The 143,898-nt window shown below is 29.4% G+C and overlaps 16 protein-coding genes across 16 annotated transcripts; 7 read left to right on the top strand and 9 right to left on the bottom strand.

The window, feature by feature from the left end:
* Positions 1-4,680: 4,680 nt before the first annotated feature.
* LOC132926131 (uncharacterized) lies at positions 4,681-5,295 on the top strand. Its single transcript, XM_060990470.1, is given in 3 exon segments — positions 4,681-4,903; positions 4,972-5,039; positions 5,041-5,295. Coding segments are annotated over 3 exon segments (546 nt in total).
* Positions 5,296-8,849: 3,554 nt separating this feature from the next.
* LOC132926130 (KRAB-A domain-containing protein 2-like) lies at positions 8,850-13,562 on the bottom strand. Its single transcript, XM_060990469.1, has 3 exons — positions 13,156-13,562; positions 10,303-10,558; positions 8,850-8,867 (listed from the first exon to the last, which is right to left on the bottom strand). Exons 1-3 carry the CDS (start codon positions 13,560-13,562, stop codon positions 8,850-8,852), a joined length of 681 nt encoding a protein of 226 aa, XP_060846452.1.
* A 3,898-nt stretch (positions 13,563-17,460) lies between these two features.
* LOC132927531 (zinc finger BED domain-containing protein 4-like) lies at positions 17,461-24,330 on the top strand. The gene is made up of 4 exons (XM_060992074.1): positions 17,461-17,689; positions 17,759-17,965; positions 23,043-23,571; positions 23,642-24,330. Exons 1-4 carry the CDS (start codon positions 17,475-17,477, stop codon positions 24,278-24,280), a joined length of 1,590 nt encoding a protein of 529 aa, XP_060848057.1. The 5' UTR covers positions 17,461-17,474; the 3' UTR covers positions 24,281-24,330.
* A 4,130-nt stretch (positions 24,331-28,460) lies between these two features.
* LOC132926129 (uncharacterized) lies at positions 28,461-30,227 on the bottom strand. Its single transcript, XM_060990468.1, has one exon. The coding sequence runs from the start codon at positions 30,225-30,227 to the stop codon at positions 28,461-28,463; it is 1,767 nt and encodes a 588-aa protein (XP_060846451.1).
* A 12,598-nt stretch (positions 30,228-42,825) lies between these two features.
* Positions 42,826-44,828, top strand: LOC132926128 (piggyBac transposable element-derived protein 4-like). Its single transcript, XM_060990467.1, has 2 exons — positions 42,826-42,991; positions 43,255-44,828. The coding sequence occupies exons 1-2, from the start codon at positions 42,826-42,828 to the stop codon at positions 44,826-44,828; spliced, it is 1,740 nt and encodes a 579-aa protein (XP_060846450.1).
* Positions 44,829-48,985: 4,157 nt separating this feature from the next.
* LOC132926127 (uncharacterized) lies at positions 48,986-53,960 on the bottom strand. Its single transcript, XM_060990466.1, is given in 4 exon segments — positions 48,986-49,600; positions 49,602-49,803; positions 52,453-52,767; positions 53,872-53,960. Coding segments are annotated over 4 exon segments (1,221 nt in total).
* Positions 53,961-61,555: 7,595 nt separating this feature from the next.
* Positions 61,556-63,259, bottom strand: LOC132926126 (zinc finger MYM-type protein 1-like). Its single transcript, XM_060990465.1, has one exon. The coding sequence runs from the start codon at positions 63,257-63,259 to the stop codon at positions 61,556-61,558; it is 1,704 nt and encodes a 567-aa protein (XP_060846448.1).
* Positions 63,260-69,005: 5,746 nt separating this feature from the next.
* LOC132926125 (piggyBac transposable element-derived protein 3-like) lies at positions 69,006-69,824 on the bottom strand. The gene has a single exon (XM_060990464.1). The coding sequence runs from the start codon at positions 69,822-69,824 to the stop codon at positions 69,006-69,008; it is 819 nt and encodes a 272-aa protein (XP_060846447.1).
* Positions 69,825-74,331: 4,507 nt separating this feature from the next.
* Positions 74,332-77,807, bottom strand: LOC132926124 (uncharacterized). Its single transcript, XM_060990463.1, is given in 6 exon segments — positions 74,332-74,546; positions 74,619-75,050; positions 75,146-75,284; positions 75,287-75,438; positions 75,441-75,548; positions 77,798-77,807. Coding segments are annotated over 6 exon segments (1,056 nt in total).
* Positions 77,808-80,322: 2,515 nt separating this feature from the next.
* On the top strand, positions 80,323-81,267 carry LOC132923941 (52 kDa repressor of the inhibitor of the protein kinase-like). Its single transcript, XM_060987954.1, has 2 exons — positions 80,323-81,086; positions 81,154-81,267. Exons 1-2 carry the CDS (start codon positions 80,484-80,486, stop codon positions 81,265-81,267), a joined length of 717 nt encoding a protein of 238 aa, XP_060843937.1. The 5' UTR covers positions 80,323-80,483.
* A 1,189-nt stretch (positions 81,268-82,456) lies between these two features.
* On the top strand, positions 82,457-88,735 carry LOC132926123 (uncharacterized). Its single transcript, XM_060990462.1, has 10 exons — positions 82,457-82,614; positions 83,435-84,669; positions 84,802-84,994; positions 85,053-85,116; positions 85,991-86,109; positions 86,869-87,305; positions 87,423-87,498; positions 87,613-87,773; positions 87,827-88,023; positions 88,253-88,735. The coding sequence occupies exons 1-10, from the start codon at positions 82,457-82,459 to the stop codon at positions 88,733-88,735; spliced, it is 3,123 nt and encodes a 1,040-aa protein (XP_060846445.1).
* A 7,744-nt stretch (positions 88,736-96,479) lies between these two features.
* On the bottom strand, positions 96,480-97,356 carry LOC132926122 (uncharacterized). Its single transcript, XM_060990461.1, is given in 4 exon segments — positions 96,480-96,735; positions 96,805-97,058; positions 97,124-97,233; positions 97,236-97,356. Coding segments are annotated over 4 exon segments (741 nt in total).
* A 5,597-nt stretch (positions 97,357-102,953) lies between these two features.
* Positions 102,954-105,750, bottom strand: LOC132926121 (uncharacterized). Its single transcript, XM_060990460.1, has 3 exons — positions 105,703-105,750; positions 104,020-104,293; positions 102,954-103,786 (listed from the first exon to the last, which is right to left on the bottom strand). Exons 1-3 carry the CDS (start codon positions 105,748-105,750, stop codon positions 102,954-102,956), a joined length of 1,155 nt encoding a protein of 384 aa, XP_060846443.1.
* Positions 105,751-109,635: 3,885 nt separating this feature from the next.
* Positions 109,636-111,432, bottom strand: LOC132926278 (uncharacterized). Its single transcript, XM_060990624.1, has 4 exons — positions 110,549-111,432; positions 110,246-110,344; positions 109,986-110,182; positions 109,636-109,849 (listed from the first exon to the last, which is right to left on the bottom strand). The coding sequence occupies exons 1-4, from the start codon at positions 110,600-110,602 to the stop codon at positions 109,705-109,707; spliced, it is 495 nt and encodes a 164-aa protein (XP_060846607.1). The 5' UTR covers positions 110,603-111,432; the 3' UTR covers positions 109,636-109,704.
* A 2,643-nt stretch (positions 111,433-114,075) lies between these two features.
* LOC132927437 (uncharacterized) lies at positions 114,076-118,355 on the top strand. Its single transcript, XM_060991965.1, has one exon. The coding sequence runs from the start codon at positions 114,083-114,085 to the stop codon at positions 117,614-117,616; it is 3,534 nt and encodes a 1,177-aa protein (XP_060847948.1). The 5' UTR covers positions 114,076-114,082; the 3' UTR covers positions 117,617-118,355.
* A 3,839-nt stretch (positions 118,356-122,194) lies between these two features.
* LOC132926875 (uncharacterized) lies at positions 122,195-123,080 on the top strand. Its single transcript, XM_060991296.1, has one exon. The coding sequence runs from the start codon at positions 122,195-122,197 to the stop codon at positions 122,936-122,938; it is 744 nt and encodes a 247-aa protein (XP_060847279.1). The 3' UTR covers positions 122,939-123,080.
* Positions 123,081-143,898: the final 20,818 nt, after the last annotated feature.

The following is a 143,898-nucleotide window of genomic DNA, read 5'->3' as shown; positions in this document are numbered from 1 at the left end:
ATGTTAACATACACTGGTGACTGTCAACATTCGCCTAGTGCGGTCATACACCTTAATATATATATATATAAATAACTATTGCAAAATAATAAATGTATTATATTAAAATACTTAGTTTTCATATGGTCTATCAGATATAATTCCTTTAAAGTTCGATCCACAAGTTGAGCATCGTGCAACAACCACTGTATAATTATTTCCATTAGGAGTGACTTTACCTCTGCGGAATGACAAGCAACACAATAAACGAGTGTGCTCCCAGAAATGTACAGCAAGAATCGGTGTCCAATTACATTTTGGAAAACTATAATAAAATCTGTTATAAAAGAAAAGTTATCATAACTATATGTATCACAAATAAATTAACTTAAAAATACTTAGAATTCTGCATGGGCCTTGATTTATCATTCAACTTGTAAACAATTTCTCGAGGATTTATTTGATTCCATTCATCTACAGAAAATGTGAAAACAAATTCTTTTGTTGGCAATTTGGTCCCATCACTATCGCTAATAATGAGGCTTTCTGGAAATTGTTGAAAAATGTATTCTAATATTCTAATGAAGACTGCGCTGTACTTAAAAACTAAAAGATATACCTGAAATACTCATCAATTCAGGAATAACATACGAATTAAGAGGTGTTGGATGTTATCGGCGTAGTCCAAATAGTCTACGAACATCCACCGGACATTACTACGCGTGTTATAAAAATAACTGGGAACTATTTGATGACTTACAAAAGAATGTAAAACAGGTTAAATCATCAACAGTTATCCCGTGTGAATTTCTTATATATACAATTTAATTTTTATTTGTACTACAATTTTTAAATTTAGTCATTACTTTTTGATTTTAGTATTAATTATTTCATATTTCAAATGAAATTAAATATACAAAACAAGGTTTGTCTGAAACAAAATATTTTATATTTTAATTATTTTATAATGATGAAATATTTAAATATAATGATTTTATTCTTATCAACTATCCGTCTGTCCATGTAAAATATTAAAAATATATTTTATAATTTATATTTCAACATTTCTACATTCCAAAAAAATATTCAACAACAAGTTGTAAAACTATTATATAAGATAATTGATCTTTCGTCAAATATTTTTTCGCGGCCGGAATTTTTGCGTAGGAATTCTGGAACCTATAGAAATTCATAGGAATGACGTACTAATTATGCAAAAAAAAAATTGCGAAAAGTTAAATGGGTGGGGCTGGGGACATGTACGTAGGAGTTACATATGTAGTAAAAATAACAAAAAACGGACAGTTAATAAATGACTATAAACATGTTAGTCAACTAAAATAATATAAAAACCAAGAAATTAAATAAATTACATAGGTAATCAAAATAATTAGGCGCATTACATTTATATTCTAAGTTATTACATATTAACATAAATATATATTTAAGACATGTAGTAATTAATTTACATAATAGTATAAATATAAAAAAAAACCGCATTTATTGCATTTATATTATTTTAACGAAATTTAATATACAGGAAATTACATTACACCATAATTTTAAAAAGAGGTCACGACTTAAACGATAAAATATCAAATTAATATTTTATGACACGACACACGACTAATATGAACAATTATACAAACAATTTAAATAATAATAATAAGTAACGTAGGCTCGATATTCACAAAAAAACACTCAGCAAAAAAACATACTACTTACCGTATATTAAGGCAATTTAATAGTACGCAAGAATCGTTCATAAATAACCAACAGGAGAGAAACAATCATACACTCATACGACGAAGTATTCAAACTACACAATATACAAATAACGTAGAATAATCACACTTTGGTGAGTAAAATAATTAATCATAGTTAATACTATTATAGTTATATATTTATTTACTAAGGGATTTACTTAATTTTTTTTTTTTTAACATACACGGTTTAACATAACGTATCACTTACGTAGGTTAAAACAACTAATATGTAAATAATAATGATATTTATGGTATTTGAGTTAACTAAGGAAATTCTAATTTTTTTGAGAATAAACAATTTATTACCAATCCAGGTATTTATTTCGAAAACATATCTCCATTACACATAGCTATTTCTCAATGGAATTTTTTAACGTTTTATAATATTTCAAATTACGAAAATAGATATGCGTTCATAAATATATACTTTAACAGATGTAAACTAATTTGCCAAACATTTGAAAATAAGTCAACTGATATAAACGATATATGTATAAATTTGAAAAAAATTAACACAGCACTACTAGACAAAATTAATGATGAAAGAGACACACTACAACAGTATTTAAACATTGATAAAAAACACAACTTAAATTCTAATGGCTATAGAACAAAACGAAGCTCATTTACACTATATGTCTATTTTATCAATTGCTATACTTGATAAAATTTTCAAAACATTTTCACTCTTTCTAAGCTCTTTACGGACATTTTCAATTTTTTCAATTTTTTATTCCATAGTTATTAATAAATTAGTTATTAAATTTGTTGGGTCAAGAAGCGTGAAAATTTGTTTCAAGGCTCATGTAGATAAAACGTTACAATAGCATTTGAAAAATATTAAAAATAAATGGGTACAATTTTTTTTATAAGCATTTTAAATTTGAATTTTGAAAAAATTTGTCAAATTTTAAATTATTTTGTAGTTAAAAATATATATTAGAATATATATAGGCTGACTCTCCGTCTTCGATAAGATTCGATTTTCTTATACAATGATATTATATCATTGAATTCAAATTTAACACAATAATCCAGTAAGTATATAGTGACTCATTTGTAACCTACTCTAAAGCAGATCGACACCCACTTACCTTTTTTTACTTATACAGTTATACTAATTTAAATTTAAAAAATTTCGTCTTGAATGTCAATACGCTAATTTTATAGAACAATTGTCTATTATTGAAAAAAAAAATTGTTTAAATCGTACGTTTTCTAGCCGATTTGTGAAAATTTTACGATATAGTATTATGTCGTAGTTCCATTTTGCGTAAAATACGATAGTAAATAAAAAAAAAATGGCTATTTATAACCAGTGCGCGGCTGCGATAAATAACCAGTTTTGACCTATGGTGCGGTACGGCTGCATATGCAAGCGGGGTGGTGGAAGAAGTACTTTTTCAGAACGCTGCCGCTGTAATCGCTTTAGCAGCACATGACGACGGCAAATTCGTAATTTTTTTGCCAAAAACATGCTTTCGTACTTCCAATAGTACTCAGGCCTCGTTGATCGTAGAAACATGATTTTGGTATCAAAATAATCACGAGAAGTTGTACTAAATATTCTTGGAACAGATTTTCGATATCTAAATTTGCCGATTTTATATGATTTTTTAAAAAAAAGAAAAATTTTACAAATTTCAAACACATATAAAATTGGAACGAAAAAAAATTTTAAAATTCTGTTCCAAGAATATTTAGTACAACTTCTCGTGATTATTTTGATACCAAAATCATGTTTCTACGATCAACGAGGCCTGAGTACTATTGGAAGTACGAAAGCATGTTTTTCGGTCGATTTTTTTCTACTGGGACGGCCTCTTAACTTGACTTTATTATTTTAAAATAACTTAATGAGTTAAAAAAAATTATTAACTTGCCCAACCTTGGTAGTTTAATACTTAGGCTGGCACTAGAGCACAGAATACAGATTACAAAAAAAAAAATTAGTTTTATCTAATCTATGATAATATTATAATATCCTTACTTAACTAGTTACCTAATTTTACTATTTACCTAATATGTTTTTAAAGATACATTTTAATACATTTTTTTCTATGTCATATTATAATTATTAAATCAATATACTAATCTAAACTAAAGTATACTGATCTTTTTAATTACTTTAAAAAATATTATATATATTTTATTTATTATTTTGATATAGTTTTTATTGTACTAGTTGAATGATGAACAGAAACAAAAGAAGTAAAAAAATTAACTAATAAAATTATGTTTACAAATAGACTTCTTTAAAATTTAAAATAATTCAATACACACACCACTATGAGACATTTTCTAATTATAGTTTTTATTTTATACTGTGCTTTAGACATTAGATTTATTTTATAGAACTACTGAAATATTTGTAAAATTTTTAGTTGTTCTATAAAATATACTGGAATAATTATAAAATATAAAATATGTTATAATTTTATATATGTAACCAACTAATAACTCAAGTTAAAACTATCAATAATAAATTATATTCCTCCACGTATAATATATAAAAAAAATAACCTTTATTTTTAGTTATTTAACAAATAATATAATAACTATTATCTTTTTTATTCACTTATTCATTTATTGGAATATTATTTTATTATTATTTATTATATATATTTAAAATTACCTTTATTTTAATAAGTAAAACAATTTTTTTTTATTATTTAAATTTATCTAAAGTTTTACTCAAAGTACTTATATTATTAACTAATATACTTCCTGATTTTTACACTTTATTTGAAAAATAGATTTTTTTTTATAGTTTTATTTCCTAAAACATATCATTATGAAGATTATGCTCTTTTTACAGAATACCTCCAATATGTAAACCATTTAAGTGTTAGATAACACTTTTTTAGTGTGTTAATTGTTGTTATTTTATTATATTTAGGTGAAGGATTTAGTGTTTGAATATATTGTAAATGAAATGCGTCCATTAAGAACTTGTGAAAAAAAAAGTTTCAAAAGGTTAATTTTAGGACTTACTGGATCAAATGATGTTAATATAGTTCCAAGCAGAAAACAGTTATTAAAACAATTGGATTTAAAATATGAACTATACGTTTCAATGCTAACCAATTTAGTTGCAAAAAAAGACTATATTTGTGCAACAGCCGATATATGGAGTGCCATTAATCGAAGTTACATGGGTATACACTATTTCTTATGCACACTATTAATATTGATTATTTTATAATTAATTATAATTTATTTGTAGGAATGACTTGTCACTTCATAGACGAAGAAACATATTTTCGCCAATCATATGTCATTGGTTGTATAGGTACGCATAAAAGGAAGCCACAACTATCAAAATATTACTGAAGTTATAATAGACATTACAAAAACTTACAAAATTGATCTATCAAAAATAACACATATTGTCACAGATAATGCTTCTAACTTTGGTAAAGCATTCAGAGTATTCTCTTCTCTTCCACCTCATGAAAAAGCAAGTACAAGTGATGTGGGGAATTTTGATGAAAGTAGTTCTGACTGCTCAGACTTGGATCCAGAAAGAGTTAATTTGAATAATTTGTGAACTTTGTAATCAAACCTAGCCAACAATGGCTGTTTTTTTTTTACCTCAGCATATGCTATGTTGTGCACGTACTTTAAACTTGATTGCAGCCAGTGATATTTCTAAAATTTCTAACAATGATTACAACAAAATTTCTAAGTCAACTTTTAATAAATTAACAAACTTTTGGAATTTAGCTAGTAGAAGTACAGCAGCATCGGACACAATATATGACATTTGCAAGTGTAAGTTCCCAGTTCCTGTGATAACTAGATGGAATTCACTGTATGATGCAACACAAAAAATTTCTAATCATAAAGAAAATGTATGTATATTATTTGAAAAATTACATTTGCCTAAATTAAAAGTTAGTGAGTGGGCATTTATCGAAGAATATTGCAATGTAATGAAACCATTAGCTTTTTCCTTGGATAAATTACAGGGTGAAAAGAAGAGGTTCTTGGGTTATGTTGCCCCCACGCTTTTAGTTTTAAGAAAATTGTTAATACAGTCCAACCAGTTAACATATTGTAAACCGTTAAATCTCGCAATTGTGTCTAGTCTTGAAAAACGATTTAGTTTTTTATATAACTTAAGTGAACCAAAAAGCAAAAGTTTTATAATAGCATCAATCAGTCATCCAAAATTCAAAATGGATTGGGTACCTGTTCGGTATAAAGATCTTTGTAAAAAAATATTTAACGATGAATGCAATTTATTTGATGTCTTCTTTAGTTACTACAAATTCTGACTCTGCAGATGACAGTGATAATATTAGTGATAAAGAGTTTTATAGTAATGTATGTGATCAAAGTTCAAATAATTATTCTCCAGATGAAGAAATAAATGTACAAGTATTAAAATATTTAAATTCAAAAAAAAAGAGCTACAAATGTTAAATAATTATCCTGTAGTTAAAATATTTTTGAAGTACAACACAACCCTTCCATCATCAGCACCTGTAGAAAGATTCTTGGTGATCTTGGTGATATAACATTTAATAAATTATTGTGTTGCCGATCTAAACAATAAATTTATTATTATTTTTATATATATTTGCAAAAGAAAGCATTTTTATACTCTGTTAATATGTTATTTTAATCTTACTATAAAATAATTCATTAATTTTTTTTCAATATAATAATATGTTTGTATACTGTTTTTATATTTATATAATATAAATATGTAATGTTAAAAGTACCTATATTGTTTAATGATATTTTTATATTTGTACACAAGCCAGAAGAATCCCAATAAAAACTAATTTCAAGTCTTAAAAAACGTATCTCAAACTAAAGTTGGTATAATATTTTATTATAACTAGAACTGAGTATGAGTATAAGCACAAGGTGGTGTATTAATTTTTAAAATTTAAAATGATGTATTATTTTTTATTATTATTATATTCAATAATTATAGTTAATTTGAATTTACTTCAACTTCATAGAAAATATGGATATATTAAAACATTTAACCTATCTATTAATTAGATAGGTATCACTTCACATAATCACATGTATTATTTTAAATTTATTATTTATATATAAGGTGAAAATAAAGAGTTCATTAAATATAGTTGCGTGTAACAAGATACTTTTTTTTTGCATAATTGAGAATATTTTATTATGTTATTTTTAACTTGATTGGAATATTGTAATAAAAATACAGTTATTTTAATTTTCAATTAATATTATAAATTTAAATATTGAGGTAATGCCTTATACACTAAGGTAACTATAGATAAAAATTATTTTATTTATCTATATCTAGATAAAAGTGATTTTATCTATCTATATCTAGATAAATTTAAGTTTAGATATCTTATCTATATCTAGATATTTTATTTTTATCTAAGCACAACACTGATGACGAATATATTAATGTAAGTACATACATATTATTATTATTTGGTATATCATTAATATTTTAATTTAAAATATGATACTATAAATTTAGGAACTTTATACCAACAAAAAAAAATGGGCTGCAGCAGAATTTAAAAACAAACACAAAATCAAAAAAACAGAAAGCATCAATGTCATACACGATTAGCCAAAATACTGATGATGAAGATGCCAATGTAATTACACCATTATTAATATTATAAAACACTGTAAAATTATAAATATAATAATATAGATTTAGGAACATTATGGTAACCAAAAAAATAATAAAAGGAAAATGCAGAATTTTAAAAACAAACACGAAATCAAAAAAAAAACAGAAAGCATCAACGTCATACACGGCCAACCAAAATACTGATGATAAAGATACTAATGTAAGTACATCATTATTATTATTATATCATTTATATTTTAATTTAACCACATTGAACGCATCAAAATTGAAAACATAATAATATAAATTGAGGAACTTTTGGGTAATCAAAAAAACGAAAAAAGTCAAATGCTGAATTTAAAAAAAACCGCGACCATTAGTTTTTCTATCTTTTTTTTTTATAATTAACTAATTTATCAATAAGATTATAATACCATTTGTTTTAAAAAATATTAATATATTTGTATATGTTATATAATTATCAATTGACTATATTTAAATAATGATATTACAATGAAACCTCGGTATCTCGAAGTCGTAAGGGACCACAAAAAAATTCGACATATCAAAACTTCGAGTTAGAGAGGGAATTTAAAACATAAATAAAATTTGAAATGAAAATGTTTTATTATTGGGAAAAATGTGTATTTATAATATAGAATGTATTTATACATTCAATATATATTATGTATTAGCCCGGGTAACAATTTTGGTGTACTAATGGTTCAAACATAATATTATTACGTTCTCTGCACTGTTCAAATCCTGGTCTCTACACCGACCTATGAGAAGTTTGAATACGGGTTTTTTACATTAGGTGAACTGTGTTCAATGTATGTGCAAAAGTCTGGTTAAAAACCGTCCATTGGTCTATATTATACGGTGCGTTGCTGGTGCAACCGTGTCTATATTAGACAGTGCATAGTTGGTCCGACAGTCTATGGTGTCTATGGTTAACGGATCTTGTTCGGTGCACACGGTAAAAAATTAACCGTGCATATTTGGTGTACCTGTCTAAATCTAAACCATTATATGGTATATATACTGCTTTCAAATACCTATTATAGGTTCATATATAATTATTATATATAAAGAGATAGATAGCTTATAATATGATGTAATTCAGCATTTAAGCTTCACTATAATAGTATAATGTCTGTTATACAGATGAGTTGTTATCCATTTTAAATAAAATAGATTACTTACGAGCACCTATTATATTTAATAAAATATTCACTGCAAATAGTCCTAATATTTAAAGCATAAATATATATACATATACATGGGCGTTCCTACGGAGGGGGGATATTTCGCTTCCCATGGCCTTTTTTTAGTGCCAAATAATAGGTATTGACTATTGTTTTTTTTATTTCTTTGCAATTAATTTGTATATCCCCTTCAATGAAGAATCCCAAGAATGCCACTGTATATTTATATTTAAACAATAGACCCTGCTGCATCCATCAATACAATATCTATTTGAAGGTTCAATTGGATTTGGATCCCCCCCCCCCAAATTAAATTTCTTCTACATTCTGCATAATATGTTTAAAATGATGAATATAACATAAATATTTTACTGTAATGAGTATTATTTTTGTTACATATTATTATATACAATATGTTAAAATTTAGATACAATATTGACTAAAACTGTAATATACAAAATTTGGGTGCTCTTCAAATAAAATATCCATTTCATAAAATGCTATACAGACATTATTAAATTGTACATATGAATCAATAAGTTATAAAATATCTATCATTTGACTCTCCAAATATAACAGTGTTTGAAAAGTCAAAAAGTTTAATACTAAAAAATATTCAATTAATATTAATAGCTGTTGTCAAACACCTTAACATCCTAGTTACTTTAGAATTTATATATGTGTGACTATAGTATCTTATATAAATATTGTAGAAGTACCATTTTTTTCATTCGTATTACCTCAAATAAAAAAAACAATAAATATAAAATTGACGTTCGGCAGTGGTACATGCATCAATTTATGACACAATTATCAGTTCCATGGCAAATGACGTCAATTGGTATAGAACCAACACTAACAGTAGAAAATGAATAACTTTTTTAAAACGTATAAGTGTATGTATTTCACTATTTCATCAATATTATAGATAATGTAATAAAAGGTAATATAACCAAATATACATCAAAGTATAACATTAATTGACCCATGTTTTCTTATTTATTATAATAAAATAATACATTTCTGAAACTAGCATTTGTAAAATTATTATTGACTTTTTTGAGCTATTTATAGGCAGTTGACATTTTTTATTTTTCTTGGTTTTTTTTTTTAAATGTCTATAAAAATAATTTGGATGGCCAAAAATTGTTTAAAATGTAATGTAACGTTTATCATAAGTTCTACTTATAGCCATTAAAAAAAATCAAAAATCGTATGTCACAACTTTTTTTTATAAGCGTATAAGGATCAAATTTTTACGAAATTGATAAAATCGCGAACATTTTAAGTTATTTTGTAGTTGAAAATGCATTTAATTTTAAGTATAAATACCTAAGGTTTGAAACTGATACATAGTTCTCCATAAGTTTTTCTTCAAACATCTGTAAAAAAAACTACCACACTAAACTAATATTTATTTACGTGCGTTTGAAATTTAAACTTTTACGAAATCACGTAAAACAACGATTTAGCCGCAAACGATTTCTGATATTTGTTTTTAAAAAAGAACTATTATAAACTATTTTATGTGCAATACCTATAATTATTAATATTATATATATAATAAATATCAATTGGTAAGGTTAAATATGAAACTTTAATAAATACATGCCAACATACAGTTAATAGACACATTCACTTTGAGGCATTCTTAAGGTTTGTAATTATACAATTTATAATATTATTTCGGTATTAATATATTATTCTTAATATTTATTTATTGATAGGTAATTGATTCTTTATTATTTATCTATTTACTTACCAAATTTGAAAACGATTCTCTTCCTATGATAGATCGTTTCCAGAATACTTCAGCTGAAGAAAACCATGCAAGCTTTGGCTTGTATACATCATTTGCACCGGCACCACTTTTTTTTGATTTTTGAACCTTTTGCAATTCCTTGCGGTAGGTATCACGTAAACTTTTTATTTTTTTTTTCAAAGAATCAAGTGATCCTGGCAAATCTAACATGTGTAAGTTGTCTAATAGTTTGTTGTACGACACTTCTTTAAAATTTCTATTTAAATAGTCTTTCGACGTAACGTTCCACAAACAAGGATAATTTTGAAAAACGTTTAAAAATGTTATTATTTGTTTTGTAGTCCACTTTAACTCAGACATTATTAATAACTTTAATTATACTAATTAAAAATTATAAAAAAATCACAACTAAAACAACTTCACAAAAAAAACACGTGCCTTCTCGTTGCTGATAGACGCAATAGTGGTCAGATTGCGCTGCCGGCTGGTGCCAGCGGTCACGTGATTGATTATTCGCCGCTGCCTCCTACCAAAAGTTAAACATGTCCAACTTCGTCAGCAGCTGACAAATACTCGCCGGCTGGTGACGCCAGCGCTGAATTTTGTTGTCACACCAAGCTGATCGACGGCTGGCAGAAGCGGCTTCTTCAACTCGCGGCTGGCAACCAGCATAATGTGACCCGTGCTTTACAACAAAATAAGAAAATGGCTAGGTAGGCACATGATAAATCGAGTGAATACCAATGTTGTAAAAATTTGAACTTTCAAACACTCATAAAAATTCTATTTTAGTTTCTGGTAGAGATAATTTTTTTATAAAATTAGACAAACTTACGAGAAATCTTGTATTAAATTTTTAAATTTTAGATTTAAAAAGAAAATTTTTTATGAATTTTTAACAAAATAATTTGCACATTTTCTTCATTTGTCCGTATTTTATATTTTGTCAAAATTCGAACTTTAAATGCTTATAAAAAAAATTGTGATTACTGACTATATATAAAATGTATTATTAATATTTTTCAATTATTATAATTTATATAAGGCGCCTCGTCCTTAATTTTTAAGTTTTTATTACCCAACAAATAACATTTGATTGACATTCATAGAAAAAAAACTTAAAAAATTGGAAACTTAAAAAGTAAATAGTTAAAAAATAATTTAAGTATTTTAAAAATGTTATCGATCTTAGAAACGATATTTATAATTTTATTAAAGAATAAAATTCTATAATATAAACAACTAGGTAAAATGCCTTGTATCTATGGTAATTTGTTTTAGAGTTACACCAAAAACCAAAATTGATTTTATGATTTTGTCATATACCGATTTTGCGTGAAAATATCTGTTTTCCCTGTTCTTTAGAAATTTACTAGGAATTTTTAATTTTGACCTTCCCAATGTACCAACTTGTTTTCGTGTATGTCATCATGGTTTGAAGGAGTAGAAATAATGCTTTAATTTTTGACTTCAGCCCCTCTTTGAAATGGAAAATGAATCTAAATGATACTTTGGTGAGTTAAAATTTCCAGTAGTTTCAAAAACGTCAAATAAAAACCTAAAAAAGGAACGGAAAAACGGGAATTTTTAAGCATAATCAATTTTTGGAAATATCGATTTTTTTATTTTGCTGTAACACAAAAAATCATTTTAAATACTTGAAATTTTCACCAAGTCTAAATATTTTGACTTTTTTAAGCTATTTATTGACAATAGAAAATTTCGATGTATCTATATCTAAGTTTTTTTGTTTGAAATGCCAATAAAAAAAATTTGGCATTTCAAAAAATTTTTAAAATAGATATAATACTGCAAGGTTTATAATAAGTTGCACTTAGCGTAGTAAAAAAATATTCAAAAATTGTTGTTTATAAGCTAAGCATTTAAAGTTCTAATGTTTACTAAATATGTCAAAATCGAGAAAATTTGCAAGGAATTTTTAAGTTGAAAATTCATAATGTTTTAGTGATTTATATCGAAAACCCAATACAAGGTTCTCTATAAAATTTTCTTCAAATCATCACTGTAAAAAAAAAACTCCAGCGACAATGTAGAAAAAAATGTACGAGCGTATGAAATTAAATATTTAACGAAACAGCGTAAAATAATAACGATATGTCAATATATTACAATTTAAATATAGCTAATAATATAATATAATCCTAGACTGACAAATTATCTCCATCATCATTCAGAATCGATTTCGTATACAATAATGATACCTGTCATTGCATTCAAATTTAACACATCCATTATAGTGACCTACTCTCCATCACTACTATACAGCAGAGCGATACTCGCTTTTCCACCCTTTTTAAATTTAAATACGGAAATTGTTTTACAAATTTTAATTATTTAAAATAGTAAATATGTTAACGGCAAATCAACGTTAATATATTTTAAATATTTTTGTTTTGTTGTTGTGTTTGATTTTCAATAACTCAAGTTAACATTTTTTAGCCCCCGCACCATAAAAAACCCCTGGCTACGCCTCTACATTAAAATGTTGATAACTCGAAATATTTGTAGTTAGTCAAATTATTTTTTTCCCCGTGAATTTTGTGTTTTTCATTATTACATAGCAGACAAATATTTTCAATATCGTTACTATTATTTATAGAATAGCTGCAATTATCAGAATGAATATTTCTTTTACATAATATACTACATTGGAGTTCACTACCTGATTTTTCACTAACACTGCAGATATTATTTATGTCAATATTTTTTTTTCTTTGAAGGTATATTGTCAAAATTATGTTCTGAATTGTCTTGTAAAATATTTTCAAAATCTTCTTCACTTGATAATTTTTGAATAATTTCGGCAGGTAAGTTTGTAGAACTAAGACCTACCTTCGGTTCAATGCCAAACAAGGCTCGATAGGCAAACGACCTAAAATTCGATGATGTGAAATGTTTTTTTGCCATTGTACAAAATAAACTCCGATTGACCACTTGGTACTTTTATTGTCTACGACCCAAGCTCGTAACATGTTTTCAACATCTTGATTTGATCTTTCTACAGATCCCTGACTCTGAGGGTGCTGTGGCCGCCCATGTACTATTTTACATTCAGGCCACAATTCTGCCAATTCTTCAATTATTTTTGCTGTAAATTCTCGCCCATTATCAGACTGAAGTATTTGAGGTGCTCCTTGTTCCAAAAAATTTTTTAAAAGTTCGTGTGCAACTTCGGTGGCTCGTTTTGAAGTAAGTGGTCGAAGATATAAATATTTGGTTGCGTGATCCTGATAGTTCATGACCCATTTAAAATTTCCATCGGGTGTTGATTGGAGGGCGAATGTAAGTTCCTACACGAGACCTAGCAGGTAAACAAGATACATATGTTAGTTCCTACACGATAAAATAAGGTACATGTGTAAGTTCCTACACAGTAAAAAGCAGGTACATGTGTAAGTTCCTACACAGTAAAAAACAGGTACATGTGTAAGTTCCTACACGGTAAAAAAGGTACGCGTGCAAGCTCCTACACTAAGTATGTTAAAAGTTATCAATCTAATATTAGTTATATCATATTCTAATACTGTCAAACATTTTAGCCCTTTATTCTATATAATATATAATTCTTTATAATATTTAATAATTTACCTTATAAATATTATCAATTTAATAATTTTAAAAATAATAATTGTAATAATATAATAATAATTCGTAATTTATTGTAAAAAAAAATATACAAATAAGGCATTCTATATAATATTTAATAATTTACCTAATAAATATTATCAATTTAATAATTTTAATATAATAAAACAATAAGAAAAAAATATTATATTTTATGAGGTTTATTTCTGAAGCTTAAAGCTTTAACGTAGTCATATTGATTAATTTTTTTAGTTGAATATTCTTTTATTTTTTGATTTATACAATTTTCTTTTTTGGCATGTTTTTGACTTATTTTAATTACTACGTTACTACCAGTTGTTCTTATTTTTATATATGTATTAACTTGAAATAATCTGAGAATTTCGATAATTTTAAAAATATGCGGATGTCGATGATAAAAATTTGAATTAAAATCCGAATGAAAACTTTCACATGCGTTTGTACTGTGCAATCCACCTATTGCGGATTGTTATACCTCCTGACGTCGAAAGTCTGATGTCGTATAGTAGGGGAAAAGTTTAAGTCGAACGAAGTGTTATAACGTCCTATCTTTTGGGAAAATCGATTTATACATAACTAAATCGCTTAGGTAGGCAATCCGACTGCGTCGAATTGCAGACTATGTGGGCGCAAATTATGAAATCTGAATTTTTTATTTGCTAAAAATTGAATATGCTTTAAGTGTGACCATACACCTCAGGTAGGCAATCGCGGAAAATGTGAGTATTATAAGTTATTATAAGTGAAATAATCCACAATACATTTATTACATCATGTTGTAAAAGTGTTATACTTTTTGGTCTTGAAACTTGAGTTATTAGTAATTTTGCATAAAACGCTGATGAAGCTTGGATGTTGTTATTAATTGTCTTTTCAATGTATTATATACTATCCTTAGAATAGAAAATTAACCATAGAATATACACTATTTTAATATACCAAATTTATTCAAAGAATTAAATATTGGTGTGCATACCCGATCTATATAACATTAATAAATACATTATAGCACTGTCTCTTAAAATATTTTCTAAGTATTCCATACATACACATATTGTGTTTCATCAGGTAGGTACCAATCTTTTTTACAATATAATAAATATTATATAATATATACTATAAATAATATAATATAACATACTCAGTGGTAGTCAATAAGTACTATTACAAAAAACATAATAACAAAGCTGATACCAAAACATATATATTTAACACTTGCAATATTCAAAAAAAAAATTAGTACATAAATATTAAAATACTGCTTTTTATTAGTCGAGTAATAAAAAAAATATGCCGACGTTGCCAGCAAAATCATATAAAAATAAAAAAAACATTGGAAAAAAAAATGCAAAAAATGATTTGCAGTGTTATAAATAAAAGTGCCGCCGGGAAAGTCGCCGGAGCGGGATTCGATCTCGTTACACTATCCTAATCCTATCCTAATGCCTAATCCTATCTTGAGCACTTAAACCGTTTCCGAACCGTCACTGAATTCGCGATATACATCGTTTTACTCGTTTAATTCGTATTTCATTACACACACACAGACATTCTCGTTAATTTTCTTTTGAATATATTTTTAATCGATATCCATTTTATGTGTATTTTATTTATATTTATTATATATATACAGTGTTGGGTAGTAACGTAACGAAAGTAACACATTACTGTAACGCCGTTACTTTGTTTGAAACGCGTTACGTAATTTAATTACAATTATTTTCAAGTAACGAAAATGTAATGAAAATTACTTTTGATGAGTAATTTACATAGTATAACGCGTTACAGTTTTAAATTATTTAGTACCTATTGCGAATTTCAAAAAAAAAAAAACTTAAAAATATAATGTCTAATGCGGGTATTATTTAATATACAAGTGGTTAATTATTATACGTTCCTAATGTTCTTATTAACTATTGTCTATTATTAAGCATAAACTATACGTCTGTACATGCACTAAAAATAAATATTGATGGATAACCAATGATAAATCGAATTATTTACATTGCAGTGTTATAAATAATTATTATTGCTGTTTGGCATTTTACAAGAAACGGTGAAATTATTATTTATTAATATATTATGATGTTATTTATAAACTATTATTAGAATTTTATTTTCATAAAATATTTAATAATACGATTACACGGGACAAGGCCGAGTGCTGTTATTCCTTATTTTGTGTCAGTCGATACTCGACAGTTACCCGTTGAACCGTATTGTAAGATTATTTTTTCGAACAAATTCTTATGAGTGATACTAACATCCACGAACATGGATTGTGATGAAAATGAACGTATGAACCTGCTCCTACCTTGGCTGACTTACGATAAGTATTTTGAAATGTTAAAGCAATCCGAAAATGGAAAAAATATTCTTGTAAAATGTAAATTATGTGTGGGTAATTCAAAACCATTATCAACATCCAAGATAAGTTCATCAAATTTGAAGAAACATTTAAAAGTAAGTAACAACTAACATTCAAACTATTTATACTTCACCATTTTTCTTTAAATAATATAATAGTTTTTATTGAACCCAGCGACCAGCCTTTTAGCCTTAATTACATATAAAAATTATTAATTATTAAGAGTATGATAAAAATTTAAATTTTTACAGGCTAAACATAATATTGATATAAACAAGTCAATGGATACTCGAATTACCGCGGAAAACATTAATAAGCGTGCGCTAGATGAAGATGACGTATCAAAAAAGAATAAACAACTGTCCATCATAAATGCATTTTCTCAACCACCAACTATTAATCAAGGTATGTTATTAAAATATAATTTTTTAATATTTAACAATGTTACCTACATATTATATTAAACTAGTTACATATTTTTAAAAATTGTCCTACCTATTTAATTCAATAAAAATTATTTACCTAACACTACTATAGGTTTATACTATGTTTATAACAATTTAAGACATGTTATTTTAAATTTAAAGTATTTTTAGTTTAAACATCATAAGAGATAAGAATCAGTTGTATTAAGAATAAACATAGAAAAATATCCAAATAATATGATTATGCCCAGTGTTAGCATAGACAATCAAATAATTATTTTTAACTATTTTTCAATAGAATCATTTAATAATAAACTAGATAAATTATAAAATAATTAGCTGATTAATGATTATAAATAATTAACTATAAATTAAATAGACTGATATTTTATATTTTCTTACACCAATACACCATTGTCTAAAGTATTAAAAAATTATAATTAAATTGTTAATTACATATACACATTGGTTGTTACTTTGAAAAAAAAAATTCAAATATTTTAAGTATATAGGTAGGTAGTTGATAATTATGATGGTTATTTTATATAAATATAATACAACCTTATTATGATCACCTGTAATAATTATGAGTTATAATTTTATTTATTTATTATTTTCATAATTTATGACGTTAAAAAATTGTCAAACAATACATAATATGTATTATTATTATGTATTATTAATATTATTTTTTTAAATACATTTTATATTTTTTAGAAGTATTAGATACTATGATTACTGAGTTTGTGATTATGGGAAATCATCCATTTAGTATAGTAGAAGAAGTAAAATTTCGAGATATTATTGCTAAAGGCTTTCCTAAAAGAAAGTGTATTTATCGGAAAACTCTCATGCATAAAATATCTACAACAGCTATTAATATGAGAGACTCATTAAAAAATAAATTAACGTCAACATCTGTAAAATATGTATGTGTTACTACTGATGGTTGGTCTGTTTACAAAAGGTAAATTTAAAAACAAAATAAAATTTTAAGTGTAAAATTTGACTTAAATTGTTATTATTATTTGTACAGAAGCTACATTGGAATGACTGTTCATTGGTTCAATTACACAACTTTATTAAGAGAGTCTGCAGTTTTAGCATGTAAAAGGATTAAAGGAAGGCACACATATGATGTTATTACAAAAATGATTTGTAAAGTATTCTGCGAATATGGCATCACAAATAAAGTTACTAGAGTTGTGACGGATAATGGATCAAATTTTGTTAAAGCATTTCGGTAAGCATAACCTTTATCTACCTACCTATGTTGTATTTTAAATTGTTTAGATTTTTCATTGTAATAATTAAATAAAAATGCATTTATTATTTTTAACTTGTATTAAATAGTAATTGATAAATATATTTTTTTATTGATTTAATTTGATAAATTAGTAATTACTTACTATTTTATAAATATATAAATAAATTGATCATTAAAAACTTAGCTATATTTATTAATCTTGATTAATATGAATAAAAAACAAACACATTTTATATAATAGCATTGAGTATAGATAGTATAGTATTATATATTATATAGTATCTATACTCAATGATAATAGTCAATTATTAATTTTAAGTGAATAATTAAATGAAAATATTTGATTTAAGAGGCCGTTCTGGTAGCGAAAAATCGACCGTAAAAACATGCTTTCGTACTTCCCATTTTCCTCAGCTCTCAATAGTCGTAGAAACATGATTTATACACCAAAATAAACTTGAGAAGTTCCTCTAGATGATCTCGTTCCAGATTTTTGATATCTTTTTTTTTCTATTTTATATGATTTTTTAAAAATTTTGAAAATTTTGAAAATTTCAAATGCAAATATCTCCGGTTTTAAAAAAAATTCAAAAATCTGGAACGAGATCATCTAGAGGAACTTCTCAAGTTTATTTTGGTGTATAAATCATGTTTCTACGACTACTGAGAGCTGAGGAAAATGGGAAGTACGAAAACATGTTTTTGGTTAAAAAATCATAAATTTACAGTCGTCATGTGCTGCTCTGCTAAGTATAGCGGCAGCGTTCGAGAACAGTGTTCATGCCACCACCCCGCGCGCGACTGCAGCCGTACCGCACCGTAGGTTTAAACTGGTTTTCATATCGCAGTTTATAAATAAATATTGTCAATACGATAACAATTATGTTGGTGACCGAATAATATTTTAACCGATATCGAATTTTATATTTCGTGTATTATTATTTATTATTCTGCACGCCGTATTAAAGATCTCACGTTATCATAAAATTATTATAATTTGTTTAATAAAAGTACGATTTGAATAATTATTTTTTTAATCTTGAAGAGAATTTGATGATTTAGTTAATTTTATTTACGCTGAACCACATATGAAAAAAAAAAATATGAAATTTAAATCGATATAACAAAAAAACACCTTAGGTACCTACAATCTGCACGGTTACATATGAATAAATAATAGCCTGTTGAATAAAGTGACAAATGTAATTAATGTACTTACGATATAACTCGATAACTTATAATAGTCTAAATAATAAGCGATTTAAATCCCTAATTATATTAATTATTTTTTCATAAATCAGTCAAATACTGTAATTATTTTTAATTAGGTACGTCTATTACAGATTATTTATGTATTAAATTTAATAATAACAAATAAACAAATTTAAGCCAATTCAAAATATGACAAAACTAGTTGACACCAATATACATTTTTTTTTTTAATTATTAATTAAATAATTATATTTACAACCAATATAATATACTATAAGTACATTTGATACGAGAATGAGAAGCACTCGAGTACAAAATAAATCGTCAAATCGTATAAAATATTAAAATAATAAAGCTATGTAGTTATAATTTAACAGAATATTATATGTATACCATAATATGATAATATATTGTAGTAATTACTAATTATTGTTATAATATATATATTTTTTTAAATATTAGAAACGGTTTTATTTATTTTTAATTTTTTAATTTTCGCTTTTTTTGTTTTTATATTTTCCAAAATATGTTGAGGATCTAAAATTTTGAAAATTACCAAAAAATGTGTATTTAGATATTACCTATCTCCTCCCAAAAACTCCATACCAATCTGAAGTCACTGGACTTATAAAAAGAAACACAATGTCATATTGTAATTCACATTGACTTATTTTATTGGCTTTTGGTAATTTTTTTTTAGAGTAATAATAGGTATCACATATGAAAATTTAGTTAGGTACAAACTATAAATTCTTCGAAAACCAAATACAATATACAAATTAAACTTCATAGAAAATATAAACAAGTTAATTTGGCATATTTAACTGTGCAATCAATATAAATTGATTAAATTAAAATTGAATTATTTTTTACAAAATATTAATAATCATACAATTTATTATAAAAAAATACTTAGACACAATTTTTTTTTTTTAATATGTATTTGCAGTTAAGCTCTACACAGGGCCGTTTTCAGCTTTTTTGAGGCCCTGGACAGTGAATTTATTTAATTTAATTTATTCGCAAAGTAAAAATGCTTAAACAATTTAAAACAATGCTCTTTATAAGTTATTTATTTCTCAATTACGAAATATCGAAAAATGTATTTTCAGAATTTTTTTACTAGTGTTTTAAGTTAGTATTTTGATAAAATTCATTAAAATCTCAAAAATATATAAACTATATAATAAGAAATTTATAAAAATGTCTTCACAAACAATTTTGATATTTTGTAATACTCATTTTTTAAAATAAATAATACTCGTAAATAAATAAAATAACAGTAGGTACCTATATATGTATACTTGAAATTTTCACCAAATGTTTATATTATTATTTTTATTATAAAATACAATTTTCAAAATTCTTTAACTCTTTTTGAACTACTTATATAGGCGTGACAAATATTCATCTATTTAATTTTTTTTCTTCCATAAATGGTTCAACATTTTTAAACATTTAATACAAGATCCTAAATAACTTAATTTTTTATGTGTATAAAAATATAAAATACATAAGCGCAATTTTTTATAAATGCATTTGAAGTTTAAGCTTCATTTTAGTCCCTTTAATTGTGTTTATGCATTTAATCGACTTAAATACTAAATAATCCTAAAAATATTTAAAGTTTACCTAATTGTTTCCCATGATGAACGCACGATAGTTAATTATTAGCACCAGTCACTATTTTTTTGTAAATTTTGCTACTACACACTTTTTTTTTTTATTTGCATATCAAGACAATATCAGGGTTATCACTAGTAAAGATAAACTTTTTTTCGTCTATTTGTCATTTGTTATTGCACACAAAGATAAGGGCTGATCAGCACCTAAGAAAAAGGTTCTACAACAGGTTTGATTATACCACAGAAAATTCTTTAATCTATTCTGTGATTATACCTTGGAATTGTGCCTTGAGGATTGAATTAAAATAAAAACGAATTAAATTATATAATCCTTATTTAATTATTAAAAAAAATATTCGTGTTTTATAAAAATATTGTTTTGGATACGAGTTGCTAAAATTGTCCTCATTCAAGAACTCTGATTTTTTTTTTTTTGATATCGGTTTTTGTTTTTAATATATTCATTTTACGTACGGAGATGATTTGTCAGTCTATACTCTATAGGATAATTAGTATAGGATATATTATATGATAACTTATATTTAAATAATTGTGATGTACAATATTTTACTTGATTTCGTAAACAAATTAATTTCATATGCTCATAAAAATTTTTCTATATTGATGCTGGAATTTTTTTTATAGTTATTTGAAGAAAAAGTTATGGATAACCTTTTGTTGTGTTTTTTTAACCTTAGATATAAATTATTACAAAAATTTTATGAATTTTCAACTTCAAAATGCCTTGCAAATGTTCGCAATTTTGATATATTTTGTAAACATTTGAACTTTTAATGCTTATAAGCAAAAAATGTGACTAACGATTTTTGATTTTTTTTTTTTACTACCATAAGAACAACTTATAATAAACCTTATATTAAATTTTAAAGATTTTTTGAAAGCCGAATTTGTTTTATCGATATTTCAAGAAAAAAATTCCTGTTTTCCGTTACTTTTTCAAGGTTTTTCCTGACGCTTTTGAAAACTACTACACAGCATATTTTACTTTTGACCACAAAGTACCAACTAGATTCAATTTCCTTTTCAAAGAGGGACTGAAGTCAAAAATCAAAGCACTATTACTACTCTAAAACGTGATGACAGACACAAAAATAAAAATAATAAAAACATTCATATACGTTCGTAAACATAATAAAATAAAAATTTAATGAGAAAATAAGTGTGACAAAATTAAATTAGTATACCTAACAGTGATTCATGTTCAGGTTTAGTATCAGAGAATACCAAGGTATTCAATTTAAATATTTGATAGACAAAAACATTTTTGGAAAAATGGTGGAAGACAAATTTTTTAAATTATGGGGTTGATTTACGGCGTGTTGGGGCTAATGATGGGGATATTCTTCGTTGCAATAGTTATATTAACTATACTTGTGGACACATTTATGTATCAAACTTTTTGGCAAGACTTTTTTCTAGCATTACCTACCCATATAATTTAATACTTCGGTCTCATAAACACAGCTATAGGTACTTGTACATTAAAAATCAAGAGTTTGATGCGTTGGAAATAATAAACTTTCAGTGTCATAAAAAAAAAACAATAATTATCCGAATTTGTAGCATGAAATGGTTTAAAACCATCAAAATTAATAATGTATGTATTTATTTATATGAATGAATGTAGTGATTAATATATTGATTTGTTTAATTTGTATGTACATGTACATTTATTATATTTATAACTATAAATTAAATTGTAATTATATTTTATTCATAACGTTATATTAATCGATGGCAATAATTTATAAATTATTAGTATTATTAAATTGTTACTGATAGTTTTTTAAATAATAACTATATGTTGTAAAATAGCTTTTATAGTTTAGTTTAAGTATTTCCATACATATTTAGGGAACAGAAACTTCAATCAATAATACGATAAATAATATCGTAAAATTAGTTTATGAACGCGCAAGCGAGCGCGCGCTTATCAAATTCAAATTTCAAATTACCCCAGTAATATAAATACAAAATAGCATTGACGCGAAACGTTCTAGACGGCGGTCCGAGAAATAATAATGTGCCGCTCCTGAGACTATTGCGCGTAGCCCCTCTTTGGTAAAAGTGGGCGTGGTTACGGGTGACCGCCGCCGCGGCGATATGAAATTCAACGCCATCTCTTGAGCGTTGTATACGTTTCACTTTTACCAGAACGGCCTCTTAATGTAAATTTTTTTTTTTATTTATTACAGAGTTTTTGGGTCAGAGATGAAGACTGCAGCAGAAGTATGGTTGGACCAAATTGAACATGAAAATGATAACAGTGATGATAGTGATGGTGATGAAGATGCAGAAGATGGTATAGAAGTAATAGAACTGGATTCTATTTTAAATAATACTGATGATCAGGATATTGCATATAGTTTACCACCTCATCATAGATGTGCTAGCCATACCTTAAATCTTGTTGCTACAAAAGATAGCGAAAACGCATTGTCTAATGTATTATACAAGAAACAAGCAAGATCAACTTTCGGAAAGATGCAAGTACTTTGGAATAAACAGGATAGATCAAGTCAAGTTGCTGATGAAATTCATGATTCGCTCAATAAATACATTCAAATTCCTAATATGACCCGTTGGAACTCTACATTTAGAGCTGTTCAGTGTTTAAAAGACCAATTAAAGAAGGATGAAGAAAAAGTCCTAAAAATTTGTGATGTTGCAAACATACCAAGATTCGATAAAAAAGATAGAAATTTTATGACTGATTATTGCATAGTACGTATTATAATATTTAATTTTGATATTTATTATCATTTATTTTAAATAATTTTTCAACTTTTTATAGGTTATGGAACCCTTGGTAAAAGCACTCGATATTTTGCAAGGAGACAAATCAGTTTGTATGGGCTATCTTCTACCAACAATTAATTGGTTATCCAAACAATTAGAAGAATTGAGTTTAACTGGTGGTTGCTGCAAAGCTTTAGCTGCTGCTTGTGCCCAAGGTGTGGAAAAGAGGTTTAAAAATATGAAAAAAGATAGTACAATTATTTTAGCGGCAGTATCACATCCAAAATTTAAACTAAGATGGCTGAGCGGAGATGAAAAAAAGGAAGCAAATGATTTATTACAATTGGAAATTGATGCGACTCCAAATTTTGACATAAATGATGGAATTAGTTCAAAATTGCCTCAAGGTGAAGACGAATTTCTCTTCAATGATGAAGATGTTGAAGAACCATATCCAGAAATTGATCGATTTATAAAAGCTCCTTATACATCTGATCTCACCATGCTAAATTCAATGACAATAGTCAAAGATATTTTTATTAAATACAACACAGCTTTACCATCAAGTGCTTCTGTAGAGCGATTATTTAGTGTTGCAGGGGACATTTGTTCTAAGAAAAGATCACGTATGAGCGATAAAAACTTTGAAGACACTTTATTTTGTAAAGTAAATTTAAAAACAATAAATAAATAAATAATAATATTGTATAATAAAAATGAATAAAAAAAAAAGGTTTTTATTTATTTATTTATTTTTATATAGTGTTGTGAGTTGCGACAAAATAATAAACTTATCTAATATCTTTATTAGTAATGAGTAATGACCGAATATTCATATGTACAATTTATTACTTCTATTTTTAATAATTATAACTTAAAAGTTATAAGTAATTAATATTGTTAGGTATGTATTTATGTTATTAACTGTAGGTACATCTTTTTCAAATTATACCATATCTTCTGTAGGAAGTGTATTTCTAGTTCCTTTGCTTTTTAAATGATAATAGCTAAGCAATTAAAAAAAAAATTATAAAAAAAAAAAAAAAATGTAACGAGAAAGTAACGTAGTTACTTTTCTATTTGAAAAGTAAAGTAATTTCATTACAATTTTATTTGAGTAACGAGTAAAGTAACTTTATTACATTTCTCTCTAAGTAACGAGTAAAGTAACTTTATTACTTTTTAAAAGTAATTTACCCAACACTGTATATATATATATGTATTAAACGACTTTAGTCTCACGCCCAATCGCTCTTCGCGAACACACGACAGAATTTTGGTACGTATAATAAAAGCGTATTCTACGCGAATACGGAAAAACTCGGAAAAAGCTATAAAATCCGTAGAAAAGTGTGTAATATTAACATATAATAGTAATAATCGTATAGTCGTCCAACGTCGTCGGTTTGATAACCGGACTGGCACGATAACGGCGGGCCGCGGCGACCAGAGCGCATTCTTTTTTCCGTTATCGGAACTAAGGTTAGTACAGGAAGCGCACTCAAGTGGGTTTCGGGCGAAGCCTCACGCGTTTTATAATATAAGACTAGCACCCGTGTGCCTCGCTTTGGGTGAAAATCGCTGTAAGTCAATACCCTAGGACGGATGGAAGAGCTTGAAAGCGGAAAGTTTTCAAAAAAAGAAAGATTTGGCGGTAATAAGTCAGCGGTGTTGGTACCACTGATTGGTAATACTGCGAGTCTTCTATCGGGATGATGATAAGTTGTCGATGGTTTGGCGGTCATCTTTCGAATGTGAAAAGTTTTTGAAAGTCGAGATTGAGACGTATACTTTTGAGTGTCTAGCTATCAGCCGTCTACCGGTGTAAATCGATACCCGGCTGCGGAATCCGCCTCCGGCGGATTGTCTGACCTCCTGGCGTCGAAAGTAAGAAAAAATGTTAGAATCGAATGTTGTCGTTTGAGCGTTGAATAATCAGTCATCACTCGTGAAAAAAATTTATATTCGTCGGATCGCAGACCACGTGGGCGCAATCAGTGAAATAAGAACTTTTCTTTAACCCCCGTTTCGAGTCTCGCGCGGTGTGCTTGCAACTCTCCGAAAGGAGGGGGTGGCTGCAAGGTGGGCCTGGTTGACACCTTTGACTTACTGATTAAAACCTTAATCCCTCCGGACACTATTGACGGTGAAACCGAAGAGCACGAACGACTACGAGAGGAAACGGGAGTGCGACTAGAAGAAACTGAACAAACGGCCTGGAGTGGGGAAAGTGATAGCGGTTACTGAGAGGAATTTTCTCAGGAGGAGGTAAAGAGGGCCATTTGTTGCATGGGAAGTGACAAAGCTCCGGGAGACGACGGCCTAACAGCCAGAATTCTCAGAGTGGCGTTCCTAGTGATAGCGGAAATAGTTATCACTCTTTTCAACGAGTGTTGGAGAATAGCCCGTGGAAGAAAGCTATGGTGGTACCTCTGTTGAAAAATCGCGACAAGGACAAATCTGACCCGAAGTCATACCGCCCGATCAGTTTACTTCCAGTGCTGTTAAGGCATTGGAGTATCTGATTTGTGTAAGACTTAGGGAAATAATAGGACCGAGTATGAGTGATAATCAATATGGCTTTAGAGAGTACATATCTATAACCGATGCAATATTGAGAATGAGGAATGGGTCCGAAAGCCGGGCAGAGAAGTATGTTCTTGAAGTGTTTTTGGACATTTCGGGAGCGTTCAACAATGCTTGGGGGCCGGCTCTATTGCATTATCTGAAAAGGTTGAGAGCCACGGAGAGGTTGTGTGAGATAAAACGGGATTATCTAGGGGGCAGATACGCCTGTATCACAGTACCGACGGGGCGAAGCAAGATTAGGCTGTCCAAGGGTTATCCTCAAAGATCTTAGTTTGGACCAGAACTCTGGAACATTTTGATGGACTCTTTACTGAGTCTTGACGAATCGGAAGGGGAACTATCCATCGGCTACGTGGATGACGCATTGCTGATGATAGCTGGGGAAACAAGATCGGAGGTTATCCGAAAGACAGAGTCCCAGCTTAAAAAGAGCAGGATCTTGGGTAGGTGGTATGAAGTTGACCTTCTCAAAAGGCAAAGACGAAAGTCATGTGTCTGAAAGGGAGACTGACTCCACCTTACACGGTTAGGATGAACAGGAAGAGGATATTGGAGGTAACGGAGATGGTTTATCTCGGTGTTACATTGAATGATAGGTGGAGTTTCAGAAACCATATAAGGAAAGTAGCGGGGAAAGCGGCTCCAATGTTTCAGAGGATCCGACGGATAGTAGCCTCAACCTGGGGCCTTAGTGGGGCGGACGACGGGCAGATTATACTTAGGTGTTTGTGCCGAGACCGCTTTACGGGGCTGTAGTGTGGGTTGAAACCGTCGGCGATTGTACGATGAAACATCTGCTGTTGAGCGCTCAGAGGGGTGCACTCTTGGCGGTAACGGGAACATATCGTACTACAACTACGGAGGCCCTGACTGTGCTGACTGGGGTTCTACCGCTGGACTTGACAGCGAGACAATGAAGTCGTTTGGCTAGGAGTAGAAGGTTAAGGCACGGGAGGGATTAGGTAACAAGGGTAGAGGAGGAAGGAATTTCCGAATGGAAATCACGGTGGGAGGCTAGTGAGAAGGGTAGACTCACATATAGCTACTTCCCAAGTGTAAAAGAAAGGTTGAAGTTGGGTGGAAGTGGACCATGATTCTTCCCAGTTCCTTACGGGGCATGGTGGATTCATGTCTTACCTCCTACGCTTCTCTAAGTCATATACCGACGAATGTCAGCTATGCGGGAACTTGGACACGATGGAATACGTCATGTTCGAGTGCGAAGCAGTAGTGGGCGCTAAGAAGGCACTAATATACCTAGTGGAGTTGAGAGACCAACAGTGGCCGTGCGGGTTTTACTTTCTTGTGGACTCCCCGGAGCTCTGTGAAGAGTTTCGAGGGGTTTATGAGTGAGCTGAAGGCGTCTAGGATGCGTGACGGTGGTGAAAGCTCGGCGAATCGGAGTGGTGTGAATAAACTCTACGGGGTTGATGTCTGCTGCTCCTAGCGGCCGTATCTCGTCCCAAAGGACTGAGTAGGCATCTGGGATACGAGGTGCAGTATTGTCTGGATAGGATGGTTTAGAATAAAGCGGAAACTACTCCTCGGGGCAAGATCTGTTGCTTATTAACCAGTCACAACGTGTTTACACTAGGTGCGCGTGGTAGATGCACGGGTCCTTGGACTTGTACACGCTAGGCGGAGCATGGAGAATAAGGCATTCACTCTATTAAAAATTAAAATGAGGGATCATGACTACTGTTTGACCCGCGAGTGTGGCGTCATGGGCCAACCACTAGCCCTCGTGTATCTGCAAAAGAAAATAGTAGGGAGGCGAATGTCCTAGCTTTAGGCAACGATGGACCTCTGGCCGAAACGTCGCACTTTAGACGCCTAATATTATTAAGGATAAGTACTATTGGAACAACGTCTGGAACCAAGCATCGGGGAAACCTGGTGGGACGTCTGGGATCGGATTCGTAGTGGCAGTCATGAAAATGACGGAAGTGATTATTGATCGAATGCTGATCAGGCGAAGGTTAACGGTGAGTATTCAACCGAGAACACAAACACTCTGCCGGTGGGAGTATATTACCTGGCGGTTACTTAAACCATATTAAGTAGCGGGTTGGATAGTTCCGCGGCCTCGCCAGCGGTCAGTATTCTTCTTCTTCTCTTTTTAAAGGCCATTGAGGCCCATTACCGCAACACAAACTTGCTTCCATCTGTCTCTGTCTTGTGCTATTGTTTCTCCATTTCGTATTCCGATATCTGCTAAGTTCTTCTCCACTTTGTCGATCCACCTTTGTTTCGGCCTGCCAAGTGGATTTACCACTCATAAAACCTCATTGGTAGTCTCCAATGATATCTTTTATGTAAGGTTTTATACTGTTTAGTATGAGACCTGACAATACTTTGTACATTGTATTTAGCAACGATATTCCTCGGTAATTTTGGTAGCTTGACCTGTCTCCCTTTTTATAAATTGGACATATTATTGCTAGTTGCCATTCTTTTGGTATTTCTTCTTTATGCCATACATCTCTGATTAAATTCCCTACTTTTCTTATTAGTTCCTCACCACCATACTTAAAGAGTTCTGAAGCTAAGCCATCTTCACCTGGCGATTTATTGTTTTTAAGTGTGTTTATGGTAATTCTAACTTCGTCGTCCGTTGGTTCTACGTCTTCAGGTTCTGCTGTATAGTACTCAATTTGCGTATGGTCTTGGTGCGTTTGTGGGTTGAGTAGTTCCTCGAACACTTTCCCAAACTGTTTTGCAATTTCTTCTCCTTCTGTTACAAGTTCTCCATTTTCTTCTTTCATTATTTCTGTTCTGGGGTTATACCCCGTTTTTAATTCTTTTGTTTGTTTGAAGAAGAATTTCGGGTTCATCCTGTTGTCTTCAATCTGTTTTAATCTTTCCTTTTCCCATAATCGTTTTTCCCTTCTTATTATACGTTTAGCTTCTCTTAGCTTCTGGGCAAAATTGTTATTGTTTTCTGTGTTTGGGTTTGTAAGCATCAATGATCTCGCTTTATCCCTTTCTTCAATTGCGCTTTGACACTTATCGTTAAACCATTTATGCTTTTGTACTTTTTTCTTTTTTCCTAGGTGTTCCAAAGCAGTTGTTTTTATTATTCCCTCTAATTTTTTCCAACGGGTTTCAATATTTTCTGCCTCTATTCCGTCCTTTAATTTGTTCTTTAGTTTATTTTTGTATTCTTTTAACATTTCAGAGTTTTTTATGTTATCTATATCAACTTTTTCTTCTATTATTATTCTTTTTCTCCATTTACGAGGTAGTTTAATTTGTATTTTAGCTTTAACTAAGAAGTGGTCTGACTGAGCAGACACTCCACGATGGCTCCTGACATCTTCTATAATATTGTTTATCTTCAAATCTGTCATGATATGATCAATTTGGTTTTTGGTACTACCTCCGGGTGAGACCCATGTTTCTTTATGGATGTTTTTGTGTGGGAAACACGTGCTACTTATCCTTAGTCCTTTAGAGATTGCAAAGTTAATTAGTCGGTTTCCATTTTCATTAGAATGAGTATGGAGGCTTTCTTTTCCTATTTTAGCGTTGAAATCTCCAAGGATAATCTTCGGTTGGCTTTTGGCAATTGATTCGAATATCGTGTTCAGGTCTTCATAAAAAGCTTCTTTCTCGTCTTGTTGCTTGTCTTCTGTAGGTGCATAGCCATTTATCAGTATTAAATTCATATGTTTACATTCAACTTGGATATAACATAGTCTGTCATTATACGGCTCAAATCTTTTTATGTATGGTAAGTATTCATTGCTAACAATAAATCCTACTCCTCGCTCATGTCTTTGTCCACCACTATAAAAGATAGTATGTTTCTTTGATTTTAAATTTCCTTCTCCTGTCCATCTAACTTCTTGAATTACTGCTATTGCAATTCCATATCGTTCTAAATTAGCTTCTACAACTGTTAGTGCGCCCGCTATGTACAGCGATCGCACATTCCAGGTTCCGAGATTAAACTTATCAAAATAGTTTTTCATCCGAGGCTTGGTTTTGTGTTGTTCTGGAACCCATATTTTTTCCTGTGTGAGGTGGTTAGCCTCACACCAAACCCCCATTAATGGAGGGCCCAACGGGTTGGGGGATTTCTCCCCTCTCCTTGCTGGAATCGTTCGCCTGGAACTTTCCACCAGCAAGGGGCTATTGCGATACTTTAGTACCAGGTGATGGGAGCGCCAATTTCCCTACGCCTCAAGCGGTCAGTATAGAGATTTAATACATCTCGAAACCAAACTGGTAGTCATTTTGAAACTCCACTCTCAAGCATGGAGTGTAAAAACTCTTTGCTTGGGCGTGGTGAACAGCCTTACAACTGTTTTCATCTGACGCTGCCGTATGCTTTCCTCGGAAAGAAGGCGGACGAGTCTAGGATCACATACTTTTCTTGCGGAGCGAAGGACTCTGTCCATACTTGGAACTTCATGTCCCTATATACTCGGGGTCGACGAAGGTCCGCCTTGCTGTGGTGACCCCGCCTGGTTGAGTCTCCACTCAGTCACTAAGAGGCTTTCAAACCTGGCAGTAGGGATAAAATGCAGAGTAAACCTCAAATCACATATGAACGGCCTGATAAACCTTCAATATGTTACCGGCTCAGCGGCCTCGGAAACCGCAGAGCTAGTTGGAACAGTGTCGGTAGCCCTGCCGTACCCTTCTTCACCATGCAAGGGCAAGCGAAGTGGTGCCCCCACACATATGACACCGGCTAGACCAGCCAAAGACCACGACAACGTCCAGAAACCGGCCACGCTTGCACCTGACATGACCATATGGTCATGACAATGTCCCCCTCCGGCTACGAGATGGAAATTACGAAAACCGCGACGACAACATGTCGGAATGTGACATGGATATTGACTCCGGCACCTGGGAGGACACAAAAAACGAGCCAAACGTTCAAATCAAACAGCCCTGAAACCTGTTCCCAGGTATCATATGGATCCATAGAACCCGCCTTAAATAATGTGGACAATACGTTGAGTAACAATAGGACTTACATATCGGACATGATAGGGTGGACAAAAATCGGTAAAAGTGGGCTTTCGGAATGGAGGACTTCCTAACTGAGATACTGGTTCATACCAAGAAAGTAGCTTTTGAAGCGGTCGAAGTTATTAGTGCGAACAAAAACTTGACCTCGGAACTCCAAAAAGCCAATCAGCTTATAAATGAATTCCAAATTCGCATAAGCAGACTAACATCCAACGGGCACGAGGCAGACCTAGTGGTGACTATGTAGTGTTATCAACAGATGCAGATACTGTCAAGGCTATCAAGGACATAAGTGGAAAGGACGGCTTGAATATAGTAGAGTCATGCGCTAAGGTGAGGATAAAAAACATACCATCTTAGTATACAGCGGAGTTTATAGCGAGCTCAATGATTCATCAAAATCTGAACTTAGATAAGGCCTCACAAGCAGATATCAAGCCAATATTCAAATGCGGTGCTAGAAACCGAGACGTGGTAGACTGGGTAGTGGGAGTTGTGCCCACGGTCTATACATCCCTAATCAATAAGCGCACCTTTATCGGGTTTGTATCCACCTTCCCGAGACCCTACGTATTTGCATCACACTTCAGAAGGAGCTTGGCACTGGACCATGCCACCAAGGAATACACCAAGGACATAACCTGCCATCATTGTGCCGAGATGGGGCACGAACGCAGTAAATGCGAGAATAATGATAAGGCACCAGTATGCTTACATTGCGGCGAAAAATACCTCACCATGTCGAAGGAATGCAGGATTTGGGCTCAGAGATTAAGGGCGTCCTACGGCTTACGGACTACAGATCACAACCTGCGCTTCCCAGCCATGAATAACATCCGCTTAAAAATAATGTAAATAAACATGGTAAGATCCATGGCCGTATCAACTGAGTTACGTTCATATTATCGTCGCTATTATCCAGGAACCATACACTCGATTTGGAAGATTATCTGACCTTGAGGATAGTTCCATCCACGATGTAAAATCTCTGACAAATGAATTGCATGGAGTTTGGGCCGCCATTGTCGTATTTTACGATTGCTTGTATATCATCCACAAACAAAATTATCTACGGTAAGTACAGTGGTGTTAAGCGTTTCGCACCCAGGTCAAGTTCCGGTAGACATTGTCTCTAGCTATTTTCAATTCCGCAGTGATACGGCCTCCCTCGTTTATGAGATCTGTCATATAGACCAATTCCTAGAAAGAAGAGCCATCCTGGGGATTGACGTAAATGCCTTCTCGCCATTGTGGAACGATCATAGAAGAAACAATTAGGGATGGCTGATTGAGCAAATGATAACATCCTTAAACCTAGATGTAGAAAACCGCCCGAACTCTGGCTGGTCCTTTCACGGCGGTAGAGGAAACAGCAACGTTGACGTGACCCTCACGAGAGAATTAAGCGGCAAAGTTCTGGACTGGGCCATTCTAGATTCCGTAACCTCAAGTGACCACTCCCTGATAACGTTTATCCTGGCTGATGAAGTGACTATGATCCCTGCATCTTATAAAAAGAGATTCCAGGACAACAAGACTGATGCTACCAAATTACAGAATGCAATAAAGATAAAGCTTGGGGAGCGGCCCCTAAACGGTACACCGGACGATGTTGCCTTACAGATAGCATATCGGAAGCTTACATGCAGGTCTTGCCCAAACAAGGCAAAAGGAAGACCTCAAAACCTCTGTGGTGGAATGATACTATAGCAGCTTCTATGTCAGCTGTCAACACGGCTAAAAGACGTATGCTGAGGGCTATGACACCAGAGACAAGGATCGCTTTCAAAGAAGCCAGAAACATACATGTAGCTAACATATGGAAATCTAAAAATGAAATCTGGATAAAGTTTGTGCAAGAATCCATAAGCGGCAGTAACGTATGGGGAAAGCTCACTAAGTGGGCAAGTGGCTGATCAAATGTAGGCAACCGGCAAAGATACCAACCGTACTGACACGCCAAGATGGCACACATACAAGCAATATTGCAGTCACGATAGAATTACTGATAGATGAACTCATTCCGTACTCGGAGGATGACCCTGCTCCAGTGACCCCACAATCACCCAGACACTATCCTGCTCATAGCCTATGCATTAGCAGAGAAAACACCTCAAACTAATAATGTAGAGACAGAAGTACCGCGTGCCAGGCTCAGATGGAATTACGGCAAAGATTATCAAAGCCGCCTGGCCAGTCATCGAAGATGACTTCCTCCGACTGGTAAATGATTTTCTCGATTAGGTAATCTTCCCAAGTTGTTGGAAGCACGCGGCAGTTGTAATAATAATTAAAGGGAACTGCAACTGGGCGCAGGCTTCACCTTTGGGAGACATGCATTGCAACTTCTGGACTCCAGCGTCGATATGTTCTCCAGACTGAAAGGAGTCAGGAAATCGAAGTGGGGCGTGTCATCTGCGCTGGCAATGATACTGTACAAGTCGGTCTCAGTACCCAGGCTTACATATGGGGCCAGCACGTGGCACCCGAGCACAAACTCGAAAATAAAGGCTAAACTGGATGGTGCCCAGCGAAGGACACTACTGGCAGTCACAGGGGCATACAAAACCATATCAACAAGAACTTTACAGGTTATTGCAGGGGCACCACCTATACACCTAAGCATTGAGATGAGAATAAACATAGAAATTGGCTTACCACGGCAAGAGGTGGAAGAGATATGCCTCCAACAATGGCAGTCAGACAAGAACAGATGGCCACATAGTTTCATACCAAACGTACGAACAAGAATGCTAAACCCGATATCAAACAATATCATTACGTAACCCAAATTCTGTCCGGCCACGGGGATTTTAACGGTAAACTGGACCGCTTTAAACTAGCCGAGGATCACAAGTGCGGATGCGGCTACCAAGAAGAGACAGCCCAACACGTACTTGAAGACTGCCGTCTGGCTAACACGGAAAGGACCAAGCTCAGGGCTCCAATGGAAAAACTTGGCATATCATGGCCATTTGAGAATGAGGAGTACATGCGTCACAGGAAGTCTTGGGATGCCCTTTCAATCTTTGCGAAAACCTATCTCACAGCAAAGGAGATAAGAAGAGCACAGGAGAGGATAAATGACATACAACAACACCAGGATCTACTACAGTAGCGGAACCTACATTCACACAGGGTCCAGAATTCTGGGATGGGCATGATGACCACACGCAACCTGAGTAACCACCGATCGGGGGTGGGGTTGGGTCTGCGTTTAAATACCAGTCCCGAGCATAAACCCGTACAGCGGAGTCGGGGAGCCTCACGGCTGCAAGGTTCGTGCCCCGACACTGAGGCCCAACAACACCGTGGGCTCTGGGGTTGTGGTTTAGCTAGAAAAGGCTAGAAAGCGGGTTCCTGCATGGGTCCGTACACCCGGGTACCCGTAGCATCACCACTTTTCGGCTGTACTGAGGCTGATGAGTGGTACAATAGCCGGTCAGAGTTGGCACTCCGCTCCAGATTTCGGCGTCTCTCGAGGTGGAGTTAAACCTCGGACCGCTAGCCGTGTTAATGGGGAGATCGGTGACCTGGTCGAAACTTTCCTATACAGACCACCTATGACTGATGCAAGAAATAACAAAGACAACCTTGGGGGAATCTCGGATTCAGGGTCCCCCCTTTTTGCGTCGTTCTTAGGAACGGAATCGGTGCTGAGCGGCCCCATAAATGCTAACTGTTCTAATGGTTGCGTAGCCGCTACTTCGGTCATCGGTACCGCGACTAAAGCCTCGGCTTCTAAGGCCAGGTGAAAGAACAAAAAGAATTTTAGAAGGCGTAAGCTCACCCGAGCTCGAAAGGTCAAATTCGAGGCGAAAGCCCCGCGCAATGTAAATATTGAACCAGCCATTTTAGGTGATCTGGTGCCGGACATGATGACTAACGGTCCTGACGGCGTCTTCGTACACACGCAAGCTCAAAACGAGCCTGATACCACGCAAGGAACGGCAGGACAGTCGGGTAGCGGGGTAGCAGTCTTGCCCGGGCGATTGGTGTCCAACCACCTGAAACGCCAATTAAATTTATACAGTTAAATGCTGCGAGTTCCCAGGCCGTAATGCATGAAATTGAAGAATTATTGGTTTTAAAATTAAATTTGTAATAATGTAGTAATAAATGTAATATAAATAATAATAATAATTAGTAATAAAAAGTGTATAACTAATAATCGTATAAAAACAGCACACCCCGCACTTTATCATACATTTTTTTTTATTCCATCAAACCCAAATAACAAACTAATTTAATACACACTTACTTACTGGTTTGTGATACGATTTTTGATTCTATTATACGTAAAATAAACTTGACAGAATATTTGTTCAAACGAAACCTATTCAAAAACTCATCATCTCTCCATACTTTAAAATGGTCAGGTCGTTTGCGAATAATTTTAGTACGCCTAGGGAAAGCTACAAGTTCCGCCAAATGCTCAAAATCATCGATTGCTTCATCACTTTCATCAATATCAGAATAGTCGTCAAAATCCATATAGCCTCCATAGTAATATGTAATATATATACTATTATAAAATAAAATAATTAAAAAAAAAAAGATTTAAAATAGTTCGTGTAATTGAAAACCGAAAACAAAATTAAATAATATTGTTCGCGGAAAAATGTAGATAATTTTAATGAAAAATAATTAAGAATGATAATTATATCAAAATAATCACAAAAAATGAAAATTAAAGAAAAGAAGTGGCTTATAATTTAATTGATATTTTCACTTAATTTTAAGCACCTTCTATATTACAATCCAACAACGGTCGTGAATTTTCCAATCAAATTGTTTTTAACTTGAAAAATTATTGGTCCAATTTAAAAATCGTTCATGGAAAACCTCGACATTCACAAAGTCAGGGAAGTGTCGAACGGGCAAACCAGGACATTCAAAATATGTTGATGACATGGATGAGGGACAATAATACTTCAAAGTGGAGTGAAGGTCTAAGATTTCTTCAACTGATGAAAAATCGAGCTTATCATAAAGGTATAAATAGGTCACCTTACGAAGGACTTTTTGGTTGTAAAATGAAAGTTGGTTTAGATACGTGTAATCCAAAATGGTAAGAATCCAAGAAGCACTTTTACGAGGACAAAAACATTACCATCGCCCAGACATCATTGCAAAAGTATTTAATCGAAAAGTTAAGGAATTAATAAATCTGTTGACAAAAGGAGATTTGTTTGGGAAAGTGAGGTGCCATAAATATTCCATTGAATGGCAGAAACGAGGCCTACCTCACGTACACATATTATTATGGTTATAGAATCGAATTTCATCAGATATGATAGATAAATTCGTGTGTGCTGAGATTCTGAATCCAGATGTAGATCCTTTACTGTACGAGATAGTAAAGGCTAACATGATACATTGACCATGTGAACTTTTGAACAAAAATTCTCCGTGCATGAAAGAAGGTGTCTGCAGCAAACGTTATCCAGTTACGCTCATTCAACAAACTCAAAGAGGTGAAGATGGCTATCCAAAACATAGAAGGCGATCAACAAACGATGGAGGTTTCAAAGTAAGTATTAAGTCAATTGACTTAGATAACAGGTGGGTTGTTCCATATAACCCTGTGTTATTGCGTACTTTTAGTGCTCATATAAATGTAGAAATAACCAGTTCAATCAAGTCTATAAAATATGTATGCAAATATGTCACAAAAGGTAGTGATCACGCAGCGTTTGGTTTAGGAAAAACTGACAATACTGATGAAATAAAAATATATGAAAGAGGAAGGTATATCAGTAGTTCCGAAGCAGCTTGGAAAATTTCAGGTTTTCATATACACGATAGGTATCCAGCTATTACTCATCTTGATGTTCACCTAGAAAATGTACAATGTGTCTACTTCACAGCAAATAAATAATGTTGCCGAAAGAATAGAAAATCCATCAACAACAACTTTTCAGGCTTTTTTCCAGATATGTCAAACCGATAATATTGCAAGAATATTACTTTATCCACAAGTTGTTTCGTATTATGTGTGGAAAAATAAGAATTTTGTTATACGTAAACAAGGCAAGGATATCGAAGGTTGGCCAAGGGTTAAGAAAGATACAGCTTTGGGTAGAGTTTATACAATCCACCCAAACAATGTTGAATGTTACCATCTTCGTCTTCTTCTTCATTATGTAAAAGGTCCAACATCGTATTCATTTTTGAAGACTGTGAACAAAACAGTTGAGGTTGTGTTCTGATGTTCTACCTTTCTTATCTATAATTTTGTTTTTACCTTAGATATATAATACTCATTTTATTTAATACTCTATTAGTAAAATAACTTACTCCCTACATAATAATGTCTGTATCAATTAGTAATAATTGTAGTAAATGCGATACAATGTTTGCTGAACTTGATCCCCAAGTTAAATGCGATGGTTGCAATGCTGTTGTACACAATAAGTGTTCGGGCCTTACGGCAAGTGAGCTCAAATGCTTATCACTCAAAAATAGGAATTTAAAATATTTCTGTGAGCTTGCAGTAATGGTCTACGTGAAATCCGAGAACTGAAGCTGTTGATAAACCGTCTATTAGCCGAGGTTGGTGAACTTAAAAACTCGTCAGGCAAAAATCCATCTCGTACTGAGGAGTTCATAATAAATGAAATCAACGAACGAAATATAAGGGCTTCTAATTTAATATGATATAATGTTCCGGAATCTACTTCAAGTGTTATCGCTGATAAAATTACGCACGACTTTAATCAGGTTAATGACGTTATCAACTCTATTATGAGCAGCGATAATGTGGTCAAGCCTATTAAATTAATACGTCTTGGTAAATTCGGACAAAACTATTCTCGCCCAATTAAAGCCGTATTTGGTTCTCCTGCTGAGGTTTTTGATATTTTAAAGTCAAAGAAAAAATTATCAACTCTACAGCCGCCTTCCACAATTGGTATCAGCTCCGATCGTACTATTCAACAAAGGAATTACATGAAATCGTTACGTGAAGAACTCGAATTTCGTAGATCAAAAGGCGAACCTGAATTGATTATTAAATATCTTAAAGGTATACCGACTATAATTTCAAAGTTAAATCATTCTAATAATAATTCAGTAGATTTTTTATCTTAAATATTTTTTACCAAAATGTCTGTGGCCTTTTAACGAAATTACCTTTCTTACGCACATCTTTACTTAATGTTAATTGTGATGTTTTTTGTTTAAGTGAAACTTGGTTAAATAATGATGTATTTGATGCGGATTTGGTTTTTGTAATTATACTGTTTATAGGAATGATCGTGATTTGTCTTTAGGGAAAAAACGTGGCGGAGGAATCTTAGTTGCCATTCATAATAGAATTAAGTGTGAACAGTTACGTGTTCCAATAATTGTAGGCATAGAGCAAATTTTTTTAAAAGTTAGGATAAATAATATAAATATAATTTTAGGTTGTATTTACATACCACCTGATGCTAATAATGAGACATATTCTAGTCACTGTGAGGTAGTTGAGACACTCTACACCAATTTTCCTGATTTCTATTTCATTATCTTAGGTGATTTTAATTTGAGCAATTTCGACTGGTCTATTGACCCGAGTTATGTACACTTTTTAAATTTAAAACAAAAAAATCACATAAAAAACCAGAATAGCAGAACTCTTGATTGTATTATGATTAATGACAACGTTGAAATTATTTCTTTAAATCACTCATCAGAGTCCCTAATTCCTAAAATTGATTACCATCATCCACCATTAGACATTTTTCTAAAGTTTGTAAATTCAAATTTCAATCCTACTTCTGAATATCCTATTATATACAACTTTAACAAATGTGACTTTAATGAAATTTCTAATTTCCTCTCAAATATTGATTTTGAATCTAATTTAAATAATACAATTTTTTCTATGGATGAAATTGTAACAAAATTTTACGAAATTATTCATCACACTTTCAGTTCATTTGTCCCCAAAACCAAAATTTTCAATAACTATTCTCCAGTATGGGCTGATGCTAACCTTAGAAATCCTATTGTTGAAAAAAAATTAGCACACAAAAAATTTAAATTGTGCCCTTCGCCTGGAAACTATTTAGAATTTTCTAGCCTTCGTAAAGAATGCAAAATCTTAACTTCTAAAAATTTTTCTGATAATTTACGTCATATTGAAAATAGTATTCAAACAAATATTAAACCTTTTTGGAAATATATTAATACTTTAAAGAAAAATGTTTGTAATATTCCCGAATCAATAAAATTCAAAAATTCATCATCTTCAAATATTCAGGAAAACGCTCAGCTTTTTGCTGATATTTTTTCTAGTGTTTTTGACTCTGACTTGTCAAAATCATTTGTACATAATTAACCTTCCGGAGACTTTTCATATAATATACTAAATCTTAGTTCATGGTATATTAACAAAAGTGAAATTTATGAGTATTTGAATTCATTAGATACTAACTCCGGTACAGGTCCCGAAGGTGTTCCTTCATCTTTTCTTAAAGCTTGTGGTTCAATATTAGTTAATCCTTTATATTTAATGTTCAATAAATCTTTAACTATTGGTTATTTTCCTAATATTTGGAAAATGTCTTTTGTGACCCCGATACATAAATCCGGTGACAAACACGATGTCATGAATTATAGACCTATTTCTAAGTTGTCAATAATTCCAAAGATATTTGAAGCAATTATCACTAAAAAATTATCTTCAATTATTTCTCCGTACATTTGCATAAATCAACACGGCTTTAGACCGAAAATGTCAATTTCCACCAATCTCTTGCTTTACAAATCTAAAAATTTTAAATTCCTTCAAAAACCATATTTAAGTTGATTCCATATACACCGACTTCCAAAAAGCTTTTGACAAAATCAATCACAAATTACTTCTTCAAAAATTATTTAATATTGGTTTTAATGGAAATTTTTTAGATTGGATTGAATCTTATCTTACTTGCCGCACCCAAGCAGTAAAGTTATCTGTTTTCACTTCAAATTATTTTAGTGTGTGTTCGGGAGTCCCTCAAGGTTCTCATTTAGGTCCTCTATTGTTTATATTATTTATAAACGATTTACCCACTGTTCTTGATTCTTCAGTAAACATTTTATTATTTGCCGACGATGCAAAATTATTTTCACCAATAGAATCTCTCTCTGATGCAGTAAATTTACAGTCTAATCTGGATAAGCTTGTAAGTTGGAGCAAACAAAATTGTTTACCATTAAACATCAATAAATGTAGTATAATTACTTTCACACGCCTTCATAAACCTATTTTATTTAATTACTCAATAGACCATAAAACGCTTACAAGAGTCAATCATATTAGGGATTTAGGAATTTTACTTGAAGCCAATATGTCTTATTCTTCACATATAAATATGAAAACAAACAAAGCTTTTAAAATGTTAGACTTCATTTACAGAAACACAAAAAATTTCAAAAATATAATCTCGATGAAAATGTTATACTTCTCACTTGTTAGGTCTCACTTAGAATTTAGCTCTATGGTTTGGTCACCCAATTATGCTCTCTACATAAATCAGTTGGAAAATGTACAATATAAATTTCTAAAATTAACCTGTAGTAAATTAAATTTAACCATTGACCGTGACTCATATCACTTTCAGTCAACCCATTTGGGGGTGTCTTTATGTGAAATTAGAAGAAGTGTCGCAGACTTGATGTTCTTATACGATTTACTGAATGGTAACATTGATTCCTCTGAACTTCTTTCCATGGTTGGTTTTAACTTTAGAAATCACGGTACCAGGTCACATAATATATTCGTCGTTCCATCTTACACCACCAACTATAGTTCCGCATCATTCTTTCCCAGAGTACTTACTTTGGCTAATAGTGTCGCTTGTAAAATTGACTTCTTTTTTATGTCACGTCAAGTTTTTAAACATAATGTTTATTTAGCATTGCATCCTGTGTAAATTAATTTAAATTTATCAAATTGCAGTGTATTCGCTGTATTATCTAATTATATCTGTATTATATATTTCTGATTTTTTTCCATCTTTATATTTTTTTATAAAATGTTACATAGCTTATTAAGTTTACTTCTATTGTCTACTGTAAGTTTTACATTGTAATTTATTTTTACGCTGTACTATTATCAAAATGTTTTAAAGGGTTCTTACCCGTTTATTAATAATAATAATAATAAAAATAATAAATATCGAGTATCCGACATTCCAGGCCACATGTAAAGCACTTGGATTATTAAAAGATGACAATCAGTGGGATTTTGCTTTAGAAGAAGCAGCATTATTAGTTATAATGAGAAATTATTCTGATCAAAATGATTGTTATTTTAATATATTAACTGTTATAGATACATTTTCCAAAATTACTAAGATATACTCGTGATAACAAGATTGATCTCTATGTTTCTAAACATGACAATAGAGGTAAGCAACCATCAAAAAATAAAACTGCTAATGTCATAATTGGGAATGTTGACAGATTTATACAAATGTTACCAGCTGTCCCATCTCAATACTGTAGAGGCTCCTCTAGTAAAAAATATATTACAAATGATTTTAATAGCTTGGAACATATGTACAGAATTTATATTGAAGACTGTAAGTTGAATAACAAGCCATCAGTATCCTGTGGTGTATTTAAAAAAAGATGGAATACTGAATATAACATAGGTATTCATGTACCAAAAAAAGATAAATGCACTTTTTGTGAAGGATTTACAAATAATGAAACTAAAACAGCTGAAGATAAACTTAATTATGAATATCACATAGCAGAAAAAAAATTCACACATGAAGTATTTAAGCAAGACCAACTGAGAAGTGGAAAAAATGGATTTTTGTGCTGCAGCTTTGATCTGCAAAAAGTGTTTGGAGTGTGAACACTCCATGTGGCAACAGTATGTTATTATTTTATTCAAGAAAACTAGCGTATTATAACTTAAGTATATATAAAAGTAATACAAAAAATGGACATTGTTATCTGTGGTCTGAGCCTGATGGCAAAAGGGGCTCAAATGAAATTGCTTCCATTATATTTAAATATTCAAAAACTATTGTGATAGCTGTCCTGGACAAAACAAAAATCATGTTGTTTTGTCTATGTTGCGATATTTCCTATTATTTTAAAAAATATTATCAGTTTAACGATTAATTATTTATTTCCAGGACATACATACATGCCAGTTGACTCTGTGCATGCATGTATTGAGAAACATTTTAAAAGAAAAACTGTATGGGCTCCTTCTGAATGGCCTACTATAATCAGAAATTGAAGAACTAAATTTGGTCCATATAATACTGTTGAATTAAATCATTCAGACTTTTTAGATTGGTCTGAAGTATGTAAAACAATGTTTAATCGACCAAAATTAACAGATACAGATGGCTGTGATGTTAAATTTAACACGTTGACCACCATACAGCCGCCGGCGGCCGTACTGTTGTTTATTATTACAACGCCATCGGCCTATTTTATGGGAATTACGAAAACGTTCGATGTGTTATCTCTTGAACAAATAGGTCTAAAAATACGAACTAAACACCAAAATATTTATTTTTATACATAGATTATTCATTTTCAACAATAATTGTACGGCCGCCGGCGACAATTCGGCACCTCGATAATACGATTCACTATCAGACGCCATACAGCCGCCGGCGGTCTAACTTATTTATTGTGACAATTTTTGAATTTTATCTTTTAAAAATGAATTCACGGGCAAAAAGGTTCAAGATTGGTGATGAAAATGTTGTTAGAGGGTTATTGGAAGAGTCTGAGTCTGATTTAAGTTCGTTTAGTGAATTTGATGACACGGATGAGGACGATACATACATGCCTCCAAACTCGTCAGGTGATAATCAAAGTTTCAATGGTAAGTACAACTATTATATTATATAATACTTTTATATTTAATAATACATATGTATTTAGTACAAAGAATGTGTAAAGTAAAATATAATATATTTTTTTCTAAAGAAAAATTTTAATTTTAAATAAATAAAAAACTAATAAAGCTAGATACAAAAAATAATTTAAATACCACCTTATCGCAGTATGGTTTTATTTTGTAAAATATAATTTTCTATACAACTTTTTTTTGTCTATTAAATATTTAAAAAATGGTGGTATTTTCAGATAGTAGTGATATTGATGAAAATACTTTAGAGGTAGTTAATAACCATCCAAAGACCTCTAAACAAACATGGAATGATATAACAAACCAAAACCAAAAAAATTTTTTGTTCGAAAAAAATCCCGGTCTAAAAATTGAAATACCGCACAATGCAACAATATGGACATACTTGAACTTATTTATAACTGACGAAATAATTAATTTAATGGTTGTCGAAACGAATAAGAATGCTGATCAGGTGTTATCTAAACATCGATTGACTAAAGCTAGTAGATTTTCTAAGTGGGTGCCTACCAATGATGTTGAAATTAAACAGTTTTTAGGTTTGCTTATGTGGATGGGGCTAGTCCAAATGCCAAGTTTAAAAGATTATTGGAGTGTGAAGATGTTATACAAAAATTGTGTAGCAAAAAATATCATGTCAAGAAATCGATTCGAGTTGATTCTCCGATTTTGGCATTTTGCCGATAACGACCAAGCTCCTGAAAGTGATAGAATTTTTAAAATTCGAAATCTGATTACAAAAATGGTTCATAACTTTCAAAATATAATGGAACCAGAAGAAATGATGGCTGTAGATGAAACAATGGTTCCATTTCGTGGCCGATTAAAATTCAAACAGTATATTCCTGGAAAGGCGCATAAGTACGGAATAAAATTATTTAAACTTTGTGGCGTTAACGGGTATACGTATAATATGGAAGTTTATGCAGGCAAAAGCCAAACTGATGGAAGAGGATTAGGTTGCAGAGTCGTTGTAGATTTAAGTTTCAGATATTTAAATTGCGGCAGAACTATTATAACAGATAATTTTTATACATCGCTTAATTTAGCCAATGAGCTATTAGAAAAAAATACGCATTTAATCGGTACATTAAGATCCAATCGAGTTAAACTACCAGATGTTACAAAAGCAAAGCTACAACCAGGACAAATAGTAGGAAAAGAAAATTCAAACGGTATTGTGGTTGCCAAATGGCGTGACAAAAGGGATGTCACCATGTTATCTACTCGCCATGACATTTCTATGATAGACACAGGTAAAAAAAATAGAAAAAACGAATCAATAGTGAAACCAAAAATAATAATTGACTATAATGCTGGGAAGGCTGGCATTGATTTATCAGATCAGCTATCCAGCTATAGTAGCCCTGTACGAAAATCCATAAGGTGGTACCACAATGTGGCAACCGAAGTCTTATTAGGAACTGCAGTAGTGAATGCATTGATAGTTTATAACTTGAATACGCCACAGAATAAACTAAAGATCACGCAATTTCGAGAATTATTAATTAATGAAATGCTTGGATTCATTGGATTTAATCAATCAGAACAGGACCAAACTTCACTTGTGTTACCGAAAACACGACGAGCAAAACACGTTTTTATACAAACTACATTAAAGTGCAACAGAAACCGAAAACTGCGAAAGAGATGTGCTCATTGTTATAACGAAAAGACAACTACTGTAGGATCAGTACAGGCTTGCAAAGATGTGAAAAGGGTTACAACTCTTTGCGAAACATGTGATGTTTACACGTGTGCTGATTGTTTTGTCAAACATCATACAAAATAAAAATTAGGTACTATTAATATTGTAAATAAACATTTAAAATTTTTTAATTAGTTTTTAAATATGGAAATAAAATAAATTATTTTTAAAAGATGTTATAATAGTTCGATATTAAAAAAGATGTTTGTTTTATTTTATTTATTCATTTAAAAAATACTTAACAAGATACTTTACTTTATTTTAACAAGATTTTTTTATTTAAATAATACCATGACATTGTTATTGAATAAAATAAAGTGAGTAAATGAAAACTTGTCTTCTATATAGGTACTTATTTGAACCACAATATAACGATGAAAAAATATTGTAAAAAGATTAAAAATATATCAATCGAAGCAGAATTTTTAGCTCTACGTCACAAAATAATTATAAAAATCATTACTACAGCGCCAACAATTTTATCTCTATGTAAAAGAATATGAGAAATGCGGCAGCCGGCGGCCGCATGGCCTCGCAGGAATAAAATGTTACGGCAGCCGGCGGCCTAAAATTCTTAATTTGTAACAATATTTTTGTGGCCGCCGGCGGCCGTATGGCGGTCAACGTGTTAAAAAGATTATTACAGTATATTTTAATAAAGAGTATCTTAATAATTTTAAGATAGCTTACTCTTTTAAACACAATGATGACAATAATATTAATTTAGATTACAAAAATGTAAGTATTACTGAGAATAGATTAAGATCCAAACTAAAAAATGTTGAACCAAAACAGTTATATTTCTCCAAACTTCCAATAACCGAAACCAAATACAATGATCTTAAACAGTTTTGTACCAAAAAAACAATCCCTGATAAATTTCATAGTGAATACTTGGAAATCCCATTTAAAGCAATAATTAGAGATGAGTTAGCTGAAACTTAAAAAGTGTTGGGCGTAATCGATTAATTTACGATGAAATTACGTAATCGGTACGATTAATTTATTAAATTACATTAGTTATTAATCGTTATTACTGATTTTATTTATATTATATTTCTTTAGACTTTAAATAGTATGAATTTCCAATCTTTCAACTAAAGTCCTAGAACCAGGAATTTATTATATATATTATATAGTCCATTAATTGGGTATTTCCGTTATCTTATCTTACACATGTTAGGAGGTATTTTTTTTTTATATAAAAATACAACATAACGTCCTATAATTTTCTCAATTTCAGTAGTAAAGTTCTGCAAACGCACAATAAATTTATTGCATTTCGTTATTTTTTTTAGATTGATCTCGTGTAATATATTTATCTATATTGTCTGTATTTGTATTTAACTACATGATAATATAATGAGTGACGGTGAAGGATAATTTGTATCACAAAGCGAAAGCTCCGGTACATCTTCATCTCTAACAACTCTACCTACTCCTACACCTCCACGATCAATTGATGGTACATTTTTTAAATTTTTGAATGATAAATCATGTTCTCAACAAAATAAAACGGTTGTACAATGTGTAAAATGTGAGCCAAAAGTTGTAGAATTAAAAGGTTATGGAAATTCAACTTCTAATTTTGTCACGCATTTAAAACGGCGACATGGCCCAGATGCTGTTGAAGAATATAAAAATTATTTAAAATCGACTGAAACACCGAATAAAAAAATTAAAACAGTTGTTAAACAATTAAAAACTAAATTCGTGTGAGATATTTTTATTATTAATATGTTGTAACTACTTAATCGATTGTTTTGAATAGTTTTCTTTTTTTTCTTTATCTAAAACAGCTATACTATCTGGACACAAATAATTTGATCTGTAAATACTCATACAAACTCCAGCTATAGTTGTAGGTATAGCAAAAAGGATCAATATTAGCTATATCCAAAAATTGTTTTCTTAATTCTTAACACCCTCTTCGTAAAATATATACATCTGAATTACAGTAAGCCTCTATTTCTTCTTTAAAATTAAATATATAATTTTCATTAATTTTTTCATTATGCCATATTTTAAATCCTAGTTTACCTTTTCTCTGTTTTCATTGTTTCGAAACCATAATATTTTTTATCGGGTAATATATCTATATAATTTTGATTTTCTACTGTATTAAAGAAATGCGGAAAGTAACCTTTTTTAAGTTCTTTGAAACCAAACGTTTTGGGAAAACTACTGAGCGGACCTTGTATAAAATTAGAACTATCTATTATTCTTATCTTTAAATATTTAATTTCTAATAACATTAGTTTAGTAACATTATAAACCGTAAATGGTTTTAGAGTGTTATCTACCAAGTATTTTAATATACATTGTGAATCGTATCCTTTTGCGTAATGTGCTATAAATGTATAGCCCTTATATTTCTCGGATATTACATGTTTACAAAACTCTTCATTTGTATCAAACATAATTTATTTCCTTCAAAATCACGAGCAATTATTTTATTTGCGATATGAGTTCCTGTTTCTTGTTGAGCTTCATAGTCAAAAAACAAATATTTTTCTGTATAAGTACAGTATCTGTTTTTTTCATTTGTACCTCCACATATTTTACATCCCGCTAAACATTTACCTTGATGGATTATCTAGTTGTCCAATACGAATCCACTGCGTTTTTGTAAACTCTTGATAGAGCATGATAAAATTTTCAAATTCCTTAACATTATTAATGTTAGCTCTAAGTATAAAGGCTTCCGAAATTTTGGTAGACAATAATTCATCGGATATAACAGCAACGATATTATGATCATTTAAATAATTTATTAACTTATCCATTATTAATTAAATGAGAATAATTGACTAACGATGTACCGAAAGCGTATAGCATATAAGTATTAGGCAAATATAATATAATTTATGAAAATATTTAATAAACACTGAACGCGTAAAAGTCAGCGACATATAACAAATGACAACTAAAAATAATAACTATCAAATTATAATCGCTAATATAGAAATAAGAAAACAAATAAAAATACGTGTAGCAGAAGAAACCTAACATTTAATTTGTAGTAACTAATAATATGTTACAGAAAATAGTATAATGTACATTGTACATGTAAGTGCATATTGGGTAATACTTATTTAGAAACACAAAATAATTTTTATAACTAGGGATACCTCTACTGCTTTATCATTTGATACAGTAAGTACTATTGTGAGAGTAGTTTCCATAGTATCACAGCTACATCTGTGTACATGTGCATAAGTGCCGGATCACACTACGCGTTTTGTCGGTTGCCGATAAAACGCAACCGATCGGTAAACGACCGCGACATCCATAATTAACATTAAACCGCATTATCGGGGCCAGACTAACCGATTCGGCGAACCGATTTAAAATCGTTGGGAATCGGCCGCAACATGTTGCGGTTGACTTTACCGATGCGTTTCGGAAAATACCCCAAAACACTTTATTTAATATTGAGCCGACCACACACGCGGATTATCGGTTGCGGTTTACAATGTAAATTATAATTTTTTATAATTTATAAAACTAAAGTTTTTAAATGTATTCAACGGAAAAATTAATTTCGGAAGTCCAGAACTATCCTTGTTTATGGGACATGAGTTCTAAAGAATATAGTGATAAGGACTTAAAAAAATCATGTTGGATGAAGGTAGCTGAAGTAGTTTATTCTACAAATTGGAATAATTTTTCATCAACAGAAAAAGGAGAAAAAGGTAAGACCTATGTAATTATGTAAATTATACCTACAAAATTATAATATAGCCATAAGATATGTAGGTAATATATTTTTTATAACTAAATAAAATATATTATAACTAAAATAAATACGTACCTAGTTTTCGTACATTTTACACTTTGTCACAATTGTTTTATCATATAATAATTAATAATAATAATAATATCTCGATTACATATTTATAACGATACAATATGGCTAATTTAAAATAGAATATTTAGAAAAGAATTTTACTTGGTAATATACTTCATGGTTATTATGTACTTATACTAAAAATTATGATAATAATATAATAATAATATATACAATAAACATACGAAAAATGCGATTTGATTTCAAAAATTTTTGAATCAAGAATAATAATAAGATTAACATTTTAATTTCAACAAAATGTTATATATATTGCCATATTGGTAACTAAAGTGTTGTTCTATATTGAAATGGAACAGCCCCATGATTAATAAAATAATTTGCAAAATTATCTCTAATTTCCATTCCATTTCGATTTATATGAAAATACGTACTACGTATACGGTATACGTCTACCATGTCCTTGAAAATCTTCTAGGTAATTAATATAGGCCGTATCTGAAATATTTTCGTCATAGTTACACCCGTCACTCTTTCGAACAAAGTTATGCAAAACACAACATGCTTTTATGATGTGATTACAAAAATCGGGTTCAACTAGAATAGTTGTATGTAATACATTCCACTTATTAGCTAATACACCAAAAGCACACTCGAGAGTGCGTCTTGCTCTCGATAGCCTATAATTAAATATCCTAAGAGTATTATTCAGCCCACGTCCTGGATATGGTCGTAATAAGTTGGTGTGTAGACCAAATGCCTCATTGGCAACAAATACAAATGGTTGTGCATTATTTTTCGTCAAAGGCAACGATACCGCATCAGGAATTTGTAGTTGGTTTGTATACAACTTTTTACCAAATACACTTTGTCGAAAAACGTTGGAATCAGCTTCTCGCCCGTAAGCTCCGACATCGATAAAAATGAAATTTAAATTTGCATCTACCACTGCCATAAGTACGATGGAAAAGTACTTTTTATGGTTATAAAAAAGAGACCCAGAATTGTTTGGGTTTCTGCATCTAATGTGTTTTCCATCAATGGACCCTTAGACAATTTGGAAAATTAGTTTTTTTATAAAAAAGTTCAGAAATTTCAACCCATTTTTCTCGGTTTGGTTCGGGCATTTCCGTGGGTTGTAACACTGACCATAAAATTTGACAAGTTTCACAGACGATTTGGTTAATAGTACTCTTGCCAATACGAAAATCAAAATGTAGTGCAGAAAAATGAATCCCCGTTGACAAATATCTGCTCAAACATACATATTATAATACATATTATTATATATTATTATCAATACCGAAAATAAAAAAAAATTTATTTAATTGCTTTTTTTGGAAAAATAACCAATTTGTTAATCTAATTTTTAGACAAATTTCGATAGTAAAACGTTAATTTAAGTCAAGTAGGTTATTTTTTACAACTGTTTAAAGTATCAATATTTTTTTGGAGTAAACTAATTTGAAACTTAATAACTTTTTCAAAACACAATTTTTGGGAATTTCTTGTAATAGATAGAAAGTAGTATATTATTATTAAGTATATTTTCCTATATTATTTGTCATAATTTTAACTAGGATCAACTTTTTTTGACAAGCCCTGTTAAATCCTGTTTATAAAAATTGTCGACTATGTATTTTATTTTTTTTGTTTGGTAACACCACAACAATAAAAACCGTAAAAAGGGTATTTTTAATTATTTTATATTCATATTATACTCCACACAATTTATTTCTATTAGACAATTTTAATGTAATTATTACAAATTATCGATATTACCTATAAATATTTAGTTAATGAATTGAGGAATAAGAAATGGAGGCACATTCGTGATGCATACAACAAATACATACGCTGAGTGTTTATCTTTTTTAAATAACACAAGTAAAAAAAGGAAGTAAGTATATATTGTCTAGATATAAAAAAAATTAATGTATTTTCGATATTTTTTGATAACAGAAAAACTTTTGAGAAACCTTATATTAAATGTTCATGCTACCTTAAAAAAAAAAGTTTACTGGAAAGTTTTATTAATTTTTTACGAACGTTTGAATTAAAAATTTTACGAATTTTTGGATTTTCATTGGTAAATTAACGAATTTCTATTTAAAAATGTTTGGTATTTTGTTGTAGTTCAAAAACAATCAATCATAGATATTTGAAATTTTCAACGAATTTTAAAATGAAAATGGTCCATACATGGTAGAATTTGAAAAAAATTCGACTTTTTTTGAGCTATTTATAGATATGAGATTTTTTAAATTTTCTAAATTATTTTTCAGTAGAAATTCATAAAACTTTTTCTTTTCATAGCTTACGTTTGGACATTTTAGTAGAAGGTTCCTAACAAGTTTTACTTATTTTATCAAACAGAAAAAGTTCACCGGAAAGTTACGCAGTTTAGTTTATAGCCATGAGATATTTTCGATTTTTATTTATTTTTGAATTTTTCTTAAATTAATAAAACAGTTTTTATACATTCTTATGTATCTAACAAAAATTTTATATTTTTATTTATAGAACAACTCGTAATTGTGAAGCTGTTGAAGAAGATGATGTAACAGAGCATAGTGTGGATGACATTGTCGATATAGATAATGATATTTCTGAAGTGTCTGAGGTAGAGCTTAATATTTCATCAAACTCAGCAATACATCAAACTCATAAGAAAAAAAAATCTACAAATGTAACACCATTTCAAAAAACGTTGATTGAACATTTAAATAAAAATAATGAAAAAGAATTGGATCCAGATAGACATTTAGTTATGTCATTTCTTCCATATTTAAAAAAATTAAATAATGATCAAAAATTAGATTTTCAAATTCATGCTCTCAAATATTTAAAAAATATAACTCAACCACAAACTACACCCGATCATCCAATTTATGGTTCATACCCCACATATTACCCTCTGGCTCAAAACATGACTTCTAATAATATGCAATATCCTTATTATTCTTCTGTATCCACACATCCATACTCATATCCATACGCATCTCAATCGCAAACATCGGTACCCCCCATTGAAATTCCTATAAATCCCCTTAACTCACAATACTCCAACACAGAACATGCTATTCAAACCCAACAATATACACCAATATCGCAACTTCCACCATCTAATAATTCATAAATATAATATTAATTTTCACTTTGTATTCTATAACTTTAGGTACTATTAATTATCATTTTTTTAGCTATAAATATATTATTACCTAATCAACCAAGTAGGTTATGTTATCCTATATTAATGTTCATTGTTAATTTATATTATATAAATAAACATTTTTATTCAAAAGTTATGACTCATGAGATAATATTCTATTCAAATTTCAAGTATTATATTTACATTTTAAATATATTATTATTACTATTATTTTTGAAAACAAATTTTTCAAGTTATTATAATTTATTAATTTTTATTTAAGATATATTTATATTTATATATTATATCGACCTGTAACAATGTATATCTAAGTAATAATTAAAATTGTATAAGAAAACAATTTAAATATATTTCATTAATAAAAAATAATCAATATTATTATTTTTTATTTTAATAATAATTATAATATCGTATTTTTCATTACATAATCCCTTATAAAATTCATCAAGAATAAAACTTTGAAAATTAATATTTATACTTTTAGTGGTCTATTCATATCTTTTAGATAATTAAAGATTACATTTTTAAATACATATCGTTTCGATATTTAATAAATATGATTAGACTAATGATTATTGTTAATTTAAAATGTCAATTTTGAAAAATAAAAATACATCTCTTCTAAACTATGAACATCGAACAGTATTCAAAATAAATTAAAACACTCGGTATGTATTTTAAAATTTGTTTTGAACATTGTTGATAAACAAGCATAATGGTAGTGATACCTTAATGTGACCGTCAATCTTTCTTTAGCACTTATTGGGTTACGTAAATGGGTAATCTCTTTAGTAATTTTTGGCCTCACTTTTTCTAATAGCTCTTCAAATGACAAGATCGACATACGATAATAATCGAAAAATTTTTCGGGGTATTTTTTGATGTCATTGAAAAAGGTTGTAAATCGCATATCACTCTCTCGATTACTATTAAGTGGGTGGACCCAGTATCTTCTACGTTTAGATGACATTGGTCCATCAAGTTCACCTGCAGCTTCGGCCAAACAAAGAATTTCCGCAAGAGAACTCATTTTTAAAGGAATTCTATATCCATTAATATTAAATTATATTATAAAATTACATTGAATTGTGACACAATATTTAAAAACTTACCTGAATTTTATTTAAATATGTATTTAAAAAAATTAGTGTTTTTGGAATAATTTAAGAAATTTAAATCTTGAAAAATAAGAGAGAGTGAACAACACATCCAAACACTTTTACACCAGATAGTGAATTAGTGAACTATATCATACTTAGTGTACCCTTAAACAAATTATTTTCTAACATTTTCTAATGACATAACAGTTTGTCATACACATTTTACCATTTCGTCGAAATCAAATCCTTTATATTATATTCTAAATAAATAATTCTTATTAATCTTTAGCAGTACCTAGTAATTTAATAATTTAGTAATTTGTACGAACTTAATTTCGATGAAATCAAACATAAACTTAATTACTAGTCTAATATCTGCAATAACATAATATTTTAAATTAAAGTATTTCCCACGCTTTTTAAATCGGCAACCGATAAAACGCGTAGTATGGTCGGTCTTGCCGATTGCGGTTAATCGGGATACATTTTATCGGCAACCGACAAAACGCAGTGTGATCCGGCACTTAGGCTTGGATCACACTATGCGTTTTGACGGTTGCCGACTAACAGGAGCCGATCGGTAATTGAACCGCAACAGCCAAAATAAAATAGGTTTAAATATAAAACGCGTTATCAGGGCCAGACTAGACCAATTTGCGGAACCGATTAAAAACCGTCTGGAAGCGACCGCAACGTGTTGCGGCCCAACCGTCCGGATGCGTTTCGGGATGTAAAGCACAACATATGCAATTCAGTTTGTTCGATCACACTGCGCGGATTATCGGTGACCGAATTTGAAAATTTTATGAATAATTAATAAACATTTTTAAATTTAAATAATTAAAAACTTATAAAATATATTTGTAATATACATTTATATATTATTATATATAATTTATATTATAGATGTATATTTTTACCTATTAGGTAGTATAATTAGTTGATACACGTTTTAAATAAAAACAAATAATTCAAATTAACACGATCTTTTTGTTATTTTTTTTTAATATTATTGTTTTTAAATTATCAATAAATTATGTTTGATACGGAAAAATTAATTTTGGAGGTTCATAACTTCCCATGCCTCTGGGACATGAGTTCTCCTTTGTACAACGATAGGGATTTAAAAAGATCATGTTGACGCAAAGTGGCAAAGTGTTTGTACCCCGAATAGTTGAACCTCGACGACAAAGAAAAAGAAGAAAAAGGTAAATACTAAATTATATGAATATAATACTAAAATTTATAATAATTATAAAATAAATTAGATTAAATTTAGTGTAATATAAATAAAAATATTTTATTAAAATTATTTAGTATATTGAAATGGTACCGCCCAGTGGCGGATAGGCCCACCGGGAATTCGGGATTTTCCCAGTAGGCCCTATCCTGTGTTGATGTATGGAGGCCCTTGGACCATTTAACAAAAACCTTGTGTGATGAAGATTGAAAATAATTTTAATAAAGATGCAAATTGACTAATTTAATATTTTTAACCACTCTACAAGTACAAGAAAAATACCATAATCATGTAGGTATAAACAATATTTGTTTTTGTTCATCGGCCGTATTATTGGGAATATTGAGATTTATTTTGAGATTAGATTTATAGAAAACCGTATTTAATATCGGTAGTTTATATCTGTAGTTGCTGTACTATATAATGTACCATTGTAACAATGCGGTGTGCGGTGGACGGTGGTTATACGTAAATCGAGAATTTATTACTTTTCGTAAATTATTTTTGTTCTATTTTCAGATACTTCATGTTTTTCATAATGTTATCGCTCGTAGCTTGTAGTGCTCGTACAGTATAATAATAATACGATATATAAATATATTTACAGTTCTGCTTATACGAGTCGGAGTTTTATCATTTCTGTAGTTCAATAGTAAATAGTTGTATACATACGGGCATACGACTGTGTGGCACACTGGCACTGTGGCGCGTGTTCCAGTACCTATTGGTGATCACTGTAGTTTTGTGTATCTATATTAAACATTAAAATTAACAAAAATAGTGAAAAATGCATAAACAACGGTTTAAATGTGGACACGCCAAAAGAAAGGCGAAACAAAAAGAGGCCTTAATTGCATGTGTTAACGACAAAAATTAAAAAAAAATTTGCTTTTTACCGTCTACAAGGTAAGAATAAAATTCAAAATTAAGTTTTATCTCACGTGTAATACATTGCTTCTGCTAATTTCAGTTATTTAAAATATATAACAGAAAACCATGTCAAACATGAATGTATAGAACTATTGAAGTATTACCTTCTTTATTTTGTTAATTTTTATCTAGTTGTTAAAATCTGCGAATTCAGGACGAGTGATCTACATTTTAATAGTATTAATTTATTTAATAGTATAAAAACATATTATATTTTTTACTACGAGTACGTTATATCATACAAATATTTGTCAAAAATAAAAAATAATTAGTCAAATATAATAATGATTTCAATTTACAGTAAACATTTTCAGTATCATTTAAAAATTTTAAAAAATTATTTAGAGGATTAACCGTTCTTCACCATGCTTCAATCAGATGACGAGGTAAAAGTTCCGATGTAGTGCCATGCATTTTTTGAAGTACTTTCATTTAAAGATGTGACCTAACGCATTCTATCGGTCTGCGATAATGTGCGTATTAATATGATAGCGTAATATAATATAATATAATAATAATATAATAATATGTAATAATAATTGTAGTTCACCAACTACAAGTCTACAACAGTTGTACAAGTTACTTGTATAATGCGGTAGATCACCTGATACACCTAAAAAAAGTAGTAGATCACTTGCTACACGAATGCCAAAAAAAGTATTGAATAAATCCAATTTTTATAGAGAATTAAATAAATGTCTTTTTAATATAACAATTAAACTTAGTTTATACAAAATGATTAGAAAAAATCCCTGCCTAGGCCTTTCATATCCCAGGCCGACACTGTAAATAATACAAATAATATAGGTACGACCAGTGGCGCAGGAACTATTTTTCACGAGGGGGGGCAAAACATAAAAACCTAATAACAATTATAATACATATATTTTATTTGTGATTAATAACAGAAATCCTTTCTTAATATTTTATTCTTTTAATGTTGATATAGGTAGTATATTATAATATAAATAAATAAATAAATATAATAAATGAAATATAAAAGAAATATATTCACTATACAGGGTGATTTTTTTATCGTGAACCAGTAAATATTTCGGTAAATATTAGGAATTTTAAAATAATTTTTTTTTTAAACTTTCTAGGTTTTACTATTTTACACTGTGTTACAAGTTTGATAATTTTAACTTCTTCCCTTATTTGATAAAAAACTATCAACTTTCGATTTTCAAATGGCAATACATATTTTCGATAACGAAAATTTATAAACATACTGAAAAAAATAATTTTAACGTTTATAGAATTTAATTTCAGTAATCCGTTCGCGACTTATTACCGTTTAAATATTCGTTCAATTTACTGCTACCGGGTAGTTTATCAAACCCAACAGTAAAGACCAGAAGTAAAAACGAAATGATATCTTAATTTAACAATACCCATAACGATCATAATCGATAATAAATCTTAGGTAGCAAGATAGATAAACAATACTGTTAGAAAAAAAAATGTCCTATCAACACTCCCACCAGAAAACCGTGGTGTCAGTGAGCGACTAGCCTGCCGCATCGAGGTTGAATCAGTTATAAAGTATAAAAATAACATATTACAATTTACTATCGTGGTTACATAATACATCACTGGTTACTGATTCTTGGTATAGGACTTATCACGTATTATTTTAACAAAAAAATGATAATAAATGGCGGTTAACTGTTAATGTTAACTTTCCATTATCAAATATCGAATATTAATTATTAATTAATTAATATTATTTGAACGTTTAACCACAGAATACGTTTTAAGTAAATACTATGTAAATGTGTATTATTTTAAATATAAATTTAAGGTTTAAACCAATTATTTCAATGCATAATATGTATTTTGTGATAGTGTTTTAATGTTGTATTTTGGTTAAACAATTTTAATTTAATTAAAAGTATACTTGATATGATATGATCACATTAATAGTTAATTGTATATTTAAATAATTAGGTCAAGTTATTGGTACATAAGATAAGTAGGGCTATGGAGTTTTTATTAACCTAAATTGGCAAATTAAAATTTTTTTTTACATCTGAGTGTCATTTTCATGCAATATATTAAAAGATTTTTATATCTTAAAATATTAATTAAAAATTAACATCATTTCAAAAATAAGTGTAAAAATCAATATTTTTTAAAACATTCATAGCCCTAAAAATATGTTATACTCTATGTATAGAGTAGATAATGTAAAGTATGTTCAATGTTCATTTAATTTGTATTAATTTATCTAGGGTAGTGGACATGTTAAGTGTTAATATTTTTTATTAGGTATGACCTTACCCAAATCCTGCAAAAATTTGCACTACGGAAATTTGTTCATGTTCTAGTAAAATTATTAATAACTAATGTGTTTATTGCCTTTGATAATTTAGTATTGAATTAATGTCCATTATTTGGTATAAGTTCAATAAACTTGAATAAAAACTACCTATCAATTATTTATGACTTATTTCAACGTCTTGAACATATTAATCCTACTGGTTAGTGGCTACTAAAAAACTAAATACTAATTAATAAATGTAAAAAAGTTAATGAAAAATTTAAAAAGAGTGAACATTTATAAAGTTGTTTTATTATATGAAACAAAGAAAATAAGTAACATACTTACATATTATAATGTTTTGTACTACCATAGCATAGAAAAGTACTATAGTACCAATACCAGGGATACCACTAACAATATTAACTAAATTAATTTGTATACCATGGAACAATATTATATCTTAGTTCATGTTTCAAAATTAAGCCTATGAAGTATGAAGTTAATATTATCACAGAACTATGTAACCATGGTTGAAATACATACATCTTAGAATATAGTGAATATACCTTATAATTTATAAAAGCTTCCAATATTGGTAAGGAAAGTAAGGATTAGTTAAGTTCAAAATTTAATTAAAACAAACAAACACATACACAATACTTGTAAGTAGTCAATTAAAGTTTATTAATAATTTATTTTAATAGATGTTCAATCTGATGACCATCTACTTCCAAACAAATTGCCAGTCGTTTAAGTAATTCATTTGTAGTAGTTTTCACTAAAACATAATTTGAGATATTAGAACAAGCATCTTTAATTTTTTGTTTAAGATCATTTACATTAGCAGGCATTTCTTTGTAAACTACACTTTGAAGATAACCCCAAAGAAAATAATATGGCGAAGTCAGATCGGGACTACGAGGTGGCCAACATATTTTTGGACTGTACGTTCCCATCCAATTTGTACCAAAAGTGCAATTTAAATACTCTATAATATTTTTATTATGAGCTGGAGCACCGTCCTGCTGCCAAACTAAAGTTTTGCGTCTTGATAAAGATATGTCCTCCAAATACATACAAATACATATGTATTTATTTAATATAATTTATATTTCTATATTAGATTGATGAGTTATAATTAGTAAATTACAAAATAAATATTTTTTAAAAAACAATATGGTGTATCTTAATTACTATAGTAAATGATTATATTAAACAGATAACATTTTTCATTTTAAAACAAAGTAAATCAACAATTTCTATGTATTTAGAAAAATAATTCATAAATGTGCAGATATAAATGTATATGGTTGCCATATGTACTTGGATTCAGGGTATAGAGCTAAGACTAAAGTAGTTAAAGGTCTATTCACATATTTCTTCTTTTTTTTTAATTATACATTTTTACAATGCCCCTTCCATTAAAGGTTTTCTTTTCATTAAACATAAAAATAATTACAAATCAAACCTATGTATACTAAAAAAAAAAATAGAATAGGTAAATTATTTTGATTACACAAATTAAGTGACATGACAAATAACCTACATCAGACTGATATTACAGTGGTTTGTGCATCGAGAAAATGAGTCCTGTGTTGTTAATCTGATACAAGGTTATAGGCCTAGAGCTCGTTGTACATCGTGCCTACCCGATTTTCCATTTATAATTATAAGTTATACTAGTATATATTTTTCGTATAATGTATGATTTTCATTTTATATTAAAACTATCTTGTATGTGAATAGACCAAATAATGGACATTAATTCAATACTAAATTATCAAAGGCAATAAACACATTAGTTATTAATAATTTTACTAGAACATGAACAAATTTCCGTAGTGCAAATTTTTGCAGGATTTGGGTAAGGTCATACCTAATAAAAAATATTAACACTTAACATGTCCACTACCCTAGATAAATTAATACAAATTAAATGAACATTGAACATACTTTACATTATCTACTCTATACATAGAGTACAACATATTTTTAGGGCTATGGATGTTTTAAAAAATTATTGATTTTTACACTTATTTTTGAAATGATGTTAATTTTTAATTAATATTTTATGATATAAAAATCTTTTAATATATTGCATAAAAATGACACTCAGATATAAAAAAAAATTTTAATTTGCCAATTTAGGTTAATAAAAACTCCATAGCCCTACTTGGGCATCGCCCGTTATAAATATGCATGGGACAAAACTGCACACAGATTTTAAAATACTGGATATCCCATTGCCGCACATTTATATTTTGGACGATTATCGTCACTTATCGACAATTATCTATAACGACATTATTAAACTTTATCTGTAAAAGATTGTATTCACAGTGTACAAATTGGTTTACATTTTAAACCAATATAGGTATCTACAATAACATTTATGTTTAAATTATTACATTTGTGTTACTATTATTACTAATACTACTACAACTTATGACTAAAAATTATTTTTAACTATTTAATTCTATGTAAAATTTTTATATTTAATAAATTTATGTGGTATCGTACCATTTGTTGTATGCGGAATTAGGCTATACCTTTTTATAAATCTGTGCGGTATCGTACTATTTTTGTGTGCGGTGTTGGGTTATACACTTTGTGCGGTATTGGGTCATGTTTGTGCGGTAATGGAAAGCGCCGCCCTACTTATGTTATGTACCAATAACTTAACATCAAATTATTTATTTTATAAAAAAAATTCATACTTACATAATAGATTGTTTAGTTTGTTAAAAGATTAAAATATAATATAGATATATGTATATTTTATTCTTTTATTCCAATTTTATTTTATTTATTAATTTATAGTCATCAGATAGGTACCAGTAGAAAGCAATATGAATTTGCATTAATTGCTGGTCAAATTGAGCTAGTCATATATTTCACTGTTATTTTTGATTAATTACACCAATTCTACGAATTGCCACTGAAATAAAATTAAGATATTTGAACCATGGTTATTATTTGCCAATAATATTATGCATAAATCATTTAATAAAAAAAAAAATTCTAATTTATTAATTTTAGATTGAACTTACCAATAAATTATACAAAAAAAGTTGTCGGAAAACTATGAAAACTAATTGTCATACACATAATACTATTGCTGATTGGATTGAAGTATACTTTTAATTAAATTCAAATTGTTTAACCAAAATACAACATTAAAACACTATCACAATATACATATGCATTGAAATAATTGGTTTAAACCTTAAATTTATATTTAAAATAATACACATTTACATAGTATTTACTTAAAACGTATTCTGTGGTTAAACGTTCAAAGAATATTAATTAATTAATAATTAATATTCGATATTTGATAATGGAAAATTAACATTAACAGTTAACCTATAAACACATGTTTTCAGAAACAGTTAACCGCCATTTATTATCATTTTTTTGTTAAAATAATACGTGATAAGTACTATACCAAGAATCAGTAACCAGTGATGTACTATGTAACCACGATAGTAAATTGTAATATGTTATTTTTATACTTTATAACTGATTCAACCTCGATGCGGCAGGCTAGTCGCTCACTGACACCACGGTTTTCTGGTGGGAGTGTTGATAGGACATTTTTTTTTTCTAACAGTATTGTTTATCTATCTTGCTACCTAAAATTTATTATCGATTATGATCGTTATGGGTATTGTTAAATTAAGATATCATTTCGTTTTTACTTCTGGTCTTTACTGTTTGGTTTGATAAACTACCCGGTAGCAGTAAATTGAACGAATATTTAAACGGTAATAAGTCGCGAACGGATTACTGAAATTAAATTCTATAAACGTTAAAATTATTTTTTTCAGTATGTTTATAAATTTTTGTTATCGAAAATATGTATTGCCATTTGAAAATCGAAAGTTGATAGTTTTTTATCAAATAAGGGAAGAAGTTAAAATTATCAAACTTGTAACACAGTGTAAAATAGTAAAACCTAGAAAGTTTAAAAAAAAAATTATTTTAAAATTCCTAATATTTACCGAGATATTTACTGGTTCACGATAAAAAAATCACCCTGTATACCTGAAGTTCTATTCAAAAGTAACAATATATACATAAATGGAATATAAAAAAATGTATCTACTTAACACCTTAATTTATATTTTAAAGTAACAATATATAAATAAATATAAAAATGAAATATAAAAAAATATGTCTACTTAATACCTTAAGTTATATTTAAAAGTAACAATATATAAATACAATAAAATAAAATTCACAAAGGAAATTAACCTTTGGGAATATTTTTTTTTAAATTGTTACTGCCAAGATTAGTAAAAATTTCCAAATGTTGATTTCCTTTGTGAAGTTCTGGAAACAAATTCTTTGGCAATTAATTTCAAATCAATGTTTGCTGTCATAGACTTATGAACGTGTAATATCATCATATGAGTTAATCTCTTTTGGGTCATTGTAGATCTCAAATATGTTTTTAGTCTTCTTAAAGCACTAAAAGAACGCTCAGCAGTCGCAGCAGATGCTGGTATTGTTAAAATTAATTTAATAAGTTTTGTGATTTCAGAAAATAAAGAATCTTTAACATTAAAATATTCATTTTTCAAATTATTAATAGTATCTGAAATACTAGTGATAGATACTATGGATGGTAACATAATAAGCTGTGCATGTAGCTTATTTATGTCAAAATCCTCACTCATATTATTTAAATAATTAGTAAGTTCTTGGTGAGTTTTTGTGTTTTGATCTACAATTATGTTTTCTAACTTAACCAAGTTTTTTAGACCTTGTTGATTAAAACGTCTATCAATTTCATTTATTAAATAGTCAACTATTTCAAACATATCTTTCTTCAATTCACATATTGATGATAATTTTGTTGGAGGGTTATTTGTGTATTGAAGTCGTTTTGGTATTTTTTGAATGCGCCTAGTGTCGTCAAGTGGTTCCAATACGCATATTTCAGCATGCAACTTAACAGTATTTAATATCTTTTCAAAATTTTCATTAGTTCTGAATGATATTAATGTTTTCTTCAATGTATCCGCAGCTTTAATTGAATTAGATGCAAAAAATTTAGGATTTTGTAGCACTTTTGCCAATTGTTCTACAGGACCAAAGATATGTATTGCAATAGTCAAAAAAAACATTGTTTTAAATTTTTTTACATATCCTCTTAGTGTTGATTTTCTATCATCTGCTATACAAACACTCCCTGAAAGCATTTCATCTAATGTTTTTTGAACTCTGTTATAGTTATCTAAAAATCTTGTTAAACTTTTAACTCTTACAGACCATCTAGTTGGACAAAATGGAAGTAGATTTTGTTTTATACTACCTAATTCAGAAGAATTGTAACATGGTTCTAACACTATATTTTCATAAATACTTTTTCTCTTAGCAGATTCAAGAATAGCATTTGATACATCTCTGACCATAGTAAAGGTATCACACATAGCACTATTTTTTCGTGCAACTTCTTGTAATGCCAAATCCAACAAATGATTACTACAGTGTACAAAACAACTTTTTGGTTGAACATCTTCAATTAATTTTTTCACCCCGTTCAATTTCCCAGACATATTGGCAGCTCCATCAAAACAGTGGCCTCTTAAATTTGATGTAGATAAAGTAAGCCGTGTTAATACATCTTTTATTGTGTCAAAAAATGTTAACGCTTTACTATCAGGTGTATTATATAAACCAGTAAATACTTCATGAACTTCAAAATTTGAATCGGCATAGCGAATGCATAAGGAAAATTGTTCTGCAGAAGAAATATCAGTAGTTGAATCAGCAATTATAGAGAAGTACTCTGATTTTTTTATTGATTTAATGAGTTCACGCTGTACATTTAATGACATTATTTCTAATATCTCATTCTGAATATCTGAACTAAGCCAGTTATTTTTCTGTTGTATCCAATATCTTAAACATGGAACATCTATACATCTTTCTTCTAATAAGGAAATAAAATTGCCATCATTATTAGAATGACCTCTAATACTTAATCCCATCTGACTAAGGTATCGCAAAGTACTTATTATTGTTAATAAAGCTGTAGATGCATTTTTTTGTTCTTCAATTTTTTGTTTTGATAATAAAGAAACGACTGATATATTTGTATTAATACTTAAAAGAAAATGTATAGAGTTGACGTGCATTTTACTGTTTTCATGGGATTTCAATTTTTCAGAGGCTTTTTCCAATTATTAAAACCATCTACTATAAAAGATAACTCTGTATGTTTATTTAATTTATTATTTGTCTTATGGTAGAATGAAATGCAATCAAAACAAAATGCACGATCTTTAGATTCATCATAATGAAGCCAGGTAAACGTTTCAAACCACTTTGCACAAAATGATCTATTTTTGTGTCTTGGAAAAATAAAATTATTTGACGGTTGATTTTTTGTTTCAATTATAGGAAGAATGGGTTGATTACATTTTTTTGGAATTGAAGTTATTGATGTGACATCACTGACATTATTTTGTAAATCCTGTTTTATCTCTGACTCCTGGAAAAAATAGTGCCTTTTTTAATATAATATACTTTTTATAACAATTTAGAGTTGAATCAGAGAAATTAATGCCCACACAATACTTAAATGCATGCATTTATTATAATACTGTGTTCTGTCGTTGTTTATTTAAAAAGTTTATACTATAAGTCTATAGTTTATACACTGTAGTTAGTAGTATGAAACTATGAAATAACAGTCCTAAATTCCTAATTATTATATGATTTAAAAATATTTAAAAGTGGTAATTTACTTTTATTTAAAATTAATTTAACAATCAATTATAATACCAATAATACCATAGTACATAACTATTACTATACCTTTTTATATAAGAAAAAAACCTATTGTAAGTGAAATATATTTAAAGAAAACAGTGAAATTCTTCTGAGATCTACTCAAAATATAAATTTTATTAGGTAAATATATATTTCTTCTTTTTAATTTTAGTAGAGAAAAATAAACATTACACTGAAAATTATTTAAATTAAAGCAACTAGGTATAAAAAATCAGCTTTTAACGATCATTAATTAAAAAAGCATAATAATCTTAGGTGTGTTTGTTAGTTTGTTACAAAAATTAAAACATAATATACAAATATTAATATATTATAGGTATAATTTATATAATAAATTAATTTAAATAAATCCAGTATTAAACTTACCTCGTTAGGTGTAAGTTCCTGAATTTCCCCAGGTGTTTTCGGTTTGAAAAAATCTTTGATATTTTTTTGGGGATTGGGAACAGCCATTGCAAAATGCAGGTACGTAGAACGTATTTAAACAATTAAACTATTTAAAGTTTAAACTATACTAAACTGTATTACTGTGACGACAGTACGACATTACGACAGTCGACAGCATACTCATTTAATAGTCGTAATCAGTAATCACTAATCGCCAATCGGAACCTAATCGTAAACGACGTATATAAGCTAAAAAAACCTATAAATAGTCTAATGATATCCAATAATAAACAATAAGTATGATAATATTATGTTGTGAGTACACTATCCAGGACTGGTGAGTCGTGGAATTCCCAATATAATTTGATAAAGTACTCCGACAGAAAATGCTTATAAGAATTACTCAATATGTTTAGTATGTATTTTGTTATAAATTATAATAATAATAATAACGATAATAATAATTATAATAATATTATTATTACGCATATTCAGGAAAATGTGACCAATTTTGAATAAGTAAACGTATAAATTTAACGTATTACGTAATTCACGGTTGTTACCCTTTAATTTTAATATAGTAGAGGAGGGGGGCAATAGTATACTTTTGCCCCTTTTGGATTATATCTGAGGGGTCAATTGCCCCCTCTGCCCCCCCCTTCTCCGACGACACTGGGTACGACTAATTTTCTCTTAACATTTAATAATGCGTTGTTAATTTTTAGTACCTACATTTATAAAAAATTGATAATTTATATAAATTATTTTAGTTTGGTTCTATTGATGGAAAAGTAGTTTTTTTTTTTGAACATGTGTTTTTATTTTTATTTACTACTATACTTATACTAATGTATTAGGTATAGATGAAGAACTTTCCAAAAACACAGTTGATAAATCTGTAGCAGTCGTACTCGAATCGGTTGTAATCAATGACAATATAATTGAGAATAACACTGTTTCAACATCTGATTATTTCAAAAAACCTAATGAACAGAATTTTGTTGAGTACTGGCTATTTCACCCATGTCAACCAGAAAAAAATATTCCATTTTCATCATTAAAAGCATATTTTCGAAAAGATGGCGGAAAGCGAATGTGGGTTTCTTATAATTGCAAAAATTCATCGTTGTATTGTTGTATATGTTTGGCTTACGGTGATGGTACTGGTATATTTTCAAATGGTTTGATGAAATGGAAACATGTATATGAACGCATTGAAGAGCATGAGGTAACTTTGACTCATAGACATAATGTTGAAGCTCATATAATGAGAAAAAGTTGTGCTTCTGTTGATTCTCTTATAAAATATGGTCTGAGTTCAGTTAGAAAAAACCAAGTTGAAAATAATAGGCTTGTGTTAACTCGCATAATTGAAATTGTAAAACTAATTGCCAAGCGTGGTCTTAGTTACCGCGGACAGAAATTTGAAGCTGCTTATACATTAAGTGACAGTAGTTTGGATCACGGTAACTTTTTAGAAATGGTGCTATTAGTGGGTAAGTTTGATCCAGTTTTAAAAGGTCATTTGGACAAAGTTATTAAAATGTACAACTATTCACAATTCTGGTACTAAACAAGGTGGTGGACTAATAACTTTTTTGTCTAAAACTACTGTAAATTACATTGTTGAAGCATTAAGCCAGATAATCAAATCTATAATTAGTAAAGAAGTGGAAAAAGCTGGAATGTATTCAGTTCAACTAGACACAACACAGGACATAACAGTTGTTGACCAATGTTTAATTATTGTAAGATATGTTATTGATACCAAAATTTATGAAAGGTTGATTGCAATGGTCAAATGTACGTCAAGTAAAGGCATTGATTTTGTTAATTTACTTCTAAATAATTTTACTAAATTGGGTATTGATTCAAAAAAATGCATTGGAAATTCTACGGATGGTGCTGCCAATATGCAGGGTGCTTACAATGAATTTTCAAAAAAATTAAGTGAAGTTACATTGACACAGACACATATATGGTGTCCATGTGTTGAATCTTGTAATATGTGATATAACTAATAAAATTCTACAAGGTATCAGCTTATTTGGATTGTTAAATGGATGTGCAGTTTTTTTAAAAGAATCTTACACCCGTATGGATATATGGACTAATAAAAACACAAAACAAAGAATTTGTTCTATTGGCGAAACAAGATGGTGGTCTTAGGATTCAGCGTTAACCAAAGTTTTTGGGTATTTTAATTGTTTTGATAACAGCTTATTTGTTGAACTAGTCACTTCATTAGAAGAAATCTGTGAAAATTCAAAAATTAAACCTGAAGCACGCTTAAAAGCCATTGGTTTTATTGAAGGACTCTGCAAATATGTAACAATTCTAACTGCTCAGATATATTTAAGGATATTTAATATAACTACTCTTTCAAAGTATCTTCAGGGACATGGTGTCAATTTTGTAGCTGCTTTTCAGATGGTTAATCAAACTCTCAATAGTTTAAAAAACATTAATCGTGATTTTACCAGTATCACACAGGCTGCTGATAATTTTGTTAGATGGGCTAATAACAAAATAGAAAAAACAAATATTCAAATTAGTGATAGTTTAGCACCAATCCGATACAGAAAAAAGACTAAACAATTTGCATACGAATCTACAGATGATAATCTAATGATGGATCCATTGAAGTTATTTGAAGTTAATGTATACAATGTAATATTTGACTCGATTATCCAAAGTATTCAGTTAAGATTTGAAAAACATAAGGAATTGTTTGCAGATTTCAATTGTCTTGACCCAAATAATTTTTATTGTAAAGACTGTTTGCCAGAAGATGCATTGAAAAATATTTTACAAAAATTGAACCATTTCAAACCAATATATCTTATGAGCAGCTTCGTTTAGAGTACATAGACTTTGTTTCAAAGTGGGATAAGCTTAAGATAAATTGTATAAATATATATAATTCTCAAGAAAAAAGTTTTGAAGAAAGTGCTGATGAATCAGATAATAGTACTGGTATGTATTCTTTATTCCAAAATATTGTCTTTAAAGTTTAAACTATGATTAATTAATATTATAACACAATTTGTAGCTACATACAATATTTTTTCCTGATAAAAAATATGTTTTCAGTGATATATAATATTACTTTAGTTTTTGTTATTATTGCAGAAAACATGTCAGAAGAAACATGCACTCATCAATCAGATAATATTAGCAAACCTGTAAAGTGTTGTGTTGTTTGTTGTTTCAGTGTTTTAGTTAACTATAATTTATACACTAATGCATATCCAGTTCTGTATTTATATTATAAACTACTTTTATCATTTTCAGTCACACAAGTAGGTAGTGAACGGAGTTTTTCCAAATTAAAGTATATTAAAAATTACTTGAGAAACTCAATTACTCAAGATCATTTAGAAAGTTTTATACTCATGAGTGTAGAAAAAGATATTTTAACTTCTATTAGTACAGATAGTGTAATTGATAAGGTTGCATTAAATAGTGAGTCTTTAAAAAAATTATTAATGTATTAACTTAAAAAGAAATGTAGATATAAAATATATTATAATATTATACTCTTACATGATTTAAAACAATAAAAAATAAACAAATCTGAACTAAGAGTAACGTGTCAGTATTAGAAAAGTGTGGTTTCAACAAGACGGGGCAACATCACACACAGCTCGTGCCTCAATAGAGGTTCTTCGCTAAAAATTCCCCGGACGTCTCATTTCACGCTTTGGGGACGTTCCGTGGCCCCCTCGCTCCCCTGACTTGTCATTGTGTGATTTTTTTTTGTGGGGTCACTTAAAATCAAAAGTCTATCAATACAAGCCACACACCCTAGATGAATTAAAGGACGAGATCACACGAGTTGTGGGTGAAGTTCCGGGACAGATGCTGATTGACGCGATGGACTCGTTTCGGGAGCGCCTGCATTCCTGCATTGCGGCTCAAGGGCGCCTATGACTGACATTATTTTTAAAACCTAAATTTTGTTACAGTAAAAAAAAATTGCATATGTTTCAACATTTTTTGATGAAATAAAAATTATTTTACAGAAATTATTTTTAGTGTAGTATTATTTCGAAAAACATGCGTTTGTTCTGACGGACCCTTCGTTGCATTTTACTGTAATTAAAAAAAGTAATAATAATAATGATATAAAATTTACCATTAAATAACAATAAATAAATTATTATTACTAAATAAAATAAAAGCGGGCAAGTGGCCAAGTGGGTATCGTTCTGCTGTATAATAGTGATGGAGAGTAGGTCACTATAATGAATGTGTTAAATTTGAATGCAACGACTGATATCATTGTATACGAAAAACGATTCTGAACGGAGATGTTTTGTCAGTAAATGGTAATTAGCAGGATATATCATATTATTACCTATATTTAAATTGTAATATATCGTTTTTTTACGCGATTTCGTAAAAAATTAAATTTCATACGCTCATAAAATGTTTTCTATATTGACGCTGGAATTTTTTTTTACAATTACTTAAAGGAAACTTTATTGATAACCTTGTATTTGATTTTTGAACCTTAAGTATAAATCACAGTTCCGTCTTTTTGTTTTCTATTTACATGACTTTCCTGAGTGGGATCATGAAAGTTCGACAAAAAATGAATACCTTTGTTGTTTCCGACCAATCACGCACCAAGTCATTGACAACTCGAGCACCCAAATTTTTTTCTACGATGTTATTAGTCTTTCCAGTGTAAATTTCAAATTGACAAACATAGCCAAACGCATCAGCCCTTGTCCATACTTTATAGCCGCGTTTTGTTGGTTTGTTTGGCATATATTGTTTTATACTTGATCTTCCTTTAAATGCTATCATCGACTCATTAATTGATTGGATTCTCGTAGGGTTATAACAATATTTGAATATTACCGTTAGAATGTCTAGAATGGGTCTTATTTTAAATAGTTTGTCAAAACCGGGTTCATTACGGGATTTTATAAGTGAATTATCATTCAAGTGCAATTTTGACAAATACCATCCAAATCTATTCACTGGCATTTTCGAAGATATATATGTATCTCTCATTTCGCATATAGAACTCCAGTAATCTCTATAACTTGGTAATTTTTTAATTCCCATAAGTATATTTATTCCCAAAAATTGTTTCATCTCATTAAAGAATGCTGGTTTTGTGTTGATTCCATTTGTTTGCATTACATATAAATTTGTTTGGTATACTAAATGATCGATTAATGTATCAGGAAATATTTGTTGAAACGCACTAATTGGATCTAATAACTTTTCATTTATGTTTTCAGTTGGCCCGGTTGCTTCGACAAATAAATCATCTCTTTCATAATGCCTAAATTCATTGTTCCAAATTAACCCATCTCTGTGAATCCTAGCAGTCAAAGTTTCTTCATCGTCGGTCATATCATAATTATATACATCTATTGTTTTATTACTAATCTCAATCGCATTATCAGTCTCATAACTTTCAAAATTTAAAATAAAATCATCATCAAATACTATAGGTAAAGAGTTTATATCTAAAGCCTCAAAAATATTATTAGAATTTATATAAATTTCGTCGCTTGGTAAATGTGTAGGATCAAACTCAAAATCGTCGCTATCAGATTCGTCAGATATTATTGATTCTCCGTCACTCGGAATTTCTTCCAACTCATTTAATAGCTCATTAATTATTTTTACTTCATCATCATTCATATTAATATTATATGAATATTACCTACACAACCATACAAAAAAAAAAATTTAATCAAAAACTCGTATATTTTTATAAAAAAATATAAAAATTTGAATCATTGCACTACTAGAAGTAAATGCGATAAAATACAGAATCAGTTATTATATTTAATTATTATTGCTACATTTACATAGTGGTTTCATAGTATAACCACCACTATTATGGTAAATAATTATTATTTATATATATATATATTAGAATAGACTAAAACAACAATTATATCTTTACTTACGTTTATTAGAGTATTTGACACAATGTTATACAGGTTTTATAATGATTCCAGCGTTTTACAACCGATAAGCACATATCCAGAAATACAAATTAATGTATGTTGGTTTTTTCGTCGAACCCGACGATAAACTCGTATTTACAAATTTTAAAAATAGAATATTATCAAACAAAATATACACATCTAATAGATTGTATTCTGGTGATTAGATTGAATGGTGGTTTCGAATAAAAACTACTATGCTTCTACTAGAAAAAATATAAAACATAGGTGGTTTCATGACGTAACCACTATGCTTCAAAGGGTTAAAATATATACCTATATTTATAGTTCTTCAAATATCGTGATATAACCATTAACCAGTAAATACATCTATATAATATTATTTCATTATCGGTTATTTCCGTGAACGGTCGCGTCGTTGACGCTGACCAAAAATAACATGATATTATCTTATTAGTTATTGTCTTCATTAAGCAGGGCGCAGCCATCTTATAGTGTCTAGTCCTCTAGCCTGGTAGTTGGTGTTATAATTTATAACGTTATTAATGTACAAAATTATGTCTCGTGTGTGATTTTGAGACTGTTACTTTTGTCGTTTTACGTCTTTTATTTATTCAGTCCATCAAAGTGCCAACATCAAGTCGTCAAGTGCTCTAAAGTCTGATCTATTTATTTTGTTCGCCGTTAGGCATATATTATGTAAGTATTTTCATTTAAATATTAGTTGATATCAAAATTTCAATACCTATATAGTTAGGGTGACCAGGTATAAAAATTTAAAAAAAAGTACATTATAAAACTTAGCTCCTTCTCTGTCGTAAATCGTAATTGCCCAATGTGTATACTATTTTACCCGTTTTACCCACATTTCCAAAGGTCATCTCCTTCTATAATTTTTTTTTTTTTATCTGATTTCTCTATTTATTTTATTATTATTATCAATTATGAAAACTAAAATTATTTGAAATTATAATGTCAACGCATTTAGTGTGTATTTATGATGAAAATTCTTTTGATATTGAAGAATTTAAAGTAAACTTAAACTAAAGGGTGGGGATTGTCTGACCGAAAATCAAGTGACTGAAAGTCTAGTGATCGAAAAGGTATCTGGTCTAGGGTTGCCATCCGTCCCGATATATCGGGACTGTCACCGATATTGAGCTCTCTGTCCCGACGTCCCGACAAAAGACCAAAATGTCCCGATTGACACTGTGCATTGCAAATTTCGCTTTATTGCATACAAATATGCATGACATGATCGAAAACAAAAAATTTTGTTTTTCAACTTGTATCATGTTCTTGTACAACTAAACGTATGCGATTAAAATCCAATTAAATCGGTCATATCGATAATATAATAATCGTTAGGTATCGCTTGTTTACGTCGGACACTTTCGTTCGTTCTCAGAATCGTATCGGTCGGGCCGTACAGCGATTATCGGATTCATGGTATTTACAAATTACGTAGGACACGGGCACACGGCATAACTGCATAAGTCGATAATATTGTCAGTCAGTCGCTTTATTTACTTGACGGCGTACGGTACGATATTCTTTTTCGGAAAGTGCGTAATTTTAAATATCAACACGTTTGTTTACGAAAATGTCTGCGGCGAAAAAGAGAAAGTGCCATTTTTTGGATGAATATACGAAAGAGTGGAGTTTTATAAAAAAAGGGCGTACGGATGAAGAAGCGCTTTGTGTTATTTGTAATTGTTTTTTATCAGTTACTCACGGAGGTAAAGCTGACGTAAAGCACCACATTTCTACGACTAACCACAAAAAAAAATTCGCTGTTGTATCGACGTCATCGCCCATATCCAAATTTATGATTAAACAAGATACCCAAGAAGAGTTGCTAATTACGGCAGCAGAACTAACAACAGCTTATAAAGTTGTAAAACATCATCAGTCTTTCAGTTCACTTGATTGTATCGTAAAACTGAATGCCATGATGTATTCCGACTCTAAAATCGCAGCAAAACAATCCACAGCCAGAACGAAGGCTACAGCAATTGTTAAAAATATTCTCGCACCACATTCTGTGTCAGAAATAAAAAAAAAATTGCAAGAAGTTTCATATTACGGAATAGGCACTGATGCGTCCAACCACAAAGCTCAAAAAATGTTTCCTTTGATTATTCAATATTTCACTGAACAAGATGGTATCCAACATAAACTATTGAAGTTTGATTCTTTAAAAAATGAAACGTCGAAACTATCTCCAAATATTGTATCGACACTTTAAGATTCCATTGGATAAGCTAATTGCTTTTTGTGGGGACAACACCAACACCAACTTCGGAGGGCTTCAACGACGTGGTCAATGCAATGTTTTTCATAAAATAAAAGAAGACCTGGGAAGACCTATAGAAGGTATTGGATGTCCAGCCCATATTCTGCACAATACTATATCAAGCGCTTCTGGAATATTATCAGTAGATGTTGAAGTTATCGTCCTTAAAATATTTAATTATTTTGCAATATACACGGTTAGGACAGAGAAACTGAAAGAGTTCTGTTCATTTGTTGATATTAATTATCAAACTCTTTTGTCACATTCACGAACAAGATGGCTGTCATTAATGCCCGCGGTTGAAAGAATTTTGAAACTTTGGACACCACTCAAAAATTTTTTTGACTCTGAAGAAAGAGTACCTAAAATTATTTTAGATTTTTTTAAAAGTCCGATTAGTGAAATTTATTTCCTGTTTCTACATTCCAACTTAAATTTGTTTGAGAAAAACATAAAAAGCGTTGAAAAGAACAAAGTGTCAGTAATTGAAATTAGAAAAATATTATACGAAACACAAAACACCCTAATTGAAAGGAAATCTACCAAATTTATTGGCATGCAAACCAAAATGAAAATTCAGAAACTTAAAAATGAGAATCCTACACCTGAAACTACAATTTTGATTTCAAAATTTGAAGAAGAAACACTATCATTTTTTAACACAGCTTCTGAGTATCTGAAAAAGTGGTCTGTTTCATTTGATAAGTATGATGTGTTTGACTGGATGACACTATCTGAAACCCCAAAATGGGAAAAAATTGAAAATACTATTTTATACCTCAATAATAATGGTGTGGAAACTTAAAGCGATAATATCTTTGAGCAATATATGTATCTTAAAAACTTTTTAGAAGTGAAACTTGCTTCGGAAGAATGGAAGTCGATCAATTCGGTGGAAGAAAAATGGATTATTTTTTTTAAAGAAACTGAAAATCATGAAAGAAAATGCCAACTGTTGAAATTATGCGAGTATTTGTTTGCAATCCCTGCACACAATGCCACAGTGGAAAGAGTTTTTTCGTTAATGTCGGCCCAGTGGACTGATGAACGAAATCGCCTGCTCCCAGAGACTATGGAGTCGATTTTACAGTGTCAAGTTAATTATAAAATGACTTGCGCAGAATTCTACAAATATGTCAAAGGGGAAAAAGAACTATTGAAAAAAGCAAAATCTTCTGAAAAGTATGGCCATCCAAGTACATCTGCAATAAATTAAAAATATTTTTTTTGTATGTAACCTTAATAAATATACTAATAGTTTTTCTAAAATAAAGAACTCTAATTTTTCTTTCAAAATTTAGTATTTTTATACACTCCATCCTAAAATTTCTATAACGTCCCGACAAGACCCTAGCCAAATGTGGCAACCCTAATCTGGTCGAACACATTTTCGATCGAAAAATATGGTATCGAAAATACAAATCATCGAAATGTTATGTAATCGAAATATGTTATGGTCGAAAAATATATATTTGTGTTAATTGTTTAAAAAAAAAACATAAATTATAATATAAAATTAACTAAAGTAAGCATTATAATGTAAAAAAAAAGTTGTAATAAAATATTAAAATAATTGGTAGATATATTATATACTAGTATAACTTATAAGTATTAGTTTAGTATAAATAATATAAATAGTGAGTAATTAAAATTTTAAATTTTGTGCTATTCCTCTTAAATACTCTAGTAAATCATAACCTGGATCAGCTAAGAGTCTTTGTTGCACTTCTTTTAAACGTATATTGTGAGATTGAACTTGAATTTTCATTTTTTTATTACTGCGCCCATAAAGTAGCATCTCAATTACTGCTTCAGTTTCGTTCTGAGTATATTGTAAGGTGTTGATTAATTTATGTAGTCCTACGGTAGGTATACAATAATAAAATTAATTACTTAAATAATGATAAATAATAATATCGATTTCAGACAAACCAGGATGTGGCGATATTAATCTATTTAATTTTCTATGCCAGGATTCTGCCGCATTTATCGTTGAATTGAACTCAGGATCATTAGCATATTTCGTCGATAACCCAATATTTTGAATTTTTCTATAAATACTCTGGCATAAATGGAAAAAACATGTTGAATGGGTTGCTCGGGGAAAATTTTCAGTTAAAGAATTTATGGCCGCTTTTTCAAAGTCTGTTATTATTTCTAAGTCCTTAGTTTGTGTAATATTAATATTTTTTTCAATGCAAAATTCATTTAATAAACAAAATACTTGAGTATATAGCTCTTCACTTTTACCATTCATCAGAGCAAATACTAACGGTACGAAAATTTCGTTGGTTCCACGTTTAATTGATCCGTGAATAACATACATTTGTTCAAAAATTTGCGGGCAAGCCTTGAATGTTCCATCTGCTAACCAGCAGATAGATTCGCTTAAATATTTACAGTTTTCATTTGTCGTAAACAATAACAAATTTTCATTTTTTTAATTAAAAATAATTCACCTTTTAGTGTTTGACACATTGTTGGGGCTAGACATATTTCATCAATAGATTTGGGTTCTTTATAGTTTTCTACATTGCGTCTTTGACGTTTTACTAATTGTTGAACTGAATTCTTACTCACGTGTGAAGCAACAATTGTGTGGAACAATTGTTAATAGATTTCTGGTAAATCTGTAATGGTTTATCTTCGATTGAACTTTTCGCATTCATTTTAATTTTTTCTTTTATTTTTCTTACTTCCAAGCCTATAGGATCGGGAGCATGACAGTGTTGATCCGGAAAAAACGTTGAATATCTAGTTCATGTTTTTTTTCATTTGTCTCCACAGTTCGAACTTTTGCACCACATTTATTAACACAAATCCAATAAAATACGTGTTTGCCGTCAGTTTTTCGTAATAAATCTTTGTTTTTTTTATATATAAAATTATTTATATTTAATAAAATTCCTCCATGGATGCTAGGTACTATATCAATATTCATATTAAAATATAAAAAATATGAACTGTTGCAGAAATATGTATAAAATACTAACGTGAAATATTTTGAACATTGAACAGATGATAAACACTATTGGTACTCACGTATACTGAACAGTCGTTACACAATAAGTACCTACTACGATATATCTACATACGGGCTAGGTGCATAAAAATATTAGATAAAGTAATCAAAAAGCTAATTATCTTTACTTCGATCAAAAAACCCATTCGACCACAAAATATTTCGACTATATTAATAAAATATTCGACCATCTGTTTTTCGATTCGATAACATGACATTTCGATCACTTCTTTTCGATAACTAAACCTTCGACCAAATGGCCTCGACCAAACAATTCGCACCGTAAACTAAAGTATAGATTATTTTTTAAAGGTAAAAATACTAAGTGTAAAACTTAAATATATACGATTTAGTATATCTTACATTGTGCTACCAACCAATAAGAATGCTTTAGGTCGAACCATAAAATATAAATTAATAATCAAAATAAAAAAATAGTAAAAACACATAAACACGTATTAACCCATAATAATTTTAAAAATAGAGTACCAAATTATGTACTCAACACTATTGGTAAGGACACTAGGACACACGTCAAAAAAGAGTACATCTAGTCACTGTATATATAGTATACATGTATATTGTATACATATATTATGTTTACTTAAAACGGCTGATGGTCGATGACTTAGGTAACAAATTATAAATAGGGTGACCAGACGTTCGTAGGACAGTAATCTTTTTTGATGCATGTCCTACTTGTCCTAGTGTCCTTAACAATAGTATTAATTACATAGAATTGTACTCTTTTTGAAAATATTATGGGCTAATACATGTTTATGATTTTTATAATTTGGTATTAATTTATATTTTATGGTTCGAGCTAATGCAATCTAATATAGTCAGTAGCGACGTTAGCATAGTTAATTTAATTTGTTATCTGTTAATATATAGAAAACATATTAACAAAGTTTTGTATTTATTTATTCAAATTTTACACATGGTATTTTTACCAAAAAAAAATGTACTTTTTTAAATTTGTATATCTGGTCACCATATTATACATAGATAAATTAAATAAATTTTTTTAAATTTTTAGATACATAGTAAACTGTAGTTAATTTTTATTATAAGCCACCAAATTTTGAAGAGCTATATCTTTACCGGATAAACAAAAAAACAAAATTTCAACGTCTAATAATTCATAAAAAAATTGCCTTATCAATTTATGGAATTTTTATTACAGGTTTTTATTTGAAAATCAAAAGTTGATAGTAGTTTAATTTTAAATATAAGAGTTAAAAAATAAAAATTAACTACAGTTTTAGAAAACAGTTCCTATCTATAAATTAAAAAAAAAAAGTTGTGGATAAATTCAATATTTTGTAAAATACTGTATTTCACATATACTCAATCACTGTTTAATTTACATTTTGATATTAAGAATAAAATATTCTATTTATTTTAATTTATTATTATTACACTGTTATTGTGGTGTTATATACTAAAATTTTATTTTTTTATATTTAAAAATGTAATATCTCTTTAATTAAGTCCAAAATAAAATTTGAGAATTGGTTTTATTTAACTATTATCTTAAATGAAAAATAATGTTAATTTAGTTTTTATAGAGATCAAAAATTTACAAAATGTTATCTTCTTTAACACTTACAATAATTATAAATATATTTATTTTTGTTTATCAAATACATTAGTCCTGAGTGTATTTTAATTATTAATATCATTATAAAATTTTTATTCAACATTTAATTGAAAAACTTTGTATGTTTACTATAATTAATGAGTTCTATTTAAATTTAAAAGATACATAATGATAATATTGAAAACATTATACATACATTATCATTATATGCATTTGAATCACTTTATAATAATATAATAATATTGTTTATTCAAAGAATAAAGCGGGCAAATTGCCCAACAGTACAAGTAAATAAGTAAGTTTAACAATAAGTTGATACGGACATCGTACAATAACATAAATTAATAATAATAATAAACTAAGAATATAAACTAAAATGGAAACGATTGCATAAAATAAAATATTACCTATTATTAGTAAAGTAAGTTTTATGAATTGAGGATAATGGAGTAATAAAACAATCAATATTAGATGCAAGTTTATTACACAGGGACATGGCTCTAAGAATAGGGGAGTTTTTTAAATAATTTGTACTGTGTGATGGTAAATAGAAAATGGGAGTAGTTCGATTATTATCAGTGGCGTATTTTGGGGGGGTGTCCACGGTGTCTGGACACCCCCCAAACCAAAAAAAAAAAAAAATTCAATCTTTAATTTTGATAAATTTTAAAGGGAATTTGACAAATAAAAATATGTGATTCGTTATGAACTATTTTAATATTATATAAAGTCCTAAACTAATTCGGAAAAAAATAAATTTAGTTTTAAATAATGTACTTATTATCCTATTATAGTTTTAATTATTTATAAAACTGTTATTTTTATAGCACCACTGATATCGAATGTAACAAACAAAATATATAGTAATAATTATTAAATTATTGTGATCGATGATGATTACTATATAGGTACTAATGTATATTAATATGTTTAAATGATATTATGTTATTTTTATACATGCAATTTATATTTTTATCTTGCGGCTCCGTGGCCCGTGCCTTCAAGCGTCTGTGTTACTTGTTTTTTGTGTATATTTAGATATAAATATATTACAATGATGTTTTTTTTTAATATATATTAATACGTTGGATTTTAAATGTCCATGTACATTTATTTTAAAACATATTATTATTTATCAATTGAATTTGAATCATTTTTCATTTAATCGTCGTCGAAGAAACAATGCAGATAAAATATACAGTGAAATAGGTAGTAATATTATCATATTATTGTCATTGGTGAGTATATTATTTGTAATATTTATTTTTCACAAGTGCACATAATTCGTAAATTAATATTCATTAAAATTAAAACATTATAATTAAGTATTTTTCAAACTAATAATAGGCATATTATATGATGTTCTTTATCTAAATTATATAGAATCGTAATATTTTTAAGTCATTTTTTCTCGTTGCTTTATTATTATTTGAGTATTAAGACTAGGATCACATATTCACATGAGCGTTAGACTTAGAATAACCATCCATCATGCATTTTTAATTATAAAACTATTATGACCTAGAAAATACAATTTTTGTATTCGTCTACTGTATCAAGTGAGTTTAAAAAGTCGTCTAAAATAATGGATTCCAATGAACAATCATTAACTGTTCCAAATATTAACCCATTAAGTTATGATTCCCAATTAACCATTGATACTGATTATAATTGTCGTGATATTGGATTCTATATTAATCGAACATTAACCGAAAAAGAAATAGCTATTGTATTGACACAAATTTGGGTTCCACAAATAGATTACAAATTTCCATCAAAATCATACATTGTACAAAATAAAACAAAACATTTAAAATTTCAATATTCCTGGCTTTTAAAATTTCCTTGGCTGGTATATTCAGCTAAAGAAAACGGAGCTTACTGTAAAATATGTGTAAGTTTCTCTAAGTCTGATGGACATAATTCTCAGGGATTAGGTGCTCTAGTAAAAAATAAATATAATAACTGGAGAAAGGCAATAGAAGATTTCAAAGAACACTCAAATCGGGAATATCATAAAACTTGTGTATGTAGCGCTGATCATTTTCTTGAAGTTCAAAAAAATCCTTCTCAATCTATAATTTCTAAATTAGAAACAGGCAGAGTACATCAAATTGAAAAGAATCGAAAGAATATAATTCCAATAATTCAAACAATTATATTATGTGGTAAACAAAATATTTCCCTTAGAGGTCATAGAGATTCAGGGAAAATAACTATTGAAGAAGCTGACAATGTCCATCTTGACAAAAATGAAGGTAACTTCCGAGAAATACTTCGATATAGAGCACAAGGAGATCCAGACTTAAAATCATTTTTAGAATCCTCTGGTAATATTAAGTATATAAGTCCTATAATTCAAAATGAAATAATAGAATCTTGCAATCATATTATTTTAAAAAAAATTGTCACAAGAGTAAATTCTCAAAAATGTTTCACTATTCTTGCCGATGAAACAGCAGATATCTCTGGCATAGAACAGATTTCTTTATGTGTAAGATATTTAAATATTGAAACTAAGGTACTCCATGAAGATTTTCTTCAATTTGTCCCTACAACAGACATGACCGGTATAGGTTTAGCAAACATAATATTAAATAGTTTACATGCATTTGGAATTGATTTGAAATATATGAGGGGACAAGGATACGATGGTGCCTCTACAATGTCTGGTGCATTCAATGGAGTTCAAGCGGTAATTCGCAAAAGTTATCCACTTGCCTTGTACATTCATTGCGCAGCACATGTATTAAATCTTTCTGTATCTAATTCCTGCTCAGTACAAGGAATAAGGAATTGTTTAGGGACAATTTCAAAAACTAGAGATTTTTTTATTTATCCGAAGCGTAAAGATGTTTTAAATAATGCAATTGAAGAATTTAAAGAGTATAATATTACAAAAAAATCTTTAAAACGACTATGCTCTACTCGGTGGATAGAACGGTATCATGCTGTAAATGATTTTCTAGAACTTTTTGAGTGTATTATTAAATCATTGGACTTAATTTCTAACTGGGCGGATTCAGACACATCTACACAAGCGAGTAATTTGCGTTCTTCCATATTACAAGGTGAATTTATTATCTGTTTACATATTGTAGCTAAAGGATTTGGTCTTGGACTGCCATTATCAAAACAATTACAACGGATAAATATAGATTTAGTAGAAGCTATGAGCCTTGCCGAAGATACCTTAAAAGAATTTCAGACATTACGAACAAATGTAGATATTGAATTTCATGCTATTTTTGAAGATTCAAAAGGTTTAGCAAATACATTTAATGTAGATATATCTATGCCAAGAATAACAGGCAGACAAAAAAATAGAGTTAATATTGTCACTGAATCACCAGAAACCTATTTTCGAATAAGCGTATTTATACCTTATTTAGATACATTCATCGAACAACTAAAATCAAGATTCATCGACCACAAAAATACAATTTTAGATTTTAAATCGCTAATATCTGTTGAACAAAATGAAACGACATTTTTGAAGTTGGCAAAAACTTACACGACTGATTTAAGTGAATGTCAAGATTCTATTTTATTATCAGAATATAAACTATGGCAAAGACGTTTAAAAAATGTTGAGACTTGTAATTTACCAAAAAACGCAATGGAAGCAATAATACTATGCAATCAAGAAATATATCCAAATGTTTTTAAATTGCTACAAATCTTTGCAACATTACCAGTTTCTTCATCATCGAATGAGAGAACCTTTTCAAATTTAAAAAGAATAAAGACTTACTTACGAAACACGATATCTCAAGTAAATATAATTTATGAATAGTTTATTTTATTTATTTAAAACTAATATATTTTAAATTTTATTATAGAAGAGATTAAATGGTTTGGCCATGTTATCGATTCACAGAAATGAACAAATTACTACTGATGATGTTATGAAGGAATTGAGCTTAAAAAAAAGGCGTCTTGAATTTATTATTTAAATATTAATTTATATAATAATTTTAAGTGTATTTATTATTTTCTATTTTAAAAATTATTTTTATTTGCTTTTATTTTTATTAACTTACTATTTACTACTTTTAATTAAATAAATAAAAAATGTTTCATTACAATATTTGATGAGTATATTATGAACTTAGTAGTATTAGACGTAAAACAGAGAAATATTGCCACCAATTAACAAATAAGTATATACCTATTACCTATATTAACTGGACACCCCCCTAAAAAGCATACAAAATACGCCACTGATTATTATAAGTAGGGATATTGAATGAGATATGTTCTAATAGGTAAGGTGCATCAATATGGTTATTGATTAGTTTATATAAAAATAAGATATCAGCTAAATCCCATCTAGAGGCTAGAGAGGGAAGGTTCAGAAGTGATCTTATTGATGTATAATCATACTGGTTAATAATTGTGTTGGATTTATATGCTGCAAAACTTAAAAATCGATTCTGGACCCCCTCAATAAATAATCTCTATGTTGGATTTAGTATAGGGGCTCCAAATAAGAGATCCATACTCTAGGATGGATCTAACTAAAGCGCAATAAAGAAACTTTAGTGAATCCAAATTTTTAAATTCAGACGAATGACGCTTAACATACCCTATTACATGAAGTGATTTTTTTACTGTACATTCTATATGTTCCTGAAAATTTAGGTTATGGGTTAAGGTTATACCTAGATCTTTGATAGATGCAATTGAATTAAGTTCAGTATTGTTTATATAATATTAATGTTTAAGCTCATTCCCCAAACCTGGCACCAATTATACAAGGTATTTAATTCCTCTTGAAGATTTATACAGTCACTAATTGAAGAAATCCGAGAATAAATTTTTAGATCATCTGCAAAAAATAGGAGGTGACACTTGCTTAAAACTAATGATATACTGTTGATAAATAAAATGAATAAAATGGGAAACAAATGGCCACCTTGAGGAGTACCTGAAGGGACAGGTGATAAACTAGATGAGTAACCAAGGACTGAGGTAAAGTGGGACCTATTTGTCAAGTATGAATTGAGCCAGGACAATAGGGGATCACCAAAACCTAATTTTTTTAAAGCAATAGCGAGTAAATTGTGATCCACACGATCAAAGACCTTCTCAAAGTCCGTATATATAACATCAACTTGGCTGTTATTTTTAAAAGACTCAAGTATGAAGTGCTGCAGAGTTAAGTTGCATGAAATGGTTGATCTACCGGGCCTAAAACCGTGTTGGCTATTGTCCAGAATTGTATTGATTGGATCGATTATATGCCTAAGAACTAGTTTCTCTAATAATTTACCAAGTTGTACAAGGCCTGAGATTGGCCGGTAATTTTTTATATCTGACTTATTACCTTTTTAAGACCGTGGTGATAGAGCTGATTTTCCATAGGGAAGGGAAAACACCTTCCTTGAGTGATTTGTTGAATAACGAGAAGACAGGATAGGTAATAGAATCAGATATGCTGGAGAGAAAGTACCCGGAAATACCATCAGGTCCGGGAGAATTGGATTTATATAAAGAGCGTAAGCCGTCAGAAACTACATCAAGTAAGATAGTGCAGTGCGACGGGAGGATATTGTCAAAGTTTTTAATAGGTCAGCAATATCCCTACAATTATTTGCAGTTTTGTTATTAACACGTTGACTGCCACAAGCCCGCCGGCGACCCAAGTCGTATCAGCGCGTGTCAGGCTATACTATTTTTACATCGTATGTCGATAATGTTTACATGTATAAAAATAGATCCAGTTGTTAGATTTTAATAAAATTGATATATTTAGAATCAGTTAATCGTAGATAATATTATGAAAAAAAAAAAGTCTTGGGTCGCCGGCTGGCAAGCGGCCTGCCAAAAATGTAATATTTCGTACAAGCCACTTGGGTCGCCCGCTGTCTCGTGCTAGAATTAGATACAATAATTTGTTTTTTATTGGTTAAGATAATAATAATATTTATTTTACACGTTTATATGTCAATTATCTTTTAGTATTCGTCTGGAATAAGAAGTGTGAACTTCTCGTGATTATCAAGTTCTGAATTTTATTATAATTTTTGCTTTATTTTACGTAACAATTGTTAACATAATATCATAATGGATGAACGCATGATTAATAATGCATTAGATGATTCTGACAATTTTTTCTAGTGACAGTTTTGACGATAATGATAGTGATCCGATATATTGTGTTGAAAATGAAAATAATAGCGATTCTCAAGAGTCGTCAGATGATGAGGATCAAATAGAGAATCAAATTTTACCAATATCTAACAATAGCCAATCAAATTGGAATACAGTAACAGGTACTAATCAAAAAAATTTTAACTTTACGGGAAATTCGGGGCCATTAGTCATTTTAGACGAAGATATTGGACCTATGGATTATTTTAAATTGTTTTTAACTGACAATATAATTGAGTTAATGGTCATTGAAACAAATAGAAACGCTCAACAATTTTTAAATACTCAAACAATTACACGTGGTAGTAGATTTTCATTTTGGCAACCAATAAACAAAAATGATATGGAAAAATTTATGGGACTTTTGATGTGGATGGGACTCGTAAAAATGACTTCAATAGCTGACTATTGGAGCAAAGCTGAACGTTATAAAAATGGTGTTGCACCAAAAATTATGAGTCGGAATAAATTTGAACTCATTCTTAGGTTTTGGCATTTTGAGGACAATGAGACTGCTGACAAAACCGATCGCCTATACAAAGTAAGAAAATTACTTAATATGGCAAATGATTTAGTAAAAAATATAAATAAACCTGGAGAAATAATCGCGGTAGATGAATCTATGATACCTTTTCGAGGCAGACTTAAATTTCGGCAGTATATCCCAAATAAAACACATAAATATGGCGTAAAATTTTTCAAAGTATGTGGGACTAATGGATACACGTATAAAATTATTATATACGAAGGAAAACAATCAAAACCCGGAGAAGCGTTGAGTGAAACAATAGTAACTTCTTTGTGTGAAAATTATCTGAACGAAGGACGTACTATTGTCACTGATAATTTTTATACGTCTGTTCCACTAGCGGAAACACTTTTAAGGCAAGACACTCATTTGGTTGGAACTCTTAGAAAAAATAGACGTTTTTTACCAAAAACAGTGATTGAAAAAAAATTGAAAAAAGGGGAATTTGTCGGTCTGGAAAATAATTCTGGTATTGTAGTATCTAAATTTAAAGATAAACGTGACATTCACTTACTTTCAACGCGACATCAATTAAATATGACAAACACAGGGAAGAAAAATAGGAATCAAGAAGATATATTAAAACCAGATATCATATTATTCTATAATGCTGGAAAAGCAGGAATAGATTTATCGGATCAGTTAGCGTCGTACTGCACTCCTATGAGAAAGAGTGTTCGGTGGTATCACAAGGTAGCAACTGAGATAATTTTAAATACATTTGTAGTAAATGTTCAAATTATGTATAATGAACAAAATTTTCGAAATAAACTCACTATACATAAATTTCGTGAAGTGCTTGTAGATAAACTCCTTGAATTAAAACCTACATCTTTACGTGTTTCAAATTCTGAAAAACCTCTTGAAAATAGATTTCAAAGACGACAAATAATAAAACATAAACTCGAAGAGACAGAAGAAAAATGTTCAAGAAACAGAAAAAAAAGAAAAAGGTGTATTGAATGCAATACAAAATTTTCGAATGAACTAGGATACAAGTGAGTTCAAAATAATTTTTTTTTAAATTAATATAAATTTTTAATATATTATTTCTAGGGAAGCTTTGAACAAGGCTAAGAAAGTAACAACCTTTTGCAGTCTTTGCCCATCGAAACCATCGGTTTGCATACAATGTTTTCAAAACCATTTAAAAAAACAAAATGTATGAATACAATTTTGTTACGTGTTTGTATACAATTTTATTTTTAAGTAATATAAAGTGAATTTTTTTTTATCAATTTACACAGGGTACCTCTTTGTTTTTTTTAATTTTAATTTTAACGTTTTATACTACTGTTTACTACACTTATATATTCAAATATTACATTTTTTTGTATAAAATATAAATGTATTAAAGTTGAAGGATTTTATTGTTATTAATTATTTTTTTTGGGGAACAAAACTATTTAGGGCTGTTAATAGTGCATCTTGGAAGAGGTTAGCAGCAGCTTCAATATCAAGATTATTGAAAGACTTGAACCAATTGAAATAATTAAAAAAATAAGTTAGCATTTATATAGTCACCTGATTTGTATAGAAATATATTAATATCATTGTTAAGATTGGGTGTGACTGTGGGTAGCTTGCAATTTATTAGGAGTACGGTATGGTATAGATCAATAGGTACTAGCGGATCAATGCAAGGATTGATTAGTGTATCACGGATGCTTGTAAATATTAAGTCTAAAATGTTACCAGACGAATTAACAATGTTATTGAATTGAATAAAATTGAAGAGAGAAAAACCCTCTATGAGAGACTGACCTGTGGTTGATGAAATAAAGTTGAAACACTTGAGGCCAGTTTTACCACTTACCCAAGTTAAAGAAGGTATATTATAGTCACCACAGACAATAAATTTACTATTTGGATAAGTGCACACTAAGGATTCAATAGCTGAGAGGTGGTTTAGATATAATTGTACATCACTATTAGGAGGAATATACACAGCACAAATTATGATTATTAAATTATTAAGTAAAACTTTTATATAGACCTGTTCGACATTTAAAGTGTCGATGTTAAAAAGATCAGAATTAAAGGTATTTTTAATAGCGATGAGTACACCCCCACCACGAATAAGTGAGCTAGTTTTCTCATTTCTATCACAACGGTAAACGTTATATCGACTATCGAGTAAACCTAATTCATTGCCGTGAAAACTATTATTGAGCCATGTCTCAGTGAAAACTAAAAAATCAAGTGAAAAAGATGGAATTGAACATTTTAGCAAATTAATTTTGGTACGTAGACCACGAACATTTTGATAATAACCGGTAAAATTAAAATTAGTGTTAGTAGAAGTCTTATCAGTACGTTTATTAGATTTATTGTTTACATTTTTGGAAATACTATTTAATTTATTTATATATTTTTGATTACTATTATTGGCCTTTGCCCTCGGAATTAGTTTTTTGAACCGGTAGTTACTATTCTTGGCAGACCGTTAATGTAGAGGACTTTGATAATCTGTTCACCGGAGTTGACTCGATTATGGTAATCAGTGTAGACATTCTTAATGTGGCGGCGTTCTGTTTGTGAGCGATCTTTGACAACGGATATGTTATTTACGGATGAAGGGGACTTCCGCTTGGTTTTTAAGAAAGACGAAATAAAACTATTTACGTCACACTGGTTGCGTAATGACAGTTTTATCGGTCTAGTTTTGTTAGAAATCAAACGTCCGAGACGAGAAACGTTAATTATGTTATCAGGGCAGACGGAGCTCTATATATTTTTCATACCTTAAATTATATAGTTTTTGCAAAAAAAAGATTTATAAATCAGTTTCTAATTTTGGATATTTTGTTAATGATTAATTTCTCTGCAAAATTAGTGATGATTAATATTAACGATTTTCTTATTATTTTAGAACTATGAATGACTCCCAAGACATACGTGAATTGTTGGATTCAAGTTTTCTAAGTCCAACCAGTTCATATAATACAGGGTATTTAATGAACAGTACTCAAACATCAAATGAAACAATTGATGATTCTTCTAATATTTCTTTTGCTTCAAGTTCTATATCTTCAATTGATATTATTCCATTGTCAACAAACATTTCTGTTTCTAGTTCAAAAAGTGCAATCAAACGGAAATTGTTAAATGATACTGGGGATTATATTTTGGTACCTCGCGAGGGTAAAAGTGCAGTATGGAAAAAATTTCAAACAGTCATGTTTTTAAAACCAAATATACAAAACCCGGATTCTCCTGATGAAGTATTAACTGATTTTGTTGCATGTATCAATTGCAAAGAACTCTATGGAAAAAACACAGGAACTGCTTCATTGAACAGACACAAATGTGCCCATGAGTTATAATCACAAAAAACAATAGAGGTGTATACCGAAGTTACGAAAAAGAAAAAAACACATTTAAAAAATGAAACAATTGAAAAATGTGTTGAATTTTGTTGTTTAGATATTAGACCAATGTCTGCTGTTAATGGTGAAGGTTTTAAGAGTTTTAGTCAATTTCTATTGGACACTGGTTCAAAGTTTGGAAGAACTGACATAGATGATATTTTGCCTCATCCAACTTCCATATCAAGACATATACAAACAACTGCCAAGGAATTAAGAAATAATCTTTTTAAATATATTTATGTTAGTATAAAAAAAAAGTTGTGTGCATCAACTTGTGACATGTGGACAGACAACTATAGAAAAAACAGTTACATGTCAATAACATTACATTATATTGATGATAATTGGAAACTTAATAATCGCTTACTAATGACTGGCCAATTTCCCAGTTATGAAACAAAATTTGGTGAAAATATAAAACGATTTATGTATAATTTTTTTTTCAAATATCTGAATCAGCTAATGAGTTGAATGATGATTTGATGTTCTATGTGACTTTTGTTACTGACCAAGGTGCAAATATGTTAAGCACACTTAGAAACTACAATAGAATGAATTGTTGTGCACACTTATTAAACACAGTTTTGCGAAATTTGTTTGATTTAAAATTTTTGGAGCCAGAAGAAGAATATGGTATTAAACCTTTGGAACCCATTGTAATATTAATGACTTGAGTGTAAAAACTTGGTGAAATATATGAAAAGCTCTGGAAGAAATTGTGAACTTAGCAAAGGACTTATTCAAGAAGTGGAGACAAGATGGAACACTCGACTATTTATGTTTCAGTCAATACATAAAGCACTTCCAGAAATAATTCCAATATACGGAGAAAACTTCGGTTGTATTACAAATATTGATACTAATTTACTTGAAAAAATTATTCAGTTTTTAAATCTATTTAAAAAAGCCTCTGATGATCTCGAGGGTGACAAATGTCCAACTATCCACAAAGCAATTTTATACCAACAGTTTCTAAATAAGCATTTAAAAAAGTATGCTGATTTACAGATCAATATGTGTAATAATGATGAAGAACCTACAATTAACTCGATTTTAAAGATATTAGGGAAACAAGGATTAAAACTTTTGGATTCTAAATTCCAATTGTTTAATGAACATGAAATTGCTATATTTTTGTCACCAAAATTTAAGTCATTAAAGATGTTTAATGAAAATGATAAAGCTCGTATCTATCAAAATATTGAAGTTAAACTATCGCAGATCGAACCAGAAGAAAATAGTGAATCAAGTAATCTACTACTAGAAGAAAGACATGTTCCTCAAAAATCTTCAGAAAGTACACCGTTCTCAGAATGGGATGCTGAGAATGATCCTGAACTTTCTGATATAAAAAATACCACGATATAAAAAAGAATTAGAAGATTACAAACAAAAATACTTTGAGTTTGATGTTGAAGGAGATGATTTATTATCATTTTGGAAAAATCAAAAGTTTAATTTTCCATACCTATCCATATTGGCTAAGCAAATATTAGCTATTCCAGCAAGTAGCGCGAGTAGTGAACGATCGTTTAGTACAGCAGGAAGAGTGGCTCAACTGTGGATGCAATTTTGTTTTTAAACAACCATTTTAATAATTTAAAAAAATAAAGTTTCCATATTTATAAAATCCAAATTTCAAACATATTTTTTAATATATAATTTCTGTAAATATTTATAGTATGTAATTATCATGTTTATTATTATATCATACAACGTTAAGATAATTAAATAAAATATATTATGTTTCTAAAGCTATCATATCTAAATCATGCTGTTAAATGTTAATAGATATAATATTATTTATTACATTTGTATCTCTTAAGTTGTTAAGTTTTACCTATTATGTTATTATAATATTTGATTAGTACACAATTTTAGTTTAATTTGTTTGATTAAATTTATTTAGTAATATAACTTAAAAAGATGTGTAAATAAACTTTTTTTAGAGGTATTATATGTGTATACAGATTGTAAATATTCATATTCATTTAAAAAAAAAAAGAAAAAAAGAGGCACACGGTTTATGATTACAGGACTAAAGATTATTAACTTAGCAACGATTTATTTGATTTTAAAATTAATGAATAATATATAGGTACTCGGTTAAATTAAAAATAAATTAGTATCAGTACTGAATAATTATTTAATTATTATTATTATTAATAAATAATATATTTGTAATTTATTATTTTTGTCAGGAATTCAGGAATATATGCAGCATAAAATATTAATTGGTTTTCTTAGAATCAACTATGTTGGCTACTGATTAATGACTATATTGACTAAGGATTACTACTACTACTACATGTTAGATAGGAGAACTTGTAGGTGCTAATTGAAATGTGCATATTATATGTTTATTTCATTATTAAAATACAAGGTAAAAATTATTCTCAAAATGTATTTAAAATTGGTATGTATACAATGTGGTATAACATTGGGAAGTAACTATAAGTAATTCATTTCTGATTAGTATACCTTCTTATATTGTAATTGCCTTAAATATGTAATTTTTTGTATCTGGTTTGAACTTAATTTTATGTGTTTAATTATTAAGTTCAGTTCGGTCCAGTTCTACCTCTATATAGATAATTGGTCCTGTCCGGTCCAGTATATATGAGAAAATCTGCCAGAGAAAATCCTTCAGAAGCTATGTTTATTTACAGACTAAGTCGTGCTCGAAGAGTTACCGAAAATGCTTTCGGATTGCTAAGTCAAATTTTCAGAATTGTTTATCAGCCAATCAACTTGGAAACGACCACAATCGACGATGTAATTTGGGTAACATGCTGTCTACACAATATGTTACGTGAAGGATACTTGGAGAAAAATCAACGACCATTCTTCGATTACGATAACGAACAATCACCACCAATTGACAATTTAATGCCACTTTCTCGACGAGGAGGGTTCTCAAATATTGAAGGATTTGAAGTTAGAAATTTGTTTAAAGAATTTTTTAATAATGAAAGGGCTGTTCCTTGACAAACAAATTCTTAATTTTATATTCTAATTTAAATATGAAATATATTTAAAATACATTGCAGGATTGTATTGTATTATTGTAATATTAGTATGTATAATTAATAAGGATATTTAGGTTTATATATCATATATTATATAATATATTATTTATATTTAACATTTCATATCAACATTTAATATTCAAAATATTAAATTATTAATTATTAGAGCCCGGATTTATATGCATTTAAAAAGTGTCAAATATGATGCAAATATGCAAAGAAAAAGTGGCTAAATATGCAATTATATGCATTATTTTAAACTTTAAAAAATGTGTTTTTTTTTTTAAAAACCCATACTTTTACCCAAAGAAAATTCTAAATATTTTATCAAAAACAAAAAAAAAATTGAAAATTCCACTGCTATATATTAAATCAATCTAAAACTTTTAGGAAACTTAAAAAAGAGAATAAAAATAAAATAAAAACTAAAATCCTCTATAAATATTTTAGATCATTTGAAATTACTCTCAAAAAATAATAGATAACTTAAAAAAATTACAAATATTTTAAACATTAGTAAATAATAATATAAATTTTAAAACTTGTCAGAACAATATAATTAAAATATTAAAATAGGTTCTTTTAATAATTTTCAAAACAGTGAACAATAATATATTTTTCCATATTTTCTGATGTCATTGAAGTTCTATTTTCAGTTAGAATTGATTTATACGTACTAAACGACCTTTCCAAATCCACCGAAGTTATTGGTGCAAACTTCATACATGAACACATAGAAGGAGTTAAGTTTGATGGCATGATACTGTTTTCTTTCCCTGACAAAATTGCTGTTATCTGCTTCGCGGTTTGGAATCCAACATTTTTTTCAATTAAATAAAACAATTTTTCTTGAATTGTTTTTCCTTTTTGTCCTGGTACTTTTTCCATACCCAAAATAACATTATTTACAATTTGAGTAGAATCACACAAAGTTAAACTAGAATGTTCCAAATTTTTTATACTTTTCACTAGTATAAAAAAATGAGATTGAATAAATGTAATGTCACTTTTAACAGATTCCAGATTTAGCATATTAATACATTTTTGTATACTAACAACATTTTTATCTTCTAATTTCTCTAAAATTATTTTAAGATCATCAAAATGATCTACACAAAAATTAGCTGCTTTAATCCATGTCTCCCATCTGGTTAGTACTCGTTCTGGCGGCAAAGGTATACTGGGCATTATTTTTTTGTATACATCTACTCTCTGAGGTGCTTTAAGAAATACTTTTTTTGAATTACTTACCAAAGTATTTACATTGGGGTACATTTCTCTAACTTTTTCTGCTAGACGCTGGATCATATGAGCAAGACATGAAATGTGTATCATATTAGGAAAAAATACGTTTAGTGTGTTACCAGCTTTCATCATATATGGCGCTGCATCGGAACATAAAAGTAATACTTTTTCATCATTCCCACTATGAGGCCACAATATTCTTAAGCTGTCATTTACAAAGCGAGAAATTGTCGAATGATTAGTTTTATCTAATTTTTTGCATGAAATTAAAAACGGTTTACTAGGATTTTGTTCATTTAAAACACCAACTAAAAGGTTTGCAATATAACTACCGTTGATATCTGTAGTTTCATCAACGATTAAATATATATACGAGTCCCCAATTTTTTCTCGAATTTTTTCAATTGTTCTTACATAACATGGATGTAAGAAAGACTTTCGTAAAGTGCTTTCATCAGGAATGTGTTTTTTTGTATGATTTTTTTAAAAAATCGCGGAAGACTGGATTTTGTAGCTTAAACCAAGGTATATTTGCTGCTATGAGGCTCAAACACAAATCTTCATTAAAACTTGATGTTTTGGGTTTGGTTTCATCTCCCAACAACATTTGTTTACTATTGTTAGAACTTTTTTTCAAACATTTCAAATGAAACTCGGTAGTTACATGTTGCGTTATTTGAATTTTTTTGTTACAACGCACCTGGCGATCACAAACTTGGCAATAAACTACTAATCCACTAGTGGTAAATACAGTTTTGTCACGATTGTAAAACTCAACCCATCGAGGTATGGATGAACTCAAATTAGATTTAATTTTTGGCATTTTGTCTTTTTCTCAAACGAGGCAAAACAAACACAACTGCGGACACACACATTGACAGACGAACGATGGTCGATAACTGCGTATTTAATATTAATTAATTGATATCGTGCCGGGGGGTGGCTATTATTAGGTGCCGGTCGACATGGCAGCCGAGAATTTCCGACCGTCGGTATATTGGAATTTAACAAAAGCAGATTTATAAATATAACTTATATAACGATACGCGAATACACGATGTCGATGTGATTATTTATAAAATGATATCGACATAGTAAGCTGAGACGCGAGTGTATATTTATTAATGGTTAATTTATTTAAAACCCATTAAATATTCATGTTATATGCATTTATGAACAAATATGCAATAACCCTCGAAATATGCAAAATATGCAATATAAAATTTGGAGTTTAAATTCGGCGTGTTATGAATCGTGGACATTTTAAAACCCCATAGACGTGCATACACTTAGTGCAAACATGCAAATGCATATAAATCCGGGCTCTATTAATTATAAAATAATAGTGACAAATGACAATAAAATAAAAGATAGTTTTTTTTTTGTATACCTACTTTTTAATACTTTTAATAAAGAAATATTAATGACTATTATTATAACATAATAAAATCAACCTTTTAATAAAAAATTATAAAATACAAATTACAAAATACTCAACAAGTTAATGTATAATTGAAAAAAAACAAAATCAAGTAAATTTCATAGACGAATGTAATGCAAGCGGGTCATCATAATTAAACATGGAAAACTGTGTGTTCGGACTTCGTCAATCTGTGTTCGCGTTGCCCAGTCCCACTGCCCCCAGGTTGGTAACACTACCAAAGAGATGCTCCTCTTCACCCCGGTCACCTACTTGCAGTTCGCAACGGTCGCGATGTTTTTGACGTCGCGTTGGTTGGGCGGCTATCGGATTAGTATTGTTTTCCTGGTTGCCGACTGCCGTTCGCAACACCTTTTTTATATACGCCATTTTTGTGGTTGTGTTCAAGCACCGTTCCGTGCAAACGATTATGGTGGAAGATCTTTCCATATCCTAGTCATCTGTCTCGTTGACGCTTGACAGCTAGCCCGACAGTTCCCAGGTTTGTTTTTTGCCTTGCAGCTCGCAGCAGTGTTAGTGTGAACAGGTATTATATCTGTTCACATCGTCCAGCTCGGACCCAAACCTCGTGGTTACGCGCTCCAGCTCAAGCCGGATCCATCAGCTCAAGTTTGCAGTTCAGCATCCCGGTCCCCTCATATTATCATTTTATGTATTGAGCAGTTGTCTCCTCCCCTTGTTATTTTATTTATCTACATATGTATAATATCTTTATGATATTATTCACTGTCATATACTCTGGTATGGGACAGAGTGTATTTCATTGATATATTATTAATTTGTTCGATTTAGTTATTATTTTATTATTATATGTTTTATTAGTCTGAGACTGATCATCTCAGCTAATATATTATTTATTTTGGTATTAACTATAATAAAGACTTATTATATTTTATTGTTATAATTAACTTGTATATATTTATATTAGCTCTATTGTACCTAGTCCAGGGTGTGCGAGTTCTAGGTGCTAACCGCAGAGTAAGGAGCTCCTAGTGCGATCACTGTGAATCTGAAGATGTAGAGTACATACTACTTGATGGGGAAGGTATAAAATAGAATAGAATAGAATGTAATGTTTGGAAATGTTGTTGAGCAATATTTGGATTTGCAGGTTGTTCGTATATCAAATACTTTTTTTCTAGTTCTGACATCAATGAAAATATTTTTCTTTTAGCTTCGAGCTTTCCTTTGGTAGGTAATTTTTTAGCTGTTGCAGCCATACTTTTAAAAAATAAATCCAATTCATCCACATCGTCTTCTTTTCTATTAAAAATTTCTTTATTTTGATCCATCATTTGTTTAATAATAGAATAACGTTCTTTTGAATTATTTGTTAACAAATCAGCAACCCTTTTTGACTTAGGAAATCCACGCTTCCTAGTTAAACCTTCAGCCGGTAAGTCATCAGTTGCTTCACATAATATATCATCAATTTCTTCATCGAGAGAAACGTCCGTATTTTGTTCCATTGTCACATTACAAGTCGAGCTTAAAGTGTAAGCAATTTATTAATTTTTAAATCTAATGAAAATTATTTATGGTTAATCAATTAAAAAAAAAATCGCAAACTCGCTCTGCTTTACATTAGGGGATGGGGTGGACTTTGGACTAGAGTATAATGTGTGAGTTAAATTTGAATGCAATGATAGGTATCATTATTAATTGTATACGATAAACGATTCTGAACGAAGATGACTTGCCAGTATAGGATATATTGTATATAGAAATTGTTATATATTTTATTTTGAATTAGGACGGATTGGTTAGGTACTTTTTTAATTATAATAAAAATCAAAATTCCTTTGATAGAAAATTGTTTTTTTACGTGTGAATATTTTGATTTCATGAAAATTAAAACTTTAAAGACTCGTACAATTTTTAGTACTAAAGCCTATAAGGTAAAATAAATTACTTTCATCACAATATTAATAATATTATCATAAAATAAACTTAGCGGTACCCACTTGTTCTCATTTTTTACAACAAAAATTAAAGTAACTTTAATTTTAATACATACTATCTTTCACATTCAACTTGGTCCAAAAAAGTCAGATGTGTAGCCAATGACCACTTTTTTTTGGCTGATTCTGACGATCCAGTCCCAGGTTTACGTTTATTTCGCGAGTACGAATCCCTAATACTTTTCCACCGTTTTTTAATATCATCTGCTATAAAATTAATAAAATTGATTTAAGAATCATTATATTATTTATTACAAATTTGGTTCAATGAAAATTATTTAAGTATTGTATTAATGTGTAATATATAATTTTATTTACTAGATTTTCCAATTTTTGTGGTTATATCATTCCATAATTTATCTTTCATGATAATATTTCTGTACTCTGTGGTTCCCATATCATATAACATTGGATTTTTTTGTACTTCTTGAATTAACATTTCGTCTTCAGATGGCAAAAAAACTAATATTGACATGGTGTCGTCCTTATGTGTCGCTGCCTACTGCTCCATGAGTAGTATTGTCGTCGGTCGCAGTGACCAAAAGTTGACGCGTCGCGACCTGTCGCGTGTTGCTGACCAGATAATACGATTTCTGTAAAAACAGATATTGACGACATGTCGCGCTTTGGAGACCGTACAATAACCGATCAACTGTTCATGTGCCAACCACTTAATGCAAATGCTTGGTTCTTAGTAGCTTCAGAAGACCAAGTAGGTGCTGATATGGTTCTATGTTTAGTTTATGAACGTTGACGGTTATAAAAATACACACAATAATATTATATTATAACGTTCACGATTCTATTATTACTACAATATTTATGTCCATAATCCATTGTACTATGATATAAACAATAAGGTATGATCGCAAAAGTCCAGATTTAGTATAGGTCTGCGCATACGTCACCCATATTATCGTATTTATCATAATATTATTATGAAAATTACATTAGCAATAATCGACTATCTGTGATAAGAAAATTTCAGTGGTTCTCAATGATTATTACTGACTTGATGCTCTCTATTGCTAACTAATTATCGTACGCTAATTGGACGAACAAAAGGTCAGGTTGCCGGTACCTGGAAACATGCGAGTCACCGTGTCGCAAAATATGTATATAGGTATACAATTTACATGTTTTAATTATTAATTAGTTATTACCTTTATCGGATTAAATTTATGTCATACGGCGGAGTACGATTGCGCGCAGTGCCAGAGTATCAAAAGACAAAATTTTAATTACTCAAAGGCATACGATTGCGCGTAAAATTGGGCGCGACGTTGCCAAATGTATTACGTAAATAATAAAAAATACAAAAAGTTAATAATATCAAAAAAATGTTATTTAAAAAAATAAAAAAATTAATGTAAATAATAAATCTTTACTAAATCAATATTGAAATTATATTTTAAACCCCCGATACCTATTCCCAACTATGGCCAAATACTTGAGTAAATTTCTGGTGTTTTATTGTTTACATAATGTTTGTGTTCATTTTCCAGATTTTCAATTTTCTTTGATTCTTCCTTCGATTTTGGTTTTATTATACCTTTGGAAATGGTTAATAATTTGGTAACTGTTTCTGCCTGAGTTTCCATAAGGGTAGTTATAACAAAAAATATTGGTGGATAAGCACTATTAAACTGTGCATTATATGTACTATGGAAACTTTCAGCCCCGTTTGTAGTCCTAAAAATAAATAATATAATATTATAGTTAACACATTTTTTTTTAAAACTATTATTAGTAAATATTTACCTAGGATTTGATGATGGTGTTTCAGCCCATAAAATAGGTGGAAATAAACAACCCGGTTCAATATACGTTTCCAAAACATAATCCGAAAAAAGTCGTCCAACTGAAATATTTAGACATACACTTATAAGTTCGACAAAAGCATCCTCGACATCATCTGGAGCGATAAAAGAAAGTCCGTAAAATGATTTAAGACATATTTGTAAATCGTTATTTTTATCGTTATATGCCATTCTTAATTTTGATTCACCATTAATCTGAAAATTGATTTTGGTTATTGATATTGTCATTTTTAAAAATATTTTTATTTGATTCAACTTACTTTGCGCCACCAAGCTTGTCCCAAGTAAAAACGGCATGTTTTAATTTTTACAGCCGGAAAAACTTTTTTTACTGCTTCAATAGCACCAATTTCAAAATCAATGTGAATATTTTAATTTTAAAAATAAGTGATTGTTTTTCACATATACTGATTAAATACTTCCATAAAATAATATATGTATTTTTAAATTTATCATTTAAAAAAAAAATACACCAAAGGTACGTAAATGCCATTTTTATAACCATGAATGGTGTATAATTGCAAAAAAAATTTTGGAGCATATTCGAATGTTCCGTCTGTAAATAAATCTGTACAACTGGTCAGACATTGAAGATTTTCTCCAGTGGTTAAACAAATAAAAGTGGAATCGTCGGGTAAATGTACTAACTATTTCCCTCTAAACATTAAAAAATCTGCATCTTAAAATTCATTTATTTTTGTAATTGCATTTTCAGAAGATGTTGGATAGGGAGGGAGATTTTTTCTTCGTTCAATATACATTGCCTTTCTAACCGATTTTAAATCTTTATGTTCTAATTCAGTACTTACGCTATTCATTAGTTCATTTCTAATTAACTTTATTGGCCGGGTAGATATATTACTTGTAGCTTTTCGCTTGCAACTTTCTCTCAATACTTGTCGATCAATTTTTTGTATCGGATCAACAGGATGGTTATGTTTACTAGCATTTTCTATAATTAAATCATCAATCGTCATAAACACTGTGGACGTACACTGTTTTTTATAGCATCTCCATCTCACATATCCATCAGCCCGTTGCCTGATACATCTAAATTTGTGCCCATTCACTAGCAACAAATCATTTCCCCTTCCTGATGTAATACGGCGAATTTCGTTTTCCATTTTTAAAAATCAATACAAAATTTAACACTGTCACAATTCAAACACCGAACACAACTGATAGTTAATTGATATAGTCACATCATGCACGATTATAGTATAGGTATTGTTCGGTGCTCCGTGTAATAATATTATATCACTATTGTAAATTGTTATCAAATTAATAGCACAAACACCGGCCCGGTCCTTTTGGACAGTACCTTTTATAGTCAGTCGCGTTAATGCCGTGCTCCGAGTGCACTGCTTCGCGTATTTCAAATTAATTTATATTAAGCTTGGCATTACCTAAATAAAGTAACCCGAAAAAATATTTTATTTTGTTTTCATGAGTACCTTCCCGTAACATGAGCAAACCAGGTATATCCGTACATGTATGGACATTTACAATAAAGATAATATTTTTGATAATTTAACCAATTCATTCTTAGTGATGGGAAGTTTGTCTGATATCGGCAAAAATAAGTAATAAATAATCTACTATAATCTACAATGGTATCGTACGGATTTACCATGGACCTTATCTTTGGCAACGTTGCTTAAAAGTTAAAATAATATAGCGGGCGCAATCGTACGCTTAAAAAGGTACCGCTGATATGGACCGCGCGCAATCGTATCGTGCCTATGTCATAAACCTTCTCTGTGATGTCCTCTTTAATTTTAAAAAGAACTGCATGATATTAAATGAGTAGTTTTGGAGTTTATCCGAAACAAAAAAAAAGCGACTTAATTTTATATAGCAGTAAGTATAAGTATATATATAAAACTGTTTTATAATAAACTTTGAAGTATTTCAAAAAATTAAATTTATTAAAAATGTTCTTTTTGAATCTAAGCTTTGAAAATGTAATACAAGATTCCCCTAAGTTTTACTACATTTCACATAAAAAAAAACCTTACAGGAATGTAAAATTAAGTTTAAAAATACAGCGCGTTACGAGTGTTAGAAATTATCAATAAAAAAAAAACATCGCGAACTGAAAATGTCCGTAAGCAGCTCAAAACAAGTAAAAATATTTTGAACATTTTATGGGGTATAGGAAACGCTAATACAAACATTCAGTGCATGTTTCATGCATCAACATTCATTTATTTTAGAATTACACTAAAAACCAAAATCAGTTTTATTGAAAACAGATTTAGCGTAAAAATTCCCGTTTTTCTTTGATTTTTTGAAAACTATATCAAGATTTTTAAAATATTCCTCTCGAATGCACCAACTAGATTCACTTTACCATCGAACAAGATACTGTTGAAGAAAATCCTGTTTCGATTTTACTGCCCCAAACGGCGATGACAGACACAAAAATAAAAAAAATTTAAAATAAAACACACTTTGTAAAATCAATACATTCATCGACCCACTAAGAATCTAAAATAAATATATGTATAGGTTGTATTATTTAAAACAAAAATGTCGGTAAAGAACAAATTCTATAAAACTTCAAAACTAGCTCTGTGAAAGCAGATAAACGTATTTATTTCATACTCTGCTATTTTTGACTATACAAAACAAATACTACAAACTATACAATTGCTCTAGATCTAGCCATAACATAATGTGACAATACTATTATAATGACTAGGGATGAGAAGTTATAGGATTTGCATATTTTTTTCTATATCTTTTATTTATAGCTAGTTTAGCTAATAATCTGTTCTATAACCTAATGAATCGAAATTTGGTATTTAAATTTTGCATATTTTTGCATATATTGGTAGTTTTCTTAAAAGTTGCATATTCATGTTTTTTTGTGCATAAAAATGCATATTTAGTAAAATTATGTGGAATTTAATACAACTGACATGAAAAATTTATTATTTTATAGAATTGTATGTGTTCGTAGTCTGCAATAATCAATAAAATAAAAATGCAGATAACAAATTTGAAAATTGTAGAATTGTAACATTTAATAGTAGGTAGGTATATAAAAGTAAATCTAGGATTAGTATCTTATCAAATCGTTTATTACTCAATTTATTAGTCTGACTAGTGACAACCGTTGTTGTATAATCTAATCGTTTATAGATATATCAATATAATATGTGAGTGTTTGACGTCTTTACGTTATTTTAAATCAATTAGTCTAGTGACAACCGTTGTTGTACAATCGTATGTTCGTTCGTGTGTTTGTTTGGTTTAGAAACATAATTTAAAATGCCGAAAGTGAATGGAATAAAGAAATACATTACAGAATTTGGTGAACAAGTTTTTTCTACAGATGGTGACATTTTATTTTGTAAAATTTGCTCTGTTAAAGTTAACTCTGACAAAAGATTTACCGTTACGCAGCATTTAAAAACATCCAAACATGAGCGAATGCTGAACCGTAAACAAAATTTTCAAACTCAACAATTATTCACACCAAGTACATCAAGTAATTCAAAAAAATCGCATTTTTCAAAAGATTTATGTAAAGCTATGGTATGTGCTAATATACCTTTACATAAAATCACCAATATTGAATTTCGATCATTTTTAGAAAAATATACACTTAATTATGTTCCAAGCGAATCTGCCTTACGAAAAACGTATGTGACTGATTGTTACAATGAAACAATGAATAATATTAGAAAACATATCTCTGACAACAAAATTTGGGTTTCTATAGATGAAACTACTGATGTAGAAGGTAGATTCATTGCCAACGTTATTGTTGGAACATTGTTAATTGATGGGCCAGGTGAAATATTTTTATTAACAACTGAAGTTTTGGAAAAAGTTAACTTTTCAACAATAGCAAAGCTCTTTGATAATTCTATGTTCCTTTTGTGGCCAGACGGTATACAACACAATAACGTGCTTTTATTTCTGAGTGACGCCGCTCCATACATGAAAAAAGCTGGTACAGCAATAAAAGCATTATACTTGAAAATGGTGCATGTCACTTGTTTGGCACACGGTATGCACAGAGTTGCAGAAGAAATTCGAGGTAAATTTCCTCGTGTAGACAAGTTAATATCTAGAGTGAAACAAGTGTTTTTAAAAGCTCCATCTCGCACAATCTTATTTAAAACCGAAGCTCCGGGTATTCCGCTTCCACCGGAACCCATACTTACGCGTTGGGGAACATGGATCAATGCTGCTTCATACTACTGCCAACATTTTAAAGAAATACATGGTGTATTGCAAATATTAGATTCAAATGATGCGGTTTCTATTAAAGAAGCAAAACAAATTTTAAGTGAAAATTCTATAGAAGCTAACTTGGTTTTTATTCATTTAAATTATGGTTTTTTAACATCAACAATCACGCAACTTGAACGACAGGATATTTCATTGATTGATTCAATATCTGTCGTTAAATCGGTTCAAAATAAATTAAATGACGTAGTTGGTGAAGTAGGCGACGCAATAAACCAAAAACTAAATTATGTTTTGGAAAAAAATAATGGATTCAGTATTTTACGAAATATTTCAAAAATTTCAAATGGAGAAATCACCTCTATGGACGAATTGCCAGAAGACTTAACCGGAAATGATCTTATTTACTTCAAGTATGCCCCCATAACATCAGCTGATGTGGAAAGAAGTTTTTCACGATACAAAAATATTCTTTCGGATAATCGTCGGAGATTGGATGTCGAAAATATTAAAAAAACTTTGGTGGTTCAATGCAACAAATTTACAGGTTTGAAAAATTATTAACAAATATATTAGTATATTACAAAACTTATAATTTACAAAATTGCATTTTTATTTTTTTAGATTAAATCACCTGACTATCAATATATAATCAATACACTTACCAATCATTTTTATATTGATTTTTATACTATATATTTATTTTTATATTAATTATTTTATCACTCAGTTAAAAATTATTTATATTTTAATAGAAACAAATTTAATGGAATATTATTTATATTAATTTATTTTAAACATGTTTTTATTTATGGAAAAAATTGCATATTATAATATATTTTTTTGCATATTTTTAAATTTTTTATGCATATATCATAATTTTTCCTTGCATATTTGCATGCATATTTTGTCTATTTTAGCTCCTATAACTTCTCATCCCTAATAATGACTATTGGGAATTATAAATTTTGACCTCCCCAATAAATTTAAAAAAACAACAAACATTGTAAAATCAATAAATTCATCGCTCCGCTCAGAATCTAAAATGTAGAATAAAGGTCTCCATACCCTACAGCAGCGTTTCCCAAAGTGTGTTCCGTGGAACCCTAGGGTTCCGCCGGACTATCTCAAGGGTTCCGTCAGATGTATGTGATGTTGAGAAAATTATTTTATATTATGTTTGGATTATTTATACAAAAAATATTATTTTATATTATTTAAAAAAAGTTCACCTAAAATCTAAATAATAGTTATTATAGTATAATATCATTATTAAATATTTGTTGTATGTACTTGAAATTGAACAGAATAAAATTATAACACTAATGTACCTAAACTCTATCCCAAAAGAGAATAATCACTTTTCGCGCATGTAGACTGAGCGCTATGGCAGCGCCGAGGCCAACTTTCTCCCACCTAAAGCAGCCGACGGATTCCGAAGACAATTGACGACCGTTTACGATTAATATTTACAATTATTATTACGCGCGAGTGTGCGACCGCAGTAATGCATTAACAATGGAGAGGGGTACACGTTCTTTTTTTTCGTAAAATGTGACTCTATTTTTTAAATAAAATTAATTATTATTCAAATACAACGAACAATTATTATTTACGAAAAAATCTATAATATTATATGCAAAATAAAAGTATGATATTGTACAGGAAATAAAAATATAAACATAATATTACATACAAAATACAAATATAACATAATAATGAACAAAATTATAATATTATATACAAAAAAATTAATATATACAAATACAAAATACGAATATAACACTCGTAATAATGAACAAAATTATAATTTTATATACAAAAAAATTATAATATACAAATACAAAATACAAATATAACATTATTTACAAATGTAATATTATACATTTATTCATCAGTTTCTGATAAAGGTCTAACGTCGTCAAAATCGTCCGAGTCATCAGTTTCAACATTTAAAACACATGGTTCTTTTTCAGCCATCAATTCATCCACCACAAAGTCCATTTTCAAAAACTTTTCCTCTTCTTCTATAGTATGCTTAATGAAGTTTTTCCACATGTCGGCATTAACTCTTTCTACGCCTTCTATTAGTAATTGTTTTACGTCGTTTAGCTTAAAGGTTTTGTTGTTCATCCTCACATGGTTTTTTACACTTGACCATGCGAGCTCAATAGGATTGAACTCGCAGTGGTAAGGTGGCAGTCGAAGAATCGTTTTGTTTTGTTTTTTGACTAGTTCATCAATTACATATTTATTATACAAAGGTCTCAGCCTGTCCACAATCAAAAGAAGCTCTGGAATAACCATTGGTCTACTAATAACCTCTCCTTTGCTCTCGAGCCATTCAATAATTTTAGGTTTACTGGTGTTTCTCGTTGGGCATTTGTCCTGTTTCACCGAATGGTATGGAGCGTTGTCCATGACAATTACTGCGTTATCTTTGAGTCTAGGTAAAACACTTTCCAACCAATCACGGAAACAATCACCGTTCATTTCATCGTGATAGTCTTGGGTGTTTTTCTTAGACTCAAAGCACAGAAGACTGTCAGAAACAAATCCATCTTCCGACCCGATATGGCAAACTATCAGGCGTTTCCCCTTTCCACTAGGATTTACTGCTCCCGTTGAAAGACCTTTATTTGTTGCATCTCTCGCAGATTTGATCGATTTATCGCACCAAACTTTACTCGGTACGTCACCAGCATTTACCCAAGTTTCATCTAAATAGTATATTGGCCGACCCTACTCACGATATCTCCGAATATCCAATAAATATTTTCTCCGCCAAACAAAACAATATCATTACGTTCAATCATTGCGCAATTTCGACCACGTTTAACAAATTCGAAATCCATAAATCCTAATAATCTATGGAGCGAGGAGCGTGAAAAATTAGGCAAATCGACATCTTCATTTATGACACACAAAATTTTATCTAGAGTCGGTAACTCACGTCTAAACCAAAATTGATGTATTTTTCGCCTGATAGCATATTTATCGAATTCGTCAACTTTATCTTTTATGCTTTTAAATATTTTTGTTTTATTTGGTGATGAGATGGTTTTCGTCCGTTTGTACTCTAAAATTGTTTGGTATATTGTAGACATTCCAATACCGAGTTCAGTTGATATAATTTTTTTAAGATGAAGCATTTTAATTTCTGGATTTTGAGCAATTTTGGTTTTGTAAGTGTTTATAATCATTTTCCTTTGGGAAGATGACACAAACTAAAATAATAAAAAACATTGTAAAATCAATTTTATAACTAAACGATCAGATTTTTTTATGATATTGTTGAAAATGTATTAAAAAGTTTAATTTTTACAGAATTCTAGAAAGTATAATTTAACATTTTTTTTTCAGAGACATTATGTTATCGATTACTATTGTTATTACTTAATATTAATGTACGTTAGCTGATAAGTTGAATTAATATTATAAAATAACAACAAAATAACTTAAATCGTATTTCTTGGTAAATATGTAATTTCGTCCGAATTTGATAAAAAAAATCGAACTTAAAATTCTTATAAAAAAATTGTGCATATATATTTTCAAGATTTTTGTCCAACCAAATAAAATTTTAAAAATTGAAATTTTGAATTTTCCGCAAACAGCTCAAAAAAAGTCATAATATTTAGAAAATTACGACACGGAAAAAAACGACATAACGTTAATTTTGGTTAAAAGTTATTAAAATAATTGTCATGAATAAAATTATTTTTAAATAACTTAGAAATTCGAAAGCACGCTTGTTGCAATAAACTTTACATCTATATTATTTTTTTTAATATGTATGATATATATATATATTTATATTAGAAGTAATAATTTTTCAACATCACAGGCCATTAGCCTAAAGTTATATTTGTATACCTAACCTAACCTACACAATGATATACATGAGTTACGATAAACCAAATTTTATGGTTAAAAATGTAATCGTATTTTATACCTAGGTATACCTAAGTAGTTTTGATGAGTGAAGTCGCAAGTCGCAACGATAATAATTTTAATATAGAGAACAGATACCTATTACTTATTAAATATAATAAAAGTTTAAATTATAACTTTGAATGTTATGATAAGATTGTGGATATAAACTATAGGCTCTACCATATTTTGTAAAACATTAGGCGTCAGTTACGTCTTGATCGTTCGACGTGAAATTTTAAAGTTAACTGCATTAAACGTTTTTTGTCGTGTAATATTTATTATAAAGCATTTATTTAAATGTATATTTATTTATAATGTCGTTTTTTACCCTTGTCGTTTTTTTCCTAGATTCGAAAATTTTAACATTAACCGCTCACAACAATACGAATGCATATACAGAAAATAATTTGCTAACGATAATAATTCAAAAAATAAATAAATTAAAATTGAAGAAGTAGAAGCCTTTATGGAGTACAAAAATGATCAAAATATTTTTATAACATAAAGTAATTGCTAAAATATGTACGCGTTAAAATTTGCAAGTATTTACGGTTTTCTATTTTTGAGATTTGCCAAACTAAAACAATATCGTTGGTATCAGTGTATTGCATAAAAAATTCACGTTTTTTCTTTATTTTTTTTTTCTTACTGTCCTTATTTCTTAATAATATAATATAATAATAAAATGAAGTATATTTACCTTTCCTTTAGGATTCCGTAGCACTCGAGGAGATGTAACGTTATCCATGTTCAAAAAATTTAAAAAAAAATTGTAATCACAAAAAAATAATAAGCGCGATGAAAATAACAAACACGGGGATAGTGCTTCTAGGTTACACAGAGCAAAAGTGAGCAATTGCCATGTGCTCTGTACGTATCACGCCAAAAAAACAAACAAAAAATCATGGCGTAAAAAATGAGTGAGGGGGGGATAGGGATTTTTTTCCTTTGATTTTTAACGTTTTTTTTAAAATTACGCGCGGTGCCTGACGCACGACGCACGCACGCGCGTGAGAGCGCCGCGTACCGTGGCCCACGACGCACGCGCACAGTTACAGTACAAAACGACCAATATTACGGGTAGCTGGTGGGAGATGCGCGGAAATGGACGAAAACCGGTCGGCCGACTGATCATTCTCTTTTGGGATAGAGTTTATAGACGTTGTCATTACGTTAACGATGTAGATTTGTAGAATTTAGATAAGCATGTCAACGCGATTGCCAGTAAATTGTGCGATAACTTATAAAAATAACTTTGTGCACGCGTTCGCGTTCGATACGATTGATACATTATTTCCGTAATCGTAATGAGTTAAAATTAAGAGATTGTGATTCAGTTGGCATATAGTTGTCATACGACATACTTCGTGTACGTTGTTACTGCGTTATTAATTATTATTTATTATAAATACAACATAACTACAAATAAAAAGTTTGCCATGAATAACTGGCTTAGAACAGGACGGTTGTTGGCCAAAACAACAAGTAATAATATTGATGAGACTGTGGCGTCTTCATCAACAATAGAATCTCAACAAGTTATATTGAAAGATGCTATTCCTAGTTGTTCGGTAAGAAATTTGAATAAAATTAGTTAATTTTTAGTTGTTTCCAGTCTTGTTATTATAATTATTATAATTATATAATATGATATTATATTGTCATTATTATTATTTTATTTATTTTAGATAGTTGTACCTGAAATTATTGAGTTAAAACCTTCGAAAAAGAGAAAATACGATGAATCCTACCTTCAATTTGGATTTATTCCTGTTGGTACTGTAGAAAGGCCTGATGGACAATGTGTTATTTGTAATGTAATTCTTCAGAACAGTTCTTTGGCACCTGCAAAACTTAAACGACACCTCGAAACCAATCATCCAAATTTGATGAACAAGGAAATGGGCTATTTTAAAAAACGTAAAGAAGAACATAATAGCAGCTTGTCTGCCTTACATAAATACGCGAAAAACGATAGTGAAAATGCAACAGAAGCATCATTTATTTTGAGTTACAGCATTGCTCGTGCTGGTAAGCCACATACAATTGCTGAGTCTCTAATTAAACCATGTATGACTGAAATAGTTCGCTGCATGATTGGAGAAGAGACTAAGAAAATTGTAACTGTTCAATGATCCAACAACACTATATCTGATCGGATACATAAAATATCGGACCATATTGAAGATCAACTAATAAACAGGTTGAAAAGTTGTAACATGTTTGCTATTCAACTTGACGAAAGTACTGACGTTGCTGGACTTTCAATACTGCTTGTTTTCGTGAGGTATATTTTTGAAACATCTATCGAAGAAGATTTATGTATCAGTAGTATGTATTTGTATGTTCTGAGCACTTTTGGGCAGGGAGATTTTAAAAGTTTAAGGGGGACTTTCCCCCTCAAGCCATTTTTTTTTTCCCTGTAACACGAAAAACACTGTTTTTTCAAAAACCATAATGTATGTTCTGAGCACTTTTGGGCAGGGAGATTTTAAAAGTTTAAGGGGGACTATCCGCCTCAAGCCATTTTTTTTTCCCTGTAACACGAAAAAACACTGTTTTTTCAAAAACCATAATGTATGTTCTGAGCACTTTTGGGCAGGGAGATTTTAAAAAATCAAGCGGGACTATCCGCCTCAAGCCATTTTTTTTTTCCCTGTAACACGAAAAAACACTGTTTTTTCAAAAACCATAATGTATGTTCTGAGCACTTTTAGGCAGGGAGATTTTAAAAAATCAAGCGGGACTATCCGCCTCAAGCCATTTTTTTTTTTCCCTGTATATCATACATATTGGTTACACTGTATCTTTTAAAAAAATGTTATAAATTGTTTATTTAATCCACTTTAGTTCAGTTAGTAATAAACCTTCGTTTGATCAAGTTCTGTTATTTTCTGTTAAAACATTTTTTTTGTAAGTGAATATTTTCAGTTTTAAAAAATGAATTTTCGAAAATTTAGCAACAATTTTTGCTCACTTGTTACTTTAGTACGAAACAATGTATATCCTGCACATCCACAATATACTACATTTTCATCAAGATTGAAAACATTCAATTTATTTCCACTAACTTCATCTCAAGATAAATACTCATTAGCTGAATGCGGTTTTATATATTCAGGAAAAAAAGATATCGTTGAATGTTTTTGCTGTGGACTTATCTTACATAATTGGGAAAAAGATGATAATCCATGGATCGAACACTCAAGATGGAATCCGAAATGTATATATGTTCTATTATCAAAAGGAAATCAGTTTATTGAAAATGTGATAAAAAAATACGGTAATATTAACAACATTTGTGAATGTAATTGTGAATCTAGGTCATATGATACTGTTTTCTGACAAATTGTATGATTCTAACTTCTAACTTTTTTATGCTATGGTAAATAAATATTTATTATTATAATAAATAATTTAATTGTGTTAATACATGATATAATACCTCGTGAACATGTGGCCTAGTGGGATAACGCGTCTAGTTTAAATTAAATATGTTAATGTTTATAAAATTTCAGGTTCTATGGTTAGGTAAGTAGGTAAGTATAATAGCCCTTTACTCGTTATCTGACTTGGCCACATGTTCACATTTTTTTTTTTTTTTTTAAATGTCTAGACCCCCCCCCCCCCATAGGTTTAGTATATAATATGTAGAAGTAAATAAAAATTACTAGTTTAAGCTAAGCTTCCTACTGATCATATTCATACTTAAAAACAATAGCTCTTTACTACATTTTTTTTTTTTAATATTTTAGAAAATTATTGTTGTTCAAAAAGTGTTCACCATTGGTAGAACTCATCAACATATAATATGAATCCATCACTCGTTGTATCAAAATCAGTGTTCGATATCCGTCCTTTTAGCAAGAAAAGTGTGACGGTTGGACTTCTAGTTAATAAACAGATTTCAATTATTATATTATTAGAATGTAAATTAACTAAAAAAGTTGTAACGCTTGATCTAGAACAGTGGTGCACATTAATGTGTGAAAACAATTTTAATACAATTATTAATAATTTACATACTCGATGTAAACGTGTTAGAATTTCAGACAACTTTTTCTACTCTGTTAACGTAAACCAATCAACTATTGTTTTATATTCTAATGATAATTACATAACATTATCTCATGTTGATCTTCATCGTTTAAAACAATTACAACATTGTATAGACTTGTATATAGTTGAAAAACAGAAAAAGTTGGAATCATACCAAAAAACATTCGATACAGCTTACGCGTTAATCAAGGCTGACGTAAACGGGTTACCATTGTCTTGTCAACGAAACGAGTTTACAAACCAATATATTCAAAATTATGATTTCAGCTATAGCAATATACAAAGTGATGATATTTCATTCATGTACGAGCTATTACAATTTCATTTTAATTCTTTATCAAACATGATTTTGCAGGATTTAATAATATTGTAATAAAAAAAATATATATATATTTATGAATTATGACTTTTTCAAAATATTTCGCTATCGAAAAAAATATATCATTATTTATTAATACTGCTTATATAGTTATATATTAACTATTAATAATAATTTTTATATTATTTTTTTTTTTTTTATTTTAACCTATGAATGTATTATTTTTTTTTTTATTTAAATAAAATAGACATAATATATTGTAATTAAAGTTTTATTATTTATTAAATGATTTCCACCACTATTATAAACATAGTTTATTACATATCAAATACGTGTAATTTTTTTCTTTGAATCCTTCATAAATCGGTCGAAAAGTGTTTGAACCAATTCATTTAGTTCACTCGATATGGCTTGGTCCTTTGCCTGATCGGTTATTGAAAGTTTCATCGAACACTCAGCATGTTTCCATCTATAAAAAATATTCATACAAAAATTATTTTTTATAATAATATCTTACTTTAAAAATAAATAACTATAGTATTAATGTATACTATAGTTATTTAGTTATATTCGAAGCGCGATAGTAAAATAATATTATATATCACCTGTCCTTAGAATCAACATGCTCAATGTTTTTTGTTTTATAATGCGACAACGTCCAATAGTCAGTCGATTTTTCGTCAGCAGGTGCCTTTACAATTAAAATCCCATCGTCTTGCCGAATGCTCATTGAATTTCTGACTTCGAGTGCAATTTTGTGATCTTTCATCATTTTCCCAATTTTATCTCGATAAGAAACATTCTTTTAAAAAAAATAATTTAATTATAATTTTGTTCACCTGATGGGTTATGTAAAATCACTCACTTTTTTCGATTTTTTTCCATTATTTTTTTTCTCACATACCCTCTTTTGACCACCCGGTTTTGTTCCAGTTTTTCTATCTTGCGCTTCTATCATATCCACCTATAACAATATTTAAGCGATTAGTTAATGTTTTTTAGTTTATACACAGTTTTAATTAAATGTTTAATAATTTCAACATTTAAAAAAGTAATAGTAACGTTATATTTATCTTTACCAACTATGGCTTAATATTTGATTCTATTTAAATATAAAATAATATATCTATATAAATATATAGACATATTTTTTTTTTTTTATACTTACATCGCTTACAGCAAAGGATTCTTCATCATCACTCCTAAATGAATTGACCGACATTATTTAGAATGAGAAGTACTTAGAAGTACTTAGAAAAGTATTTTAATTTAATAAAAAAAATAGAAAACTATTTGTATAAAAACATGGACTCGCTGTAGACTCGTTGAAGTAGACTGAAAAAGTTATATCAAAAGGCTTCCTTATATATGTGTTCTCTCCCCGGTCACAAGTAGTCTGAGTTCATTATACGACCTCACCCTCGTTATTACATTCTTCAAAACCAGATTTCTTTTTTTTTTTACCTATTTAATACATTAATCAATAATAACCTTTTCTTATTTACAGATAAGCAGATTTCATAGTTTAATATATAATATGTAAATAACTCAAATTAATAATAGTTCTGAGAATTGCCAGTATTTTCGAAACGTGTTCGACTGTTTTTATTTAAAGTTCATTATACGACTACGACCTCGCCACTATATAATCTTTAAACCCAGGGTTTTTTTACCTATTTACTATATTTTGACATTTAACAATAATAACAGGTTCTTATTTGCAGATATACAGATTTCATTTTTTTTTTTTTAGTATATAATGTACAAATATTTCAAATTAATAATAGTTCTGAGAATTGACAGTATTTTCGAAACGTGTTGGTCAATGTTTTTATTTAAAGTTCATTATACGACTACGACCTCGTCACTATATAATCTTTAAACCTAGAGTTTTTTACCTATTTAATATATTTAACAATAATAACCGGTTTTTTTATAAAGTTCATTACACGACCACGACATCATTACTATAATCTTCAAACCCAGGATGTTTTTATCTATTTAATATATTTTGGCATTTAGCAATAATAACTATTCTTATTTACAGATATACAGATTTCATATTTTTTAGTATATAATGTGCAAATATCTCAAATTAATCATAGTTCTGAGAATTGACAGTATTTTTCGAAACGTGTTCGTTAATGTTTTTATTTAAAGTTCATTATACGACTACGACCTCGTTACTATCGTTATATGATATAATCTTTAAACCCAGAGTTTTTTTTTACCTATTTAATATATTTTAGCATTTAGCAATAATAACAGGTTCTTAATTACAGAAATGCGGATATCGTATTAAAATATAACCTCCGACTCTGTAAACATAATATGAATATCATAAAAAAAATAGTATACTTTCTATTAACACAATTGATTATAAGATTTTTAAAGAGATGGAAAATTGAGTACTATATAATAAGGAAACATTTTTTTAAAAACATTCAGTTTTATTGTGAACACAAGTATACGCAGAACACCAACATTTTTTTTTCAAACATCTACAGAAATTTAAATGTAAGTACTTATTGTTATTATTTCAGTTTTTATTGTATTATATAAAATTATTTATAATGAATCTAAAATTTTTTTTTTAAAAAATAAATAAATAGTTGAATATAATACCAACTTTTATCATAATAACGCTACAGTAATGTAGCCTATATTATACGTCAGGTAACATTTTATTTAAAACAAAATAAACGATAATAATATGATAAAATTCAATATTTTCGTTCTTAAACTGTGATATGAACTTGGTTTTTTTATTATTATTATTAAGGATAAAAGAAATATCGATAATATTATAACCATTAAAAGAATATTAAAAATGATCTAATACAAGTTTTTTTTATTTTTTTAAAATTTTTTCTATCGGTCTATTTTATTTAAATATTGTCTATTAATGAAATAAATTAAACATTTTTTTTTTAACCATTTTTATTACTAGTAATAGTCCTAATCTATACTTAACAATAAAAAAAATATATAATATAAATACTTATAAATTAAAGAATAATACAATGGAATCTCAAATCAAATATGTCAACACATTAATCGAGGAAAAATTAAATCAAAGACAGCAAAATGATGAATTTTCAAATAGAGAGGAAGAAATTAAAAAAGAAAAGATTAGAATAATAAATAAAAATATTCGTCAGGCATATAAAAAAAAAAAAATACCGAAACTAGTAGAAATAATAAATTTAAGAGATGAAAAAAATAACATTTTTAAGCGAGTACAATTATACTAATTATATTGGTTTACAATGCGATAGACGCATACGCAAAAATTTATCAAATTTGTATGATCAACTAGACGATCTAAAAAATGGTAATTGCGAATTTGTTTCTATATTAAATTATAATCGTCCGATTTCAAATCACTAGTTATTCAATTAACCATATTTAATTTAGTTTTATTTTAATGTTATTATTGATTAAACTATTATTAATTGTTATTTTTATAAAATAAAAAAATAAATATATCAACATTCTGAATTATTTTTTTTACTTTAACAAAAAAATAAAGAATATTAGGTATACACTGAACCTAAATAGAAAATAAACATTGCTAATGATATGAAACTGTTTTAATATAAATAATTATAAAGATGAAGATAAAAAGTTTTTTTGAAAAGCGGAAATTTAAGTTAATCACAGAATAATGAGTACTATTTGTATCAACAATAAAATAAATATTAAATATTATAATTATGTTTTTCAAAAAATACTGTCCATTTATAATAAATAGCATGTAATACATTTGGTTAACATTAATTTTCAATCTTAACTCGTCAACTATTGATATGAAATAAGACAAGTATTGTTTTTGTAAATAGTTCATATATTCGTAAAATTTTCATAGAAAATGACCTTCTGTAGATGTGGTCGGTTGTATGAATCAATGAATCTAGCGTACAGATGGCAAAGCTCCAGTGACTTTTATAGTTCCACATTACACTCGTTTTGTGTGTCGCTTAGACGATTCGTTAACATTTATAACCGACCCGAATCCGATAATTCGGTGGCTACAACGGTGTGGAATAACATATGAAACTATTTTAAAAACTAAGTTTTATTCGAGTCAATAGTTGGTTTGGTAAAATATATTTAAAAAAAATTTTTCATATTTTTTTAGATAAAATATATAATACAAAAAAATATTTTTTATAGAAAAAATGGATTTAGAAATGGATTATGCACATCCATTATTTGATCATATCAAAAACGAAATCAAAAGACTAAAAAATGAAATGGATAACAACGAAAAACAAGAAATACTAGATCAGAGAGAAAGAAAAACTGCGCTAACTTTAATTAAAAGAGACATTAAAATGTTAAAACATGAAAAATTTTTAGCAAAAACATACTCATTTGACACAGAAAAAGAAAAAAATTTAAAAGAAAGAATAAAAAAATTAAAGGAAACACAACAGCTTGTGAAAAATTATTATGCCCTTTATTCGTATACAAGTTTTGAAAGAGATAATTCAACTCATAACCTATGCAATAAATTTTATGTATTATTACGCGACATGAAAGCACTAACAGAACCTATTGATTTTATTAATTAAATTTATATTACTTGAAACATTAGATATTATTTATTTTACTCAATGATTTTTTTTATTTAATAAAAATAAAATATTTATATATATTTAAAGAGAAAAAAAAATGTTTTTTTTATTATAGCCTTACTATGAAAAGAAAAGTAATTACAAAATATCAGCGTATGAATACGTCGGGAACCGGAATGATTGAAATCGAGAGATTTAAAAAATGTTCAAAAACTTTCATCATCAAGAACAGCAAGAAATATACAGACTATAAATCATTTTTTAGTTATATTTCAGATAAGCTAATTTCTAAGTTGAAAAAATCATGTTTAAATACATCGATAAAATTTAATATACATGTTGACACTGTTTACGAACGTCCAGTAACCCATGATATTCAGGATATGGCTTTTAAAACTTCAAACATTTTAGCATGTAGTTCATCTGATTTTACTATTTTATTGAACAGAATGTTTAATAAAATATTAACTGAGGAATCAGAATTTATTGCAAAAGGTTCAGGTTGGTCACTTGTATCAATAGATGGGTTACAATTAAGAATTAATTTAGTAAACCCTTTGAAAGGAAGTTCATATATTGATTTACCTATATTTATAAAAAAAAAAAAAGCCATTATAAATGTTAGAAATAAAGATGAATATTGTTTTAAATATTCTATACTTAGCAAATATGATAAACGTTCGAATAAATCACGATTTAACCAAACGTATTTCAATATTCTAGAAAAAAAAAGTGGATTAAATTTTAAATGTATTGATTTTCCGACACCAATAAAACAAATAAAAAAATTTGAACGTCTAAACAATGTTTCAGTTAATATTTATAGTTTAAATAATAAAAGTAATATTTTTCCTTTATGTATAAGTAAAATAGAAAGAAAAAATCATTTTGATCTATTTTTATACAATAACGATAAAACATTACATTATTGTTATATTAAAGATTTCTCAAGATTTATTAGAAGTCAGAAAACTAAAAATTGTTCTAAGTTAATTATTTGTAAGAGATGTTTTACAATTTTCGGGAATAAACCGTGTAAAAGTAAACTTTGGGGTGAAGAAGGATTGATTAAACATAAGCAAATGTGTGATAAGAATGAATTAGGAAGACCAATAATGTTTGAAGAAGGAAAAGATGATGAATTCATATATTTTAAAAGTTATAAAAAAACCAATAGAATACCGTTTGTTATTTATGCTGACTTTGAATGTATTTTAAACCCTAAACAGACTATAGAGTTGAATAAAAGTAGTAAAAAATCTAAGGTTTCTAAAACCCATATTACTCATTTACATGAAATTATGAGTTATGCGTTTTATGTAAAAGTTGACTATGACAGTATAACAGAAAAGCTATTGCATCAATTTAAAATTCCAACAAAGATAATAATGTATAGAGGTAAAGATGCAGCAAAAAAGTTTATGGAAAATATGATCGATATTGGAAAAAAGATAAATGATGTATATGAAATTAATATACCAATGACTACATTGACTGAAACGGAAGAAAAACAATTTCAGAGAGCGGAGGTTTGTGAAAAATGTTTATTATCTTTTAAAAAAAATAATTTATTAAAGGTTAGAGATCACTGTCATTTTACTGGTAAATATAGACAATGCCTTTGTCTTAAATGTAATTTTGTAATAACTAATCCATCATTTGTTCCAATTTTTTTTCATAACTTATCCTACGATAGTCATTTTATAATTCGAGAACTTGGTTGTGATAATAATGATATCCATGTTATTCCGAATTCATCAGAAAAATATATATCCTTTAGCAAAGAAATTGCTCCCAGATTTAGTATAAAGTTTGTTGACACATTCCGTTTTATGGCCTCCTCATTAAGCGAACTTGCAGAAAATTTGTCTGAAGATAAATCAAGGTTTAGAGAAACTCTAAAAATATTTTCTAATAAAAAATTAGATTTAGTCACACGAAAAGGGGTTTTTCCTTATGAATATATTGATAGTTGGAGTAAATTAAATGAAACTCGTTTGCCTCCGAAATCTGTATTTTATAACTCTTTAAAAGATGAAGAAATTAATGATGATGATTATTCTCATGCTAAAAAAATATGGAGAGTATTCGATTTAAAAACTTTGGGTGAATATAGCGACCTTTACTTGAAAACTGATGTAAGTATATTAACGGATGTATTTGAAAATTTTAGAGATTTATGTTTATCTACTCTTAAACTAGATCCTGCTCATTATATGACTGCTCCAGGATTTGCTTTTGATTGTATGCTTAAATATACTAAGGTTAAATTAGAAAGATTAAAAGACTTTAACATGCTTTTGTATTTCGAAAATTCGATCCGAGGTGGAATAACTCAATCAACTAAAAGATATGCTAAAGCGAACATACCAAACATTAAAGGTTTGAACTATAATCCGAATAAACCAATTACATGGTTAACGTATCTCGATTGCGTGAATTTATATGGAAAGTCGATGTTAACTGAACTACCTTTTAAAGATTTTGAATGGGTTGATGACTTGGATATAGATGTTACAAAAATTCCAAACGATTCAAAAGTTGGTTATATATTAGAAGTCGATATTGATTACCCTAAATATTTACATAAAAAACATAACGATTTTCCATTTTTACCTTTAAACGAATGTCCTCCAAATTCAAAAGTTAAAAAATTAATTACTACGTTATCACCGAAAAAAAATTATATTATACACTATAAAAATTTGAAACAAGCAATTGCTAATGGACTTAAATTAAAAAAAATTCATCGAGCTATCCGATTTTCACAAAGTAAATGGATGGCCTCATATATTGAACTCTGTACAAATATGAGAGTAAAAGCTAAAAACAACTTTGAAAAAAATTTTTGGAAGTTATTAATTAATAGTGTTTTTGGTAAATGTATGGAAAATGTGCGTGCTAGAATTTCTTTAAAGTTGGTTTCATCAACTAGAAAAGCAAGTAAATTAATGATGAAAACTAACTTTAAAGATAGAACTATATACTCTGAAAATCTTATGGCTATTCATCAACATAAGGAAACTATTAAATTTGATAAAGCAATTTATGTAGGATTCGCAATTTTAGATGTTTCAAAAACATTTATGTATGATTTTCATTATAATGTAATGAAAAAAAAATATGGTAACAAAATAAATTCTTTATACTCGGATACAGATTCTATGGTATATGCTATTCGAACACACAATTTTTTTAATGATATAAGATATGATTTATCACCGTTTTTTGATACATCAAATTATCCTATCGATCATTATTGTTTTAGTGAAATTTATAAAAATCAGCCTGGTTATTTCAAAGATGAAATGGGTGGAAAAATTTTAAAAGAATTTGTTTCATTAAGACCGAAATTATACGCTTACAGAACTGTGGACGACATTGAGGTAAAAAAAGCTAAAGGTGTAAAAAAATATGTAATTGAAAAACATATGCAATTTAGACATTATAAAGAAATATTAAATGCATATATAAACCATAAAAATGTTGATGATAAACAAACATGTAGAAACATGAATTTTATTCAATCGAATAAACATATCGTCCATTCTAAAACAATGAATAAACTTGTATTAAGTGCTAACGATGATAAACGTTATATAATGAATGATGGGATTAAGACACTAGCGTATGGACATTACAAAATTAAAAAATAATAATAATAATAAATAAAAAAATAAATTACATACATTAAAAAAAATCTTTATTTTAAAATATCTGCTGACGATATCCACGAATTATGACTTGAATCGAAACCCATCCATTTAACAAGCATTTTATCTTTAACTTTTTTTATAATACGCTCAATTAAAAAGGTGTTCGGGAAATCAGTTAATTTAATTTCTTGTTCATAAAAACCTCCTAGAATTATATTATTTGATTCATCCTTTAGTTGATAAGTTATCGGGTTTGTATGTAAAACTTTTGTTATTGTAAAAATTTCCGTTGTCCAATTCGGTGTATATCCTTTACTAAATATATGTTTGTATTTTGATATTCTCACTTTATCATTAATTTTAAGTTTTGGTTTATAAAATGTTTTATTATCTATTTGTACATTTGATTTAATTTTACTTGTATTCATTCGAGCTTCATACGGTGTACACTTAATTGTTCTATGTTTTGTATGATTATAATTATAAATAATTTTTGTTATTGTATTATACCAATTCCATGTACCTGTTGCAGTAAAATGTTTATATATATTATTTTTAAGTGTTCGTATAACACGTTCACCAATTGAACACTTGATAACGCTATACGAACTGTAATGTTTAATTTTATATTTTTTCATTAAATCTTGAAATTGATTGTTATAAAATTCTGTACCATTATCTGTTTGTAATAATTTTGGATTAGCTTGTTTTAATATATTAAACATACCTTTTGTACATTCTTTTCCTGTTTTATTTTTCAATGATTCTACCCATACATATTTTGTGTATGTATCTATAACAACTAAAATGTATTTAAAACCAAGATTTTGATTGGAATGAGATTGCATGTCCATTAAATCAGCTTGCCAAAGGTCATCCTTAAATCGTGTTATTACACTACGTCTAGGAAATATTTTTCTTGCAGGTCGATGTAGCTCATTGGCTATACACTCTAATGTAGACATTATACTATTATATTCCTTTCACGTAATTCTTCTAAAATAGATATGATTTCATTATTTACACCAGTATTACCAGCAATTCGAGATGATGTTATAAGATTTAATCTAGTAACTAATTCATTCGGATCATCATAGTACACTAATTGTGTTTGAGGTATTACATCTTTATATAAACCGGAACCTTTCTTAGTCGTTGGCGATAAACTAAATTTAAATAGCTGACCTGTTGGAGGTTCTGTAATTTTAGAACTATTCGTAGGAGAAGAAAAATCAAATGAAGCATTTTTTATGTTTGAATCATCAATAACGTTTCTTCGTTTAGCGCTTGAACTAGATAAAAAGTTATCAAATTGTTTTAAATTTAATCGGGAATTTGGAGTTTTAATTTTTGCGTTATTAATTTTTAATATTTCCTCGTTTAATTGTTTTTCTTCAATTTTCATTCGTTCATAAAGAGGTTTTACAACATTCATCCATTTGAAATATCCTGAAGTTTTAGGTTTCCCGTCTGCTTTTAAAAAGACTTTAGTTATTTTTAAAATATTATAATATGATTCCATGTCTTCCATAGTCATATTTTTTGGTACTTTTTCACATAATAAAGACCAAAGTCCTTTAGTCCAAGGATAGTAATTATCGAGCAAGTGTAATTTACCGTGTTCGAAAGTAACAGGCATATTTGATATTTTAAGTTGATTATTAACCGCATCGTAATGCATACCATAAGATTTATCATAACGTTGTGATTTAGGATTTGAAATTAAAAAATTGTCAAACGATGAATTCAGTACACTATCGCTATCTTCATCACTAGCGTACACGGTTTCTTCTTTTTTGATAGTGTCGGAAATATGTGAAGTGTTTTTTTCTGACAGTGTACTCAATGGTTCCAGTAAAGGTTTAAATGTATCACGAAAATAGTTATCAGAATCTATAATACCACGCTTCATATCCATTATTTTACGTTTGATATTTTTTTTTGATGTTACCAAATTTTCTAACAAAACTTTGTCTTTATTCATTGCAAATAATAAACTTGATATAACTGCTTCATCCGACTTTAGATAATACTATGCAGATTTTAATACTATTACAACTGTATTTATATTATTATTTTATTTTAATGAAAGAATGGAAACCACATCTATATCTACCTTCATTCATTTCACGTGTTTTATCGATAACCATAAATCCATAATCATTATGATTCCAACATAGATGAGAAATTTTCCGAAATTCAGAGAAATCCATATCTGCTGATGAATGGTCATTGAATATATGGCGTAAATTCGTATCATCTTGTTTAAGTATTATTAAAAAGTTTGAGTTATCTCTTACTAACTGTTTTGGTATTTTAGAATATGTTTGTGCTAAATAAAATACAGAACTAGCACCTGAATGTCTACACATTGAGAAGAATTCTCTAATTACAGATTGTGGATCACAAATCACGTCATCAAAAATTATGATAGAATTTTTCTTAGTTAAGTTTGGTTTTATAACTTTATCAGCACTTGAAAAAATGAAAAAATTGGCACCTTTTATATCATCTATTATTTTTTTTAGTAAAACATATTTTTCTTGATTAGAAGTTTTAGAGTATAAATAGATATTCTCAAATCTTAATCCGTTTTCATGCGTGATTAGGTTATACATTATATTTGTTTTACCTGAACCACTAGGACCAACTATAATAGCACGTATAGTATCAGGTAATAATGGTCCGTGTCTTGATGGTTTCTTTATTATTTGAGCATCTACATTTAAAATATCTAATTTATCTTTCTGTACAATCAAATCCATTTTCTTATAAATACTCTAGAATTTTCAAATTATAATCAGTTATAGATAATGCGTTCAACACGTAAGTGGGAATCAGATAAGACTGGCAAAGGTTTCGTAAATTTCCTTATAAATAGTCTCCCGTTTGAAGCCCATGTTCCAAAATATCAGTATTGTGGACCTGGTACGAAATTAAAAAAGAGGTTAGATCGTGGCGATAAAGGAATAAACCCATTGGATACTGCATGTCGTGATCACGATATTGTGTATGAAACTAGCAAAAATTTAGAAGATAGACATAACGCTGATAAGGTGTTAGAACTCCGTGCTTGGGAAAGATTTAAAGCAAAAGATACACCTAGAAAAGAGAAAATTGTAGCGTACGCAGTAGCTAACACAATGAAAGCTAAAAGAAAAATAGGTATGGGCTGTAAAGGTAAACGGGGACGTGTTAATAAAATAAAAAATGGGACACGAGCTGCGATAAAAAAAAAAAAGGTTAAGAAAAATTATAGAGGTAAAAGAATGATTCTAGCACCGGGTCAGACAGGTGGTGCAATTCCCTTAATACCTATTTTCGCAGGATTATCAGCACTTGGTAGTTTAATGTCTGGAAGTGCTAGTGTATATAATGCAATCCAAAATTCAAAAAGAAAAAAAGGTAACGGATTAAAAAATAAAGGATCAAGAAAAAAAAACTGATGAAAACGTTACCTAACAGACCACTTACATCTAGAGATATTATAAAATATGTTACAAAGTTTAATATCAATCATTTCCGTGGCGTCTTTTCACGAGATGACTTGCCTAAAAAACCTCATCAGATTGAATGTGGTATATTAAACTTAGACGTATCTTCAGGTGATGGAAGTCATTGGGTAGCGTTTTATAAAAATAAAGATAAAGTTATTTATTTTGATAGCTTCGGTGATTTACCTCCACCAATTGAATTACAAAAATACTTTAAGGGAAACAAAATTATATATAACTATTCAAATTATCAAGATTATAACACATTTAATTGCGGACATTTATGTCTTGATTTTTTACAATGTATGAATCAATCACATTAAGTTTGACAGGTAATGATACTACATTATCTGCAAATTATTTTCCATCTCTAAACGTCAACGAGGACTCGGAAATAGCTTTGATATGTTTACAAACGTTTAATTCATTTCCGAACATAAATTCAACTAATAACAGATTGGAAATAGAAGTTATCGGAGACACAGATAATAGATTTATTGAAAATGCGAAATTTGTATATGAATTTGAAGAAGGTTATTATGACATTGATGATATTAATAATAAAATTGGTAAAGAGTTATTAACCTTTAATAAACTAAAGAGAACATATTTATCATTCAGTATGATTATGGATCATATAGATTTTAGAACACATATAAGATGTGATGGAAGGCTATATTTTGATATTCCAAACAGTATAGGCTCTGTATTAGGGTTTGAAAAAAAAAAATATTTTTCACGCGATGATCTTCACCGATCAGAAAAAGCTGTAAATTTGAACACAATTAATTGTATAAAAGTATTGTGTAATGTTTCACAAGGTTCATTCAACAATCATCTTCAAAGTCATTCAATTTATGAGTTTTTTCCGACCGGTAGAACAGGAACAAAAGTGACTCAATCACCGCTAAACCTTATATATTATAAACTTAACAAAATAAATATCGATTCAATAACTATTCAATTAGTTGATCAGAACAATAAACCGATTGATAATTTCAAGGAGACATTAACAGTTGTTCTACATATTAAACGTCATGGATCTTAAAACTAATTTAAATTTAAAGTTTTTCTAGAAATAAATATGTATGAATCAATCACATTAAGTTTAACTGGGAATGAAACCACACTATCTTCAAATTATTTCCCGTCTCTAAACGTGTACGAAGACTCTGAAATAGCTTTGTTATGTTTACAAACGTTCAATTCGTTTCCAAACATAAATTCTTCTAATAACAAATTTGCAATACAAGTAATAGACGAGTATAATAATAATAATAATGAAAATATATGTTATATTGCATTAAAAACGGGATGTTACGAAATTGTAGATATTAACCGTCAAATTAAGAAGCAAATAAATTCTTACAATGAAGAAAATGGTACAAAAATAACATTCGATATTTCAGTTGACCATAATGATTTTAGATCATACATACAATGTAATGGTATAATTATGTTTAATATGATTAATGGGATAGCACCCATATTAGGATTTGAAAAACGAGACTATCCTCCGGAGTATGTAACTCATCGATCGGAAAAAGCTGTAAATTTAAACACAATTAATTCTATAAAAGTGATGTGTAATATAGCTCAAGGATCATTCAACAATCACCTTCAAAGTCATACGATTTACGAGTTTTTTCCGAGTGAAAAGACTGGGACAAAAGTTGTTCAATCACCGCCAAATTTAATATATTATAAATTAAATAAAATAAATATTGATTCAATAACTGTACAATTAGTTGATCAGGATTTTAATCAAATCGAAAATTTTGGTGAGACATTAACAGTTGTGTTACATATTAAACGTTACGGTTCTTAAGATGGGATTAAAATTCAATATAAACCCATTACTTCACGTTAATCGAGCTAGTCACACAACTAAAGTGTTACCGATAACACCGACTAAAGTAAAAAAATTAACGGTGAAAAATAAAAAAATTTTAAAGGCTCTTGGTTATAAACTAAATCATAATGCCTGAAAGTGATATTTTGGATATAAGTTCACGGTTCGAAACGGATTCTAAAATTACGAAAATTGAATATCATTCATATACACCGTATACAACTTCATTTAATAATAATGATGAAATACGTATATCAATCCAGCAAACAGATGTTTATCCGTATCTGCATGAAAGTTTTATATTTATAGAAGGTTCAATATCAGATGCTACAAAAGTAAAACTTTCTAATAATGGTTTTTCCTATCTTTTTGAACAAATACGACTTGAAATCAATGGGATAGAAGTAGATAGCACACGTGCACTTGGTATTACAAGCTCATTGAAAGGTTATCTATCAGGTACGCCAGATAACTTTAATTGTTATGAAAATGCGGGTTGGATTTTTAAAAATAATACAAACCCTGTAAATGTTAATGGTGAATTTAGTGCCTGCATTCCGCTGAAATATTGGTTAGGTATATTTGAAGACTTTAAAAAAATATTAGTTAATTCTAGATTAGAACTAATATTAACTCGAAGTCATAGTGATTTAAATGTGCTAAACGTAAAAACTAGTGGAAGTGCTACTTCTGGAAAAGTTGTTTTGAATAAAATTGTTTGGAAGGTACCACATATCACTGTTGATGATGAAGAAAGGTTGAAATTATTAAAACTTATAGAAAAAGAAAAAAGTTTGTTTATCCCGTTCAGATCTTTTGAAACCTTTGAATATCCTGAACTCGGGACCACTAAAAAAGTTGTATGGAACCTGAAAACTGCTTCGAAATTAGAAAAACCTCGTTTCATAATAATTGGGTTACAAAAGGGGCGTAAAAATTCAATAGAAAAAGATTGTAGTGTATTTGATCATTGTAATCTAACAAATGTAAAAGTTTTATTAAACTCAATAGCTTATCCGTATGATAACTTAAATTTAGATTTTTCTAAAAATAATTTTACCTTATTATATGATATGTATACATCATTTCAAGAATCATACTACGAAAAAAATATTCGGAACCCAATATTAAGTCCTTCTACTTTTCTAACAAACGCTCCAATTGTAGTTATCGATACTTCGAAACAGAATGATTCAGCAACAGCTTCATCAGTAGATGTTCAACTAGAAATTGAATCATCAGAACCTCTTACAGGTGTAACTGCTTATTGTTTATTAATTCATGATCGTATTGTAGAATATGTACCTTTCACTAGAGAAGTAAGAAAACTAGTATAAATAATTTAGAATTAAGGATGTATAATATTTGATGAAAAACATATTATTAAATTATTTTTTTTATTTTAATCAAACAGTGTTCTTATTCAATAAAAAAAACAATTATTTTTTAAAAAAAAGTGTGTAAAAATCAATTCTAGATGTGTTTTTTCGTGTTACAGGGAAAAAAAAAATGGCTTGAGGCGGATAGTCCCGCTTGATTTTTTAAAATCTCCCTGCCTAAAAGTGCTCAGAACATACATTATGGTTTTTGAAAAAACAGTGTTTTTTCGTGTTACAGGGAAAAAAAAAATGGCTTGAGGCGGATAGTCCCGCTTGATTTTTTAAAATCTCCCTGCCCAAAAGTGCTCAGAACATACATTATGGTTTTTGAAAAAACAGTGTTTTTCGTGTTACAGGGAAAAAAAAAATGGCTTGAGGCGGATAGTCCCCCTTAAACTTTTAAAATCTCCCTGCCCAAAAGTGCTCAGAACATACATTATGGTTTTTGAAAAAACAGTGTTTTTCGTGTTACAGGGAAAAAAAAAATGGCTTGAGGGGGAAAGTCCCCCTTAAACTTTTAAAATCTCCCTGCCCAAAAGTGCTCAGAACATACAAATACATACTACTTGTATCGATGTATGTAGTGATGGAGCTGCAGCTATGGTTGGAAAAATTAAAGGAACCGTGACAAGAATAAAAAATGTCGCACCAAAATGTCACAGTAGTCATTGCGTTTTACATCGCCACGCTCTTATTAGTAATAAAATGCCATTGGAGTTAAAACAAGTTCTTAATGAGGCTGTATGTATTGTAAACTATATTAAGAGTCGTCCACTCCAGTTTAGACTTTTTAAAAAAGTATGTGAAGAAATGGGTAGTCAGAATTATTCACTTCTTCTTCACACTGAAGTCAGATGGCTTTCAAGAGGAAAGGTTCTAAGTAGGTTGTTCGAACTGCGCGATGATTTAAAGATTTTTTTTTCAGGACAAAATCTATCTACATCTATGAGTTATTTCGAGTTATTACATGATGAGCAATGGCTTATAAAATTAACTTATCTCGCAGACATATTCAGTAAACTGAATGAAGTTAACAAGTCTTTGCAAGGAAAAACAATAACAACATTCGTGGTCAGAGACAAAAATATAGCATTTAGAAACAAACTTAACTTTTGGATTGCATGTGTAAATGAGAAAAATTTTGAATGCTTTCCTCTCTTGATGGGTTTTTTAAAGGAAAATGAATTGCAACTAACAACTAATATTAAAAAAATTGTTATCGAACATTTGGAAAACCTCGAAAAATCATTGTCTCAGTATTTTCCTGCTACTAATAATTTATTTATTTATTTATTTATATATATTTACGGGCAAAGCCCTTTACAACAATTGAACACAGGACAATACAAATTTAAATACTATATAAGTTTAAACATGATAATAATTCAATAATAGTAATAATAATAATAATAATAATAATAATAATAATAATAATAGGTAATATAAATTAGTAATAGTAAAGTAGAACAATATTTCTTATTAACAGTATTTCAATATTAAAACATATTATGATAAATGGTACTCTCATTGACCTGCCGCATCATGCGATCAATAGGATTATTTTTGCCATAATTTGTAGTGTGCGTAGAAACTAAGAATGGGACATGGTGTCGAATAGTGCGGGAAGGGACCTTGAAATTGACCAATACTAGAAGTGAGGGAGCATCAAATCGACCATCCACAAGTTTTTTCAAAAACTCTACGTTGGTGTTAACTCTAAATTAAATCTAATTAACTTTAAATTTACTTAGTATATTAGTCAACATCAACAACATAAAATCATTAAAAAATAACATAATGTAGGTAGGTACTTAGTAAAGTTGTAGTTAACATCAACAAAATTAAATTATAAAAAAACTTACTTAGTAGTAGTTAACACCAACAACATAAAATCATTAAAAAACTTACTTAGTATAGAAGTTAACATCAACAAAATTAAATTATAAAAAAAACTTACTTAGTATAGTAGTTAACATTAACAAGATAAAATTAAATATAATATGGGTACTATTAAATAAATAAGCAAGTAATAACAAGCACATTATTAGGAACTGATGTTACATATTATTTAAAGAACTAGATTCAGTTCTTTTTTTTTTTATTTCCAAACAGGAATAAATTGTTGTAGAGTTACTCAATAGTTTAGGAGCTTCAATAATTTTCACATCTTCCTCAGGGTACCAGCAAACATCCTCTACTGTAGGCCATTTCCAATTTGTTTTGTACATCGCCATAGCTTTAACCTTTAAAAAAAAAAATTGATATAGTAATATACACACAAATATTAATTCCTAACAATAATTTGTACTTACTTTTAATTCTTTCTTTTTTTTTGCTTCTATTATTTCTGGATAAAACTCCCCTTCATAATGGACCATGAAATTATCTCCAACAGAAAAGTTTTCCTTGAATTTAGTAAATTCTTTCAAAACTTTTTGTTTTTTAGTGTTGTCATTAGGTTTTACATTCTCAGTTTTTCTTTTGTTCTCAATATTATTTTTTTTCAATAATCTTGCATTTTTTCTTTCTAAAATTAAGGTTTCTTTCTCCAATTTTTTCTCCTCTTTATCAATTTGTATATCTTTCCATTTTTTTGATGTAATGGCATATGGAATTTTGGCCCTCTGCTTTTTGTTTTTTTTTGATTTCTTCTTTTGGCCAGCTAAAGTGTTGGTCCCATACGTCTTCAACTGATGAATTCTTAGTTTTAATAGAATCTAAACACTGTACATCTTCTTGTTCATTTGTCAGCGAAACTGTGTTACAGTTTTTTTCATTTAAATGCTGTGTTGTTTCCTCTTCATCTAGTTGTACATTTATATCATACTTTACTTTATTTAAATATTGCACATCTTGTTCTTCTGTATGTGGAACTACATCACAACTTTTCTTACCAAAATCTAAATCTTCTTCGCCTGAACATTGTAAATTTTGTTCTATCTGTGGGTCTGGCTGCATACGAATTGCGTCCCAAAATACAAAAATATATATGGCGATATTCGAGTTGCGTCCGCGATATTTGCACAACACATACGAGTTGCGTCCGCGATTTTCTCGCGACATATCCGAGTTGCGTCCTGGTTAATAATTTATTAATTGGTTAATAATCCACATAATAATATACATATTTTCCTTCCCACTTTTACAGACTGAGGACTGTCATTTATATAAATGGTGTGGTTAAAAATTGTAATAATATAAACTGTGTGGTGGTTAAAAATTGTAATTGCATATTATAAATTATTTATTGTTTTAAAATGTTTGGTTGATTTAAAAAATATGATATAGCTAAAAATTGTAATATAAATATTTATGTAGGTATCATTTATGCATCGGTAAATTTTTATTTGCCAATTTTTGAACAAAGTCAAGACATGTTATATTTTTGTTTTCAAACTCAGTCATAGTTTTTTTAATAAATTCTTCTTTTTCCACATCCTCTCTTCGTTTATTACGTTTATTTGAACTTCGCATTTTAATATAAATATCTGTTTGGACATTTTTCAGTACTTCAACAAATTGAAAAATATTGGGATACGACGAATAAAACATGCTATTTAATTTTGAGTGAAATGATTCACATGCGTTGGTGGTACGCATTAACGAGTTTGAAAACTCGGCCCATAATGACGGTTGAAATTTACTTTCCAGCAAAATATAATTTTTTTCAAAATAATTCAAAAAATTATCAACTCTTTCGTCGTTAGGTTTTATAGCCATTAAGTCTTCATAAAAACAGTTATTAACCTCATCGGGTTTTAAAAATGAAAGACCAAAGAATAATTTCAAAAATTTTCCAATTTCAGATTTATTTTTAAAAACTGTAGATAGACCAAGACTTTGAATTTTTCTCCAGATTGATTGTCCGAGATGAAATCTACAACCTTTGCGTATGACATCAGGAAAAATATCTACAACTGCAGAGTGTATTGCTTGTTCAAAGTCTGCATAAATTATATTGGGGGCAAAATTTAAATTCAAATCGTTCATTTTTTCTATTAAACTATAAAACGCATCTTTATATATTGATATAGTCTTGCCTGTTAGTAAAAAAAATACTAAAGGAGTATAAGTAGTATTTTTAGCACCATGAATTATAAATAATTGATAGAAAAGCTTAGGGCAACTTTTAAATGTGCCATCGATATATAAAGTTTTACACTCACTTAAAAATTTTAAATTTGTTGTCGTTGAAAATGCTACAATATTTTTTTCAGTGTTATTTATTAATAAAAATATTTCGTCTTTATTAGTTTTTATTTCGCCTAAATTGGTTAGTGCCAAATGCAACTCTTCTAAATCTGTAGGCAATTTTGGAATAATGCTCGACCGAGCATAATGAATATTTTTCCTTATACGGTTTATATCTGTGGTAGTTAATGTACTTACATCTCCTTTACGCAACTCCCGATGTAAAATTTTGCATGGCTTTTCACATGGGTCATCTAGAGCTTTACGCTTTAATTTATTACCAATTTTTTGACGATTTAAGACGTTTTCGTCGTCTTTATCATGTTCATGATTTAAAGCACTAAAAATTATTTCATTATTTTCGTTCATTTTAAAATAACACTTGCACAAACGTTTAGAACACGACCACCTCTGAACATTATTATTTAAAAATTTTTGGAAAGCAAATTTGTATCCATTAACACAATATAATAATTTATTTTTTTCACTGGTCATTTTAACTACTTTAAGATTTTCCATTGCAAAGTTAAATTAATATTAAATTATAAATATAAATTTAATAAAAATAAATTAAAATGTATAAAACGCTAATGTTTTGTCGAACAAATGGAGTATCGAAGTAAGACTAATGCTAACACGAACAAAATTAATTTCCAACAATAAATTTAAGGTGATACTTACAGATAAGATATCGATAATCGAGATTATCTACGAGTTTATCACCAAACAATATTCTCAGTTGCTGAAAAACCCATGGCCCGATAAAAAATACCCCGAGTAAACCGCGGACGCAACTCGGATATGTCGTGAAAAAACCGCGGACGCAACTCGGCTGTGTCGTGATAAAACCACGGACGCAACTCGGACAAAATATCATTTAGGGACGCAATTCGTATGCGCTGGTGGGTCTGCATTACAATCTTCAGTATCTAAAATATGTATATCTTTTTCGCATAAATATTTCACTTCCTGTCCTTCTATCTGCGAAACTATGTTACAGTCTTCTTCATTTAAATATATATTTTTTTCACCTGAATATTGTACTCTTTGGCTATCTAGTTGATTATAAACATTACTAACTTGTTCATTAAAATACTGAAAAGTTTCTGGATGTGTTTCAATGTTTGAGTGCTCTTCTTCATATACTGAATCAGAATTCAAGATTTGTACACCTAAATCTTTCATTACTTCTTCATCAAAACCGAAACTAGAACCTTCCAATTCAATTGGCAAATCTAAAATATTAAATGCCTCAGAATCAAAAGAACTTTTATTTGCAATTTTAGCTATTTCCACATTACAGGTGTTCCAAATTTTTTCTAAAAATGGTTCATTACTGAGAATATTTTGAATAGTTTGATTTTGTAATATGTATTTTATAACTTTTTGGCATACAAAATACTCATCTTTGCTTGGATATTCTATTGCATGTTGTTCTTGAAACATTAAATCTACTTCAGCTTGTCTATTTGATATGCATTTTGTATAATCAACAGCATCTGGATTAAATGGAAACATACCACATGCTCTAAAATCATTTATTAACGACTCAGGTTTAACTTTGTCAAAAGCATCTTTAAAAATGTTCCCAAAGTTATTTTTAGTAATAGGACTTTTTGATATCAAATTATGAGCTTTTATAACATCTTTCCAGTATGACTTCAACGGCTTAAAAATTGAAACATCACAAGGTTGAAGTATAATATAATTTTTTTTTCTGTACAAAATTCTGATAATTCTAAACTTAAATGACTTTTATGTCCATCTAGATATAATATAACAGGAAATTTAACTTTATTGTCTATCAATCAAGGGTACATGATATTAGCAATATACTCAAAAAATGTAGCTGACACCATCCAACCACTATCACTTCTCCCAATGCCCCAATTTTCTGGTACTGATTGATATATGTAATTCGGTATTCTTTTGTAGGGATAAATTATCATTGGGGGAAGAACACTTCCATCGGCAGAGTATGTACAAAGAACAGTTATGTTTTCTTTTTCGCTGTTTTTTTATATTTCATAAAAATTGTTCATTTTTTTGGGACCCAATACTTTTCCAGTTTTTGGACAAAGTTGTATACCTGTTTCATCACAATTAATAATCCTTCTACTATCAAAAAGAATATCCGAACATCCTTCTTCTTTTAGAAATACTGAAACTCCATCAAACCAAATTCTAATAGAATGTTCAGTGACTGCTGCCCTTGCTTTGGAAATTATTTCTGTGTGCCTCTTTCCTATTTCTTGGTGTCTATTTAAAAATGAAACTAACCATTTTTTTCCAGGTCTATCATCATTAAAAGGGTTTTTTCTAGGGAAACTTTTTAATATTTTTTGAATAGAATCCTTGATGTTTTCAGGGTGGACAGGAAATCCTACTTTAGCTTTAGCCAAAATCCATTTGACAATTTTATCTTCCTCGTTAAAAGATAAAATAGTATTAGGTCCCATTTTTCGTAGGATAGGTACTTTATTATTAATTTTATTGCTAAGGGTTGACTTAGGAATCCCTGTTTCTTTATTTACCTGATTCAGAGATTTCTCTTTATTTTTTATTGTGTTAACTGCATTAATGAGTTCCTCTTCGGTGTAGTTAAATCGTACATAGTTTTTTTTTTTTTTAAAAACCTTGTAGATATTAGCTGGGACTTTATTGTTGACCATTGTTATATTTTTGAGCACCTAAAGATAATATTATTGATTATTTAATACATACATATTGCAATTTTATAATGATAGGTATTTATTTTAATCAAAATGTATTGATTGTTATATTAAAGTTACTTATGATCACGTTAAATTATAAAATAATAAAATAAAATTCACAGTGTTCATTCACTAGTAAAAGGTAAAACACTTAAATCCCAATGAATGAACACTAGTTCATTCACTGGTTTTTTGCATCTTTACTCTACCAGTGATTGAACACTACTAAAATAGATTAAAAAATGCTTTAAGCCAATTGATTAATACATAAATGGCATTATAAGTTTGTGAAGAATCAAATAAATATAACTTTAAGTATCTTACCTTGTTTTGAAGATGTTTTACTGTTTCATTTCTGTACACCCAACATTTGAAAAATAAAACAATTTGATAACAATGCAGATGATAATTATTGGAGGGAAAGGAAATATATTTTCAATCAGATGATTTCAAATCTTATATCATGAAATTACAATGTGACCAACATCAGAATATTATTTAAATGTTGATACCATTTTTCATGGTGGTTTACTTCTGAATTTCTTATTGTTTAAAATAAACCATTCACTACCGTTGGTATGTTCATTAACTGGCACTGTTCATTTACTGGAGCAGTCAACCTATAAGACTTTAATATATTGTTACAATGGCAGTTTAAAAATTATTAAAAATACATAGGCACAATTTTTTCTTATTATTATTTAAAGTTTGCATTTTGACAAAATGTATCAAATTTAAATATTGTAAAATGTATAAAATGTTCAACTTGTATAGCTAAGGATTGAAAATTTAAAGCAATATTCAATGTAAGTAGTTAATTCTGTAACCGAAAGATCTAAAAATATACATAAACACAGTTTTTTTAAATAGGTAATTATTTTATCAGTGGCGGTGCGTTTCAATGTCTACCCAAAAATATCAAATAAATTAATTTTAAAAATTAGTTGTTTATTATATGCTACTATACTACATTGTCTACAGTGTGTGAGAGTAACGAATGTGATTAATATATTATTAATTATTATGTACAGTTTTATTTATATCTTATCTATACTGTAATCGCTGTTCCGTCGTCGCCGTCGAATCGGTCGAGACATGCTAAATTGTCTCACTACTCAATTAATTTAATACATTTTGGGTTTATAGGTAATTCCATTTTTTTTCTAATTTTCCGTAACTTTATATTAAGGGGTACCCATATTTATTGATAGATGGTTTTCATTGTTTTCAAAACTTAATGTGAAAATTTAAAAATAATAACGATAATTTTCCTTTGTGTAGTGTGAAAAATTAAGTAAATATAGTTACTATTGTATATTATAATCTCACTGTTGGTACTTTCACATGGGAGTATATTTAAAACACTAAATATGAATAAACTGAATATTTAAATGTACAATGTTTAACATTAAACAGTTTAATTATTCTCAAAATGTCATCACAATTTATAAGTACATGAATGGTAATAATTTAAATTAACAATATGATATATACATTTTTTAATACATTTTTTAAATTCTAGCCTTATTTAATTGATTATATTATAATAAAGTAATTTTTAAAATTAAAGAAACATGGTACAGCCGTAACAACAACAGCAGCAGCAACCACCGCCGCCGAAAAAACGACAACAACAAAAAAAAAAAAAAAACACAACAACAACGACAACAACAACAGCAGCAGCGTCCGCCGCCTACGCCTCTTCATTGCGACGACGACTTCTCGTCACCATCACCATAACCATAACCATCCCCCGACCGCTCCCAAAACCCCTCCAAAAAGGGTCGTGGTAGAGGAAGGGGGAACAATAAGCCAGGTGGAGGTGGAGGCCGCACTACCGCTTATATTGGGGAGGATGCTAACATGGTGTTGGTAAGTTTATTTTATTCCAATATAGAGATCAGCATTGCTTATTGCGCCCAGGCCCAGTCAGTACATCCCGACCACGCCTTTCCCATATTAATTTTATAAAGTGTGCTGATCTCTATTATTTAATATTATGTATGACTAATACAATTTTACTGTATGTTTAACAATTAAATAAATTCATCAATATGTTTACAGCTCCTCCAATATCTGCGAATGGTGCGACCTAGGAAACCGCGGCCCGGCAAACACAAGCGTGAGCTGCGCAAGCGAGGTGGTGGTAGTGGTGAAAGAGGTGGCAGAGGCGGCGGCACAAACTTACGACGGAGCAACAGTAATGAGCGGTAGATTAAATGGTGTTCAAAAATTATTTCGTGACGAATAAACAATATATGTGCATTGTTATAACCATAAACTAAATTTAGTTATTGCCGACATATGTAAAAATATTAGTGATGTAAAATTATTTTTTGATTTGGTTGAAGAGATATATGTTTTTGTATCAGGTTCGGCAGTTCATTCGCTTTTTATTGACATTCAAAAAAAAATTAACTTACATTCAGTTATAGAATTGAAAAAAATCTGTCTAACCAGATGGACAGCACAAGTTTTTGCAACTTTGAGTCTTAAAAAAGTTCTAAGTCCATTATTAATTTTACTCCATAAATAATTAGCGATAAAGGAGATCGTTCAGTTACCGCTAAAGGTCTATTACATCAAATAGATTTTATATTTGTATTAAATTTGGTAGTATTTTCTAACATACTATGTTCAAAAAAGTTAGTGCTTTTTTACAAGGCGTTATTGCCGAAATGGCAGAAAGTATGGTATTAATAAAATCGTTAATTATGACGCTTAAAAATATGAGAAATGATTCAAATGATTGTCTTAACGAATGTTATGGATCAATTAATTATATATGTTTTAAAAAAATGTACGAAGAAGCTTTATATATTTGTAGAGAAAATAATATACCATTACCCAGTGAACAAATCCAAAAAAATAAGAAAAAAGCGTGTTCCTCAAAAGTTTAAATCATTTTTTATTGATGAAAACATATCATTAGAAAATGAACAAGCTCAATCAAAAAAATGATTTTCGTACAAAATGATTTTTGCCAATTTTAGACAAAATTATTAACGAGTTAGAAAATTGATTTTCCATTAATTCCAGTATTTTGTATGCTATTGATTATCTATATCCAAAAAATGCCAAATTTCTGAGCTATGATGACCTAAAACCTTTAGCCCAACATTATAAATTGGATACAGAATTACTAAAATCAGAATTTAAAATAATACCAAACACAATAAAAATTTACCAAAAAGAAAATCAAATAAAAATCACAATTTTGATGAATTTTGTTGATTTATTGGAAAAAATATAAAATTGTTTTTATTGAAACATAAAAGATGGTTATAATCTCTATTACAATTCCAGTATCAAGTGCAGGGTGCGAAAGGACTTTTTCTTGCCTAAGGAGACTTAAAACATATATGCGAAATAAAATGTCGGATGAACGCCTATCAAATTAATCTATGATGAGCATCGAGAAGAAGATAGCAAAATCTCTGGACTTGGAAGAAGTTGTAGATAAATTGGCTATAAATCATAATAATCGAAAAATTTAGTATAGACTATTTTTTTAAATTGTATTTATTTTAACATACATTTTATGTATATATTTATTATTCATATACAGTAGAAACTCGATTAACCGTCACTCGATTTACCGTCAGTTTCTGTTATTTATTTTTCTGTTATAATATCAATCCAATAAACGCGATAAATGCGATAATTTGCAATTTTAATTGAATAGTTATAAATGGAATTTAACCAGTGACTGACGAGTAGCCTCTGTGTACGGATTAGTGTTTTTGTAGTTTATGTGTTGTGTTTCGAATATGGCAGAAAACCGCAAACGTATTGTATTAGAATTTAATCAAACGTTTGAAGAAAGGTGAAACTGCTACCAATATTGCTCAGATTTATGGTGTTGGGAGAACAACAGTGAATGATTTAAAACGTGATGCTGAAAAAATTGAGCAGCATGTATCGTTAATGCAAAGCAACGATGGAGATGTAAAAAGTCGTAAAACCATGAAGCCGGCAAAATATCAGCAGCTTGATAACGTTATGTATCAGTAGTTTATTCAAGCACGAAGTCAAGGAATTCCACTTTCAGGTCCTATTATAATGGCTAAGGCAATTGCAATGAATAAAAAACTAAATGGCGATCCAAACTTCAAAGCAAGTATTGGATGGCTTGATAAGTTTAAATTTCGTCACGGCATTCGACAACTAGATATTAGTGGAGAGAAACTTAGTGCGAATTGCGCAGTTGTTGCTGAATTCAAGGAACAATTCAAATTTAAAATACAATTTCAACTTAACTTTATATAATTTTGACACTTAGTGTCAACTGGTTATGACACTGGTCATATACATAGGTAGTTGCGTTTTGCACACCGAACTAGCAACACGTATGTTTCGCTTTCGCAGTTCGCGAAATAGTGCTGCGCATGTTATTACAATTTTTTTTTTTTTTGTTAATGTTTCGGCCTGTCGGACGGATGGTAAGTTTTTTTAAACAAATATATTTTAAGTGGCTCACACTCTAACTGACCGAATTACACAATGTAAGAAAATATGGACGTCGGCACAGATCCGCCGCATAATATAACTGTTGATGCTAGTATTTGGACACAAATACAAAATGACAATGCGACCTTGAAACAAATGGTAACGGAATTGCGACTAAACAATGAAAAATTACAACTTCAGATTTCTGAAATGAACGCTGTGGGCTCCAAAGAAATTTTGAGCTCGCCAAAAAAACCAATCAAAGTGACGAAAGAAGTAGCGAAAACTTCTGTAAAAATCCATAAACCACCTCCAATAACAGTATGTGGTGTAAATGATTTAAAAAAATTAATGATTAATTTAAAACTCGAAGAAGCTGAAGGACACGAGCAACAAATGAAAACTTTGGCTAATGGTGAAATTAAGATACTAACAGGCGACAAACACCAGTTTCGACGAACTATAAAAGTATTAGAAGAGCAAAAAGTTGAGTATCACAGATATCAACTTAAATCAAAAAAAAAGTTTCGGGCGGTAATTCGTGGATTACATCCTGAAACTGACCCCTGTGACATTAAAAACGAATTATCCGAGCTAGGACATCTTGTGCATAATGTTACAAACATTCAAATTAAAAAAAAAATTGACCCTAACAACAAGTTTAGTGATTGAACTATTGTAAGGCTTCCATTATTCTTCGTGGATTTGGAGCCACAAGCAAACAACAAAAACATTTATGATATTAAAAATTTGTTTTATCATATAATAAAAGTGGAATCTCCAAGAAAAAAAAAAGAAGTGCCAAAATGCAAAAATTGCCAAACATTTGGTCACACTCAAAGCTACTGTTTCAAAACACCAAAGTGTGTAAAATGTAGTAAAGTTCACACTTCACTAAATTGCCCTAAGTCTAGAAAATCAAAGGCGAAATGCGCAAACTGTGGTGAAGGACATACCGCAAATTTGAAAGGATGCATCACTTATAAAAATGCAATAGAAAAAGCTCACCCTAAAAAAACTACAGCAGTACAAAGAATACAACAAAAACCTCCGAAACCAGTCACTCAAGAAGTTTCTTTTGCACAGATAGCTAGTTCTTTGAACGAAAATCAAAAGGGTCCACAGACTCAAACTCATACTCAAAAAAAAAAAATGTACCGTCACTATCTGACGTTATGATAGCATTAACAAAATTAAATGAGAGATTAGATAGGCTTGAAAATAAACAGCCGAAAACCAAAGCACAAAAGAAGAAGAAATGAGTAGAACGCTTCGAATCATAACGTGGAACGCTAACGGGCTTGTACAACGAAAACAAGAACTTGAAAATCTTATTAATAACGAAAAAATTGACATAGCTTTAATTTCAGAAACCCACTTCACAATGTGGACCACTCTAAAATTACGTGGCTATCAAATATATACAACAGAACATGCAAGCAATCGCGCTCATGGAGGAACTGCAGTAATAATAAAAGAATCAATTAAACATTATGAACTTGATAAACATCCTCAAGAACATTTACAGGCAACTAGTGTCCATATTAATGACGGTAACAATGATCTAACTATCTCTGCTATATATTGTCCACCAAGACATAAAGTAGATGACAAAATGTTTATTAAATTCTTCCAGACACTCGGTAGCAGATTCATTGCTGGAGGAGATTATAACGCCAAACACACCTTTTGGGGTTCGAGATTGATTACCACTAAAGGGCGGGAATTGTTCAAAACAGCAAATACAATTGAAGCACAATTCATTTCAACTAGAAAACCAACTTATTGGCCGACTGACCCAAATAAATTACCTGATCTTATTGATTTCTACGTAATGAAAGGAATTTCAACAAATTTTACGGAAGTTGAAGGACTAATAGAACTAACGTCAGATCACATTCCTGTGCTTCTCTCACTAAGCTCCGATGTAAAAATGAAACAAAAAATAAAATTCTATAACAAACAAAAAAACAAATTGGGACCTATTCAGAAATACCCTTGAAGAAAACATAATACTTTCAACTCAACTAAAAACAATAACAGACATTAAAATTGCAGTAAAAAAAATAACCGACGACATTATTAGTGCGGTGAAAATAGCAACTCCGGTAACTATCAATGTTAATAATTACGAGTTAACCTATCCATTAGAAATAAGAAAACTAGTCCAACAAAAACGTTGAGCGAGACGAACATGACATAGTACACAGAACCCAACGGATAAAACTGAATGGAACCGTGTTAGCAAAATTCTTCATGAAAAAATCAAAGATATGAAAAATGAAACGTTCAAATCATACTTGAGTGGTCTCACTGCGACGGATAATACAGATTATTCGTAACGGAAAGCCACAAGGCTCATGAAGAGGCCTCGTGTTCAGATACCACCTCTCCGTAAGGAAGACGGCACCTGAGCAGCGAACAAGAAAAAGCCGAAATATACGCTCGGCATCTTGAACATGTATTTATGCCAAATACTATTGACTCTGAGCTTGACATTTTGCAATGCCAGCCGCTTAATGCAACACGTGAAAAAATCAAACATTTCTCGCCGTTGGAAATTGCTAAAGAAATTGATAACAACTTAAACCCAAAAAAATCACCAGGCTATGATGAAATTAGCCCAAAAATACTGAAAGAACTTCCAAAGAAGGCTATCATTCATCTTACACACATATTCAACGCATATTTTGCGCACGGAATACATTCCAGAACAATGGAAACGGGCACAAGTGATCATGTTGCTCAAACCAGGAAAACCACCTGAAAATGTTACATCATACCGACCGATATCACTCCTACTAAGTTTATCTAAACTTTTAGAGAAACTTCTGCTTAAACGTCTAAAACCAATTATAGAGGATACAAATCTTATACCAGAACATCAGTTTGGATTTCGCAACGGTCATTCGACGGTCGATCAAGTGCATAGAGTTACTAATATGATTAGTAAAGCTCTTGAAGAAAAAAAGTACTGCTGTGGAGTATTCCTTGACGTATCCCAGGCTTATGACAAAGTCTGGCACAAAGGATTACTCATCAAACTGCGTGATCAGCTGCCACATACCTGGTGTGCACTTCTTGAATCATACTTGACCGACCGTCAATTTCGAGTCACATACGAATAAGCGATTTTTGTAGTATTTCAAGTTTCATATCTTATTTGATACTTACATTGAAAGGTTGTTTATTTCACTTTGGTTATTTCACTTAAATTTAAAAAAAAATACTTTTTGGAATAATGGACGTGTACGAAGATATTGGTGCATTATACTGTGAGTTTATAAAAAATAATGAGGATGACGCGATGACAGAATTGGAATTTTTCAAATCTGCATTTAAAAGACGCCATGGACGAAATCTACGTCAGGTATGTAAAAAATGAAATTAATATATAAAATAATTTTTTTTTTATTTTATTTATACTCTGAAAATAATAATAAGAAACATACGACCCACAAATGTATAGCAATACCATACATAAAATGAGCAATTTAACAAAAAAAAAGTTGAAAGCAGTTTTTATGCTGAAGATGTAGTACAGCTTCAAACTGAAAATAAGTCTCTGACAGAAGAAATTGTAAGTAACCAATGTACAATAGTCAATAATAAATGCATAATAAATAAAAAAAAAATACATAGTATACAATTTATTAACAATAACATATTATTAGGTAACACTAAAAGTTTGTAAGTATTTGGGTTTTTTAACGCCCAAAAACTACCAGAGCATATTATATAATTTTAACAGAATGTAATTCGATTTTGGCACATGGCAGGTGCACAAGTATAAAATATTTAATCGCAATATTTGTTCACGTCATTATTATAATAATAGATTTTTTGGCACATGGGTGAGGTAGGTATGGAAAATAGGGAGGTGATAATAAATGGAAAAGAGAAATAATATTTTTCTTTTACGTCATGTAATGTAGTATACAATAAGTTTTGCCGGATGAATAGTGAAGTCACCCGTACGGCATATAATAATAGAATATAATTTTTCACTATGTGGCTCCGCGGGGCCCACGAACACTCTCGTGCAGTGGCCACAGGGTTATCAGTAGGAACAGTCCGGTATATAATATATATAAACACATATTCACATATTATGTGAATTTTTAACATATACCAATATGGTGTAACGTATATTATATTAATTATAGAAGAGAATGGAATTGGGTTGTTAAGAAAGAAAAAAAAAAGGAAATTGTGATCATTACATTAGAGAGAAACAAGATTGGGGGGGGGGGGGCAAAATGTGTTATACTTTACAAGTACGACGACAACGGTGATGTAGACGTGCATTGAGGTGTTGGCTGCATCGACCGCCACGGTCCTGCAGCGGCTGTTCTTAGCCCATGTTGTTGTTTAGACCCATCATTGGAAATTTATAACTCTGCAAAATAATCAGTTGGTTGTGAAAAAGAAAATGTGTGTGTTGAAATAAAAGTTCGGGCGAAGTGACTCGAAAACGTATTCCGTAGCCAGCGGTCGTTGGAAAAGAAGTGTTTATTTTGCGTCGTATCTGCTTGGCCGGTGGTGAACATTTGTATGAGTCTTCGGAGAGGGGGTCCTTGAGTGTCGTCATATCGCAAGCTTTTTTGGGATATTATACATAATAATATAGTGGGGAAACAGGTTGCTCTGTCGACAAGTGCCGGCGGCCGCGGCAGCGGCGCGCAACGGCGATGACGGGCAATCGGCTGCGATGGACACTGCTCGTGTGGGGGGTCGGGGGGACAGGTATTGCATAACAATGTTGTTTGTCATATTAAATTTGCGCGTATACGATAACAGATTATATAATGGGTTTGTCTAGTTTAATAATATAATAATAATAAAATGGCCAAAAATTCCGTGACGTTACAAGTTCAAGAAAAAGCATATAAAGAAAAATATGTAAGTTTAAAAAACAAAAAACATACATATACTTAATAATAATTACAATTTTTGATAGGCTATAATTAAAACAAAAAATGATATTTTGGAAGAAGAAAATGTAAGTTATACAAGTAACAAAGTAACAAAATTGATGTTTAATTTAATAAAATAAATCATACTTAACAATAATTAATAATATTAATAACAATTTTTTGTTATTTGATAGTCTCTACTTAAAACTGAAAACGTAGTTTTAGAGAAAGACATTATAAGTATAAGTAACAAAATTATTTAAAAAAATATATGGTAAGAGTTATTTTTATAGGAATTACTTCAACAAAAATTGGCCACTATTGAGGTAAAATATCAGGCAAATTACAATGAAAACAAATTGGTAAAAATAAATATAGTAAATAATAAATAAATAATATACAAGTAAACAATATATCCAATGCATTTTACTATACCTATTAAAATTATTTACTTTCAGGAGCATCAAATCGTGCATAACTTATCGCCATCAGATAACATGGTTAACTATGCAAAGAGGACTGATTTGCAGCCACTCGAATCAAAAATTTATTTTATTGAAAAACTTGTATGTTCTAAGATGGAAAAATTAAACATAAGCCATGAGACAAACGTGATCAAACGTGATGACACGTTGAAGATAAATGACGTAATGTATTAATCTAAAATAATTTTGATAGCATATTTATAATTTGTGTTTTATTTGAATTGTACTGAATGGTGGTGTCCCAAGCACAGTACATTTTTAGAAATTTTAAATGGAATTAAGATTGCCGAACAATCTGTGGAATATCAGTATTCAATTCGAAAAGCTAAAGCTCGATTTGTATACTGGGAAGATAAAAAAAAGGAATATTAATATGTTTTTAAACTATTTACTCTATTTAATCATTTATCGTAAATTATTATAGGTACATGACTAAATAATGTTATATATTTTTTATCATGTTTAAGAATACGCCAAGGTGTCCAACATTAGACAGAAAAAAAGGAAAAGTTATCAATTATCAAAAACTAAAATGTTGGCCATAAAGTAAAATAATACTTAAATAAAAAATATTACTATAATTATTAATTATTACTTTATTTATTTTGATACCTACTTATAAGCTTATAATAGTTATGTTCTAAACAGTAAGTATCTTAACAACAATATTAACAGACTTTCACAAAATAATATTTATAGGCTTTACTGTTTAACATTTATTTAATAATTAAATAATTTCAATTATAAACATATATTTTGTAATACAAATTATGAAGTAAAGGTGTCTTTACTCTTCATTGGTACAGAAATACAGAGTAAAGGTTCATACTAATACATATTATGTTGGTTGAAATTATTTTTGTTGATATAAATGTTTTAAACATAGTAACAAAAAAAAAAATATGTACATATTATAACCAAAAAGATGCACCAAATATAATTTTGCTGTTGTAGGCGTAACCAGATGTTTAATTTAAAATCAACTTTTTTATTTAACTTTCATTGTAAATAACAGTATTATAAATAATTATAATTAAGCATTTCATAAATATTAATAACTAATATTTATGATCATGACTATTTTAAAATTATATACTTTATACCAGGGATCAGCAATAGGCGACCTACGGGCCAAATCCAGCTCGTATTTTAGAGATCATGATGGTGTTCATTGTTTATCACCGTTGACAATAAAAGTCATGATACCACAACAATTATTAACTAAAATTTTCTTTCACATTATCTGGACCACGATAGAACTTAATTGCCAACCCCTGTCTCATACCCATTAGTATTGTAGTATTTATTCTTTTAATATTAAAGGAAACCTATGTTCAGGGCACGGACTAAGATATACAGGACTGGAATCGAAAACGTTATCAGTGATCCCCAAATGTTTCCTAAGGTACAAGTGTAGTATTTAGCGCTATCTATGTTAGAAATTAGACATTAATCAATATTCATAGTAAACTGGTAAACTGGTTGTAAAATTATTAAATTTGATGTTTTCTTTAAAATAAATTAACATTAATTATTTTAATAACTAAGGGTATATTTATTTTATGCTTACTGCTTAGTACAAAATACAAATGACTGAAGCAATTTAAAAGTTTTAAAAGTGTTGAGATTTCATAACATGAGTGACTTTATGTAGTTAGAGATGATACTATTAGGATTAATAATGTATTTGCTTGATATTCAATGCAATGTATTTGCTCTACTGTACAGTAGGTTACAAGTGAGTCACTGTAACGGATTATGTTAAATTTGAATCCAAAGATATAATATTATTGTAGAAGAAAAACGATTCTGACACACATCATTGTAAAATCAATACATTCATCGCTCAGAATCAGTTCAGAATCTAAAATTACCAATACAATTATAAATAAAAATTATTAAACTGAATATATTTTATTAAAATAACAGAAATGAAATAAATGTTAATAGGTATAACAATTTAAACATTAAAAACATTAAGTATTAACTAATTTTGCAAACTTTTTTTTGTTTGCATTCACTTTGGGTTTATTTTTATTACTAATTAGGGAATAGGCAGTATTCCTCATAATTATAAAATTAGAAACTATATGTGACAGGACTTCTTTTTTGTGTATTGTACATAGAAAATCAATACATTTATTGTTATTGAAAAAGTCACCAATTGTTAATAAAAAAACATTATTATTTTCACAATACTTTGCAAATGAATTTTCAACAGCCGTCAACTATCTAAAAATAAAGTTATTTAGATAAGTCAATCCTCCTCGTGATTTTAAATTTAAAAATGTAGCCTCAGGTTTATTGGATTAAGTTTTTTTACCTAAAAATAAATTGTTATTGTCAAAATGCTATTTAAATTTAGTTTTTTGTAATTTGTTCATAGGAAATATGTATTCTTATGTAGGTAATCACCAGTTATTACTGTAAGACAATCTTTACATTTTATTTGCTTTGTAAGATTTTTGGTGATATAGCCACAAATATAATATAGCACGCAGTCTTCAACATTTGCCTTATAATAATTATGCATATTACCATCAAATAAATCATCTACATCCACATCTTTTATTATTAAGGAGCCAAGTTTTTTTTAAGTTTCAATTTTTTCAATTCTCTCAGAAACATTCTCAATATTTACAGTAGACTTAAAATCATCAATTGAAATTGTTTGTGTACATTGCTCTAAAACTTTACAATTTCCAGTTTTTGGCGGTTTTAATAAAGAATATATAGATAGCATTTTACAAACTTGGAGAAATGTAAGTGTACTAGGGTGTTCATTAGGACCAGATGCTTGCC

The sequence above is a fragment of the Rhopalosiphum padi genome, chromosome 3 (genome assembly GCF_020882245.1).
Source record: "Rhopalosiphum padi isolate XX-2018 chromosome 3, ASM2088224v1, whole genome shotgun sequence".
Lineage (NCBI taxonomy): Eukaryota > Metazoa > Arthropoda > Insecta > Hemiptera > Aphididae > Rhopalosiphum > Rhopalosiphum padi.
Note: the sequence above shows the minus strand (reverse complement) of the source record. Positions and strands in the feature narration are given on the sequence as shown.

Coding starts and splice junctions, on each gene's coding strand:
- LOC132926128 (XM_060990467.1), top strand. CDS start 42,826: ATGAATTCACGGGCAAAAAGGTTCAAGATTGGTGATGAAAATGTTGTT. Junction 42,992..43,254: donor TGATAATCAAAGTTTCAATG/GTAAGTACAACT, acceptor TGGTATTTTCAG/ATAGTAGTGATATTGATGAA.
- LOC132927531 (XM_060992074.1), top strand. CDS start 17,475: ATGGGAAATCATCCATTTAGTATAGTAGAAGAAGTAAAATTTCGAGAT. Junction 17,690..17,758: donor GGTTGGTCTGTTTACAAAAG/GTAAATTTAAAA, acceptor TTATTTGTACAG/AAGCTACATTGGAATGACTG. Junction 23,572..23,641: donor TTATGACTGATTATTGCATA/GTACGTATTATA, acceptor AACTTTTTATAG/GTTATGGAACCCTTGGTAAA.
- LOC132926130 (XM_060990469.1), bottom strand. CDS start 13,562: ATGAACTATCAGGATCACGCAACCAAATATTTATATCTTCGACCACTT. Junction 10,559..13,155: donor TGTTTGGCATTGAACCGAAG/GTAGGTCTTAGT, acceptor CTATTTAAATAG/AAATTTTAAAGAAGTGTCGT.
- LOC132926121 (XM_060990460.1), bottom strand. CDS start 105,750: ATGGATAACGTTACATCTCCTCGAGTGCTACGGAATCCTAAAGGAAAG. Junction 104,294..105,702: donor TACGGAATCCTAAAGGAAAG/GTAAATATACTT, acceptor TTATTATTTTAG/TTTGTGTCATCTTCCCAAAG. Junction 103,787..104,019: donor ACATCAATTTTGGTTTAGAC/GTGAGTTACCGA, acceptor TATACTATTTAG/ATGAAACTTGGGTAAATGCT.
- LOC132923941 (XM_060987954.1), top strand. CDS start 80,484: ATGAGCCTTGCCGAAGATACCTTAAAAGAATTTCAGACATTACGAACA. Junction 81,087..81,153: donor TACGAAACACGATATCTCAA/GTAAATATAATT, acceptor ATTTTATTATAG/AAGAGATTAAATGGTTTGGC.
- LOC132926126 (XM_060990465.1), bottom strand. CDS start 63,259: ATGGGATTAAGTATTAGAGGTCATTCTAATAATGATGGCAATTTTATT.
- LOC132926129 (XM_060990468.1), bottom strand. CDS start 30,227: ATGGGGGTTTGGTGTGAGGCTAACCACCTCACACAGGAAAAAATATGG.
- LOC132926123 (XM_060990462.1), top strand. CDS start 82,457: ATGAAGTGCTGCAGAGTTAAGTTGCATGAAATGGTTGATCTACCGGGC. Junction 82,615..83,434: donor ACAAGGCCTGAGATTGGCCG/GTAATTTTTTAT, acceptor AATTTTTTCTAG/TGACAGTTTTGACGATAATG. Junction 87,499..87,612: donor CTATTGGACACTGGTTCAAA/GTTTGGAAGAAC, acceptor TATTTATGTTAG/TATAAAAAAAAAGTTGTGTG.
- LOC132926125 (XM_060990464.1), bottom strand. CDS start 69,824: ATGACCGACGATGAAGAAACTTTGACTGCTAGGATTCACAGAGATGGG.
- LOC132927437 (XM_060991965.1), top strand. CDS start 114,083: ATGAAAAGAAAAGTAATTACAAAATATCAGCGTATGAATACGTCGGGA.
- LOC132926875 (XM_060991296.1), top strand. CDS start 122,195: ATGTATGAATCAATCACATTAAGTTTAACTGGGAATGAAACCACACTA.
- LOC132926278 (XM_060990624.1), bottom strand. CDS start 110,602: ATGTCGGTCAATTCATTTAGGAGTGATGATGAAGAATCCTTTGCTGTA. Junction 110,183..110,245: donor ATGGAAAAAAATCGAAAAAA/GTGAGTGATTTT, acceptor TTTTTTTAAAAG/AATGTTTCTTATCGAGATAA. Junction 109,850..109,985: donor CATGTTGATTCTAAGGACAG/GTGATATATAAT, acceptor TATTTTTTATAG/ATGGAAACATGCTGAGTGTT.